Consider the following 144,179-nt stretch of genomic DNA (forward strand, 5'->3'; position numbering starts at 1 on the left):
CTAATTAGACTCCCTTCCTTGGCACTGGAGTTTCCTGCCCAGAGGGCCTTATCATTTCCGCAAAAATAAATCAGCATGAGAAGCCACTGCAAACCAGAATTTTGCCAGAATGCTTGTGGTCTCTGTCTTGCCCCCACACTTTTTTTTTTTTTTCCAGATTTTGCAACTCTGATCCTGTCTTAGCCGGGTGAGAAATTGTTCCATCAATGCAATCAGCCCAGATTGGTCAACCAAAGGGAATTTGCTAGTTCACTCAACATTTGCTGCCCATATCTTCTTGGGTGAGGATATCCCCCATGGCCCTGCCCCTTGACTGGTGATTAACTATTTTAGGTATTCCCTCTCCAGCATTGTGCATAGATGGGTTTCAGACTTTTTGTATTTGTATTTAGATATATTTGCCCATTTAGAGTTCCTTTATGATAGATTTAGCATTTCTGCAGTAATACAGATGCACACTTACAACACACACAGAAACCAATCTAAATTCTACATTGCTATAGATTAAAAATATGAAGACTTTCAGAGACCAGCAAATCTGGATTTTGATCTGAATTTATCATTAAACCTTAGCTGAATTATCTGTACAATGGGGATAGAAATACCTCCCTTGTCCTCAGGATTCTTGTAAGATCAAGAGAGGCAATCCAGGTACACATTTCTAAAGAGGGTCTGCCTACAGTCTTTGCCTCATAAATAGAGGGTAAGATGGTTGCTCCATAGATTGTACACCTGGGAGAGATAGCCCAGAGCTAGCCCAAGTTTTTTTAGCAAAATAATGACAGTTCTAGGGCAAAAGCTAAGGACCAGAACTCTTTTCTCCTCTGGAGCAAAGGGGGCCATGTCCAAGAATTGCTTCTGCAAATTTGGGGAGGAGGTAAAGAAGCAAAGAAAAACAAAAGAAGCATAACAAGTTGAACCATTATGCTTTAGTGATCTCTTAAACTAAGTGCTTGAGTTGACTGACACAGAAGGGAGGTTTTATTTTTGTTCTTGAAATATTAATCTTTTAAAAAATACCCCCCAAAACCAGACGGACAAAAAAAGATTTACTAATCTCTGCTATATTTACCACATTTCTTTCCTGTTCTTCCAAAGGCATCCATGTTGCTTTGAAGAGAGGTAGGACTGTTAGATTAGGAAAGCAGCAAGAAAGAAACTAGGAAAATAGGTTCTTGCAGCTCACAATAGAAGCATAGATTTTATTATCAAAGCTTTAATTTTCAGGAGCCAGGTTCTGCTGAGGAGGAAAAGGTCCTTGAGAAGCCAAAGGGAAAGTCTTTAAGGAAGCATGTTGTAGAGTCTATGACATAAAATTAGGTTAGAAACAGAAGAGGGGAAAGAACCAGAATGTGTCACCCCCTGTCTGGGCTGGTAGGTAGTGGTCCCTGAATTGGAAGAAAGAGAGGAGAAGTGGTGGACTGCGGATTAGGAGGAGGCGGCCAGACCTGAGGGGACCCCATGGAAGGGACCTAGTGAGCCAGAGAGTTGGTGTGCTCTCTAGAGTTGGCATTGCCATTTATGGGAAGACCATGGTCGTTGATTCTCTGTATTTTTTTTTTCTGTTCAGAACCTGAAAAAATCTCCCTACATGTCAAACCATGCATTTGCAGCAGAAGCAATAATCCCAAATATCCCTAGATTTTTCTAAGTTCTGTATGAGTTACCTAATCACAAATCTCTTTTTTAGGTGTCCCACTCATCTGTGTTTCTTAGGTTGTATTTTAGAAGTTAACACAGCACGGTGATTAAGAATGTGGTCTCTGGAGCGGGGCTGACTGTCGTATATTATGATTTTCTCCCTTTATTAGCTGGGAAACTTTGAGAACGTTTATGAAACTCTCAGAGCCTTGGCTTCCTTGTCTGCCAGATGGCATGATCATAATTTCTGCCACATGGGTTTGCAGTGATTAAATGAATTAATACACATGAAGGACTTTGTTAGAACAAAGCCTGGTGCACAGTCGAGTGCAGTAATTGCTAGTAGTAGTTGTTCTGACTGCCTGTGCTCAGCCACATGAGGGCAAATTCGTGTGTGTGTGTGTGTGTGTGTGTGAGAGAGAGAGAGAGAGAGAGAGAGAGAGAGAGAGAGAGAGAGAGACAGTGTGTGTGTGTGTTTGTCCTGTCTGTGGTATAGTGGTATAGACAAAACTTTTTTTTTTTGGTACAATAACTAAAAGGGATGTTACATTTTCACTATCTCAATTTTTCAAATTTCTGGAGTTATTCATTTGATTTTCTATTCATTAGTTTGTCAATGCTTTTAAGAAATATTTATTGACTCTTTCTATGTGCCTACTGGCATTATGCTGGTGCTGAGGATAAAATGGGGACAAGATGGGCACGTCCCTATCCTCATGCAGTTTACTACCCCAACTAGTTGGTTCTCATAACTCCTTTCCCTTTATCTGATTTGGGGGCCTGAGCCAATCTCCTGAGCATATTTCCTAGTGCTGGCAATCTGGGGTCCTTCAGCAGGCCATAAAGTGCATGGTATATGGGTTTAATAATGTCAGGGGAAATTTTCAGTTAATCCCTTGGGCTGTGGGTACACCCAGGATTCAAAGGCCAGACCAAAATGGCATGAAGAGAAACAGAGAACTAGTAATTATCTGGTGAATTTGGGTCATGTGGAAAGCCAAACCAAATTACTTTAGCCAAGGAAAAAATGAATTTTTTTTTCTCTTCAAATGAATTAGTTTGGGTAGGATTTTGCTGGGGTCTTTCCTTCCCCGGTTTGATTTCTTCCACCAGGTATTTCCTAGAAACCAGCACATTGCTGGTGAAGATAAAGACAAGGACTTTGAGGAAAGAAACTGCCCTTTCATGGGGTATTAACAGATCCCTGATCTTATTTCTAGTATATAACAGGTATGGAAAAATTGAAGCCACGTTCTTAATTGTACTACATTGGTAGTGCTATGAAAAATCCAATTGGCTCTTAGGTACTTTAATTTTGAAATAAATTTGACAGTTTCTCTTTATTGTGAAACAAACATTTTCAGTTAGGGTTTTCTTATGTCTTACATTATATCATATTACAAATTTGTATTTTTTAAGGCAAAAGCAAATGAAGGGAGCAGACTTTAATTTTAATGTTTTGAGTCATTTATTATACTTTTAATAGAGGATTTCAATGTATTCCCCATCCAGGAAATGGTAATGGAAATTGTCTACTTCAACCTGTAATCTATAAAATTCTGTTAAATGGTGTAATGAGAATTTGTCACTTTGTCACCTAGCTAACCTTTTATAGCCCCAAGACTCAAGGCAAAGTGACATCTCTCTCAATTTGTATAAAATGCCTGCATATTTCACTGTGTTCTCACCCAGAAGCCCCTTCAGCCAAAATGTCAGCTAGTCCAAGTCAATTTTTAAGCAAAGTGCATAACCAGAAATTGGCACAAACATTTGTGTATCATCCTTTCCATATTCAAAAGCTGAGACTCATTTGATTAAGCATAAAAATAACTCTGTGAATGTCATTAGAAAGGCTAATGGACATTCCATGTCTAGTCCCTTGAATTTGTATTCTGGGGATCCATCATTAAGTCACTGTTAAGTCGTTTCCCTAGTAAGGACCTGATCATGCTCTCTAGAATCTGAAAAAAAATATTTTCATTTTGAGTTTAGAAAGTTTAATTTTTCTATTTCCATCCAACAGAAAGGAAACAGCTGGTAAGTTAGGGAAGGCCAGTACAGTTTATTTGGCTACTGTACTCTCCACTGGCCTCTTTGGTTAATAGAGCATCTTGATTCCAACCAGGACCCCCTCTCTGCCAAACGTCCTCATTAAACTGAGTTGTGATTAGAAAAGAATAAATGACATTTTATTTCATATGTTACTCCTTCCAAGCTTCCATACTCCTCTTTAAGTTTCCTCTTGCTCAACTTCTCCTCAGTATTGGGTGTTTCTTCTCCCTGTCAGCTCTTCAACACAGGCTGTGTGAAGACTCATCAAGCCTTGTAGACTATCAACCAGTTGAACATCTCCTCACTCATTCCTGTGGGCTCCACTGTCATCCATTCATTTATTCATTCCGCAACCGTTAATTCTTACACACAAAATACACATTTGCATTTTAAACTCAAATGGTCAACTCTGAGAATAATGGATTGTTTTGGAAGTGGAAATCCTCTTTTGGTTTACATTTATTTTTCTGTTAGAAGGAGGGGTGCTTTTTTCCTAAAGTCAAAGAAACTCAAAAATACATGTTACATATGGTGGAGAGGCCTCCAAAGGTGGATAGATATTGACTGAAAAAGTATCCTTTAGGAAACTTGTTAAAAGTGGAGATTTCAGGGACTCAGTTTCCAGAAGTTCTGAGGCAGTTTGGGTGGAAGATCCTTATGTGCAGCTAGATTTTGTGCTATTGCTGTCCTAGGGTGATAGTGGTGGGTAATGGGTATGAGGATACATTGAAGAAAGACCTGAGAGGCAGGATGGACAGGGAGCAAGGAATGGAAGATAATATATATATATTATATATTTTTCTTTTTTTAAATTTATTTTAATTGGACATATATGACAGCAGAATGCATTTTAATTCATTGAACACAATGGCAGCACAACTTTACATTTCTCTGGTTGTACAGGATGTAGCATCACACCATATGTGCAGTCATACATGTACCTAGGGTAATGATGTCCATCTTATTCTACCATCTTTCTTGGCCCCAAGCACATTCTCTTCCTTCCTCCCCTTTGCCTAATCAAAGTTCCTCCATTTTCCCTATGATTCCCCCCCTCCCTGTTATGGATCAGCATCTACTTATCAAAGAGAACATTTGGCCTTTGGTTTTCAGGGATTGGCTTCATATTTTTTCTTCATGTATTTGTAGAAACATTAGTAATGTTGCCCATTCCAACAATGGGGAAATTCCCAGGATGGTTTTAATGAAGCAAGATAGGAAAAAAAAAAAAAAAGAAAAAGAAGAAGAAAGAAAACACTCCCAAATAACTCTTTGACCTCAAAAAATAAATCCCAGGTAGAGTGCACATTTTTTTGATTGACTGTAATGAGTTGGTTGAATATTGGGAAAGGTAAAAATTAAAAGTTACATTTAGCAAAGACTTTGACTTTTCTCCCTGGTACTTTTCAACTTGTGGTCATAGAGACAAATGGTCTTATTGGTATCTTGTATATTTGTAATCCTCAACTTCAAATGAACATTCTCTGTCATCAATAGATGTACCACATTTTTTTCTAACGTTGTCCTACCATCTGCAATGAACATTTTATATCTTTTGCCATTTCAAACTCCCAGCCCCCTCCCCTATTTATCTTACTTATAATGATGGCCTTGCATCCCATTTCAGAGAATGTTAACATTATCAGATAGGCACACTGTAACTTTTCTGCTAGTAACTTTATAAACCTACTTGCATTTGCACTTTTTTCTTCCCTCCTAGAAAGGATTGTCAAGAAAATAATTATTCAGGAAGTAACCCTCCTCTAATCAAAGACTTTTTTTTTTCCCTCTGAGAGCCTGGATCTTATCTTACACCTTCTCATCTTTTCAAGGACTTCATTCTTTTAAGTTTCATTTCCCCTTTTTCACTTTTAGCCACTACTGCTGTGTGTTAATATACACAGTTTCTAGCATCTTCCATTCAAAATAAACCTCTCAGGACTAGTGGTATAGCTCAGTGGCACAGCACTTGCCTAGCATGTGCAGGGCCCTGGGCTTAATCTATAGAACCACAATAAATAAATAGAAGAAAGAAAGGAGGGTAGAAAGAAAGGAAGGGATGGAAGGAAGGAGGGAGAGAGAAAGAGGGTAGAAGGAAAGAAGAAGGAAGGAGAAGAAGGAAATTTCTCAATTTCATACCTACCATTTCTCTGACTCTTTCTTGGTCAAAACTCTATTAAAAAAGTTTCTAGAGCCGCCACCCCCTCCTGCAAGGTAGGCAGACCTGCGAACGACTGGCAGAACAGGCCCAGCGGCCCGCCGGCATGGTAGACATGTCACCCCAATTGGAGGAGGGGCAGAGCAGAGCTGCTGCCTGTGCCTGCAAGGTAGGCAGACCTGCGACCAACCAGAAGAAAAGGCCCAGCGGCCCGCCGGCATGGTAGACAGATCACCCCATTGGAGGAGGAGCACAGCCGCCGCCCGCCCCTGCAAGGGAGACTTTGCAACTATACAAGAGCAATATAAATATATAGGGGGAAAATTCAATAACACAACAGTTTCACCAAGCAGAAAGAAACGCGAGCAGTATGAAAAGACAAGAAAGGACCACAAGCAATGCAGGTCAACTCAACTTTAGAAGAGGTAATAGCTGCAGCAGATGGAATGTCAGATAAAGAATTCAGGATTTACATGCTTCAGATGATCTGGAGTCTCAAGGAAGACATTAGAGAGCAAAATCAGACAATGAAAGATCACTTCGACAATGAATTACATAAACAAATCCAAGAAGCAAAAGATCAACTATACAGGGAGATAGAGGTTATAAAAAACAAACAGAACTCCTAGAAATGCAGGAAGCAATAAACCAACTTAAAAACTCAAATGAGAATACTACCAGCAGAGTAGAACACTTAGAAGATAGAACATCAGACAATGAAGACAAAGTATTTCAACTTGAAAAGAACATAGACAGCTCAGCAAGACTCTTCAGAAACCATGAGCAGTACATCCAAGAAATATGGGATAACATAAAGAGACCAAACTTAAGAGTCATTGGGATACAGGAAGGTATAGAGGTCCAAACCAAAGGAATGAGCAATCTGTTCAATGAAATAATACGAGAAAACTTCCCAGACTTGAAGAATGAGACAGAATCCCAAATTCTAGAAGCCTACAGGACGCCGAATGTGCAAAATCATAAGAGATCCACACCTAGACACATTATAATGAAGATGTCCATCATACAGAATAAGGAGAGAATTCTAAAAGCTTCAAGAGAAAGGAAGCAGATTACATTTAGGGGTAAACCAATCAGGATAACAGCTGATCTTTCAACACAGACTCTGAAAGCTAGAAGATCCTGGAACAACATATTTCAAACGCTGAAAGAAAATGGGTTCCAAGCAAGAATTGTGTATCCAGTGAAATTAAGCTTCAGGATGGAAGAGGAAATTAAAACCTTCCACAATAAACAAATTTAAAAGAATTTGCAGCTAGAAAACCATCTCTTCAAAACATCCTCAGCAAAACACTACAGGAAGAGGAAATGGAAAATAACAATGAAAACAAACAGTGGGAGGTAGTACAGTAAAGGGAAAAAAATAATCAAAGAGGAAAAACAAACCATGTTAAGTAACATAAATAAACAAATATGGCTGGAAAAACAATCCATATCTCAATAATAACCCTAAATGTTAATGGCTTAAACTCACCAATTAAGAGACACAGGCTAGTAGAATGGATCAAAAAAAAAAAAAAGATCCAACAATATGATGCCCACAGGAGACGCATTTGATAGGAAAAGACATACATAGACTGAAGGAGAAAGGTTGGGAAAAATCATGTCACTCATATGGACTTCGGAAACAAGCAGGAGTGTCCATACTCATACCAAATAAAATAGATTTCAAGCCAAATAAAATAGATTTCAAGCCAAAGTTAATCAAAAGGGATAAAGAGGGACACTACATACTGCTAAAGGGAAACATACACCAACAAGACATAACAATCATAAATATATATGCTCCAAACAATGGTGCAGCTATGTTCATCAAACTCTTCTCAAGTTCAAGAGTCTAATAGACCACCATACAATAATTATGGGAGACTTCAACACACCTCTCTCACCACTGGACAGATCTTCCAAACAAAAGTTGAATAAAGAAACTATAGAACTCAATAATACAATTAATAACCTAAACTTAATTGACATATATAGAATATACCACCCAACATCAAGCAGTTACACTTTTTTCTCAGCAGCACATGGATCCTTCTCAAAAATAGATCATATATATGTCACAGGGCAACTCTTAGACATCATAAAGGAGTAGAGATAATACCATGCATCTTATCTGATCATAATGGAATGAAGCTGGAAATCAACGATAAAAGAAGGAAGGAAAAATCATGCATCACTTGGAGAATGAACGGTTACTGAATGATCAATGGGTTATAGAAGACATCAAGGAAGAAATTAAAAAATTCTTAGAGATAAATGAAAACACAGACACAACATATCAGAATCTATGGGACACAATGAAAGCAGTTCTAAGAGGAAAATTCATTGCTTGGAGTTCATTCCTTAAAAAAAGGAAAAACCAACAAATAAATGATCTCACACTTCATCTCAAAATCCTAGGAAAAGAAGAGCAAAACAACAGCAAAAGAAGTAGAAGGCAAGAAATAATTAAAATCAGAGCTGAAATTAATGAAATCGAAACAAAAGAAACAATTGAAAAATATGACAAAACTAAAAGTTGTTTCTTTGAAAAAATAAATAAGATTGACAGACCCTTAGCCATGCTAACGAAGAGAAGAAGAGAGAGAACTCAGATTACTAGCATATGGGATGAAAAAGGCAAGATCACAACAGACACTTCAGAAATACAGAAGATAATTAGAAATTATTTTGAATCCTTATACTCCAATAAAATAGAAGATAGTGAAGGCATCGACAAATTTCTTAAGTCATATGATCTACCCAGATTGAGTCAGGAGGATATAGACAACCTAAACAGACCAATATCCATTGAGGAAATAGAAGAAACCATCAAAAGACTACCAACTAAGAAAAGCCCAGGACCGGATGGGTATACAGCAGAGTTTTACAAAACCTTTAAAGAAGAACTAATACCAATACTTTTCAAGCTATTCCAGGAAATAGAAAAAGAGGGAGAACTTCCAAATTCATTCTACAAGGCCAACATCACCCTGATTCCTAAACCAGACAAAGACACTTCAAAGAAAGAAAACTACAGACCAATATCTCTAATGAATCTAGATGCAAAAATCCTCAATAAAATTCTGGTGAATTGGATACAAAAACATATCAAAAAAATTGTGCACCATGATCAAGTAGGATTCATCCCTGGGATGCAAGGCTGGTTCAATATACGGAAATCAATAAATGTTATTCACCACATCAATAGACTTAAAAATAAGAACCATATGATCATCTTGATAGATGCAGAAAAAGCATTCGACAAAGTACAGCATCCCTTTATGTTCAAAACTCTAGAAAAACTAGGGATAACAGGAACATACCTCAATATTGTAAAAGCAATCTATGGTAAGCCTCAGGCTAGCATCATTCTGAATGGAGAAAAATTGAAGGCATTCCCTCTAAGATCTGGAACAAGACAGGGATGCCCTCTCTCACCACTTCTGTTCAACATAGTTCTCGAAACACTGGCCAGAGCAATTAGACAGATGAAAGAAATTAAAGGCATAAAAATAGGAAAAGAAGAACTTAATTTATCACTATTTGCAGTGACATGATTCTATACCTAGCAGACCCAAAAGGGTCTACAAAGAAACTATTAGAGCTAATAAATGAATTCAGCAAAGTGGCAGGATATAAAATCAACACGCATAAATCAAAGGCAATCCTGTATACCAGTGACAAATCTTCTGAAATGGAAATGAGGACAACCACTCCATTCACAACATCCTCAAAAAAAATAAAATACTTGGGAATCAACCTAACAAAAGAGGTGAAAGACTTATACAATGAAAACTACAGAACCCTAAAGAGAGAAATAGAAGAAGATCTTAGAAGTGGAAAAATATACCGTGTTCATGGATAGGCAGAACCAACATCATCAAAATGGCGATATTACCAAAAGTTCTCTATAGGTTTAATGCAATGCCAATCAAAATTCCAACGGCATTTCTTGTAGAAATAGATAAAGCAATCATGAAATTCATATGGAAAAACTAAAAGACCTAGAATAGCAAAAACAACTCTAAGCAGGAAGTGTGAATCAGGCGGTATAGCGATAACAGACTTCAAACTATACTTCAGAGCAATAGTAACAAAAACAGCATGGTACTGGTACCAAAACAAGTGGGTAGACCAATGGTACAGAATAGAGGACACAGAAACCAATCCACACAATTACAACTATCTTATATTTGATAAAGGGGCTAAAAGCATGCAATGGAGGAAGGATAGCATCTTCAACAAATGGTGCTGGGAAAACTGGAAATCCATATGCAACAAAATGAAACTGAATCCCTTTCTCTCCCCATGCACAAAAGTTAACTCAAAATGTATCAAGGAGCTTGATGTCAAATCAGAGACATGGCGTCTGATAGAAGAAAAAATTGGCTACGATCTACATACTGTGGGGTCGGGCTCCAAATTCCTCAATAGGACACCCATAGCACAAGAGTTAATAACAAGAATCAACAAATGGGACTTACTTAAACTGAAAAGTTTTTTCTCAGCAAGAGAAACAATAAGAGAGGTAAATAGGGAGCCTACATCCTGGGAACAAATTTTTACTCCTCACACTTCAGATAGAGCCCTAATATCCAGAGTATACAAAGAACTCAAAAAATTAGACAATAAGATAACAAATAACTCAATCAACAAATGGGCCAAGGACCTGAACAGACACTTCTCAGAGGAGGACATACAATCAATCAACAAGTACATGAAAAATGCTCACCATCTCTAGCTGTCAGAGAAATGCAAATCAAAACCACCCTAAGATACCATCTCACTCCAGTAAGATTGGCAGCCATTATGAAGTCAGACAACAACAAGTGCTGGCGAGGATGTGGGGAAAAGGGTACCCTTGTACATTGCTGGTGGGACTGCAAATTGGTGTGGCCAATTTGGAAAGCAATATGGAGATTTATTGGAAATCTGGGAATGGAACCACCATTTGACCCAGCTATTCCCTTCCTCGGTCTATTCCCTAAAGACTTAAAAAGAGCATACTACAGGGACACTGCTACACTGATGTTCATAGCAGCACAATTCACAATAGCAAGACTGTGGAACCAACCTAGATGCCCTTCAATAGATGAATGGATTAAAAAAAATGTGGTATTTATACACAATGGAGTATTACTCTGCATTAAAAAATGACAAAATCATAGAATTTGCAGGGAAATGGATGGCATTAGAGCAGGTTATGCTAAGTGAAGCTAGTCAACCCGTAAAAAACAAATGCCAAATGTCTTCTTTGATATAAGGAGAGTAACTAAGAACAGAGTAGGGAGGAAGAGCATGAGAAGAAGACTAACATTAAACAGGGATGAGAGGTGGGAGGAAAAGGGAGAGAGATGGGAAATTGCATGGAAATGGAAGGAGACCCTCAGGGGTATACAGAATTACATACAAGAGGAAGTGAAGGGTAAGGGAAAAAAAAACAAGGGGGAGAAATGAATTACAGTAGATGGGGTAGAGAGAGAAAAGGGGAGGGGAGGGGAGGGGGGATAGCAGAGGATAGGAAAAGCAGCATAATACAGCAGATACTAGTATGGCAATATGTAAATCAATGGATGTGTAACTGATGTAATTCTGCAATCTGTATTCGGGGTAAAAATGGGAGTTCGTAACCCACTTGAATCAAAATGTGAAATATGATATATCAAGAACTATGTAATGTTTTGAACAACCAACAATAAAAATTAAAAATAGAATAAAATAAAATAAAAATTGTTTAAGGGAAACATCCATAAGCACAACTGCTTGTAATGCTGTTTATATAGTCCCTTGATAAGGATGTTAAGCAGATTATAATTATGTACCTGTATGTATATATGCACGTATATGTGCAACCCTGTACCTAAGTGGCTGGTCAATTAAGCAGAACTTTGCACTAAATGAGTCATCTCTTGTACTCGCTGTGTACTATAGACACTCTTGAATAAATAAAATCTGTGCTTTTAAAAAAAAAAGTTTCTATACATTTTTCATCATTTCCTCAACTCTGTTGTTTCTTCACCTGACCTCCAGGTGGTATTTTCTCTCTCAAATCCAGCAAGCTCTTTCTAATCTACTCAAGAAAATCCACCAATATCTTTTTTAAAATTTAAAATTTTTTATTTGTTTTTATTAGTTATTCATGACAGTAGAATGCATTTATGCACTTTGATATGTCATACATAGATAGGATATATTTCTCATTTTTCTGAGTGTATGTGTTGCAGATTCATATTGGTCATATAGTCACATATATACATAAAGTAATAATGTCTGTTTCATTCTACTATCTTTCCTATCCCCCACATCCCCTCCCTTCCCCTCCCATAATTCCCTCTATCTAATCTACGGTAACGCTATTCTTCTCTAGTGGCCCCCCGCCTTATTATGAATTAGCATCCACATATTAGAGAAAAGTTAGTTTTGGGGATGGGCTTATTTCACTTAGCATGATATTCTCCAACTCCAGCCATTTACTGGCAAATGCCATAATTTCACTCTTCTTTAAAACTGAGTAATATTCCATTGAGTATATATACCATATTTTCTTTATCCATTCATCTCTTGAGGGACACCTAGATTGGTTCCATAGTCTAGTTATTGTGAATTGAGCTGCTGCAAAAGTACCTTGTGGAGCTCTTATTGCCACTCAGTGCAGTAGAACACTGATCTTCTCCTTGAAGCACTTTGTCTTTGAGACTTGGTAGCACCTCAGTCTTCTGATTCTTCTCCTACCTCTGTGATATGACTTCTCAGAACCCCTTTGAGGGTTTGTGTTTCCTCTGAGTTGAGTCCTGGGGCATTCATTCCTCTCTCCATACTCTTCTTAGGTCTTATTCATTCCCTTGCTCTGTTTTGTCTATCCATTCCTTCTGTTTTTCTCTCTTTCCTATCTATGTATGTATGTATTTATCTATCATTCCCACAGGAAATGAATTGTTTTGTTTGCTATTATGTATATGATATATTACTGTAGATATCATTCTGCACCTTGCTTTTTTTTTAACTTAACATAATTATGGTTCAAGGATACCTACCCCATTCTTTTTAATAATTTTCATTACCATAAAAACTGCAAAGGTCTAAATATCCTCCAACGTTCATTTGTGGAAACCTAGCCCACATTGTGGTGCTATTGAGGTAGGGCCTTTGGGGAACTGATTCATTCATGAGAGTGTTGCCCTGATGAACACTGCTGGTGTTATTTATTTATAACACCTTTTATAAGGGCAGGAGGGAAGTAGCTTATTCCTTTCCCATTGCCTTTCCATCCCTTCAGCTGCATGAGAATACAACTTCATTCCCTCTGGAGGTGCAGAAACAAGATGCCATTTTGGAAGCAGAGAGTGGCCCTCACCAGAAACCAAACCTACTGGTGTCCATCTTGATTTTGGGCTTTTCAGAAATAAATTTCTATTGTTATGAATTAGTCTGTGGTATTCTGTTAGAGCAGCACACATGGGCTAAGACAAGTGCATTCACAGGTTTTCACTGTTCCCCTGTTGTGGACATTGAGATCCTTCACAGGTTTTTGCTGCAGAGAATACAATATCCTTGTGGTTCCTGTCTCATATACACTTGTGAGGACTTCTCTAGGGTAGAAGTAGAAATGATGGATCATAGCACATGGGCATTTTAGATCTTAATATTTGCTGCTCATTTGCCTTCCAGTGAACTAAAGTGTACACCCAGGGCAGGATAGGAAACTGTTTCCTCCTAGTTTTGTCAATATTTGATAGTACTAAATTTTAAAATTTTGACAACATTATGGGTAAAAATGGTATCTAACAGTGTGTTAATATTTGGTTTTTCTGATTATAAATATATATTATATATATTAATATATATTATTAATATATATAATATATATTATTATTATATTATAAATATATATATATTATTATTTCTATTATACTTTTTTCATATAAGTATGAGCCTTTGGCATATTAACTCCATAAGTTCTCTGTTTGTGTCTTTTCCAATTTTTTTTCTGAGTTATTCATATTTTTATATTGACTTATAGGAATTATTTATAGATTCTGGGTATCTCTTTCCATTATATATATTGAAGCCATTCAACCTTCTAAGCTTGGTTTACTCAATAGGTAATTGTTAAAATTGACTAGGTAATTTTGAGGATAAAATATTTAAGCCCTTTAAGTACTTCCTGGCACATAGAACTCCCTCAAGGAGTAGTTGCTATTATAAGAGTTTGTTGTTTATATATTTTTAAAAATATTTTTTAATTGTCAATGGACCTTTATTTTGTTTATATACATGCAATGCTGAGAATCGAACCCAGTGCCTCACACATGCTAGGCAGGCACTGTACCACTGAGATACAACCCCAGCCTGTTGTTTATATTTTATTATCCTGATGATAATAATCCCAGGACCTTCACAAAATCTTACCTAATTTTTATCGTGCTCTAACTCAGTTGTCCACACAGTCCATGAATCTTTGTTGAAGGCCTATAATAATGATTTGGGGACTTTTGTAGGTGCTGTGGATGCATCGTGAACAAGGCCCTTGCTTCCAGGTGATTGACATGCTGGCGTGGTCAGCTGGCAATCATTACACAATAACATAAGCACATGTGTCAAACAGAGTCAGTGGGGGAGGGCTGAGGAACAGGGTAAGGGAATTTAAAGTTCAAGGTGTGATGTACTACTTGAGGGTAGATGACCAGAGAGACCCTCTTTTCCTTTTTAGCAGAAAACTATACAAAGGGAGAAAGATCCTTGGGAATATCTGAGAGAAGAGCCTTCCATACAGAAAGCAGCATGTGCAGAGGTTATGAGGTGGGGGCACACTTTTGTATTTGAGAAACATCCAGAGGCCAGGAAGATTAGAGCGAAGTATAGGTCTGAGAGTGGCCAGAGACCAGGTCACACTGTGTCCAGAAGGTCATAGGCAGAACTTTAGATATCATTCCAAATATGATGAGAAATCACAGGAGGAAGGATCTTGAATAGGAAGTACCTTGATCTTTAACTGGAAAGCTCTGTTAAGAATAGAATAAGAAAAACAAATGTTTTTATTTTACCATCACTTATTCTTCTACAATGTTCTTCCTTTTTTGGTGTAGATCTGAGCTTCTATTAACATTTCTTGGAAGGTGTGTCAATAAGCAACAATTCCCTCAATTTCTGTTTGTCCAAGATATTATGTATTCTTCAGTTTTGAAGAATAATTTTGAAGAGTACAGAATTCTAAGTTGGTGGAGATTTTCTTTTCCATTCAACACTCATTTCACTTCACTTTTGTCTTGCCTCATGATTCCTGATGAGAAGTCGGATGTAATTCCCATTTTAAACACCTCTAGGTATTTTTAAGTTCTCTTTTGTTTTGGGAACTTATCTTTGATTTTCTGTAGTTTAAAAATGATATGAGTAGATATGGGTTGCTGTTGTTGTGTTTTGCTTTGTTTTTTAAAGTGTCCTGCTTGGTGTTTATGATAGCTTTTCATTGCTGTAGCAAAACTTGTCAAGAACAGTTTAGAGAAGGAAAAGTTCATTTTGGCTCAAGGCTTCAGAGGTTCAGTCCATGGTCAGCTGACTCCATTTTCTGGACCTGAGATGAGGTAGAGCATCATGGTAGAAGGGATGTGGTGGAGGAAAACTACTCAGCACATGGTGACCAGGGAGCAGGATGAGATAGTGAGGAGCCAAGAACAAGATATAGTCACCAAGAGTATGCCCCCAGTGACCTACTTCCACCAATCATGCCCACCTGCCTACGATTACTACTCAATAGTCCATTCAAATTATTAATCCATCAACTGGATTCACCTGCAAATGAGATTGCAACTCTCAAAGTCTAATCTTTTCACCTCTGAACATTGATGTATTGCCTAACACATGAGTTCTTCAGGGGACATTTTTAGATCCATACTGTAACAGTGATCTCTGAGATTCCTGGATCTGATATTTGGTATTAATGTAAGAAAATTTTGAGATATTATTGTTTTGAATATTTCTTCTGTTTCTATTTTTTGTATTCTCATCATGCGTATATTATACTTTTTCTAATTGTACCTATTGAAAGAACAATCAAGGCTTGCCATCAGAGAAAATGCCCATTTATTGAGGAACAGCTCTGCATATTTATAGAGCCAGGGGTGGTTTGACAGTTATTACAGTTTAATAGTTGAAGGGTTTGACAGTTGGCATGGGGTGCTTTTTGATTGGTGGGTAAGGATCATGTGAGCCAGCAGGGCTAGTCTGATTGGATGGCAGGATCATGTGAGCCAGCAGGGCTCACCATTGGACAGCTCTTCTTGGTGGATGGGGAAGTTAGTCTTTGGAGCCGGGGCGACTCCCAACACCTATAGTACTTGGATAGTCTGTCTTGTTGTCGTTTGTTTGTTATACCCAGTCAGTTTTCTCTTTGCTTTTTAAATTTTTAAAGTTTCTGCTGATATATACTCAGGCTCAGAGATACTTTCCTTAGCTGTATCCAGTTTGTTAATAATCCCATCAAAGTTATTCTTCATTTTTGTTTACAGTGTTTTCGATATGCTGTTTCCCTGTGGTTCTTTCTTGGGATTTTTCATCTCTCTGCTTCCATTGTCCATCATAATGACAGTTATTTTAAATTCTTGGTCTGATAATTCCAATAGTCCTGCCATGGCTGCTTCTGATGCTTGCTCTGTCTCTTCAAATTATGTTTTTGTTTTTGGTTTTATTTTTGGTGTGTGTGCATGCATATGCATGTGTGTGTATGTGTTGCCTCTTGGTATACCTTGTAATTTCTGACAGCCGACATAATGTACTAGATAAAAGAAACTGCTATAAACAGGTCTTTAGAAATGGGATGGTGAGTGTTGGAGAGGGAAACAATCTATATTTCTTTGATAAGTCTCAGTCTTTTACTGAGCCTGTTGCCACGGGGACTATAAACTTGGCAAATGTTCCTCAGTTCTTTCTCCCCCCCCTCAGTGTGGCAGAATGACTAGACTGGTCTATTTCCCTTTTCCCACGTGGAAGGCTAGAGCTGATTGGAATTGCGGTACCTTCCTCTGGTAGGTTAAGCTCTGATAATACCTCAGCAGATTAGGCTCTGGTTAACTAGTTTTTTTTCTGAAAGAAATGAAGGACAGAATGCTCTGGTATATTTCAAAATACTTTCCCCCTCTCATGCTGGAAGCCTGAGAGGATTTTCTCTGATATTTATCGTGGGAACCTGGTTGAACTTCTAGAGATAAATCTCATCATACTGAGGGAACCCCCTCTGACTGGTGTTCAGGAAATTTTTAACTCTCAGGCTTATCAGCACTGAGTTCCAGTAACTTGTCAACTACAGTTCAGGTTTTCCTGTCCTATCCCTGGTTCCCATAATAATTTCTGCTTGTGAGTTTCCACTCTGGTAAGCTGTGGCTCCCTGTGTCTCCAATCCTGGGGGCAGTGGTGTATTTTGGGTCCTCCCCTCTCCTGTGAGTCCAAGAAAAGTGGTTGATTTTCAGTTTGTTTGAATTTTTACTTGTTATGGATGGATTTTCAACTTCCAAACTCCTTTAATGCAAAATCTGAAACATGGAACATTTCTGTTAAGAATAGACTGTAGAAGACAAAAGGAGAGTGTGTTAGTTTTCTAGGGCTGCCATAAAAATTCCCATAAATTGAGAGGCTTAAAACAACAGAAATTTATTCTCTTACAATTCCAGAGGCCAGAAATATGAAATCCAGGTGTTGGCAGGGCCATGCTCTCTCTGAAGGCTCAAGGGAAGAATCCTTCTTTGAATCTTCCAGCTCTGGTGGCTTCTGACATTCTCTGCTCAGGCCTCTGCCTTGCTTTTCCCTGTGTTTATGTCTCTGTGTCTGAATCCCCCACCCTCTGCTCTCATCAAGACACAAGCCATTGAATTTTGGGCCCGCCCTTGGTCCGGGATGATCATATCGCAAGAGCCTTAATAATTGCATCTGCAAAGACTGTATTTCTAAGTAAGTCTATATTCATAGATAAGGGAATGGTAAGACTTGAGTTTATCTTTTTGGGATAAAATTCAACCCATGACACCAATAAAGAACCAAATTAAAATTTGAGCCATGGCGGGTCTTTATGAGGGTATGTATATGTATGAGGATTGTGGGAAATTCCACTTGGGGTATATTTTTTAGGAGAGAGATTATGGTATTTGCTGAAGGATTCAGTTTGGAGTGTGAGAGAAAGAAAGTCATAAAAAAAGACTCAGAGAGTTTAACCCAAGCCACTGGGTGAATATTGGAACCAGATACTTATCTAGACAGAAGCAAACTTCTAGGAGAGAAACTTACAAGACTTTCCTGTCATTGTAATAACATAATGTAAAATGTAAGAGCAAGGCCTCTGAGGTCAGAGACCAGAGTTACAAATAGTGCTGTGACTTGAGTTATGATACTTAATCTCCCTGGGTTTGGGATCTCCATCTCCAAAAATGTGTTCAGTAATAATAATGTTTCTTTCATAATGTTGTTTGGACAATTAAATGTGATTATGCAAGTGACATACAGAATAGATGGGGTCGCACAGATAGTACTTCTTCTATAAATCTTATCCATCCATCTCATTTTGAAAGGAACCTACAAAGATTCCCAAGATTCCTTCAATTGTCCCATTCTGTGATCCTGGTATCCATATAGTGGATCCAGAAAACTGATTTGGCAGTGGCATCTAGGGAACAGGGAAAGAAGGAGGCAAGGAACCTACAAAATTGTCCTTTGAGAGATGTTAAGAACAGTGGCATAAGTTTAGAGGGAGATGTTACAGAGGGACCTACACAGGACTTAGAAAATGATGTACTGGGAGAAAAGATACATATTTATGACTTCCTAAATCTGGAAAATGAGAATGAAATCTTTGATGGAAGTCAGAAAGCCAAAATATAGAGTAAGCTTGGGAGGAGACAGGACACATTCAGTGTCACTGTGTTGAAGTACTGACACTATGAGAGGTTATGTACCAAGTTGAATCCTGTTATGCTGGAAGTGCTCCACATCTGAATGGTTGGTAGGTACCCTGGGTTAGCACTGTCCAATAGCAATATGAGAGCCACACATATTAGCCATGTGCCGTTTAAACTTCACTAGTAGCTACCATAAAAAAGTGAAAAGAAACAGAGTAGACTAATTTTAATGATGTTTTTTAACTTATTACAACTACAATATTTTCATTCAGGTGCTTAATCAATGTACAAATATTAATTATATTATTTTTCTGTCAGACCTTTGAAATCCAGTATGTATCTTAAAATTATAGTATTTTGAGAATTCAATAACTGGTTTGTTAGACAGTACAGGTAGAGGTGGAAGTGATTTTTAGTCAGTAGATTATAATGATTGAATTTCAAAAGAGGAAATAAATCTAGCATGTAGGAGAAGACTACCATAATAGGATGGTATTTGTAAGGGAGGGGATGCTAGTGGAAAAGGTAAATCAAGACAAAATTGTTTTACCAATTTTAACTTTGTAAAAGTTTGATTTCCCACATTAGACTGCCTGGCCCCAGATAATAGATGAATTTGTAGTAGCAATTCATGTTTTATTATATGACCCTATTATTTTATTTATTTTTCTATTTGCAAGTGCCTTGTTCATGTGTATTTTTATTGTTCATCTCTCCATTACAAGTAAATCTGATTTCCTTTATGATTATATTCCCACAATAGTGCCTCTCATACATTAAAACTCAGTAAATTCCCATGATATAAAAATCAATTTATATCTTCCAAGAATGTTCAGTATAAATGGGAGAGAAGAATTATACAGAAGAGAACCTAACAATAGATTGGAGGAGAACTAGACTCCTAAAGAATGATATTATAGATGCAGAATTTAGAAGGACAATAGAAAAAAAGACCCACAGGCTTTGAAGTAGCCTAGAAAAATAGAATTGGAGCGTGACTACGTCTTAAATGATGGAAAACCTTTGAATGTTTGGAAGGGAAGAAAGGACTAATGTCAAGCAAAGGTAAGATGCATGTAGGTAGTCTGGTTGTAATAGTTATTGAGAAAAACTAAGATATCAGGTTGAGATAGTAGCCACTGAAGTCTTTTGAGGGGTGTGAAGCAGAATTTTAAGAACGTTGTATGAAAGTAAATTGGAGAGAGAACTGGAAGGAAGCTATTACAACTTTCCAGAAGGTAGCAAAGTTGGATTGTGATAAGGCCTTTGGGGATAGGCAGGGTGAGAGATATAAGAGATTGTTTGAACAATGGCTTCAGTGGTCATTGTTTTGATCTAAATGTGCTTTGGAGGCTTGAATGAGTTGCTAAGAACAACTCTATCTTGGTCTACTGGGTGATGGCACTGTAGATGAAAAGTTCTAAATAGCAAATTGCTTTTAGAAGTAGGGACTGTGAGAGGAAAATGGACTAAAGTCAAAGTGTTGAAAGACGTCCAAGTGGAAACTTCCAGTAAGCCTTCAGATGACTAAGGGATTTAGAGAATGTAGGTTCTTTCCAAATCTTCCGTTCTTTTTCGCCTATATAGAAAGTGTTTACTTTATGTGTTTCCCTGTGGCTCCGTTGATTACATTCTTATGTGTGGTTTGAAGCTCCTCTGGCTTCAAACCTGTATTTGTTTTGGGCATGGTTGGAATAGAGTGCTAACGAGCCCAAGGTCATGGGTTTGATCCCAAGAAGGGCCAGTTAGTTTCATGGAGAGGAAAATTGCATTCCATGGTTCACAGACTTCACCCCTAATCCTGTCTACTTGTCTCTGAACTATGTAGCATTGTCCCAAGGGGGCCCAGTGAGAAAGTGTGCATGGTTGTGTGTAATCCATTAAACTACTGGAAGAATAGCTCCAAGTGGCTTTATCTGGGTTGCTTCTTCAGGAAGCCTTGTTTTCTTTCTCCCTCTGCTCTTGGGACAGAGATCACATTTTCTGAGACGGCATCATGACCCAGTGCACACGGAACTATCACGTGCATGTCCACTCACATCTGCCTTCCCACATTCATTTGCTTCTCTGGTAGAGGCAATGCAAGGATCCAGGAGCGTGTGGTTCTTTGCTGTTCAAGTGTCTACTTGCAAATAGTGGGGTTGATTATCAGTATGACTTTGAGAGTTGTCTTGCTAACGTGCAAACAAACCTTGGAGGGCATGAACAAGCCAAAAGACACTAAGAAAATCTTTCACTGACTGATCTTCCTTACCTTACCTGGCTGCTTTAGCTTGCTATGTACTCTTACTGGGGAATACAAGTCCATACTCAAAATTCTTGTGAATGGTCATATAAGGATACAGCATAGAATGTTTTATTTTTCTTTTTAAAGGAATGATGATTGCCATAGAATGGCCCTTTAGCAAGCCCCCCATAAGGCATCTTCCACACAAGTACAGTTACAGCTCCTGCTGGGACAGCATCTGAAGTCTGTTTCTGTGCATACTGCATTTTCGAAAATCAATCCTAGAGATTTTCAAATTGCTTTTCTAGTTGACCAACACACCCCTGGTGTGACTCCAAAGAAGATTTGGAAAAAAGGTTACACACAACTTGAAAGAGTAAAAAGAAATCTTCCCGGCTTACGAAGGACTTGAAAATATGTTCACTTCTCTTACAGGGAATTGGAGTTTGCCATACCAGGGATATTTCTATTATTTGACATATGAAAAATTAAAAAGATTGAGAAGTAAGAGACCATTTAATAGACTGCTAACAATAAGAGTGATATCTTAGACTATGATGTGGAATAAATATGGCTAAAAGTAAAAAAATAACTACATGTGAACAGTAGATGATATGTTTCCTAATATCTGTTTGATGAAAAATACTATCTAAAAGGATGGTTTTCAGAATTCTGTATGGTAGCAGACATGTTTTTTGGACTTGAAAAATAGGAGGTGCTCGATAAATGTTATTTGACTGAATAGCAAAGAGTTTTGTAAATGAATGGTAATTATTTTACTATGTTTCAATTAATTTTTAAGCTAATAAAATTAATTGGTATTAGAAAAAAGAATAGCTACAATTATATGCTGATGAATCTGGCAAAATGGTTGAAAAATTATTGGTGTTTGGTGCATAGGGACAAGCATTTTTTAAAAATTCTTTATTTTGATGAGGAATTACTTTGGTATTATATAGAGATAGCCTGGAAGTATTAAATAAGTCACTAAAAATTATAATGTGGGAAATTTATAGCTCTGATGGCTAGGTTGGAAAGGGCTGGGTGAAGATAAAGAATTACACTGACCCAGAAAGTAAATGCTAGACTTGAAATTTTATATTTGTTTCATGGTGTAAGGATTTGCACCAGTATTTTCCCAAGTGAGATTCTCTTGGATTAGGGAAAAAGGTGGTAACTTGGTGAGTGTTAGAAAGCTGAGGCCAGGAGTCAGTGGAGATAATTCTACCTTGGGAATGTTAGATTCTTAGAGTGCTCATTCTTAATAATAATAGTATTAGCCGTAGTGATGAGAATAAAAACAATGATAATAAACTACACGAGCAAGACCTAATGAACAGATAGTGCTAGACTGTGCTGGTATTTTCACCTAGCCACAGAGAAATAAAAAAGATGAAAAGAATGAAGCCAGTGTAATGAGTTTTCCATACAGCTTTATTTATTCCATTAAAAGAAATGCCTCCTCATATCCATGCCATGTTTTTTGAAATTTATTATTTTTAATGACAAATGTTGGTGATAGATGATTACTTTTTTATGGCCTTATTTTAGCTAAATACAGATTTTGCCATCTGATGTCCATTTCACCCAATTTTTACTTTTAGTTTTTGAAATTTCACTATTTTGAGAAATTTAGGTGTTTAGGAACTGTGGCACGATAATGTTTAATCCTCATATTAATATAAGACAGATATTACTGATCTTCATAGAAGTCATTTTAATTTGTCCAAAGCAACCAGCTAGAAATGCCAGAGCCATGACACAAACTCACATCTGCCAGGTTTCTGCACCCATGTTTCTAACTGCTATCTTGTTCCTATTTGTATTGGTTAGGGTTAATATAACCCCTGTATATTAACAAAGAGAGGATTTAATGTAGGTGATAAAGAGATGAGTAGCTGAATAAGGGAGAGGAGCCCACCCAGAGAATATCAGTATCAGGAAATCACTATGCCTAGGGCTAGAGAGACACAGAAAGGAGATGAATTCCCAGTGGGAAAAACCAGTAGATAGACCTAGGTCCATCAGGAGGCATGAGATGCTTCTTGGGCTAGAGGACAAGGACCATGGAGGGAGGAGCTGCACATATTGCTAAAAGATGCTATTTGAAGCAGAGGGAAAAGGTGGGGGGATACCCTGGCTTCTTCCTTCCTCTTATCCTCAACCTTTTGCTTGTGTCTCCTTTGGACAACTTCACCCAGAGACCAGAAAGCATAGATGCTGTGAAATGTAGTTCCCTGTAAAATAGAGCAGATCAAGGGAATGTTGGGAAACAGGTATAAAAGCAGACAGGTTAACAACCAGCACATTTTGCATAAATCTGTAGTGAATTTTATTATAGCTTTTACTATAGCTGCAGGGTCTAGTGATACCAAAAGAGACTTTTCAATATTAACAGTCAAGAAGAATCAATTTGGCCTATTGGAGAGGGATGGGGTTGTTTGTATTTCCAAATGACTCTTAAAGTAGAGAGATCCAGAATAAATACAAAGAGAACTTTGGTACTTTGGTGCATTTTACATTATATAAGGGTGGCTGAAGTAGAAGTTCTGGGCCAAATAAGATAGGAAACAAATCCTGGCAAATATTTTTACCTTGTTTAAACTATTGTCTCTTTCAATTTCTCAAGGAATAACCCCTCCCCTTTTACCTTCTAAAGATTTGGGTTGGGAAGAACAGTGTGGGGTAGAATGTTAGGTTCAGCCACAGCACTTAAATAGAGAAGTTGACATAACTAAGGTCTATGACCCCCCTCCTCATTTCCATTTGAATGAGCTGGGGGCTAGGCAGGAGCCACTGAGTGAAATAAGTAGAGTTAGGAAATTATAGGACAATTACTTGATCTTTAACTCTCTTCCTCCCTAAAGAGAGGAACCTTCTTGCCAGGCCACATTTCCTACCTTACTTGAAATCAAAGGTCAAATGTTACTTCTGATGTACTGCTTCAATTGTCTCAAATGCAATTTACATCTGTTTCTGTTTTTAGTGATCGCTTTATTCTTTTCAAAGTCATCTAATCCCATCATAGGGTAAAGGAAAGAACATTTAGAAACCAGATGTTGTATTAACCATAACCATTATCCTTTATTGGATCCCAAAGAGGCTTAATCTCTATCCATAAACAGGTGAGGAAGAGGCCAGTTTTTAGTTCAGTCCTGTACTTAGGATTCCTCATGACTAAGGGAGCAAAAGCTCTGCCATCTATCTGTCATTGTGACCCAGGGAGTGTCAAAATTGATATCCCAGTGATTCAGCCCTGTCAGATCCAAAGCTCCACTTTTTATAATGAACATTTTGTGACAGACATTTTAATTTCCAAAGTGAGATTCATAGATTACATTGAAATACACAATTTTAACAACCATGACAAATCAGAGCCATGCTTAGATTGTAATATAAAGGAGAAATTAAAGGAAAAGAGTTTGTAATAAAAAAACATGCATCATAAGATAGAAATGCTCAGACACAACTCTACTAGAAAACATAATGAAGTTGTCAGATGTTTACACCCGTGTAGGGAATCGTGAATGTGAAAACTGCCTGTGCAGACTGCTAGGTACAGACTGAAGAGTTTCAGATAGCACAATCAATATTGCCATTGTTGGTGCGGATTTTCTAAAATGGCGACAACATTTGGTAAAGTTCCAAACAAAAGACCTAAAATCTTCCCTCGGTCTACATGGCAATTGCATTCCTGCAAAATCCAGTTTGTGTTAAAATCATGGAAAAATACTTTGAGTTTTAAAATAAATTGGAGTTATATTCTACACTTAATGATTATAAATAGGGTTATCACCTACATGAAAATTCTAAAGGCCTGGCCTCTGCCTAATAAATGCCAGTAACACTTTCCCCAATCATTGTGACAACCCCAGGTATCCCTATGTGTTTTCAAAATGCCATCTAGGACCAGCACTGTTCCTACTGGGAACCTGTAATGTGGTCTAACAGGCTGTTTTGGAGGACAAGTTCATTGGAGCGTGGTCTTGTGAAGTTCCAAGCTTCAAGGGCACTTTTTTTCTTTTCTTCCAGCAGCTCTGATTCAAACTTTACCCTTGAGACTACACTGACTTTGATAAGTTGTCAAGGGAAAAGAGTAGATGGATAATTGCCGGAGCCCTTGATAAGATTCTTTATGATTGGCTTCAGTTTGACTCATGTGAAAATTGTTTATTTCTGGATTGTGTAAGAGTATAAGACATAACCTTCCTCCCCAAGGAGTCTGGAGATTGGTTTACCCTTGGATGTTACATACTTTGTGTGAAGCATTGTCAGGACTGATATTATAGTGTGGCTGAGTGGAGGAATGATAGCCAGCAATGTTTAAAGCCAGGGTAGATAACACTGGTCATATACAGAAATGCTTATTTATCTTGATAATGCCATACTCAAATGTGATTTATCACTCAAAGATATAACTAGCTCTATTTCTGCCTGTAACATGTAAAACAAAATTTGAATGAGAATGTATTGATCTGTGCACCGAGCTGTTTTCATGTCAGGATTGGGACGTGGATGGTGAAGAATAAAAACACAGGTTTTGTTGTCTTCGACCCAGATTCAAGCTGGTTCTGACTGCCTGTTGCCTTCAGAAAGTTAAATAATGTCTTTGGGCAGTCTTTAAAATAGGGTTCATAGTCGTGTCTTATGCATAGAAATTTTTCTTTAAGGATGAATGAGACAATGTAGGTAGGTCACTTGACACAGGGACTGACCCACAGTAAGTGCTCAGCGAATATGAACCATCATTATATTTAGAATAGTGATCGACATTTAATGTAGAAGTTCTGGGCCAAATAAGATGGGAAGCAAATCCTGGCCAATGTTTTTACCTTGTTCAAACTATTGTCTCTTTCAATTTCTGATAATTATTCCTGATGCAGATCTGACAGGAAGAAAATAATATTTTTAATGGTGGCAGTCATTTGACCTAAATGACTTTGGAGGAAGATAACATTCCTTCTAAGAATGGAATTGTTCCTTTGTTTTGGAAAAAACACTTTTTGGTCATTCAGTAATAAAATGTGGGTCAGCTCTGCCTCCACCCCAGCATGGGCAAAGCTGTCATAGAGGAAGTTTGCTCTGCAGAAGAACACAATAGAATTTTCTCGCAAGTTCTTTCTAAGGGAGGTGATGAAAGGTTGGATAGGAAACACTGTTGTTCCTGAGAGGGTTTGCAAAAGAGAGGAGAGTTCTTACTAAGGCAACAGGAGGCCTGTGAGCAGCCAGAAATTCCTTGAAAAATGTGTAGTAATGGATGTTTGACATTGAATTAGATGCCTTTTCTGCTGTGTGCTCAGTTGCCTCCCACTTCCTTATCTACAAAACCTTTAGCAGGGGTGGAACTAGATTAACCTAGTGTGAATGCAGGGAGAAAGATACTCTCCTGAGCAGAGGGTAGAGAAGAGCTGGTAGAAGACTGTGGCCATGGGAGATAAAATGACAAAGCATGAGTTAGACATTTGGAGGAAAGAGCCTGAGGAATATTGGTCCAGGGCAGATCCACAGAAATTTTGAGGAAGTGAGGGTGGGAATCATGGGGAGTGAAGTTATCAGGGTCATGTGGTAAATAGTAAAGAAAACTTCAGTACTATTTCTTTAAAACCAAGTACCAAGTTCATGAGCTATTTTCACATTGGAGTTATTTTCCAAATAGTTTATGGTGAGTTTATTAAAAGAAAAATTGATCAATCATGTGCTTTTAAACAAGAGGGAAATTTCAAACCTTTACACTTTGTATCACTATGAATACTGTTGTGAGTTTGATATCCACAATGTCTATTCAGTAAAGAGTTAGAAAGATCTATTGAAATAAAAGCTCAATACTGAGAGATCACATTCTTATATAGTCTCTTGGTTTGGGTGTGTATTAAATGCCATCTGTTTATTATGTACTCTATAAAGATATGTTTAGGTATTTTGGCAAGAAAATTATTTGCCAAAAACTTTCTATCCTGGGTTATTACTCAATGCTGAGTCTTAGTAGTTTTCTTCAACCTACTTTATTATTGATGCACATATTATATAATTCATCTTATCTTGCTCTTACTTTGTATACATCCTTTGAAGTATACTTTTTAAAAAATATATAATCTAAGTTCTATAAGATATTTCCATTTTGTTGTATGATTGATTTTATTTTTCTGGGTAAGTTTTCTTGTTTACTTGTTGTGATGATGTTCATTAATAAGAATGCTATATAACGGTAGACCTCTTAAGAAATGACACATTACACCAACATTATCCAAAAGAACAAATTAATCAAACATGATTAATTTTAATGTAATTACTAAAGAAAGATATACCATTTTATTATGACACTCTAGCCATACATTTTCAAAATATGCTTATTAAACAGTAAATGTAAGATAATGATTCAGTTAGTACATTTTTAGAAGTTATTAGGACTGATATTCTTCTGCCATAAATGAATTGAATAATAATTTCAAATGCAATCAGAATTAATTTAATAAAAGTATGCTTTTCACTAAAACTGATACAATGAATGACCAATCATTATTTTCTGGTTTCAAAGAAGCAGGGGAAAATTAATTCAGTGTCCGTAAGTTTATTTATCACATTTGGCCTATAAGTGTGATAAAAATACATGAAGCAAAATACATTATGTAATCCCAATTCTCATAGTTCATTAACTCTCTTAGCAAAAAGAGATCTGACATCTATTTGGGGCTTCTATGTGAACTGAATATAAGCTACATGATGTTTGAAAGTTTTTGATATTTTGAATAGACATTTTAATGATACATAGACACAGAGAAGAGATGCGAGCAGACAGCTTGAGGTTTCAGAGTCCCTCTTGCACTGTGTTTAGCAGCAGGTACAAGATAAATATCTAAATAAAATCAGAGTAAGGGATCAACAGAGTGACTTTGCTATGAATCTGTGAGTGGGGTCGGTGGGTGGCTTGGAAGGGATTTTTAGAATTCTAATTTCATTTTTTCTACTTTACATTTTTAGTGCATTGTGGGCAAAAGAAAATGAGTAATGTTTGCTTGTAGGCCTGGGCAATTTGAACAAAGAGGTATTCTAAGGATTGTAAAAGGTCATTTTGAAGGTGAATCAGCATTGGATTTTTAAGTAGGAGAAACTCTATTTCCATCTTAGCTCATATTTCAATTGGGCAGGAACACTTTGACTCTTGTGTTCTCTCTCTTTTTAAATTTTTTTTTAAGTTTCCCTTGAAAGTTTATATCAGTGACATTGGAAAATAGGGAGAGAAGGACTGTGTTTAAGATCAATGTAATCATACATTAAGTGGGACCATGCGAAGTGTATGTTTTTTTTAAAAGAGGTTCCTTTAATTCTAGGACTTCAGCTTGATCAGCTCTCTAAAAAATTCTGAGGCAGATTTAAAAAAAAAAAAGGATGGAGAAGAATAAAGACAGTTTCAAAATCTCCTGGGCCTGTTTTATCTGTGAGAGTTTTCCTTAAAAAAAAAAAAAAAATTGTTCCAGATAGGACTTTTTTATTTAAATCATTAACTTTATCCTGTACCATATGCACTTAAAGCTTTAGACAGTCTTTGTGTCTTCTTTTCTTTTTAAATAGAAGTTACACACAAAAAAGATATCTATGTATCAATTTCTAATACCTAACAGGAAAGTCTTATAGAATATTAAAATAGCAATAAGCAAATATGTACTATAAGATTAAGCACTAGCCTTGAAAACAAAACATAACAAAAACAAAAATAAAGAATCCAAAAAATTTTATTTTTGTTTTTGCCCCCTCAGATCCTGGACTTTATGATCATTTCAGGGAAGGGACATGAAGACTGCTAATTCTTCTACTGTATTTTAAAGTACATGAGGCCTTATCATAGGTCAGATTTACCTTTTGAAAACATCGATGGGAAATCCATGTGATTTGAACGGAAATGCTCTTTCTTATGAGGACAGCCAAACAGAGTCTACTCTAATAATTTAGGACCATCTTTCAAGGTTAAAAATAGCAAAACATTTTAAATAGTTGGATTCGATAAGTCAAGCATATGTTTCTATCTAGCCTATGGTTTAAAGAGTATATGTGGTTTAATCTTATCATCCCCTCATTCCAATATGAAAAAAGAAGAAAAGGACCAAGTCATTTGGAACATTCGGGTATTCATAAAGACAGTTTAAAGTTAAAAAAAAATCAGAAACTGAGAACAAAAACATCTTCACAGATTGTAACATCTCTTTCAACAATTTCTCATAAAGGCTTCTCTTTCTTAATCAGCAGATGACCCCCATCTCATAAGGAAGTCCTTTCCCACATTTCCCAATGAGATCAGTGATTGTGTTTTAGGAGAGCTCCTGCCTGTTTGAGATCTTTGAAGAAGGGAGAGGATCTTCTACAGACCATACCAAAGAACACCCAAGGAAGATGTGGCAGAAGCTGTTTTTAGTAGTTGGCGAATCTATGCATTTTTTTTCTCTTTGTTTTTATTTTCTCCACTTGCTGAATATCTGTTTTAGAGCAGAGCACAAAAAAAAAAAAAAAAAAAAAAAAAAAAAAAAAAAATCAAAAAGCAACTGAATACTCTTTCTAGTTCTGCCATTTACCTAGAAGATCTTTCTTTTTCTTTCCCTTTATACTCCAAGCACTTGATCAAAGTGTTTGGATTAGATGAAATATTGCTAATTTTGCTGAGTTTGAGAGCCAACGAAATAATGGAGCCTTGTAACTTTTAAAAATTTCCATCTTCTACCCCAGTACCCCCAAACTCACAATTTGGTGAACAACACTTTACTTGTGAGTGATACAAAGTTGAAAGGTGGTGTGACTAGATCTAATGCAATTTTATTAAGCCATCTATCTATAGAATTGTTGGTTTCGTACTTTAAAAAAATATGTCTATGCTTTCTTTTTTTTTCTTTTTTTCATTTTTTTTTAAGTCAAGTACTTTCTTAAAGAAACAATAGCACCACATTGGCATTGCTGGCCAAACAATAAATGGGAAAGCAAAATATGCTACATCTTCATTCTAAGCATTCTTGCAAGCCATAAACTAGTAACAGAAACCCTGGAGCCACAGAGCATGAGATGTTTTCATCTATACAAACATCCATGTTCTAAGGGAAGGGAAAGGAAGGATTCATAAGGAGGCTTTGTTTGTTTTCATTATTTTTAAGTAAGATTTTCAAGGAAGTGATTTTTTTTTCCCTCAGTATTCCATTGGACTCTTAGGGTGAGCGTGTGAACATGTGTGTGCAGTCTAGGTGATGAGATTTTCTTTTAAAATAGAAGAGTGAGTTTTGATGGGGAGATGCATTAGCCTGTCCAGTGAAATTGCCTAATCTTGAAATAGTCAAATAATTCTTTACACTATTTGGGGAAGAGAAACCAAAAATTGACAGAGGTGTGGAATACTGTCAATTACATTGGAAATAAACCTATCCATTGAAAACTCATCCTACCAATTTTTGTCATTCTTTTTATAAACAACTGAAAATTGCCCCATTTCTAAGTACTAAAGAAATATAACTCCATAGCAAAGTGGGTAAAATTTTGAGCTGTGAAGTTCTAGGTGCTTCTTTCCTGTCAATCCTGAGCCATTCTGTGGCAATAATCAATTGAATTGCAGCAATAACATCTATTTGTCTTAATTCATTTGAAAGTAAAATGGTGGGCTAGTCTAATTAATTTTTATTTGTTGATTTAGGATCCAGCTGGAGGGAATTATGTATTGGAAAATGTTTTAAAAAATGACATGGTATCACATATTGAAGCTTTCCTCATTGGGATATTTTTGACTGCATGTAGAATTAAATGAATAAAACATGTCACAGTCACCCTTAGAATTATCATATCCAACTATGTCAAGAAACCCATAAATCTGTGGAAGAATGCCTGTGAAGTTTTTCTGGGACTCAGCAATTTTAAAAGGTATACACTGGGAACAAGAAATAAAAATCAGAAGAGCCATCTTGGAGAGATGCTTAGGTCTAGCATCTCATTCCATAGAATCCTCGTCTAGAAAACAGGCAGAGAGCAAAACCAATTTATAGGTTTTTTTGTTTGTTTGTTTTTGACATCTCTCCATAGAGATCAGAGCCTTACTCAGCATCCCCAAGGCACTGGATTCAAATGGCTCTGAGGACTGAGTGTTAAGATGCTAGTTGACTGAACAGGAACACTCCACTGAATAAGACCTTCTTTTTGCATATTATCAGAGATTCAGGAAGTCTTTCTTTCTTTTTTTTTTCCTGGCCTATTAAACTTGAGGAGACCAGTAAGAAAGGTAGAAAGAAAGAAAACCCCAAAACCTAAAGATGTCATTTTTGTTTTTCATATATACTTTCCAAGAACATAAAAGATAAAAATTTACATGACATACTCAAATTGTGTGCTTTTCACCAAAAAAAATCTAAGGCAGATAAAAATATCTGAATGCTGGATAGTTCATTGTTCTAAAAGGAAAATCCTGATCCATAGACAGGGAGCATTTTGGGGGGCTGTCCTCATTTTTGGATTTTCTTAATATCAATGTTCAGTTGAATGTGTAAGACATTCACAGAAAGTTCGGAATCACTCTTCTAATCAGATATGAGGAGAAATTTCAAGGTTGAGGAGGAATTTTTTGTCTCTTAATTACCAAATCTAGTCAGCATATTTTCACAAAAATAAAATACGTGTGTATATATACAACTAAGGATAAGAAGAAAGTCCATTAAAGAAAGTAACTATGTGATATTTTAGTGGATATTATTTCAATATTTAAAATCTTGGGCCATTTTTCTTATATTTTCTAAGAAGCAAGAAAAGTGTGTTTTTCCAAATGAGTAGAATATTATTTGTCACATTTAAAGAGGTGCTACTAGACAGAAGGCAATCGCTTGGAAAAAATCAGTTAAGAACTTAACAAATGGAGTGATCGATTGATTACCCTTTCATTGGTAGAAATCTTTTTGTTTTTCCACTGTTCTCTTTTCCTTTCTCTCTTTTCACTTATATTCATAAAAACATTTGGTTAATAACCCTCTAGCCATGTTGTGAATGGGTTGTTTGTAGAATTCCATATATCCCAGCAATTCAAGGGCTCTGGTGTTGCGCCCTCCAACAACCCAGGATAAAAATCTGAAGCTTCATCTTTTTGACCCTCATACCACCCCTTTGAGGTAGGTAGATGACATATTGCCCCCATTTTGCAGATGAGGAAACTGAGGCACAGAGAGGTGAAGCGACTTGCCCAAGGTCACACAGTGGTGAGTCTGTGGCAGAGCTGGATGTTTGTTTCTTTGGCAAGAAACAGAAACCAGGACTGTTAAAATTCCTAGCCTTTTGCTTTTTCCATTCCACGGCTTCCTCTCTGGACGTGCCAGTCGAATTTGCATTGGTGTTTTGCATGTTAAATTCCTCTGGAGGCATAATTGGGGGACTTTGCCCTCTTTCCTAAATGGATGGAATTTCCAGTTTCCCTCCCCTTGGTACCATCCTTGGCTCCAGGCTTTCCCTCCTGCTTTGCTTTCGCCTTTTACCGTTTTGACCAGACTCTTTCATATAACAAACTACAAAATAGCACCATTGTACTAAAAAACAAAGTTTTACATACTGTTTGATATATCCTGTATTATTGATATGCTAAATTTACATAGTGCTCTACATGGAAAAAATAAAAAGAGAGAATTTACTAATCAGGTTGCACGCTAACTCATCATTCGAAGGAACCATTGAGAGTTTAAGAGACTTTCTGTTTCAAACATACACCTAAAAATGATTGGCCTCAAAGTTGCAACTGTTTGCGTTCTTATATTTTTTTTTTTGTGTGTGTGTGTGGCATGATGTGGAAAAATAAAGCTATTTGTTTAAAATAAATGCATCCAATTCATATTTGGTACGAATGCCACAGATTGAATCTTGTAGGTTAAACATCGGTGGGCTCTTTGACTTCTTGCTACTGCTTTTGAGGAGGCCAAATCAGACAAATGTAAATGACATGAAAGGGTGAGTGATGGGGTAGACAAAGAAGATTATTAGACATTGTAAAATAAACATTTTGTGTTGTGTAGAAAGAAGTGCAAATAAGAAAACAATTCATAAACCACTTGGACCAGGTTGCTGAATGGATGCTGCAGCAGCCAAGATTCAGAAAGGAACTGAGGGCAGCTGGGTCTGAACAACACCCATGCATCTGTGGCTCTTAAGAGGCAGGGACTAAGATATATATATTTTTCTCTATAGAACATGATTGATATAGGATCAACAGCAATCTATCAACTCCAGGACTGTTTTTGCAAGGTGCAAATCTTTTAACAATCACTGCTAAAGACAATGTTGGAATGTTTACTTGTATATTTCCTTGGGGGAAATGCCCATCTTTGAAATGCTATCAAACTTATTTTTTGGTAGGTGTTCCAATGTTTAACAGGTAACTCGCGCAGAGCAAGGAATCCTGTGGTGACATGTCATTCTTGGCTCCTCAGGAGGCTCTTCCTACATTCTGTAGTTCTTGTTTCCTGCGCTCCCTCTACTTGCGTTCTTCAAATGAACTTCCTATGAATAAAGGAGAGACAGTGATGTTAGCTTGGTGAGGTTTTGTAGACCCTTCTAATTTAATTGTTTTAAGTGCATCTATTTTAAAATTGTACATATTTATGGGGAACCTTGTGATAGACAATTCAATACATGGGTATCAGCAGTGATAATCAAAACAGGGTAATTAGTATTTCTAGCCCCTTAAAATTCTATCCTTTCTTCATGCTGGGAAACTGACACTCTCTTCTCATTCTTTACAAAATATATAATCAATTATTCTATACTATACTCAGGCTGCTGTGTTGCAATAGACTATTACTTATTTTTCCTATCTAACTGTACCCATCTGTTTTTAACACGAGGTCTCATTCTTTTGTATTTTGTATGCCATGAATCAAGCTACAGCAGAGCTTTAGGCATTGGTTTTTCTGAGAGAGGCATACAGATGGACAGGTCTTTAGTTAATTCCTTGGCTAAACCGCACTTAGGTTACTTCCATGTCTGGAGATGTGGAAATATATGTGTGTGTAATATATATATTATACACACATATATACATATATACACATACATATATTTTATATATGTATATATAATCATATTATAATATATAATTATATATAATCATGTAAAGTGTATTTCTACCCATCTGTCTATCTCACACATTAATAGGAAAGGGATCCTGAAAATCCCTGTGTCTGACCTGTAGCATCTTTTCTTAGAAAAAAAACAAAATAAAACAAACATATCAATCAGATGGTGAGATCATCCTCTGCTGTTTTTATCACAGTTCTGTTTTAATTTTTGTGAAAAAAGGTGATATTTCTCTCTCTCTCTCTCTCTCTCTCTTTTTTTTTTGGTCTTTTCCCTGCCCTCTAGAAAGAGGCAGAGTTTGGGAAGTAGAAATTCACAAGTTTGTCATTGATGTCATCTATAAAATCACAGACTTCCTGAACTGAGCTCAATTCCTAATTAGTGTATTTTCCAGCCATGGGAACTTGTGCAAATGAGGTCTCTTTTGTCTCTGTGCTTCATGAAACAGAATAATAACATTATCTACCTTATAGGATTAAAGATGAAAGGATTCATGTATAATAAAAGCACTTAATACTAGTCTGGCACATGATAAGCACTACATAAGTATTAGCTGTTACTATTTTCAGTTACTCTTTGTTTGCTCTTATTATTTATGTCATCTGTATTGCAAAGTAACTATTCTAAGACCAAATATCCTGAGTTCTGTGCTTTGGTGATACCATTCACTCACTGACAAACAAGGCTATTAGCTAAGGAATTTGGAGTTTCATTTAGAATCGAAGCTCTATGAGGGCAAGGACACTGTGACACTGCAGAGTCTAAAACAGGGCCTAGGATATTGCAGGTGCTCAAAAAATATCTATAGGATGAATCACATGAGTACGAGGGATTCCTTCACGGTGTGCAAAACCAAGTCATTCGACTTTTTCTATAGTTCTTATTTTAGCCTTGAATCAATTTAAATAGCACTGTATTTAGTCATATAATGAGATGTGAACTAAAATGTTATTCACATGCACACACTTAAAGCACTTCTTTTCTTGGTTTTGCTTCTAGCCAGAGAATCTTCTATGGGGGGACATAATGTACAATTACAAAATGGAGTTCAAGAATTCTTATCCTCATCCTTAAAACATGTTTTCACTAAGACCCCAAACCAGTGGTTCTTATAACGATGACCAGAATCTCCAAACTTTTCCTCTGGCTTAAGTTATGATCACCCACCCAAACACAACACTGTTAGGAACTAAGAGTCCTTAGTGCTGCTCAGAACTGAGACCTAGAGCAACGAGAGAAGTTTTAAGGATGAAATGGGAGAAAACCCACCTACCATTCCTTAGAAATAATACCTGTTGGCCAAGACCCACAGGGATTTGGCAATTTTTCTTATATGTGTTCAGTTCTGCCTGGAACATTATAGAGTTTTACCACCAAGTCCTTCATGAAAGGCAGCTAGCAATTCCAGTTGAAGGTTGATATCCCTGAACTGACTGAATGAAAGGCAGATGGCATCACTGTATGAAAACATTGATGAAGGAGTCTAGCTCAGTGGCCACTGCAAAAGAAGCTGATGCGAAGAAACTAGGCACTTGAATAGAATCCTCAAAATGCTTTCTATTTAAAATCCTGGCACTTTTTTTCTCAAATAGCATACACCTTTTACCAAATCTATTTAACATGCATTTATTGCTATGTATTGCAGCTATGAATATTGCTTTTTAAAAAATAGTAGTTAAGAAAATGAAAGAAAGACATATGGGCCCACAGAGTTAAAACACAAATGTTCCCAAACTCCTTGAAAAATTTCTGTGTTGACCCTGCTGATGGGATGTATCTCATGTAAGTCCCTAAATAACTATTTTGAAGGCTACCACCTTTCCGCCAAACTATAAACCAAATTAACTAACAAGAAGAGATATATTCTAATTTGAGTTTTATCTTTTTTTTCCTATTTAAGATGCATACCAGCTTAAAACAAATATTCTTAGGAATCTGACATGCCCAAACTAAAAAAAAATACTGAATGATATGTTAACAATGCTCTGCAAGATGTTTAATTCCCAGTTTTCCTTGCAAACTGAATTAATTACAGATTTGTAGAAGACAACAGGTATATTCTGTATTCTGCTCTTCAAATTCATTAGTGCTGTAGCAAAAACATTGAGGTTAGCTAGACACATCATATAGATCTTATCTTTTGTTTCCAACAGATATTCTTTTCTTTGCTCCTAAAGCAGAAGGTTGAAAGTGTGAGGTTTGAGCAGAGGTATCCTCTGGACTTTTTCTTCTGAGCCTGTCTCAGCGTCACAGCAGAGCTATGGGCTGAAACTCACCCAGCACTGCTCCAAGTAGCATGGTTCTCATGCACACACACGTACGGTGAAGGCCATTCAAACCAGCTGGGATGTTGTCTGGTTTGCATCTGGCTCTCTTCCCAGGCTCTCACATGTGACTTTTTTGTTGCAGACAATGACAGTGACTAAACAAAAGCACTCAGGGACTTGGTCTCAGATGCATCTGTTGCTTTGCTCATTGTCTTAATTTAATTATGCCGCCACCCTTGACAATGGGTGGCAAGTGTAGGCAGGCAAGGAGCGGCTGTCCTCGTCCTGAGCTGGCACCACCTTCAATGCACTTCTTAAAGGGTTATGAAACTGTCCCACATTCAGCCAAGCAAAAATTTTTCACTTCAGCAGCTTGTCCAAGACAAACAAACCAGCTGAAGCTGTTTCTAGTATGCAACTAGACAGATTTTTGAAAGGAAAACAGTAGTGAGTAAATACTGTTTCCTATTGACACCAGGGAAGGTAAGATTGTTTTTAAAAATATCGGTCTTCCAGTTTACTGGGGTTGGTTAACCCTTTTGAAGGGAGGGTTAACCAACTCATCAGGGAATAAGCTGGGAAAGAAATAGATTTGCAATTTACATTATTGCACATGGGTACCTCCACCCTGAGGTGGCCATTCACTGTCTCCCATTACATTCTGGTTCTTATCCTAGCTCCAAGCTTTCCTCTGGAAAGTTATCCATTAACTTTCCAATGAAGAAGATCATTGAAGGCTAATAACAATGAAAATAATAATCATCTTCACATTTGCAGAAGCTTTATAGTTTGCGGATAATCTCACTCAATCTTCTCAAACTACCTGGTGAAGTCATGTTATTCACATCAGCCCCATTAATAAGCTTAGAATTTAGTGATGTGCTTAAAATAACATAGGAACAAGTTGATAAGCCCAGAACTGATACTAATAGTACCCATCACACGAGCATTTATTATGTGCTGGGGATTGTACTATGCATGCTCATTGAAAATATTTTCTGTATCTAGATAGGGAATAGGGGTGGGAGGAAAAGGGAGGGAGAAGGGGAATAGCATGGATGGTGAAAGGAGACCCTCATTACTATACAAAATACATGTATGAAGATGTGAATTTGGTGTCAACATACCTTATATATAATCAGAGATGTGATAAATTATGATACAATGGTGTATTAAGAATTTTAATGCAAAAATAAATAATTTTTTTTAAAAAAGAAAATATTTTTCTGATGTAATTCTTATAGTCCTTTAGGGGTGGGTATGAGTATTTTGACCATTTGACCTTTAAGGAGTCTGAAGCTTTGAATGGATAAACATATAGAGAAGATGGAGCAGAGATTGGGATTTGTGCTGGTTCCTTCTGATTCTGGAGCTTATCATGTTAGCCATTCTGCTGTACTATCTCCCCAAGACTGAAAACTGTACTTGGTGTCTCAAAGTCCAAAAGTCTTCCCAATAGCAATGGCCAATAATGCTCTGAGCTGCCCATGATTACAGCTGCTGTTAGGGGCTTTTTTGGAGAAGAAGGTACTGTCTGGTGGGTAGAAGACTGATCTAGGTGGCTGGGTGCCCTCTCTTTCTACTGATGTGAGATGGGCTTCTTTGTGTGATTATTTATAGAGATCTAGTAGCACAGTATTCAGTTAGTGAAAGTGAACTCTTAGATAGCATAACCACTTCTCTTCTCCCTAATCTGTAGGAGATTTGGCCCGAAAGACAGATTCTGAAAGAAGAATTATAATAGACTCTTTAGATTTCAAGGAGGAAGCAGTGGTCTTTTCAATGACTATGTTTCCTTCTCCACCCACTCCAAACAAGTTAACTATTGTATGAGAGAAAGTCTGGAAAAATCTGGCATCCTATAAAAAAATACTGGGTAAATACTGTCCAGCATGGAACATTTACTGCCTGTTGTAAATCATAAAGTATTAACTTAGCATTGACCTTTTCCCCAAAAGGGTAAAATAGAGGAAAAAGAGCAGTGGGTGATGGAGAAATGGCCCAGATCTTAGCTCGTCACTTGTTGGAAGGATGTGCTTTTTTCCTGGTTTGGCCTGGGAACGTGTGAAATTGTGAAGGATGATTTAGATGTCTCAGTGTCAACTGTGATATCTTTTTAACTTCACAAGTTCAAATTCCAGGAGAGCTAGGTCATCCTTTCATCTCTGGGGGCCAAGCTGAGTGAGTGTCATGAGATTTACTCAGGGCATTTGGATGTGACTTTAAAACTAAAGGACAAGGTGCAGAATTCAAGAGATCTGTATGTCTCAGGTAAGTAGCTGTTTCTTTTGCAGAAAGAGAGAGGTGTGTACTTACTGGACACAGTGTTAATTCTGCCCCACTTTATGCTATTGCTTGGAAACTACTTCATTGCCTTTTGTGTAGTTATGCTAGGAATGGCCTAAAGCATAACTTTTTTCTCCACTATGACCTTCTTTGATCATAGTAGATTGACCCAGGGAGGAGCCTCCTATAAGCCAATGACTAGGTGTGGTGGGGATACCAAGGTAGACCCATTCCTGGGAAATACATTCTTTTGCAGGCCAACTTTGGTTTAAAGACTAATATGGATTTATGTTTCTTCCTTTCGACCACATAATAGTATAGATATTTCTTCCCAAGTTCTTCTCCCTTTCTCCTTCCCATGGGCTCAGACTTGCATTGCCATTGATGGTTTGCCCAGTCTTCCAAAGCCCCTCCTATTTCCTTTCACACAATAAAATAAAATCCTTGCTCCTAATAAAATCCTTGCTCATTTGACCCCCATCTCATTTTCTGCTTCTTAGGGAACCTAGGCTTATATGCCTGATTTGGATTCCAGCTGTTGGACCCCACAGGGGTAGTGCGACCTTTGATAATCACTGCCTTGTTCTTGCCTCAGTTTCCTCTTCCATATATTGAAAGGGTGAAGCAAGAGCACCAACCCCATACAGGCATTCTGATTAAATATAATAACCCTTGAATGTTTAACTGGCCCAGGGAGATAGGCATAGTTGTATATGAGAGAACTGATACTTCAAGGGCACTTGATTAAGGTGGTTTTTGTGAAGAGTATCAATCTATTTTGACATGTGCACTGTTAGAATCTGCTCTAGGGCTACTTTTGTTAGAACACTGGAGTAAGTTCTGTGTGTCTCGTCTCCCCGGTAGAAGGTAAGCTCCTTGAGGGTAGGAGGCATGTTTCCTTCACCTCTGTATCCTCCCCAGACCCAAGCATGGTGCTTTGAGCAAAGAATAAAGCTGGTTAAATTAATTGAAATGTCCTGTAGGATTGAGGGAACACAGTTTAGGTCAACAGCAAGCACTGCATGGTGGCCTGTTTCCTGTTGGCTTCTGAATAAGGGAAAAATAACACAGAGCCCTCTGCTGTCTTGGAGCTTACTAGGGGCAAGAGGGAGTGCAGTGCAGTGGTGGTGGTCTGGTGTCTGACTTGGTTTTGCATTTAGATTTGGCCACTTTTTAAGAGTAGCTAAGGCCTTGGCAAGACTTTTACCTCTTCTAGATTTTCTTAGCCTGAGTCTGTTCCTTCTCTCCCTTTCTTCCTTTCTTTCTGTAGTTCACATTTTCAAAATAAAATATACTTTTAATTCACTTTAAGGAGGAGTTTTGTATAATGTATTTATTAGTTTTTAATGTCACAGAAAACTTATCCACATACTACCATTCCAAAAAATTGGGGGATTGTTAGAGAAAATTTCTATTATAGATCTTTTATTTGTTTTACAGAATTATAATCATACAATGATTCTTTAGCTTGAGTTTTCTTTTCTGAAAAGTAGGGATAATTATAGTATTTAACCTGCAGGCTATAGTGATTAAATGAAGTGATTCACTGTGGCCTTCACCACAGAATATATTCCTAATAAATATCAGCTCTTACTATTACCTTCTTTTTTTCCTTTTAATAGTCAAAGCACTTTCCATGCTAGCACTTTTCTGGCTGAGTACAGTGAAATAGCAGGTACCTCCAGATTTTCAGAGCTCCCTGGAGGGCTGGGAGAGCAGACTTATAATTGTTTCCTCACTGACCCCAGTGACTGGTATGCACCCCCAGCAATTCTAGGAATTGGGGAGCTTATATTCATCCCATCATTATTCCAAGATTGTCTTGATTTATCAATTTTCTTAGTCTTCAAAGGACACCACCTAACTCTATTTCTAATAGTTCTTCCTGTGATGTAAAAAAGCACTACCAAAATGGCTTAAAAGTCTGGAAGAGAAAAGAAAAAGAAGAAAAAAAAATGCTGAAGGGTACTTTCTCTCCCTGGCAAGAGGTATTTATGTTGTTTTTAATAGTCTTGAAGGGTGTTGTAAAATACTTCGGGATTCAAGGCTGCTTAGATTGCTGATTTTCTGGGCAGCTTGTGGAGTTAGCTGTTTGTGTTTGTGTTACGTTTTTAAATTAAAAAAAAAAGTTTAAGCATACTATCTTTCCCAGAGGGAGTTGATTTTGGAATTGCTAAAGGTTCAGGTGTTATGGCATTTAAAAAAGTGAAACGCCAGATTCTAGTAATTGTACTGATATGCGTTAAAGTTTTGGCACATTCTTACCTAAGAGCTGGATTTGATGATTCCTTTTCTTTTACACTTCTAAATGCCATTGTTTCATCTGACAACTGATTTAAGCTAGGGTTACTTCAAGTAGCGTGTGTGATAGTTGACATGATGATGTCCTTGAGAGATGTGAGGCCCTGGGTTTTCACCTGTGGGTGTCAGTGTAATGCAGTTGTGATGAGTTTGCAGGGTTAGTAGGAAAGGGTGTTGCCTTCTTCCACTCATTTTTTGTATGTGTGACAAATCTGGGCAGAACATTCAAACTCTGTGTTCTGAATTTTCCTCCTCACTGAATTGAGAGAAATTTTGGAAGTTTGGAAGACTCTTCTGAACTTTTAGGATGTACAAAATAACACTATGACAAGTTGAAGTGATTTGCATCTGTTTGAGGTTGATGGTAGACTTCAGCATATAAAGTAAACATGACGGATGCCAGCCAGTGCTTTTCCAAGACAGAAAATGGCACAAGAACAGTTCATGCGTGCACAGTCTTAAAAAATCAGACTTGTTGCATTGTGCCAAAAGGACCTCCTCCTCCACCCTGTTATCCTTTTCAAGAAAGGAGACAAGTATTATTTGTAGAGACAAACCAGAACATTCGAGAATGGCCTGCTCAACTAATGTTGACAAAAGAACAATAATGATGTTATACATTTACTGGTTCTTTGCTACTTTTCTTCTCATCTTGCAATGCCTCATGAACAAGTCAAGCATGCCACATCATGACACAAATTTTGGGCATTCCCATGTTTACAGTTGTCACAGGATTAGGGATCTTTCTCAGCCCTAGACTTGCCATGGTCTTGCTCCTAATTATTTGGAATTTTTGTCTTGCCATAATTGTTATCTACAGCTGTGAAAATAGCCCATCATATTTTCACAGATGGCAGGGCTGGTTGGTCTTTGATTACTTAACCTCTTGGTGTTGGCCAGACAGAAAGCCCCATGCAAATGTTTATAGATTTTATACAGAATTTTATAAAACTTTTGGCATATGAATCCTAGCTTGAAAGCCTGGGCCCATTTGGCTAGTGCAGGGTTGATATAAAATTTCTTGGTCTCTTACTGGGAACGGTGGAACAATTTTACCAAAGACAAGATTTGCTATCATGCTCAGCCAGTCAGAGGTCCTGCTATCAACATCCTACCTTATGTCAATTCTGACCATGTCAGAGGAGCCAAGGTGGACATTGTCTCCTTTAAAATTTTTTTTTTCCAAAGTGAAAATAATACTTGCCTGAACAAGTCTAAATGTATGTTCCTTTATTGGATCTATTGAAAATGAAAGAATATGCCAGAGTGAATAGAGGAAGTTAGAGATTTATGGTTAAGGAAAGGGGAAATGGTGCAAGAAGCATGTGATGTTTTTTTGCCAATAATCCTAGTCTCCAACAAAAGGGAGGAAGAACTGGGTGCACTGAACCTTGGTTCTCATGGTCAAGAAGTAGATTTAGAAGCTTCTCAACTTGCAAACTGATTCTATGGAAAAAGTAATTACAGATTCTGAATTACAACCAAGGACATTTAGAATTAAAATCAGTTGGCTGTGCCTTTAGTATTATCTTTTTAAATGAGTTTCCTAATCAATGGTTCTTAAAACCATAACCATAATAGTTAATAATATAAAGACATGAATTTCCCAAAATGTTTTCTAGTTGTTGTTACTCATCTACCACTAGCCCATGGAAGCTGTAACTGAGCCCTTAAATGGTGAGAACTTTCCTTTGGACTCTAGAAATGTCAGGCATGGACTCATGAGTGTCTCTCATCATTTACCTGCTGTTCTTGATACCCAGTTCTGTCTTCTGGAGTTGAAATCTGTTTATATTTCTAAATTATCTCTTTTGTTTGCTGGGTAAAAATGAGTTAGGACTAAAGGCATCCAGAAGTTCCATGAGAGCCCCCCCCCCCACAGCCAAATATGTAGGTATCAGGGAAAAATTCTGATTTTGGTTAGAACATTAAGGATGGACAAACTGATTTTGGCCTTGCAGGTCAGGTGTTTAGTGGTCCCTGAAGAACTTTTGCTAGCATGAGCTTCTCCGACTCGTCTTGCCTACATCAAAGAAATCAATAATGGGGCTTTCATCTTTGAGATGAGCATATAAGCTGCAGAATTCTGTAGTGGATACTCCAAACTTAAAAAGGGGGAATTGTGCTTCATCTCAAACTGCTAATCTTTGTATTGCTACCCAAAGCTTCTACTTTAAATTTAGACTGTCAACTTTGTTATCAGATGAAAAATCATCTTCACCCTTTCTATTAAATATTGCAAACGAGTGCTATTCCCTTTAAGTGGGCAAGTAAAGAGAATAGGCCTCATCTTCTCCCATAGATGCAAACAGACTTGTGAATCTGTAAGATATATGACCTCAGAAAGCCTTGCTTCCCCTGTGGATGACAGCGAGGTGGTCAGGAGAGGCTGGAGAAGGTGGGGAGTTATTCTTTGGAAGCCATTTATTTGCCTCCTGTTCCATCCTTACATCCTAACAGTACCCACATTCAAAAACATTTGAGGAGCTGTATGAGGTTTTGTTTTCAAGAGACATTTGAAAGAAGATCAAATGCTTGTGAAAGGCACTAGAAACTGAAGTGTCCCAGAAGCTGTGTGAGCCCGGAAATATCCCCCCTTCCTATTTAGTTTGGCACTTTCACTTAAAACTAGCAAGAGCTGGAGTTCATGCTACAAATACGTTTTCCCTAGGCACCACGAAAGGAAAACACATATTACACTTGATTTTAACTGGTTGAGAAAAATGGTGGCTTCTGAAAAGTTCATTATGTGGTCCTGAAATAAATGTTAATGGTTCTTCATGTAGGAAAGCCAAGCTACCATTTCAATTGAAATTCTTCATAGTTTCAGGGGTTCTCCTAGTTGGAAGGGGCCTTAGGTCATTGGGTTCTCTCCATCTGTCACATGCTTGAGATTTCACTACCACATCACCAAAAAGTGTTGGCAAGCTTGGGCTTAAAGTTTTTGGTGATATGAAAATTGTTTCTACTTCAAGAGACTAACTTTTTACATATGGCTCTAATTTTCAGAAGTATAATAATATTAGTTAATACTATCCTACATAGAAATCATCTCATCTCAGCAGTGAACTTATTTTTATGGTTTGTCTTCCCACCATGATACAGTCATCTGTATCACTCATTTGTCCGTCCGTCCATCCATCCATCCATCCATCCATCCATCCAGTGGGCTCTTTGGTATTGATAGTACCTATTACATGGCAATCATTATTTGGTAATTCCAAAGGATTGGTTAGGGTTGATAAAACCCTTTCCAAAAGAAAGTTTATTTTAACGCATACTCTAAGACTATGGGAACTTTAACTAGACAGCTCTCTTGCCTTTATAAAATTCTTCTTGAATATAGTTTCTGATTATGTGTAGTAATAGTTTACCCAAACCTTTCCACAAGACATGCACTTTGAATTCTTTTGCTGAACTAATGGTTACTTGAGAAGCTTCTGATTGGAACTTTTTCTTATGGATGGAGCCTTGGAAGTCTCCATGCTGAATGGATGCTGGGTTTTCAGGAAGGGGGATCTGGAGTAGAAAGCAGAGCAGGGGCACCAAGAACCATGACTTCTTTAAACTAGGCTACTTGGATGGACTAAGTCACGTGTGGTTTTCAATCATCTTCTTACCCCCGACTTCATCATTTGCTTGGCTAAGTACTTCTCTTTTGTACCCTCTCTGAATGCCTATAATTCACAATTTGGTTGATCTTGATACTTTTTGCTTTATCCTCTAGGAAGACTTTGTTCCTATTGATTAAATCAGGAAAAGTGAAGAAGAAGATCTCTAAGACTTAAATTCTATGAATCTACTTAGTTTTTCTTCACCCTCGGGGAAATCCAGCATCTTTTCTATTATTTACTATTTCCTTCTGGATGAAAAATATTAAATTAGTGGGAGACTTCATGTATTCATTTCTGTTTTCCTTTTCCTCTTGGAATTTTTTCTCAGTTGATTCATTGATTATGTACTTTTGTCGGCTGGCCAGAAGAAAGAAAAGCTTAGAATCCAAGTATGTCTGTACCCATTTCTAAATCTCACTGTCCTTGTATTTAAAATGAAGGGATTGAACAAAACAATTTCTGTAGCTTCTTCCATCTCTAACATAACATATGAGTGTGTTATGTATCCTAGTGTTTTTCATGGAGCAGAAATTCATGGAATTTTAATCTAAAAATCCAAATCAAATCTAGATATGTGTGTGTAAAGGAGTTCGCTATAAGGTAAAGAGAGTGTGTATGTGTTGGGGGTGGTTCTAGGAAAGAGAAGGTAGTAATCGGACATCAGAAGTTTTCATCATGGGTTGAATTATGTTCCCTTCCCTGAAATTTATATGTTGAAGTCTCAATTCCCAGAACCTCAGAAATGTTACCTTATTTGGAGATAGGATCTTTACACAAGTTATTAAGTTAAAAATGAGGTCATTAAGGTGGGTCCTAATCCAATCTGACTATCATCCTTATACAAGGAAGCACTTGGACACAGACATATGTACCTAGGGAAGATGAGAAAGACTCAGGAAGGAGACCATCTACAAGTCAAGGCGGGGGCCTGATGCAGAACCTTCCTGAGAGCCCCTGAAAAACCTGATACCTGAAGTTTGAACTTCCAGTCTCTGAAACTGTGAGACCAAAAATTTCTGTCATTTTTAGCCACTCAGCCTGTGGCACTTTGTTATGGCAGCCTTAGCCAACTGATACATTTTAAAAATCAGATTCCAAAGTTAAAAAAAAAAAAAAGTTCAGCGACCTCTCAAAGGTTACCTCATAAGCCTGTAGGTAAATACTGGGTGCCCTTTGGTCTGACCCCCGGACCTAACCAAGAAACACGGCCTCCAATAATATTGCAGGAAAAGAAATCTGGGAACTTCTGTGACACAATTCAGTCTTGCTGAGAATTTGGGGCTAATATTTAACTCTGAACATATATTGACATGGGCAATTCTTCTATTATAGATTAGTAGAAAATTTAAAATAAAAATACATATAAAAGCCTTTTTTATCTGATTTTTTTTTTAGTCATTTAAATTTTGGAGGGGAAAGGAAAAGGGAGCATCTTGTTTGCCTCTTATATTTTTTTTTTAATCCATTCTTGCCACTTTCCTTGTCCTTTCTTGGCTTTCCATTTTTCTTTCCCATTTAACAGGTCATTCTCCTTCCATCGTGAGCATTATCTAGCGCTGTCAGGGCCACTGGTCTTCATGTCCTCTACAGCATTTCCTCTCTTATCCTGGCCTCTGTCTGCTTAGTCCTTCTCTCCTCCATTTTCCTTGTTTGATCAGTTTCTACCTCCTCTCCCTCCTCTGTTCTTCTTTGCTCTGATTTGCTGACTTGCTGATTTGTCCCTTCCTTCTGTTCCCCTCCTGGGTGTGTCTTTGGCCCACCTTTCCTTCGCCTCTGAGACTTCTTTTTCTTGTTGGTAGATGGGAGCTGATACTGTAAACATCACAAAAATAATTGCATTGAGAACAGGCTGTTCCTAGGGTGACCCTGAAGACAAAGTCTTTGAGTCAGCCCAGAATGCCCAGGCTCCATAGAAAGCAGGAAGCCAGCATGGGCACTGGAGAGGAGTCTACAACTGGGTCCCAAGACCCAACGTTCCAGAACTTTGGGACTCATCTCTGAGACCCATTTCCTCCCTGGCTAGAAATCAAGAGGCACTGAGTCACCTGGGAAGAGAAAGAATGAACATACCTTCCCCCCTTCCAGCACACCTTCCCACCTCACTTATCTAGAAGTTTCTTCTGTGGCCCTTGCTCTCTGACTCACTGTTGGCTTCTGTGTTCTGTGTGCATCCTGTCTTCAACAGTCCCTATATATCACATTAGATGGCTCCTTGGGGGACATCTCCACTAAGACACCAAGGTCTTCCTTCGGCTTCAGCTGTGGCTTAAGACCAGGAAGCAGCAAAGGTGTCAGGATGAATGGTCTCCTAGCTGTGCTTTCTAAACAGTGTAGTTTTTTGGCTTCAAAAGTTAAAACAACACGTAGGATTTTTTTTTTTTCCAACAGAGTCCCCAAAGAGTCCTAAATAGAACTTTATCTTTTTTTTTAACTCATCTTCCTCACTTTCTCCTCTTCTTTCATCTTCTTTTTAGTTCTCATTATTTCTACTTACAGACTAAACCTTTACTTAACCCTCATATTCATTTGTCACTCACCCATTCAACAAAAATCTGTTGAGTGATTTTATGTACTTCTGATGGCATAGCTGGTACCTCTAATGTTTATAGTTTAACTCTTAGAAAACAAAGATGCCTGCAAATTTTTATCATTAGAAATTTCTAGATGTTCTCACAAGTCAAACAGAAATTTACATTTGTAATTATTTCCCCTCTAATTTGTATTTCCCACTGAATGTCAATTTCAAATAGTTCCCAGTACAGAGTTGTTTTATTTCTTATTTTTTGGTTTTTGTACCATGGCAGAATTCCAGGATTAACAAGTTCAGTTAATAATTACAATTATGACAGTTTTGTTTGGTACCAAAGCCCATTTTTTTTTTTTTTTGGTACCAGGGATTGAACTCAGGGCACTCAACCACTCCACATCCCCAGCCCTATTTTGTATTTTATTTAGAGACAGAGTCTCACGGACTTGCTTAGCGCCTCACCATTACTGAGGCTAGCTTTGAACCTGCGATCCTCCTGCCTCAGCCTCCAGAGCCACTGGGATTACAGGCGTGTGCTACCCTGCCTGGTTCCGAAGCCCATATTTTTGCCAGTGTTTTACACCATATTCCAGTTAGCAGATCATCCAGAGCAGGGGAAGGTGAAATTTGCAATGCTGAGTGACTGAGGATTGGACATAGAATCTATCCTGTTGGTGGGAATGTTTTTTTTTTTTCCCCCTTTTAACCAGGAAGCTGTAGGCAGAATTTCTGTTTGGCCCACCCACATGCAGAAAACAGAGATTACTTGAGGGTGAATGGATCCCACCCAGGTGGGCTTACCTTCTGAGTCTTGGGCATGTCAGTGTGGCGCTGGGCACGGACGGAGCGGGCGGACTTGGCAGGCTTGAGGGGTGCGCAGTACATCTCTAGTCTCCTTAGATCACAGCTCCGGAAGCAACACTCATCCACGATGCCTGTCTGAGGTGCCCTCCGACTGCTGGAGCCGTACCCTGTGGGCTTGTCTGTACAAATCACATGCAGAGTGGCTGGGGTTAGTGTGGAATCTGTTTTACTTTTCATCTTCCAACTCTCTATGCTATCTCTCTTCTCTCCACTTGGAGCCAATACCCATCCTCTAATATCTCACCTTCTTCTGGAAGCTTCCCCAGCAATTCCTGACCCCACGGATCCTCCTGGTTTCCTTGTGTCTCCTGAGGTCTACCCTATACTTGTTAGCATGAACTCATTCACCACAAAACTTGGAGAGAAGTTTTAGAGAACTGCTTTCCATGTTTTCAGCAACTCATAGTCAAGGATCTTGTCTAATCTGAACATTTTCAATATATTGGCTTATTTGGGAGGCCACTAAAAATACTATCTAAAAGAAAATCATTCAGTAAGTTTCCTTAACCTATTTTTCACTTATTTATTTGTCCTTTTGACAGATAATATTAGTGCATGTTTATGGGGTCCAATGTGATATTTCAGCACATGAATATACTTTGTAATGATCAACTCAGGATATTTGGGTTATCCATTATCTCACATATTTGAGCAAGGATACTCTTCAATAAATGGTTCTGGGATAACTGGGTGTCCCTCATCTTTTTAACAAATCTGTATATTTTTTAATACTCAGGACAGCTCCAAGGTTTGCTTTTTCCCTTAACTGCTTCCTTTGTTATATCAGATTGAAGATGAAAGAGGTTTTAAGTATGAAAAGGGCTCCTAATTTTACTGGTGTGAAAACTGAAACTCATTTGGGAACAACTGGCTCAAGGGGATGCATGCAGTTAAGTGGTGGAGTAAGGATTCAAACTCCTATGTGCTTTCTGCAAAGCCCAGGCGCTCCATCAAGCCCAGGAGACCTGGCATGTGACTCTAGACAAGTCACATAAGCTCTTTAGGCCTCAGTTTCCCCATTTATATAATGAGGTTAATAATATCTTCTTTGTCAAAATAGAGGATTAAATAAAATATCAGAGGAAAGGATGTAAGGGTAGTGCCTAATGCAGCACCTGACACATAGTAGATGCTAAATAAATATTGGTTTGCTTCCTCTGCGCACCCTTTCTGGGTCTTATATGGTCTATAAAGAAGCAGTGTTACTATTGATTGCACCCAGAAGCTTGGGAACTTAGAACCCATAGTAGCAGTGGGATAGGGCTCCTTCTAGCATCACCTGAGGGATCAGTATAATAATTTCTTTTTTCTTATAGAAATCTACTAGACCGAGACAGAATAAACTAAAAGTCCATCTTCCATGTGATTCTGATTGCTAAGAGGAAGCACTCAAATCAATTAGCCCTCTTTACTTGGCAAGTAGGTCTTGGCTTGGTTTGATTTTGTTTGGGGCACACTTCTTTTGGCTTTGGAATTAAAAGAGAGGGCAAAACAAGCTCACACAGAACTTAACATGCACCTGGAAAAATTATTTGTAAATTTGTGTCCTATTAGATCTTTTGTTAAATCAAATCTTGCCTATACACCAGAACACAAAACAGACCCAGGTGAAGCTCCTCTGGCTCAGGTGAGGGTAGGGAGACTGGACTTTGGCCTTTTCTCATCTCCCTTGTCTCCTATGAGAGGTGAGGTGCCTGGGTTTCTCCATGGAGGTCTGGGCTTCATGGAAGACAATTTGCAAACCATCAATCTACAAGAATACAATTACAAATATGAAAGAGATTCAAACTTAATCCCCGATCTGGGAAAGCTTGACATTAAAAAAAAAAAAAGTCTTATGTTTGCATGATAATGACACTATACTTAAGGATGGGGTTTTGAAAGTCTAGATGCTCATGTATATCTTGAACTTCCTCATTTGGGGATGTCAGGCCCATGGTAATGGCCAGATACCAAACTAGTCTGGCTGCCTCTCTGCTGGAAGGGCCAACTGTTCATGGCATCCTCTAAGAACCCAAATGTTTTCCTGATGCTTGGCATGCGAGCCTGGTGGCTGCTTCCTCCAGTAAGGCAGGTTTATTGTCATTCTTAGGGCAGCTGGAGGTAGTCTCTTAGTGAGGGTTCATTTGTGGTCTCTCTGGGCGGGATCTGCTGCTGTGTCCCAGTGCAAACGCTGTGGGCTTCTCATGGTTGTGGGCTTTGGGAGGGACCAGGCAGCTGGCCCCAATTGGAGCCTTGGCTTTGCCTTCACTTGCCATCGGAGCAAAGGCTAGTATAGAAGTGGACTCTGCTCTGACTTGCCAGCCAGGTCCTGGCAAGCCGAGACCTGCTGATCCCCTGAGCAATGTAAACAATGTTTTCTGTGTTTTTTTTTTTGTTTGTTTGTTTGTTTTGTTTTTATAATCTTTTCCTGGGACAATAAATTAGAAGAAAGACCCAAATTGGCTGACATGGTTCTTTGTAATCCACAAAGGACTTCTACATACTTTTTGCTAAGTGGCTAGCCAGTCAAGAGTAGTGGTTTTTCTCTTGAGGTAGGGAAAAAAAGAAGGTGACATGGTCATTTTTGTGCTAATTGTCACTGTCATCCACTATAGGTAATGATTGTTCTGTGTTGAGACAATCTATTTCTTAATAGGACCTAATTGAGATTCATTTGTTGATGATGAAATAGAAATTTGTTATTTGGGGATGGGTTTGTAGGAATGGTTCCAGAAACTTCCAAATGTGTGGCCAACTCAGAAAAAAACTGATTTGAAAACTCAGACTTACACATTGAAAATGGAGAGGGATAGGTTTGGGGATGCTAGGACCTACACTGCATTCTCTTTTCATGCACACCTGACTTAATCCTTGCTCTGAAAACCTTACCTACTACAGGAGGAAGTTGCCAACCCTCACCTGGGATAGCAGAGCCACTCTGGGTCCTATAATCCCTTCTTGGCAACTGTCAACAGTCAAAGGTCTCTTTCTTCTTGGGAAACAGACAGTAATCACCACAGCCAAAAATGGCAGACATACCTGACACCAGGTTTGTTGTCTGTCTTAGGTGAGCTCAGGTTTGACATGACTCAGTTTATGAAGTAGCTGTGTTTTTTAGTCCTTAGACTGATAAATTTTAGAATAGAGAATATTAGGAGTTTTCTGTAATATTCCATAAAGAAAGTTGATTTTATGTCCATATATGTTTTTTAAAATGGTGTTGAAGTAGTACTATACAGACTTGGATTTTCCCATAAAATATAACTACCACTTATCTCCACTACCAGAGTCTTAGATGTTTTCCTTTGTCTATTCATAATGTCTACAATGGAATCATTGTGCTCTATTCAGAATATATGAATATGACAAGTGTTTACCTATTGCCTTTTAAAGTTTAATTTATCCTTTGAAGTGCCCTATAGGCTTGATTTCTGGTTCTACATTAAGATGTTTACCAAAAATCATCATTTCTCACCAATTGGGAGACCATAACTGTGAGTCAAAGATTTGTCCTTTATCTTCAAATCCTCATATGCCTTCTTTTTCTGAACCACAATAAAGATATGTACTTCTCTGGACTAAAACAGGAAACCTGACTCAATGTGATTTATTAGAAAAGCAATAAAATAATTTTCTCCAGTATAACTTTTGAGAAAAATAGGTACTTTTAATGACCTCAAAATTACAGCTTACTCTAGTCATTTTGATGAATTTTTAAATGAAATGGAACAAAACTCTATATTATATACTTCTGCTGTGGTGGGTAGAATCAGAATTGGTATTTCTATAAATAGAAAACAAATTTTGGTTTAATAGAAGAAAAACATTTTTAACAATTTAAATTCAAAAGAGTTAACAATGAGACAGAAATCCCTGAAAGCAGTGAGCTCCCCATTGCAGAAAGCAGTTAAATAAAGGCAACATGAACACCGGTCCTAGGAGCTCACTGCTGTGTTGAGCATAGTGGATAAGTACTCTGGTCTTTTCTGTTCTAAAGATTCCAAGAAAAGATGGTAGAAAAAGCTCATTTAGGCTGAATATTCATTGTGGTTGGAAGCCACTCACATTGTCTTCAAGAAAGAAGTTCAAATATTGTTGAATATTGAAGTTGAAAATTTGTTTTCTATTTATCATTTGGGTTCTCCAAGATGCTCAAAACATTTTTCATTGTCCTTACCCAATGCAACAAGAGAGATATGACTGAGCTTGTTCCTTCTACATTGAGAGACAATCCCAGAGTTTTCTTGTACCAGCATTATAAAGTGTCTAAATACTCACTCTGTTGTTACAGTGAAGAGGCATGTATAACAACACATAGATTTTTCTCACTGACAGTCTTAACATTCAAAATTCATATACTTATGTATTTATTTTGCCAGTAGTTGCGCTTCAGCACTTTCATAGCATGTATACCAAAGACTGCTTATCAGAGAAGTTGATCACCACCTAACCTAGACTTCGACTGTCTAGGAGTAGACATAATGTTTAGTCATAACACAATACTGTGTCTTGAAAGTTGGCCAACAGACAGAATTCCAATGGTTAAACAGCTGGCTTCTGTAATAACAGCACTTCCCTTTAAATAATGCATGGTCAGTGGAGTAATTCAATAATCTTCAGGGCAAACTTGCTAGTTACAAGGGTTTTGGGCAGAATTGTGGCATCATCAAAACCACATCAATCAGCTGAGTCTCGCATTTTGTCATGGATGCAAGCCACTCGCTCTCCTCCATTGCTAAGGAGCAATGTGTGATGCTGAGATCTAACTGGGGTTATCACTTCGAGAGCAAAGAATTCTTCACTGATAAAACTACCTCTACTGAGGCTGCATAAATTTTTGTTTCTTACCAGTTTTTGGACGTGCAGTTGAGACCTTGTACTTGACTGATTTCCTTTGAGACTTCCCCTCTTGCTTACTGTGAAAGCTCTACTCTATTTTAAGTCATTGGAAAGAGGAAACATTGATTTGAAGAATCAGTATTTAAATAATGACAACTGCAAACATTTTCCAAATAGAGATATATCTAGTTTTGAAGACATGTACTTGTTATTCTTTGGGGTCCAAGGAATAAAATTATTCTCTAGAAATTTGCTAACAGGAGAAGATTCCAAAATGCACCATTTTTTTTAAAGCATGATAAAAGAGGTAAGACAATCCAAGTTGGATATTTTGAGGGTTTTTTTTTTAGAAAATTCTCAATTATGTGTCTAGTAAAAAATGGAATTATTAGCTAATAAACTTATCCTCATTTAATTTTGATTAACAGAAGATTGACTACACAACTAAAAATCACAGTTAAGTTCTATAGAAGCCAGAAAATTAGGTTTCTTATTCCAATTATTTATTTCAGACCTCCAGATATATTGGCAATTTGGAATAATTTACAAGGATTGGTTTCTTAGGACAATGTTGTTCTGTAGGACATGTTGTCTGATACAAATACATTCCATGGACATAATTTTATGTGGGATACTAGTAGAAAAGTTATGTAAGATGGAACTAAAGTGAAATGGTCTACATTTTAGCATTGTGTGTGTGTTTGTTTCCAAAGATGATTGGACCCAGGGTCTTGTGCAAGCTAATCATGTGCTTTACCACTAGCTATACCCCGAGTCCTGCATTTTAGCATTTTAATTTTCATCTGAAGAAAAAAAGATCACTTTCCAGTATTTTGTACATTTGGTGGCTTTATATGGAAAACCAGATACCTTTCCTGAATTCCTAGTATAAATAAAATGATGGTATGACTATTATCTAGACCCCAAAAGTGATACCTTGAATGGTTGATATTTCCTAAACTCGTGGTATTCACATTTAATTTAAAACCTTTTGAGTCAACATTTTACCTTTTAAAACATTTCTGTGAAAATATTACTTTATTTGAGGCAAATATTGAGATACTGACAGTCATGTGCTTAGTAAAAATATGGAAAGAAAGATTTACTACTGGTCATATTGCTATGCATTTAGAATAACATGGATATGTACCTGTATATACTCAAACACATATCAGGGTGAATTATGGTCAATATCAAAGCTTTAGAAACTAGGATTGGTTTTGAAGAATTTATGAATATATATCCTATTTTAAACTTGGCTAATGAACCATATGTATTTCTGATTTTGTTGTGGAAGGGTCTTTCCATGTAAGACTGACCTTTGGAATCTGGAAAAGAGAACCCTGAGAAAATGTTCTCTTTTCTGTGAACTCTGTGTCATAAACTTTTCTTGAAAACCTATCAAATTTAGATATCGATTTCACTTTTGGCCTGTGTTAATTTTTAATTGGCCATGTTTGCTGGCCTCACTACCTCTTAATGGGACGAGGTCATCTTTTCTAGGAATCGTGGCCTTATATGACCTACCACCACCCCCACCACCACCCAGCAATTCTTTCTCAGCTACTAAATCCCCATAACCCAAAAGACCAAAGTCTTCCTGTTACCCAATAAAGTCAATGTTTATTTGTGGGTCTAAAAGGAATGAAACAGCACTGTGGGGTTGCCCCTTTCTTGTGAGCCTCTTTTCTTTTGAAAGCCTGACACAACAACAGGTGTGAAAGGGTGCCACTCAGTTCAGCTTGGTTTCCAAGGCCAGGGAGCTAAAGTACAAGGCCTATGGGCAGAACAACTGGAGATTCAAAGCAGAAACATTACTGTTTTAGGATTCTTTGGAGAAATGGGCCGACAGAGTGGGAAGCAACATGATGTATTACTTTAGCCTGATACAATGCCCTGGAGGATGAGCATCTTGCCAGGACAGCACAATTTACTAGCTTAAGTCTGATTCCAGGGCTTGGAGGAGATAGATGTAGCCAACAAAATTATACTTTGGCAAGAGAAATGCTTTGCTGCACAGAAACCCTGTCCTAAGGGAATGGTTTGGCTTATCAGCGTCTAAGGTGAAAGATAATCAAATGCCAAGAGGTCATTTTTAGGTTTGAATTACTTCAATGGGTCCTGCTAAATAAGTTAGCTACCATCTTCTAGTTATGTAGTTTCTACTTTAGAACATATTAAGGAATTTGAATAAGATCTGTCATACTGTTGATGGAGTCAAAATATGGAGTCATTAAAAGCACAGGTTTTGGAGTCAGACAGGTCTAGAATCTACCATTATTCACTGTTCACTTTGGTTTAGCAAAACACCAAATCTTCCAAAACCCAAATCCTTGAAATGGACATAGCAAAAGTACCACCTATAACTGTTATGAAGATGAAGAATGTGTTTTGTACAATGTCTGGCATGCAATAAACTACATAAATATGGGTTATTTGTATTATGGAGTTGAGTTGCTTAACATAGTTAGCTGGGCAGGTATCCCCTTCCTCTCTTATTCTTAAAAGTGCACCCTCCCAAGTTTGGTTGAAACAGATGGCTATCTAGAAATACAGGAGGAGTGTTCTCCATTAAAATAAATGGAAGGCTATCTAGATTTTATGTTGTGCAGACTATCCTGAACAATTTTAGTCTAGAGTAGACACTGAGGGAGAATGGATCCTCCAAGTAGGTCCAACAAGGAAAAGTCATATGAGATGATCTTGACCCCGTTATTGTTGATTTCCCCTCAATAATTCAGTAGTTAAAATCATTGGTTTATCAGTGGCAATATTCATCCATCTTATTTTAAAAACAATGCTGCAAGGCATTGGGATGGGTGTGGGTGAAATACGTAGTCAGAAGCTCTTTCCCCCTCTCTTTAACCAGCATCTGTATTTCTCTTGTCTCTCTCTCATTCATGGCTTACCTCTTTCTTTTCTTCTCTTTTTCCCTTTCCCCTCTTCTCCTGATATTGATAGCCATTCTTTTTACTTACCGATGAATGTCAGGTCAAAAGCTCATGTCATGCAAAGTTCATGGTGGGCTAGGAATTAGAGGTTTGTTCCCTCCCAGAAATGACTATAAAAGAGGGCTTCATCTCCTGCCAACCCTGCTTTGGGAATAAGCAATCACCAAGTACACAGTATCACCAGGCCCACTTAGTCATTACTCCATCTTGGACCCATGAGATGAAAATGACAGGAGAAAGGATGAGAAGAGGTGTTGAGGAATTGTATATATGAACTCTCTCTCTCTCTCTCTCTCTCTCTCTCTCTCTCTCTCTCTCTCTCTTCTTCTTCTTCTTCTTCTTCTTCTTCTTTTTTGTGAGAAAGACTGTGACAAAAATTGCAAGCAAACTGGCGACTGTAGACATGCCAGCAGCATTATCTCTTATACTTATGCTGTTATTGTTACTCTTTCAGAAAAGAGGTCTTGTGGGCAGAACATAGGGCATTCATGAATAAAGGGTAACACCTCTCTCTCTGGTGACACAGAAAGATGAATCAGTCACAGGGGTATTAAAACACATTCTCTTCATTTTTAGTTTCCCCCTAGAGTCTATCGTTTCTCTTATTTGTGCCACTTGGCACCTGTCCTGTGTTCTCAGGGGCCCTACTCCCTGTCAGTCTCCTCACTCAGACCTCTGTTTTTTTTTTTTTCCCCTTGGGGCACATCTGGACATTTTCCCAGGGGTGGGTGTGACAGGGTCAGGATGGCAGGTGAAGGGGCGATGGCTGCCAGGGAAGTCTCGAATGTCTGAAGGGAGTGTGTTGGGAGGTGGAGGCCCTATAAAGAGAGTCACTGGGGCTGTGTCAGGAAGTAAACTGTTGGAAGACAGCCTCCACAGCAGCAGGGACAGCCCTTGGCAGCATGGCAGAAAAGGGAGCAGCCAGAGTTAGTGACAGACTGAAGACAGGGAGAGAGGGAGGGAGAGGGAGGGCAGGAGGAGATGGTTCAGGTGTTTCACGGTATAAATAACTGCCTGGTGAGCACTTGAGTGCCAGCTAGGTCATGTGTGATGCCCCTTTCATGCTGGTGGGTCAACAGTGTTCTTGGATTGAAAGGTCCTGGGAGTGTTTCTATAGCACCTAGCACCGTGGTGTATGCAGAGAAGGGATAGAAAGAAGGCAGGATAGGATATCAAAAACATCACTGTATTCCAGTTCGGGATCCTTTGTGTGTCTCACAAGCCACCCAAACTGGCTAAGATTCAGTTTTCTCATGTACATAACCAAGGTACTGAATAATCTCAAGCTTCTTTCTGGGTGGTTACACATTTTTTAAATCAATAATATATATGTTATTTCCCTGTTATTATAACTAGGTTTATTTCCCTGATCTCTCTGTCTTTATATCTATCTATCTATCTATCTATCACAGCAGTTATTTTCCTTATTAACAGGAAAATATAGTAGTGAAGAGGGGTTAGTGTAAGAGTCTTTCTTGGAATCCCTTTTACAAGGCCTTTTATCATTACACTTCTGCATCTTCAAGAGGTGAATAAGTGACTCTTTCTACCCCAAGGCGGATTGTTAATATTATTGGCCAAAATGCTTACCTTTCTATTGCTCAATGTAGGCCATTGTTTTATCTCACTAATTTCTTTGGTGCCTGTCAATGATCTATGAATCCTCTGTGTGACATTTACTTCCTTTCAGGTGAACAGATGCAATTTCCCTGAAAATTCCCAACTACATGTTGTCTCATCTCTGATGATGTGAGTGGGCCACCAGACATTGATACCCAACATGTGCCAAGGGAATAAAATCGGATGAGAAAGATTGTGAACATGGTTTTTCAAATGCCATACCCCTCCCTTTTTTTTGGCAAAATAAATGAATGCTGAGGTTACTAAAATTCTAAAATCTGTACAAGAAATTCTCAAGCAAGTTGTAATATTACTCATCAAAATATCAGGCAAGTATGCAGACTGAGGTTGAATGGTTCATTTAGAGTGTGATTATTTTATTTCAGAACCTTTAGGATAAAATCTGGACTTATCAGACCATGACTTTTTTACTTTTTGTGGATTTTTGATGCTATAATTTTTCTTTCTTTTTATGATAGTATTTTATTGCTTAAGTATGACCAGAGACCTTAAGTGCTTTCCTCAAATTATTGGGTTTTAGAGTTTCCTACATCTTTTGATATTATAGCAGACTCATTATTGAGTCTGTTAGTGTTTACCTTCTATGTTCCTCTTAACTTTCTCCCCACTGCCCACATATTATTTTTCCGAATTGAAGAAGTGAACTATCTATGAATAAGGGGTGGAGGGGAGGGGGGGAGGGGGGAGAGAGAGAGAGAGAGAGAGAGAGAGAGAGAGAGAGAGAGAGAGAGAGAAGTTACAGCTTGACTCCAAGATAAGCCATGTTCTCGTCTTTATTTCATCTGGGACCAACATCATGCCTATATCCCAAACCTCATTAAATGCTTTTTAGCAAATACAATTATCCACCAAGAAAAACCTCTGATTCTTTTAATTATTTTACTAAATTCAGCATAGAAAAATATTTTTGGCTTGTGATACTGGCTGGAAAAAAAATCACACTCTTTTCTATTTGTAGTTTTTCTTACATACTTGAACACATTGTGAATGGCCACATCACTGCCCTGGGACCCACTCTGAGGCAATGGCCTCTTGGCCTTCTGGCCACTCACCCACTTCTGTGAATTTCCTTTCTGAGAACCAGAGACTGTTGTCCCACAAGCTGTTTTCTAATTTATCACAAAATCTTTCCACAGTTGCAGAATTAGTTGGCCTCATTGAGAACGAGCAATGTGAGGCCTAACATGACACTCAGCTGGGAGGCTCTTTTGGTGCAGGGACACTGAGCCTGAATAACGGCTGTGGGCCATTTTATTTCCCCTGACACTTGCCTTCTGTGTGTTCTCTTTGGCTCAGTCTGGGTTTGGGAAAGTTTCATGGAGACATTGCTTATGCCAATAGGTGTCATCGGCTCTTCCCTGACTCTAACAGAAAACGAGGGCCCAGCGCAGGGGCTAAATGCTCTCTTCTGATATACAGTCTCACAGTAGAAAAGTGTCCATTCTCTTTCCCCAGCCTTGAAGCCAGCACCTTCTTCTTTGCTACCCTACTCAAACCTGTTGTTCTTGGGAGAAAGGAGAATAATGAATCCATTGACCTGTTGCTGGGCATGGTCTCCATAATCTCTCCTATGTCAACTACATACATATATTTTTAAGATGCATAAACCTTCAGGTTGCTGAGAAGAAATGAATCTCAAGGTCTTAGAATAGTTCCATGCAATGGCATTGGAAGCTTTTGACTATGAGTGGTGGAGCTCTGATAGGAGACTGGAGAGCCCACCCTACATTCTCTTTCCTATACTGAAGCTCAAGTTATTGAAGAAAGGAAAAAAAAAAGATAGGAAAAGGAGATCTGTTGGCTTAGGAATATTTTAATCTACTTTTAAACACTTGCTAATTTACTTTCTTCCCAAGAAACTTCTCCTTCTTCTTTTCATCTTTTTTGCTTATGGTTCAAGAACATACTCTGGTAAAGGTCACTTGTGAAATCCTAGTCTTCTCCTATCTTCTTCTAAGAACCAGTGCTCCCACCATCTACTGAGATTTGCCTTTGGCAGCCATTTACTGCAGTTGGACTATGAACTGTCATAAATTCCTTGCGTTCCTTAGAACATCTGTGCCTTCTTTTGCCACATCTTTTTTCCTGGTACTCAACAGGCCACAAATCACCCTGGACTTCTCTTTCCAGGCTGTTGCTATCTTAACACTTTCCTTTCAACCCAAATTCCTCTCTTGTCTTTGGCCATTGCTCCTGCCCGCCCCCCCTCCGGCCTTCTCACATCCCCCATCTGGGTTAGTCATTGTTGATAACATCACCAACAGCATCTCTCCAAGCTTTCTACCTGACCTAGAGATTTGCATTTCTCCAAATGTCAGAGTACTATGCAGGCTGTGCTACTTGGTTTGAAATTTAGCTAAGCTCCCTCACATGATTTAAACAGAGTAACATAGACAGTGTGTACAGTGCAAGCAGGAACACTTGAGAAGACTCAAATCTCAAGGAAGCTGATAACTAATGAGAGAGAAGGCATTATAAAACCCAAAGATATCACCAAGAGGAATTTGGGAACATTTTCATTAAGTACAAGTTTCTTTTTGACATTTTAGAAAATTCAGAGCCTTTGCAATGACACTACCACTAGCTCTCCTTGATTGAGTGCTTTCTGTTAAGCTACTATAGTAAATATTGCTTTCAATGTCTTATTTATACCCTTACAACATCTACATGCAATCAGTGTTACTACCATATCCATTTTATGTTTTAAAAAGCTGAGACTTAGCAAGGTTACATAGTAACTTGACAGAAATTATACATTGGAGCATGAGCATCTTGACTGGAGACACCTTGAAATTGTGAGAATTCTGTGGTGATAAAATATTCTGAGGTTGATAGCATTACTGAGATTCTGGAGGGTGCATAATGCAGTACATGGTGACCCTTTCAGTTTTGGATGGGGCAGTCAGCTCTTTCATGTAGTCAGATCATCTTTATTCCAATCCCCTTGAATTGTTCAAAGTGGTAATAATTTAAAGACAATGAAACAGGGAAATTTTACCCACAATTTTGATATCTCAACAAATCCCATTATCTTCATTTTTCTATTCTTTTTCTCATTCTCATCCAGATGTGCACATTATTTTAATATAGTCACAGCCTAAAATCAATGCAGTATTGTTTTCTACTTAACCTTACATCATAGGCATTTTCCATATTTGCTAGTCTTCATAATTATAATTTAAAAAGTACAGAATGTTTTATTAAGTAGATTACTGTCATTTTGTGTCCTCAACCATTTTTCTATTTCTATAGACATTTGGGTTATTTCCAGTGTTATCAGTATTTTAACTACTATAGCAATAAGTATCTGTAGAAATAACATTTTCCTCAGTCATTTATAAGAATAAATTCTCAGGAATGAAATCATGGAGTCAAAGAATATTATTAAAAAATTGTATTTTTATGAAAGTTCACAATTTTGCGTAAGGACCAGAAAGATTGATTGATTTATTTATTTTGGTGTTGAGAATTGAATCTAGGCAAGTGCTCCACCTGTGACCTACAATCCCCAGTCTAGGGCCAGAAAGAATTTAATCAACAAAGAAGAGAATCAAATCCAGAGTAGAAAAGAGACAGCCAAGGTGGGACATAAATAGGAATCTTACCTGCCTCACATGAATTAGAACAAATGAACCCATTTCTGCTTTCAATTTCTAGTGCAGTTTCCTCTGAAGGAAACATGGGATGTAACCAAGACTTGGGCTTGGCATTCAAAGGTTTGCTAACTAGAGGAAAAAGCAAGGAAAAAGAAATTGATAACAAGAGCCCCTCATTCTTAACTTGCACTATCACCAAGTACCTGTGAGTTTTTCCTCTAGGGAGAGTTCAAGAATCACAACAGCCCAGATGATACTACACCTCAAGGGAAGGAATGCGGGGGTGGGGGTGGGGCAAGATTTGTATTCTAAATAACAAAGGCTCTGAGATCCTTTCTGGTGTTTCCCAATGTTCTTTTGTGAAATAGTATTCCTGCCTTCTCATCCAAGCCAAAATTTGGCCAAGCACATATGCCCTTCTTTCACCACAATATTCCTCTCCTGCTCATAATCCTTCAATTACAATGTTTATTGAGCACTTACTCTATTCTGGATGGTGTTCTTAGTAGGTGGGATAAGAAGTCAACCAAACAGACACAAATGGGATAACAGGTCAGTATCCCCTTATGACCCTGGTTCCTGTGGCAACCTTAAAGGAAACTGTAGTGCAGAGATGCTCAACTGTTCACTGACAACTGCTCAGAGCCAACATTGAAGTCTGAGTCTGGCAAGAGTAAATTCCCTCAGAACCTGGGGAGCGTTCTGCTCTGAGTACTTCATTCCCATTAACTTCTTCAGATGCGTAAAATGACTACTTTGTGTATTAACAACTCACATTTCACTATATATTGACTTTTCTTTTTTTGCAAAGATCAGTCCATTTCCCCAGCTTCATTTTAAGCATCTTTAGAGCAATAACTCCAACTGCATGCTCCCATGCCTGGAAGTACAGCCCTGGGCACGTGGGTACTTCCTAAATGCTTGTTAATGGGTGGACTGATGAAACTGTGCAAGAAAAAAAAAAAAGTACACCACAAGAAGAGAAGCAATCTGTGCATAGAAAAGGGGAAACCTACCTATCATCAAGGGCCTGGGATGTAGCACAGTGGTAGTGTACTTGTCTAGCATGTCTGAGGCCCTAGGATCGATTCCCGGCACCATAAAAAGAACAGGAAATCCTATCACAGGCCCAGTATCTGTATCTCCATATCCTGTCTTGTTAAATGGAGTGAGAACAGTATTAACTTATATGGGTTATTGTGAGTTAAGGCACAAATAGCATGTGGGACATAGCAAGTATCTGACATCACCCTCCTTAGTATCACCACGACAACTTGGGAGTCAGGTTGTGTGGAGAAGTGGTTATGTCACGGTTCTGGAACCTGATTTTTCTGTTGACACATTGGCTCCGCCATTTCTACCTATGTGACCGTGGGTACACAACTGCGCCTCTCAGGTCTCATCCAAAAAGAGGCAGAGACATCACAAGGTGCTCATGATGAATGCAAGATTAAACACTTAACAAACGTTACTTAACATTATTCAGCAAAGAGCCAGTGGTTGGCCATTATGTGCCTGGACACAGTTCTCAGAATGCCGAAGAGGACAAAGGGGACAGTCCACATCCCTTCCCACCCCCAGGAGCCTACAGTTCATAATGCACGTCAGCATTATCGATCCATACAGCCAGCACCACCGGTAATTCCAGAGTGCAAATCACTTTCACAGAAATTACCTCCTTTAGCCATTTCAACAACCTGATGAGGTAGATGGAATTATTTCTATTGTCAAGAAGAGAAAACTGAGAGTTGAAGTGACTAATGTATGAATCTGAGGATCTTTTGGTTTCAAATGGTGAACCTTCTCTATTCACATTCCTGTCCCCCAAACCCCATGAAAGGATAAATTTCAAGATCACAAGTGTGTGGGTGTTCCTGAAGCAGCCCATGCCCAAGAGGACTAATACACCACAGGATGGGTGGATTATACAATGATGCATATCAGTGGTTCTTAAACTTGAGCCTGCGTAGTATCACCTAGAGGACTTGTTAAAACACAGATCATGGCTTTGGAGGATGAGGCAGGAGGACTGCAAGTTGGAGACCAGCCTCAGCAACTTAATGAGGCCTTCTGAAAGGTAGTGAGACTGTCTCAAAAAAATAAAAAGGGCTGGGGATGTGGCTCAGTGCTTAAGTACCCTTGAGTTCAACCCGTGGTACCAAAACAACAACAATAACAACAAAAGCAGAGATCAATGGAACCCATCCTCTGTTTCAATAGTTGATACCTGAGACTTGCATTTCCAAATGCAAGTTTTCAGAACTTTGAGATAAGGCTAATGCCTCTGTGTGCTATTGACCCCCAACATGTGATTGAACAATCAAGCACTAGAGAAAAAGAAAAAGCCAATGAGGGCTTCAGTCCTGAGAGAGACCTAGAAAAAACTTTCTAAAGTCTTCATAATAACTGAAATAATTGAAAATCTTGATAATTGCCCAATAAAAATATTAATATGTCAGTCTGGTAGCAGAATAACTTAATTTCAAAAGAGAAAAAAATCATAATCCCTCAAAGTAAGAAACTGAACTGGAATTAAACAAACAACAACAACACATTGACCTATCTCCCTTCCCTTGTTTTTTTCTTTTCACAGTCTGTGTCCTTCTGAGTTCTAGTTAGTACCTGAAGACAAGAAGTCAGGTCTTAAGGAAACGAGAGACTGAGAACACAGGGACAGTCTCTGATACCAACAGCCATTTCTTTTCAAAGTCCCACATTCAACTCATTTCTAAGCTTTCAGAATGGCCAGGTTGGTGTTCCAATCAATCTGCTCAATGGTACAGCTTAGCTCAGAAGACAGACTTCACAAGAATGCGAATTTTCCTTTTCTATGCCTTCACCTTTGTACACTCCTAGGGTCATGCAGAGAAGCCAAAAGGGGTGGGATTGGTTTTGAGCACACCTTCAGAACCACACTGTCCAAACATCCTTTCATAGATCATTTGGAACTCAAGGCCAAGGAGGGTGAAAAGGAAACATTACCGCTGGTGATTGCCCATAGAACCAAGGTGGCTACGCAAACCAGGGGACATTCAATTTTGCAAAAAGAAAAAAAATATATATAGCTTGGTATTTGTCAGCCAGGCTATTCATAATCATCTACGTTTTTCAAGGGAGGATCAAGCTCACTGCAGAAACAGGGTTAATGAATCCAAAGGGTCCATACAGAATTGGCAGGAAGAGGGTGAATGAGGCTCTGTTTCTGAGCCCTCTCATGAGATTGTGTGTGAGGTTCTCATAGCTTATATCAAGCAGTGCCCCGCAGGCAGGAAATCCATATTGGAGGCAGAGGCAGAGGCCATGGCTGGCTGGATAATTATTACTTTCCTTCAAGTCCCTGTTTCCATTCCCTTTTAAGAACTTGGGTTTTTAATGATTCTCTTTCTAGCTACTTCCTTCCCATTGCCTCCCTGGGTCCTTTCAATACATGTCTTCCTCTAGGATCTATTTCTGGAAAAGAAAAGAGGGAAAATGACCTCATTTATTCATTGCAAATTCAAAACTGAGTGTCCCCAGGGTTGGTTAGAACCTCTGTGTCGAGGAGTCTTCCCATCTTCCTGAGCTGTTTCTCAAATGGCAGCCATCTCAGGACCCTCTGGGGAGAATCAGCCACAGCACAGAAGTATGTATGCAAATTCCTTGGATACTGAAGTGTTCCACCAAGGCTGAAGGAAGCTTAAGAGGTGGTAAGACACTTGCTCTGATCCCAAAGAGCCTATGGGTGAGTCAAAGACCTGGACCATGCTGGGTTAACATGATCCAAGAGCCCAGACTTATTCAAATTGCAGTGCTGGATAGATAGGTCCCTAGAAATCTTTCTACCCATGGATACGTTTTGGGAAGAGGCTCGTGAATCCTTTTTTTTTTTGATGTATAATTAAGTATGTTTGTGGATTTTCCTGGAAAGAGGAAATTCAGACAGACAGTCAATGGATTTTCAAAAGGCTCCATGATCTGGGAAAACTAGAGAAATATAGGCCCAGAAATATAGGCCCATAGGGAAACTGAAGCAGAGTCTGTATTCCCTGCCTCCCAGCATACTCTTCTTTCTCCCACACCCTTCAGAGATATCCAGGAGTGGCTTGCAGTTGTGATTTGGAGTCACCTCCCCAGTGACACTTCCAGTGTCAAAAGACAATCAGGGATCCAAACAGTAGCCCATTCTGGAGAGTCTTAAAGTTCACCAGTCTGTTCAAAGCTGTGAGGAGTTTTATAGTGAAGAAATCTATGTGATAGCACCAAAGTCTATTCTCCCCTTGCTTAATCCACCGCTGGACCCCAGTTTTCCAGGAATATCTGTTAACTTTCTTAAGGACTAAGGTACCTCATCATGAAATTCCTTCTGCTTATCACTTTTGTTTTTTGATTAAGAGAGAATCCTTTGAGAATGTAAAGAATTATATGAGCAACAATGCATTGTCAATCATTAAAATCCCCTCAAAAGTTAATTCTGTGTCTGGGCAAAGAGAACACAGGAAGGTTGGTTTGCTAAAGGGGCTGGTTTAGAATAAAATATCTGTTAAGCTGTCAGATCTTCAGGGACTCCTCCCCTGTCTACTCTATCTAAGACAGCGGCCACCATCAAGTCTATCACCCACTTATATCGTTGTAGATATTTATCAAGATTTGACATGGTCCTGTTTACTTATTGGTGGACCTGTGCTTTGTCTTCCTCCTCCCCCTTCCTCCTCCTCCCTCCCTCTTGGTTTATGGAACCAAGAGCTTTTTATTCCTTTTCACTGCAAGGGCTACAAGGCCCATAAGAGGTCTGCATAGAGTAAGTGCTTAATGAATACATTTTGTATACAGGTATGGATACAATAGTGAATGGCTGGAGACACTGTTCTGTTCATCCCTGAGTCCTCAGTGGCTATCACTGGTGCTCAAAAGTTTGCTGAATAAATAGATGGAGGGGATGGTCGACGTTGGTTTTCATGTTCCCACCGTGCCTGTGGTATTGGAAGAAATGACTGATAGTCGGGCCCCTTTGGGGATGAATGTAAATTGAAATTCCTTCCTCAATGATAAATAATAGAAAAGAATGCTTTTCAGATTCCACTGAGTCAGGAAAAGATCTTCAAAATGGTAGGAGGTAGGATTAGAATTTAAAGAGATCTTTAATAATTTAGACAGGGGGAGTCATTAAAAACAGGAAGATGTTTAAAACCAACCGAAATGGGCTTCATCTGGCAGAGTCAAGGACTGAAGCAAAATAGCTGTGGGCCCCAGTGAGTGAGAAAGGACTACAACACATTGTAATATGAGGCGAGCGTACGTGGAGAATCAGGAGCAAAAGCCTGGAGAGTTGTCTTTCCATAAAACTTGGCATTGCTGAGGTTTTAATTAGAGTGGGAGCTCAGATTTCATCCTCCTATTTTAAGATTCATTTGGAGAGGGCTGGAAAGGATCCAGCAAGGACTAAAAAAAATGATTAACTGTGTGGAAAATGAAGTTAAGATATAGCCCAGTAAATGAAGGATAAGAGGTGGCTTAATAACCACCATCAGGTATAAGAAGGGTTAGGATTTCACTGAGGATTCTTTCCTCATCTCCACTGAGGACTAGACAAGGGTAAACAGGCTTGAGACACTTTGAAAGTTATTCCCACTTAAACACTGGGAAGAATTTCTTGATTGTAAGGGGGAAACAGGCTGGCCCAGGGTGCTGTGGGAAGCTGAGCATTTGCTACCCTGGAGATCTTTAAACGTAGGATGACAACCATCTGCCTTGGAAGGCTTAGGCAGAGACAGGGGACTAGACCTCAGGACCTCTTGGCTTTCCTTCCATCTTTGATTCTGTGTTTGGAACCATGGCCACTAAGCACCCCTGTTCTACAGTAATCCTCCATTCCCGTCACAAGACAGACCCCACACTGTCCAAATCCAAATGGCTTCCCCGGGGAGGAGCTGGATTGTTCTCTTCTGAATGGGAAGGAAACTGATAGTGTTGCTTCAGCTGCGTCCGTTCTGCAGCCCCCACAGAGAGAGGCCAGCTTTTGTCCTTATGGGCCTCCCAAAATGCCGGGGATGGGCCCGCTTCTCCATGTCGTGTGGAACTAGAAGATGGGGATCCAGGTGGAGACAGCTGATTCCTCCAAGAATCGTGGACTGTTAGAACTGCAAGACATTGCAGTCTAGACCCGTCCCCTTCCTATTAGCCCTTACTATTGGAATGGGGAAACTGAGAACTGGGAAGATTAAATGACTCTCTTCAGGTCATTCTTTTTGCATGGGACTAAGATCTAGGCCTTTTGGCTCCTTTGTTATTCACCCTCTCTTTGCCACCTCTGCTTGCATTTCAGTTAGAGGGAACATTTTTAATGCAGGTGAAATGTCTGAAATCATATCATCAGAAGCTGGACTGCAGGAGGAACAATGAGCAAAGGAAAACAGAAATTCTGACAGGATTTCTGGCAGCCTTTTATTCATCATGAGAGAGAAAGCGTAGGTCACCCACATCTCTAGCAGGTCGGTTTCCCCATATGTAAGCGAGGCATTTGGTTCAGGAACATTTTAAGGCTTCTACCAACTGCAATATGTTATGATTCTGTGATTTGAAATCTTAGTTACAAAAATAATGGGTAGAAATTTAGCTGCTGGTCTAAAGGAATGAGTTTTGGGGGGAGATTATCTGTAATGTAATTGGGTGGTCTCGGTCCTTTTTAAGTAAAAAGGGCAATTTTTATTCTACTTGTAAAAATGATTTATAAATGTAATATTTGCTGGGTAGAGGAATGGGGAGCCTACTTCAGCTATCAACTGAATTAAAAAACTTCCAATTCTATTCATACTCTATGTTGCCCTCTTTCTGAGTCTCGGATTAGTACCTTAATGACCCATAAGAATTATCTTCTGAATGTGCCATAACGATTCAGTATCTCCAAAACCAAAGTCAATATCTTTACCATTGACCAAAGTCAATTCAATTAAAGTCAAATCCTTTTCTGGACTTGCCCATGTTTGCTTTATTGTCTTCATGCTTAGTCAGGCTCAAAATCCTACAATCATCTTTGGCTACTATCTGCTCCTTTCTCTTTTATTCAAGGAAGCATTAGATTGCTTCCAGATTTCTGTTATCACAGATCTCAGGGTCCCCTCCTACTACCCACTCCTACTGCTCTTGCAGAACTCCAATCAGTCATGATTCTCCTTCCAGCTTTTTTCTAACCTGTAGGTGAGCTACAGCAAAAAGGGGGCAGATGACAGAGGATAGCAATTTCAGGAGTCTAGAGTGATAAGTGGGAGTGGGAATACTGGGGAGGCAGACCGTGACGTGAACTAACTTGGGAGAAGCAGAGGCCCCAGTGCTGCAAGAGCTCTTAGGCAGAGTATGGACTCCCCATGGAGTGTGGAAAGAAATCACATGATGATTTTAGTAGATATTGGAGGAAGTGTGACCCAAGAAGACCGGGAAACCTGGGGACATCTGGCTTGTACATGCATCATCGCATTTTACTCTTAAAATTCTTTAATCCTGTGAGATGGAAACCATCCTTGTTCCCACTAGACTGTTGAAAATACTGAACTTTAGAAAAGTTTATTAATTTGTCTCCAGATCACCCGGACCTAATAAGTGGACAAGTCAGGACTCAGACTCAGGTCTTTCTGAGCACCAAGTTATTCTATTACTTCGATTTTCACCTTGACTAGAAAATTCCTGCCTAAGCAGAAGCCAGAGAGAAGAGCTTAATGCATCTTAGCACATTTTCTAGGAGTGCCTTAGCATGAAACAAAGTGAAGTAAATCCCAGGACACCTCTTAACCCACTTACTTGATATGGCATAGTAGGCAGTAACAGAAGAGATACATTTTTCTTGACCTTTTTCCACAGTGACTTCCCACATTAGTTTGCTTGACCTGATCAACAGGGTGAACTGAAAAGAAATGCTCTTTGTAACCTATAAAACCCATTACCCCAATGGTCACCATTTTATGCTCCTTTTTGAGTTCTTCTGATCCTAATTGTTATCTCTTATAGTGCTGAGAAGTTTAATAAATTGCTTCTGTCTTGTTCAACACCATCCAGCAAAGAGGAAGGGAAGGGCAGATGAGGATAGACATTCTCTTGAGCATCACTTATTTGCTCTAACACATCTGGTTAATGGATAGGGTGTGAAATTGTTCAAGGAAGCATGACTGCCAGGAACTTTGTTAATGTTTTCATGCCCAGGTTGATCTAAAGCCTGGAGCAGAGCCAATCTTATGCACAGGCAGAATGATAATAGTAATAAATGTGGACTGAGCATCTCCTCTATGCATTTCACTGTGCTAGGCACCATACCAGTCATCTCAGGATCCTACAGAGATCTAAGAGGGAAGTGTTATGCTCATTTGTGATAGCACAGGACATGGTTCAGAGACCATGCCATTTATTAGTGATGCTGGCAGGATTGGCATCTGGTTCTGGATGACACTAGTTCAACCTTTGATTTTGCAGTGCCTTGATGTTGGACACCTAAGTGATACAACTTATAAGAGCTCAGGGATGTGTATTCTGGCAGGGACTCCTAGTCATTGCCCAATATCCGTTCTCTCTCTGTCTGTAATAATAGAAACTCTAATTTTCACCTGAATGTATATTTCCCAGCCTCCCTTGCAGCTCTGCATGGTCATGTGCTCAGGTTCTAGACAAGGCACTATAAGTGATATGGCACCTTCTGGGATCCTTCCTTGAAAGAGAAACAGAAGGCATCCCTTTTCTTTTCTTAACTCTGCCTGTTTGCTGGAGCCTGGATGTAATGTTGAATCTCAAACAGCCATTTGGGGCCATGTAGACGAGGGTTACAATGCAAGGAGGGTGAAACAAAAAGCTAGAAGGAGCCGGATCCTTGAGGACTTTGTAAAACAACCGCTCTGCATAGCAGATAGTCCAGGAGCCCTGCACTATGTCTCTTGAGACTGTTATGTGAGAGAAATAAATTCCCATTGTATTGAAGCCATTGTAACCCTGGAAATCTTTGGCTCATGGAGTATTTTAATGCTATCCTCCTCCTCTTCCTCTCCTTTTTTCTTGGATTACCCCTTCTTGAATAAGTAATTTCCCCATTATGACTTTGTCCCATGGAACTAGGATGTATTTATACAGAGATTCTGGGAGAAAGGTAACAGATCATCCAGGGTATGTGAGTGGAGTGACAGAAGGCACAAATTAGGCCATCTGGGCAGGTCTCTGTGCTGCTGGGCAGGTTGGAGTGAGGGGCCAAGGTGGAAGATGCAGAGCAGAGACATCACTTCCTTGATCTTGACAGTAAGTAAGGAAGAAGCCCAATGTTTATTTTTTTCCCATTTAACAGTTGTGTCCAGGGCTGTTCTCTTCTAGGAAATTCATCACTGATCTGTGATTACACAGAGCAAAAGTTCAGGTTACATCAGTATTGGATTAACAACGATGATGATACTTTGTGTCAGCAATACCAGACTGAAACAGGAGAGTTAGGGTCAAATAAAGCCATCTGCCAACACTGTCCACTCCATAGGCAAAAGAGGGAAGAACCTGCTATTCACTAATTTATTCACTCACATATTCATAAATTCATTCCTTCATTCACTCCCAAATTCATTCAATAGACTCATTTACTTTCAGCTATGTGTCAGGCATGCTTTTTAGCAAATGAAATTTAAATTTAACAGACTAAGGAAATTTCAATCCATGTTGACAAAATCACTTATCATCTAGATGTCTTCTTGCAGAGCTAAGTTGCAAGTCAGTTTAAAAGTAACTCACATTGAAAAGCAAGCAAAGCTACTGGTTACCTGCCATATTTAAGGCATGGCCCTAACTGGGAAAATGAATGGGTAAGCCCAAGCTAGGGTCTTCATGGAGTTTCTGATCTAGCAGGGAGATGAGGTAACCCATAAATAACAATAGTCCAAAGCAGAACAAGGGTCAGTGTCTCTGCAGGTACAAACAAGGAAGGCTCAGAGGAGCACCTCCACTGAGTCTCCATCTCACCAATGTGACACCCTATTGATAGTTTTCTATTTGCAGAATGGGGAAGGCAGGAGAGTTATCTGTTGTCTGCCCCCTCTGGAGGAATTTTAGCACAGGTCTCTGTCATGTTGTGGAAGAAGGGAAAGTCATCTCTGCAGAGTGATTCTGAGTTAGAAGGTCTTTTCCAACCCTTTAATTCTTTGGTTCTTCTACCTCTCTCCTACACAAACTCTTGCCCTTTTAGTTATCTGCACTTAGTCATGTTGCATCCACTTGGAAGAAGTCAGGCACAAATGTGGGTAGGCCTCCAGGGAGACCCACTCATGGACTTTCCTTTTCCTTATTCAGTAGTGGACAGAGAGGGTGAGCTTCTAAGTAGGAAATGCTCAGCCACATCAAACATAAGAGATAAAAACTGAGAAAGCATTTTATTCAAGGGACAGATTCTTCTAAATGGAGAAAATCTGTCCAGAGGATATCTGGTTTATGGGTGTAAATTTTTACCTGGAACACACTCTTTTCTATTAACTATCACTTTTTTTTTCTTTTCCTTTCTAAATTGTATGCTTTCCTTGCCCAATTTACTCATCTGCCGCTCAAATTTAAAAGTCTCCTTACTTTTACACAACTGTCCTAGAAATTGCTCTATGACAAAGTGTAAGAAAAGCACATAATAGCTGAGTGAACTGTTTGGGATGTGACAGACCATATTTGCCTTTTGGGACTCCTCTCTGAGTTTCTTTGTGAAGCCCCTCTTGCTTTGACGGCCCCAGTGGCTTTCTGCCAGCCACCACACAATGCTCCACTTAGAGGCAAATGGAATCTCAATGACTGGGACTAAATTAGACCTGATAAAAGGCTGCTTTTCTGGATTTCTCCATCTACTCTGCATCTTCCACTTGAAGGCTAGGGCTGTGTACCATCTAATTTGGAGATGGTTTTTACTACTATATCTTGTGTTGACAAATACAGTTAGAGGATACATTTGCCTTTTCTTCTTTCCAAGTCATTTGGTACCCTTAAGTTCTCTTGGTATTTTAGATGTCATCTAATCAATATCTATGTGCTATTTGCCAATACAATGTCCTTCCATCTATGCATCTAGTTTTGACATATTCTTTCCAGGTCTAATAGGACTCCAATAATACCTTGGGTGGATTTTCAGAAGAAGGGTCTTGGATCAAACCTCTGTTAGTTAAAGTCAGGATCTGAGATCTAGGGATACAGAGTCATGGGGGTTCCTCCTTGAAAGAGGCTTCAGAGAGTGTTGTTATAGCAAGTTAGTCTAATGGGACCAGAGGAGAGAAAGATTATTGGTGAGAAGATAAGAAATTGCCAAAACATTCTAATGATATATCAAGTGTATCAAAGTCTCATAGATGGGATTTAATCCTAATCTAGTTTTGTCTATGCCCAGAATTATTTTAGGCAGACCAGATGGCTTCTGGGTGGGAACTGAGTTCATCAATGAAAGTTATGTTAAACCTTGGGACTTCTTCATGTACCTGATCAAGATCTGGGATCACTGCTTTCCCTTTTACAGAGTAGCTCAGTATTTCTCCAACAAATAATATGAGAACTACCATTATCACCTATCCTTCTCCATTTTGTTTGTTTATACAGTATGGGTAATGAGCTTTGAGGAAATCAGCAATTCCAGAAGTTTGAGATCAAGGTGCCATGATAGAGGGCCACGGTTTCCTTTCTTTGACATTTCAGGAATATGGACCTTCCTAGGACAAGAGAATATAGCACACCTGAAATTTCCGGATGTGTATGGGAAAATGCAGAGGACCAATGAGCCTGACTCTGGGGGGAGACCAACAAGGCACACAATTTTAGTTACCAAGGTCCTTTGGTTAACTAAGAAGAGGGGAAGATCAAGAAACCAACTGAACCCCACAGTGAGGCAATCTAACCACAAAAGGAACCCATAACCAGTTTCTAAAACAGTGGATAACAGTGGGTATGCAGAAGCATATGTTACAGAGGATGATAAGAAGAAAACGTGAAAAGAAGATGGGAGATTGAATAGATATTTTAACAGTTGGGAAGGAAAGAAAGCTAGGGAATGTACTATGCAGTGCTCCTATCAGGGGTCTCTCTCTCTTCCTTGCTCTCCTTTGGTACTGGCATCTATACTTTATTGGCTAAATTATAAGCACCTAAGACAGAAACCCTGCCAGTTTAGTTCAGCATCATATTCCCAGCAATGGCCATAGAGCCTGTCATGTAGTAGATGTTCAGCAAATATCTGAGCACTCATCAATCACATGTTAGCACTCAACTTGGCACTTAATTGACACCCAAACTGTGTTAGGTTTGTCTTGCCAATTAGATCATTGTTGGCCATTCCACATGCTTATTCTTATTCAACAGCATTCCAGAAGGTCCACTGCTGTCCTTACTGCTGTTATTGACACTCTGAGTTGGGACATAACTACTGAAAACCCATTCCGTCCCATCATCTTATACAGAGTGGAAAACTTGAGACTTAATGGGTTAAAAAATGACAACATTATCTTCCTATGGGCTACTCTCACCTATGGGAGAAAGAACTATTCTGGGCCAGAAAAGTTTTGGGTGAAAGAGAGAAAGTTTGGATTAAAATCTGCCAGAGAAATTTGGTCCTTAGAGACATTTATGCAGCAAAGTAATTTAAGGACATAAGCCCTAAAAAGAAAACAGCACCTGCCTTGCTGAGCAGTCTAGTCTGGAAAATGCTGGGTTAGCAACACGTTGTATCCTGTGAAAACTTGTGACTTCAATGTGAAAAAAAAAAGAGGTTTAATTAAATTGGGTGTTTTTGAATCTCCCTAAGGGAGTTTGGGTTTGGGGGTTGAGACTCTGAGAACTTTATTAGGACGAAGGAAGCCTTCTCAGAAATCCTGAAACCCCATGGCCCTTGGTGAGATGTGTCATGCATGTGTGGCCACATATTTGTCTTTAGAAGCACTGTTGCCATTAGCGTCTTTTGCAGCCAAACTCGGCTAAACCCGGAATAGTGTGCGTGGTCTGTAGCCTGAGATTATCTACACTGTGCTTCTCCAAAGAGTTTTTTATGGGTTGTAGGTTTTTAGGAGTGGGAGAGTTCCCTGTAGGGCTCCACATTTGTTAGGTTGGTCTTTTTTTTTTTGTTTGTTTTTGTTTTGAATTTGGAAAGATCATCTTAAAAACATATGGCGAAGGTAGAAGTAGGGGCCATTTCTTCGGGTCTTAACCAGAGGCCTCTGGTAGTCAATTCAATCCAAGTGATGCTAATTGAACACTTTCTACATGCAAAGAACCATCCCGGGCTTTGAAGATATAAAGAGAAGGATGATGTCAGTTATGGCCTGAAGAAATTCATAAATGAGTAAGTAAGGCTGGGGAAATTATTGTATGACAAATGAACAGTCACCTGGAGTCCAGAAAGATAAATTCTTTCTTATGGAGTAAGAGGCTTCACTAAAGAAAGAATAGAGGAGCTTAGCCTTAGAGGTTACCCAGCATTTATACAGCTAAGGAAGAGGAAATGGAAGAAAGAGTGAAGAATAAAATCATGCTATGGGGAGTATGCTGTAAAGGTGACCAGGTACCATAGGTGCTTTGGATGAGCACCTGAGTTAAATCCCTGGTTGTCACACTTAGAAGCTATGTGATTTTCGATTCATTGTGTAATTCTCTGTGCCTCTGTGGTGTCACTTGTAAAGAGAGGATAATGATAGTATCTATTTCACAGAGTTGTTTGAGGACTAATGACTTCGTAATACATGTAAGTGTTTAGAATGGTATAATGCATATAATAAGTGCTCAGCATATGCTAATTATTATTCTCCACTATAAATGTTGTGCCAATCTATTTATTTTGTTTTGGATTATCTTGCACTACACTTTGCTAGGATAATACCCAAACAGTTGGTTGATATCTCATGTACCTATAGACTCCATACTTTCTTTCTGGGTGCTTGTTCATTGACTTCTTTTTTATGCCCAGAATCTCTCCACCTTTCAAAATACTACCTATTCAAGGTCTACTTTAAACACTAGCTGTGACTTTCAGGCAAAGGCAAGCACCCTTGTTGAACTTCACAGGTTTTGTGGCAAGTGGTTGCAGGATCCCCTTCTAAAACTTGCCATTTACCAAAGCTACTTCTGACCCTCCAGAGTGATTCATGGAAATGGCAGGGCTTTCTCTTCCTCCTCCCTGGAGGCGAGGGCATGTAACAGAGGGAAGGGCAGGCAGATTCATCTTTCTGCTATTCCTAGATTTCCCTGAAAGATGTCAGCAACACAGAGGGAATAAGGTAAACACTAACACCAGCTTGTGACCTGCAAGTGCCAATGTTTGACTTAACCAAGTCTGAAGGCCATTGCCACTTCTGTGAACAAGCCAAGACTCATTGTTCTTCATGGAGCTCCTAAGAACATTCTAGGCCAGCCTACGTAAGAAGAGAAAAGAGCCTCATATTCTCAGTTTTGAAAAATGTTCATAGATGGAGCCAGAGGAGGGATCCAACACAGATGGACGATTCCTCATCAAGAGGTCAACTGAGTCAGAGGCCAGCATCAGATGCAGAGTCAGGCCGTTGGATGAAGTTCAAAATATCTTGATGGGAATGCTGAGATGAGGGTGGAAGAGAAGTGCTTCCTCTTTGCTGTTTACCTATCAGTCTGGGAGTGAGTTTGTGTTCTCAGGCTCATGTCTCCATATCCCACTGTGTTGGAGTCCATTAATGCCATGCTTGGCAGAGACCCTCAGGGCTGACTGACCACACAAGGACTGGAGCGGCTTTGTCACTTCAGCCCCCTTATGCCTGGAGAATCTTGACAGGGAGTGTGGGGGAAGGGAAGGAAAGGAAAGGAGGACAGGGCCCCAGCCACCCGCTGTGCCAGTCCCGGGATTTGATTAAAGAGGAAAATATTGGCTCTGACATTCTGGATTTGCAAGATCTAAATGTCTTTTGACTTTTTAAAAGAAAAACGAAAGGCTCAGGTTTCAAGGGAATGATCCTTTTTAGAACTTTTGACTCAAAACTTAAAGTCAGTCAGCTTCTCAGTCGTGGAATGCACAGCAAGTGCAGTTAGCAAAGTGACATTACTTGTGCCTGATTGCACAATGGCGTGACGTCAGCCTTCTGATGGGAGCTAGGCTGTTGAGCAACGCCACTTGGAAGAGAGAGGTCATACACAGAAACCTGTCCAACGGTTCTAAGTATTTTGTATCTTTAAACAATATTCAATGTTTCTTTGTATGTTGGGATCCACCCTTTCCAAACCCCTGATTAGGGTTTTTTTTTTTTTCCCAGAAATCTCCCCTCTCAGGTCAGGCAAAGAATATCCAGTTGACAAGTTAAAATTATGTAAAAGTATCCCACAGTGAAGTCAGTAGGGCATTTCAGGTGGGGGAGGAGTTTCCTAGAGGGGTCCCCGCCCAGCACATCTGCCCGCTCTGCTCAGCCATCTTTAACTATAGCACCTTCCTTAATGCTGAGTCTGAGGTAGCTGAAATCAAAAGCCTCCTTGGGACAAGGTGGGTACACTTGGGCAAGATGTCCCATGCCCTCATCCAAGCCTGGTACAGGACTGAGGCATCCTGCTGCGCCATCTTCAACCCCTCATCCTAGGGATAGACCTAGCAGAGAGCTTGGATGAGAAGCTGTAATTTCTCTCCCTGGGCCTGAGAAGAGATGGATCATGAACATGAGCAGAGGGCCCAGGAGTTGGCTAAACAGAGTTCAGACCCTTCTGATATTGCCCCTGTCCAAATGAAAAGAAAAGGGTTCCATATCTAACAAGCTCTCAGTAGCAACAGCTTATGTGATGTGGACCTTCTTCTATAATACTTCCCTTTGTCTCTCTGGTGACTATGCTCATTGCTAACATGTGTTTAATGAGTTAATTTGTCCATGGTAATTTGGTAAAGAATCTCTTTCATTGAAAAGAACTTCTCTAATAGAACAAGTTGGCCAATTTGGGAGTACCTGAGGCAACAGGTTTGCCCCCTGTTGAGTTCCTAACACTAACATTTGATGTATTCAATTTTTCCCTTTAAATAAAGGGGTGTGTGTGCATGTGTGTTGTCTAATCTAGAAAGTAAGGAGAGATCCTGGGGACCCAGTGAAGAATGAACAAATATACTTCAAAGACTACACTGAATTTTAAACTCATACGAGAAGAAAGTCCTCATTTAGGGGAAATCAGAGAAAATACCTCAGGAAGGAAAAGGTATCAAATCTAACTGTTAGCATGTAATAATATTTTGTCAGGATTTCTTCCCTCAACTACAGAGTTTCTGCTAGCGTTAATCTTCTAATCAAAAGGGAACAAATCTATTTATAATTGACATAAATGATAGTCCTATTTATAGTTCTCTTTGGCGGTCCATGTTTCTCTGTGGGAGATTTTCTCTGAAACAAAAGCCTACTTTTTGAAGCAACTGTGTTCCACGGGCAGCCTTGATCATTTCTGTTGCCCGAGAGATGTATTTAATTAACCTCTTATCCCTGCTCATGGGATGGTGGAATGTGAGATGTATTGACCAAGAATACAGTGACCCCTACTTTTTACCTTTGTCATTTGAGTTCGAAGAAATTATATATGACCCAAAAAAGGAATGGCAGTCCCTAAGCTCTTGTGGTAGGTGCAAGAGTGCCATCTTGGCTAACCCAGTTTCAGCTTTAGAATACTCCAGCCTAGCTCTCCTTCAGTTCTAACAACTCTCCACTCAAATTATTTCTAGAAACTGGTAGTGGGCCTTGGTTCTCTGACAATGTTATGATAATGCCACCAGTATTACCTCACCTCATACTTAGAAAAAAAAATCTCTTTTGGTAGGCAGGTAGGGATGGCCTCACTTTCTAAGGGACAGAAATAGACCCAGTTTATAACCAGCTAGTTCAAGGCTGTGTCCAGGTCTCCTCAACTTAGAGGCAGAGTTCTTTGTGATACTCCGTGTTGTCTTTCTGGTAGCAAAATAATCTCTCTCCAATACACTCAGTTGGATTTTTGCTTACTTCAGAAAAATCTGCATGGAGAGTACTTGTGCTGAGAGAAGAGGGACCAACAATGCCCGTGTTCTCTGCATCTGATCCTCTCTGTATTGTGGGGTGTGGAGGTCAGGTGGGAGGTGAACCTCAAGACTCCAGGAAGAATTTGGATGCATCACTGAAAGCCTGGCCTGGCAACTTCACAGAATGAGGGAGTCTTTCGTGAGCTTTCCATCAACTCAAAGTCAAAGCAGCTTGCCACCTTATTTCTGACCTGTCTCAGGCTACAGAAAACATCCACATCTCTGCCTTGCCAAGGACCCAGCAGACAGACAGGGCATGAAGGTGACATATTCTACCTTAAATATCAATGGGATTATACCTTATAAGACTGAATAAAAGAAGAGGAGATTGAAAATTGTTGGTATTCATTTGGAAATTCAATAAACATGTTTTAAAATCTATGTTCAGGAGACATAGAAAAGAAAAAAAGAATACCATTTCTACATATTATTATTTCTTTTAATACTATAGGCTTATGATGATCATCCCTACATAGTAGTAAGTGTTGCTTTCTTAAGTAGATTGAAGGATTTTAGGACAGACTTGGGCAGTGTCTCCTCTGGCTTTCTTTTTTTTTTTTTAATTTTTTATTGTTGGTTGTTCAAAACATTACAAATTTTCCTCTAGCTTTCTTATTTCAGCTTTCATCTTGGCTTTTAGCACCATGCTAGGTACACAGTAGCTCATGGAACATTGCTGAATTTAAATACATTTTAAAGAGTGACTTTCTTCTTTTTGATCATTATTTTTCAACAGATCATTCCAATTGAAATTCATTAAGTTGTATTCATTTCTGGAGCTGAAACAACCTTGTGACTTGTTGACAACCCTGGTACCAGTGCCAACAAAGATAAGAGTCCCTTTCTAGGTACTCACAAACTTGAGAAATGGACGCTTTTGAATGTAGCAGGAAGAGCTCTTTGCATTCCATTTTTTTTTTCTAGTGTATTTGTGATCTATTGGTATTGGCTCAATTCACTGTTCAGCTGGGGCCTCAGGAATAGATGGACTCCTGTAATTCAAACACAAGTTTGAGCAAACTCAAGGATTTGCTGATGTTCCTTGTGAGGCATGCATTAGCGTTTTAATCTGGAGATCACAGTCAGCTTCCAACAAAAAGAATCATGTTCTGTTTACCTAAATTCCCTCAGTAGTTTCCTTTAGATACAGCATTTCTCACTCCCTTCTTGAAAATGCCTAAAAGTCCATGGGGGCCTTCCGACTCAGCCATGTCTGCATTTCAAATGAGTTATTGCCTTCTTATGAGCACACACAACTAATCTAGGCTTGTGAGTCCAAAGAAAAATGGAAGCCTTAATTAATTCCATGCAGTCATCGACTTTCCTGTGTACAAAGGAGTGAGGGGGATTTTACAGAGAGTAATGAAATACAGTCTTCACCTTCGAGGATCTGATAGTTAACCAGATGGCATGAGGCATGAACAATCCACCAAAAACCATGAAATAGAGCAGATTATAAGTAAGAGTAATATTATTGCTGTCCTCTTCAGAGGAAAGAGAGTTTACATCTGGTAGAAGATTTTTACAAAGGAGGTGACATTTGAGAGAACAGAAGGGCAGTCCAGGAAAATAAAATATGCGGTAGTCAGTCATCGGGGTTCCACGTCGGAATATGCAGGGGGCAGTTGTAAACTCAATGAGGAATTGATTGAGTAACTCTATGACTGACACGAGTCATTATAAGGAAGTGAAGTGGGCCAGAAGAAAATAATAGAAAATGGTGGGGGCTTTGGTAAAGCATCAGGCATGTGCCAATATGAAGGGAAGAGCCATTTAGTAAATATTGGCAAATAATTCACATTTTCATAAAAACACTGTATTTGCCAAACAAAATACTTGTGAAGACTGGATATGACTTACTGACTGCCAGTTTGCGAGCTCTGCTGTAGGGAAACATTAGGAAACACAATTGGAAAGTCAGATAGAGGTCTTCCATAAAATGCCTTACTGTCAAATTAGGAAGTTTGGACTCAATTTAGCCATGGATGGTCACTGGAAGTTGTTTAGAAAAGGAATAAAGTGATTAGGACTGTTTTTTAGAAAGATTAATCTCGTGGGTGGGATGGCTGGTGTCAAGCAAGATTGGACACAGAGATCACTGAGGAGGCTGTTGCAATAGTTTTGGTGAGTGATGAGGAGGACCTAAATAGTGGTGGGACTGGAAGGAGGGACACATGTGTAATCTTCTAGCGAATTGGTAACAGCTGTTCTGGATCTTGGTGCAAAACAAACTATAATGCTACAGCTTGCTTTGTCTAAAGAGTTGGGTTTGATGGTCTCCACTGTCCTAAACACTCTGGGTGATTGCGTAAATCATCCATTGCATTGGCTGGGAATCTAGCCTTTCCTGCTTTGAAAGGTCACTGGAAAAAAAAAAAGTCCACTTGCTCTTGAAGAAATATCTCTTTGTGATCTTTAAATTATTGAATGTTCAGCTTTTCAGATCTGGGATCTTCCTTCACCAGGAGAACTTATTGTCTTTTAAATTCTAGCTGAGCTGTACCCTTGGTATGTCTGAGGAGAGTCATGAAATTCTATTAAGATGAGGTTTGTGTCTCATTCATATGAACCAGCTGTGGTTAGCCTAGTGCTGGGTGACAGTATAGAGTCAATAAATGCCATGTAGAAGTGAATAAGGATAAGGGTAGATAGTTAATATTCAAAGAGATCTTGCATGTCTGAGGCAGAGAGGCATGGCTCAAAATATGCTAAAACTAGAAAGGTAGGTGCACCCCCCACACACTTTGAAGCCTGCATACCCCCCACATGGAAGCCTCCAGTTTTTCTGGCTGGCATTCAGGAAGGTAAGCCCAGCCATGGTAGATTGCACCCCCCCCCCCTTTTTTTTTCAAGAGAAACTGTTAATCTTTGTTTCTACTAAAAATCACTTGAGTTTTTTTAATTCTGAAAATCAGAAAAAAAACACACACACATAGAATGAACCAAAAAATCATGACTTGGGCTGGATTCAGGCAGGGTGGGGTGGGGCCTGCACCACTGTGTGCCATCTGCTCTAGAAAACAACTCCACCAGCAAAGGGGTTGTGCTTTATTCCCTCCTGTCCATACTGGGGTTTAGATTGTGGTGTCTTCCTCAAGTCTTTCATCATTTGTGTAGAGGGCTAGCAATGGTGGAGACTAATGTGATGGAGGGAAGGAATATCTCCATCTCACTTAACTTGGGGTGTACCACTGATATTTAAGGGGCCTTGTGCACTAAGTGAAACCTCTTTGAAGGCATGGTTTTGTCTTCTCTTGGGTACTTAGTTCAGAGCAGGTGCTCAGCTGATGATTCTACGGTTGCTATAATCTTATTGCCATACCTTTTGCTAAAGCCCTGAGAAAAAGTGCTGAGAAGAGAATGCTTACAAAGAAGCAAACAATAAACTCCACACACAGTTGGATTTGTAAGGGAATTTTATAGATTCCCATGAAACCACATTAAATATTCATTCTAGAAAAGGTCTTAGAGATTATTTTGTGTCCACATTCATTCAGTAGGGAGAGTGCCAAGGAGTCAGGGATATTATTGTGTCAAAATAATGTGAACTAAGTTTAAACAAATCAAATATGTAATCTTTATCAAAGCCCAATACCACCTTATCTCGGATTTGAATATAATCAAGAGGTGGCAAATACTTAAAGTTCGAGGAAAACATATGTAAAAAATGCAAAAAATTATATTGATGACTTATTTCTTTTTCCTGGAAAATTGGGGAAAGGGATCACTTTTCAGAGGTGGGATGTCTTATTACATCTTAGTATCATCATTCCAATGGCAACAAGTTTTGAGATCCAGAGGAGTGATCAATAAATATGCCAAGTTATTTAGTGATAGAATTTTGATTAAAGCCATGATTTTCAAACTGTCCCATTCAAAGCCTTCCTTTTTTTTCCCTAGCGTAACTTCAAAGAATACAAGTTACAAACTGACTCAAGTTACCTACTCTGTTGTAGGATAAGGTCCTTGTGAAGAAGAAGCACATCCTGGTCCTCCATTAATGGACCCAGATGGGGGGACCTGTCACATTCTAAAACAGGTGTAGCAAAGGCTGGAAGCCTGCTATCTCTCTTTGAAAAGCAGTTTCCAAATTTATCCTTCACCTCCCAATAGGTGACAGAAATATACTTTTCTCATCCTAAAATCATTTCTCCTAAATCCTAATAGGTGCCCTAAGGGTACTAATCAACTCTGACTCATAAGAAATAATATTAGAACCTGGCTAAGCATGACAAAGGAAGCAATGTGATATGAGTAAAACACATTTGTCAACTCACTGCATTTAGAAAACATATTTTATTTACACACACACACACACACTCACACATTACTCACATTTGGCTATTCTTGGAAAAAAAAAACTATTGAAAAAGCAATTGGCAAAATCTTAAGTACTGGAGCTCAGTTCCTGGCCACAGTGAGGTTTGGAAATTGTGGCTACAGCAATTAGGAGTTCCAATTTCCAATTCACAGAAAGTCAGGCCATGGGGTTATCCTTGGAGCACTTCTATGCCTCCTCTGAAGAATGGCTCCACTGACTTAAAGGAATGGGGACTTGATAAAGATAAATCACCTTATATATTGTTTATATATTGACCACAAGTGGGTATGACCCCATTATTGATTTTATCTTCAGTGGAAGGTGAACTCTGATTATTTTTTATTTTCTCTCTTATCAGATGAGTGTCACCAATTATTCTTAGTCTAGGGTTCAGATCCTAATGCATGTGCAGTCCCTGGGTATCTAGTTAAAATGGCAGATTTGGTTGACTTGTCCTGAGATCTTGGAGCTCCTGATTCTGCATTTCTAATAAGCTCTCAAGTTGCTTTGAGTAGTATATTCCAATGGCAACAAGTTTTGAGATCCAGAGGAGTAATCAATAAATATGCCAAGTTATTTAGTGATAGAATTTTTGACTAAAGCCATGATTTTCAAACTTCACACACTAAGCAACATTGGCATGTGTCTTTAGAACATGTGTCAATCAAACCAAATCCACTGATTACAAGGAATTGTTCCCTGACACAAAACACTTTCTATAGACACCAATCAAATCTTGTTTCTTCTAAGAAGTAGACATCCCTATTCTTTATGATTGTGGTTATTTTTTATGTGGTGGTAGTGGTGGTAGAGGGGATCAAACCATTTATATTGAAACCAATAATCCCCTGAGTGACTTTAAGACTCTAAGTGGCCAAATGACTGTCTCAGAATCAGTCAAAAACAAGTCCTTTAGCTTACACATCATGTAAGCTCTGTACCCTTGACTGGCTTATCTGGGAAGGGAGATTTCCCTAAGTACATGCAAGGCACCAGTACTAATAATCTCCAGAAGTGTCAGCTGGATCTGTGGCTGACCCCTTTTACAAGTCTTATGATTCATCTGACTTAGTGCCCACAGATTGTCTATCTTAGGGGAAGCCTGAAATGATACCTATGGTATGAGCATGTCATTGAACTTCTCAGAATTGATCCTCAAGTGTCTGTTCAATACTGGGAGGCAAGAACAGGCAGAAAATAAGGGATCTTTGGGGGGGCCAAAAACATCTCTACACCACAATTGAGAGAGTGAAATTATAAGGTGAACACAATGAACTGGCAGTGGCATTTACACCGAAACATCATCATGCCTCTAATAGGGAACATTTGCGGTGCACGACCAACTCACAGTAATGTGGTTGGATCCATAGGAAGGAACATGCTGAAGATGGTTTCAATTTGATCCTGTTTTTTCACTCAATAGCCATTGATTGAGGGTGTCCAGCCAAAAACAATGAGACAATGAGCCAACAATAGTCTTACCCTTTGACCATATTAGATATAGTTGCAGCTGAAATTTGTTATGTGTTTCAGGAATAACAAAGCATCCATATGGAACAAATATTTGGCAGTGTGGCAGCTGATGAAACCAGAAAAAATTAGACAAATTATCAATTGCTTGCTCCCAAATTACCCTAAAAAGAAATTAGATCCATTTTCAGTAGCTTTGCCTTCGAATTTCTTCATTCCATGACTCACCACTACCTTCTGCCAAACTAAATATGTCTATGAACGGCTGGAAACTTTAATGGAAAGAAACATAAAACTCAAAATACGTAGGAAAATTTAAGCTTCTTCATGGAAGACCTTCATGGAAGACTAGCAAGTCGGGAATGTGTGGAAACAGAGAAAACTCATTGACAATACCTTTTGTTTGGGGTAATCTTCTAAGTTAGCCAGCAATACAAAATGCATTAACTAGACTTCAAATTAAAATTAACTATAAAAAGGAATTAGCTCTTTTTTTTTCTTTTTTAGCTCCCAGTCTATCAAACTACTAGGGTTTAGGAAGATCCATAATCCTGTAAGTCCAGTTGATGAGATTTGGGATAAAGAGACTTAATAATATTATCCAATGGGAGACAGGAACTTGGAAATTTTTTAATGAATAGTTAAGGGCTTGAATTTTCAAAGATTATTCTGATGCATTACACCAGTAGAATGTGCCATAGCAGTTCATTCTGAGTGTTTGGACCACCTTTACAGGAGTTTATAAAGGTTAAGTTTAATATACCTAGCTGTGGGAAAGCTCTCTGAGTTGAATGAATTGTAGTCCTGGTTCCCCGAGACAGTATGCTTTAAGACCTCATGCACATTGTATTTTCTCTAGATCTCAGTTCCATGGATCAGATCGTTCTATGTGGTTCTTTCTAGATTTCCAGTTCTTCAATCTGCTTTGGCAATACAAACTATTTATGGTGTTCTCCGAGGGTTGATGCTCCAGCTATGCCACCCCCTTGGGACATATTTTCCAGGGATGTCCCCTTTGTTGCATGTCTTGCCTTCCACAAATCCTTTTAAATAATTCAAATGGTATAAGAAAGAGAAATTGAGTAGAGGTTCTCATCTGGAACCTATTAGTGAGGGTCCAGACTAGAATAAGTTCACTCTTGAGATGGGAGTTTTAAGTATGACAGCATTGAATGGATCCCCAAAAGGTTATTCCTCAAATAGATTTGTAGATTTTTCTATTCCTTCAATCACAATGCCATAAGTAATGATGATAGTAACAAATGGAAACTCCTAGGGTTTATTCTGGGGACTGAAAAAGGAAAATAGCTTTTGGTATGACTTTTTAAATATCAAATCAAGTATTAAGTGCTGCACACTGGGTGCTATAAAGGACAGGGAAAAAAAACCTGCTAAAATTTGTCTCTGCTTTTACTGAAGAGCTCAAAATAAAACATAATGAGAACTCACTGCAAAAGTAACCAGTATTTGACTGTGTAATTCAAACATGTCTTTACTACATCAAATCTTATCTCTGGGATCCCCTGGATGTGAGGTTCCTGAGAGGAAAGGACTATTTAGTCACTGGTCCATAGGGTGATGAAACTCACAATTTTGATTTGACAAAAGGCATGCTCAAACAAACAAAAAAAATTTTTGATTCCCCCAAGTTGGATAGTGATAAGCAAGCAGTTTAGATGTGCAACTTGAGAGTGTAAAGATACTTCTCGGATTAGGAGTGTATTCCCTCTGCTGAACAGTTTTCGGAGGCTAAGCAAAAATCTCCAATAGCTGACTTGGGAGAATGGAAATCGTTTGCCTAAGTGTGATACCTCAGAGACTACCTAACCACCTCATTGGGGACAAATTCTCTAAGCAAGCTTTGTGTGGTAATGTGATAGACCCCATCTTTTTTCTGCTTCTTTCAATAAGAGGAAATAAAGAGCAATACTGAGTGAGCATTCTCAAAGTCATTAATTAACTCTTGGGCAGCCTAAATGCATAGTGGTATGTGACTACAAGGTACCTACATGCTTTTCTTTTTAATTAAAAAGTTTGAAAAATGCACCGCCATATTAACTTCTCTGGACTATAATTCTTGCATAAGGTTTTATAGAAGCTGAACCATTGAACTCATTGGTAGAACATGAGAAGGGAGATAAGGTAAAGTGACATACTTGGCTATCAATAGGGACATATTAGGATAGCCCTTTCAGTTTCCAAAATCCTTCTGGACTTGAATCTCAGAACAATAACATTTTTATCCCCATTTTATGACAAGGAATGTAAAGCTGGAGGATGTTAAGTGACTCCTCCAAGATCACAGAGCTATTTGGTAGGGAAACTGAGTCAGGCCTGAACATGGAACTGTTGACTGTTTCTAGGTAATAATTAAGTTCACGTGATGCCGTTCAGAGAGGAAAGAAAGAATGAAGGAAGAGAAAAATGATGGCTACTACCTTCGAACTAGGTTTTTTAACTGGTGAGGAATTGAGAGTTTGTTTCTTGTGAGACTAAGAAGGGAACAGCCACAAATATCGAGGTCAAAGATAAACAGCTTCTTTTTCATTTTCTCCAGGTGGTCACAATCAAACTTCTAAGCACAAGGCTTTGCTAAAATAAATGAGTTCCATAACTATAAGGCAGAAATGAAAGCCTGCAAATACTTTTTCAATAGCTTATAGAAAGAGCTTTTTATTTTCAGAGAGTAGTTTTCAAAACCCCAGTGATTCCTCTCATTGCTTACTCCTGGCAACTGGACACTAACTCAGGATTAATCAGTGACTCCCCCACAAGGGTAGCCTTGCTAGGTGGGGTGTTATTTTCACTTCTGAAGACTTGTCTAGTCCAGTACATTTTTTTGGGGGGGGGGTACTGGGGATTGAACTCAGGGGCACTCCATCACTGAGCCACATCCCCAGCCCTATTTTCTATTTTATTTAGAGACAGGGTCTCACTGAATTACTTAGCACCTCAATTTTGCTGAAGTTGGCATTGAACTCATGATCCTCCTGCCTCAGACTCCTGAGCTGCTGGGGTTACAGGCATGCGCCACCGTGCCCAGCCCAGTACTTTTTAACTAGAGGTCATTTTGCCCACAGAGAAGACCCTGAGCAATGTCTAAAGATATTTTGGGTCATCACAATTTGGTATCTAGAAGCCCAGGTTGTTGCTGAGCATCCTATAATGCTTAGGACAATCCCCTCCTTCAATAATCAATGATCTGGCCCCAAACATGAATAACACTGAGGTTGAAAACCATGTTGCCAGAGGTGTGGTTGGAAAACTGAGTGAGGATTATAAGATTGGAGCAGGATTTAAAAATGTGTCACTTGGTGTCATAAAGGGGTTGGGCAGGGGGCAGAGAGGAGAGAGAAGAGAAACCGACAGAGGCTTCACAGCAGTTAAATCCAGGATTCTAACTCCTGTGCTCCTTTCCCTAGTTTCACAGATAATCAGGAGTTGGCTGCCTGTGGGTTGGCTCAGCACAGACTTTCTAAATCACTCGCTTCTGATGAAAGACCCATTTCATCAGGGTAAATGGTACAGAGGTAGTGCCATCTTCCCAGAAACGCTCACAGAATTGTCTGACAATTCTGTCATAGACTGACAGATTTTCAGAGTTTCAAAAGGTTCCTCAAACAGCCTTTCTAATACCTCACAAAGGCCACAAATGAAAGAAGAAAATCAGAATTTATAGAGCATTTGCTTGGGATTTTGAAAAAAAAAATCAGGTGTAAATTTCTTTTGGCCTGAGACCATCAGAGAAATCTCCAGAAAAAAAAAAAAAAGGCTGATCCAACAACTCGTCAGACTTTTTCAGATTTTCCAAGAACACAGCTTTGCTAAGTCATTCCAAGGCACTTCTCCCAAAGTTGACATTGGAGAGAGTGACCAGAGAGTCAGAATAATATAATATACAATAATAGTCTAAATTATGACCTTAAGTGGACTTGAAATGCCCAAAGTACATTTGAAAAAGTTTTGTCTATCCTATATGTAGGAGATAAGTAGGGAACCAAAGTGTTAATTAAGTCTCTGGTGAGTTAATTGGAATGAAAGATCCACTGACATCTGTGCTCATTTGCATAAACTTCATTGGAGGCTCTCCTGGTCTTGTTAATTTACCAGATCACTTTGACACACACATGGTTAATTACTGCCAAAGGAGGACTACTGCACTGGGATCAGAAAACAGAATCTCCTTCTACTTCTGGCACTAATTAGCTATGTGACCTTGGACATGTCATTTCTCTCTGGGTCTAAGTGTTTGACAAAAATTATTTTTCGGGGGCCTCCAAGCTTAGGGCAATCTTCAACTTTGCTTCCTTTCAACAATCAGGTAGTTTTAAGAAGGAATAGGAAGATGTATACTTAATCAATAATGAGGTTCTTGGGTGTCTCTTCAGGGGTTTCAGCATGACTTTTTTTTTTTTGAATGGAAACTCTTATTCCTGCAGAATGCCTTAGCATTTAAAGCAAAAGGTTTTAATTTAAAAGACTGTGTGGTCTCTGCTGGTTGCACAATTTCTCTTTGTATCTGTGTTTCTGCTGATCAAATATTGCAAAGACATTAATTACCTTAGGACAAATTCAGAGGGCCACGTACAAAGGTTCTGGTGAATTACATAAAGCAACATTCCAGATATAAAGTAAGTGAAGGGTTTTTCTTGGTATTTAAGGTTCAGTGAAAAAGTAAGAGGGGCAGCTATGCCAAGAATGAAAGCCTAGAGCTTGCCAAGTGCTTCTTTAAGTGGCTTTAGCCAATGTGAGACTAAACAATGCATTAAATAGGCACACAGCTTACTGCAGTCAGGGAATTGCACGTCAAATAACAGCTCTTTGCTATGTTTTAAACATGATCTCACATATAGATAAAGACAAACAAAATGCTGTGTTGTCATCTCCTTAGTCTAACAGCTAATAAGGGGTTTGAACTTTCCAGGCAACCCAAAGTAATTCTTTAGGATGGAAGAGCTTGTTGATATTTCATGGAGAGGTGTAGGATAGACCTTTGCCAGGGAGCAGCTCAGTGCAAAAATGACTTTTTGCCACCACCACTGTCAAAAATGTCTGGCTGCATAAAAGAGCAAAACCTTTGCAGCCTGTTATTGAGAACAATGAGAAATCTCCTTGAGAGAGATCTTGTGCCTGTTTTTTCAGTGTGTCTGATTCTTTGTGGTGGGCTGTGTAATCAAGGAAGATGATGGAGAGCAGAGGTCGTCTTTCATGGAGCCCCTGAGGGATGCTGGCATGTCTAGACAAGGCATTTGGAAGCCCACTGAATCCACATAATGCCAAAACCCTCTTTGGGATCCCAAATGCGTACCCTACAAGTTCCAGAAGATATGAGACATTCCAATACCAATGGTCTCAAACAACTGGTTGAGTTATACTACCCAGGTGGAGGTCTTGCCTCCAAACCTCCTGGCTATTCCCACAGCTCTTATCCTGGTCAGGTTGGGAAGTCTCTTCCTGCCTGGCTCTCTGGCTCATGGTACCTCATAGTCACTACCACTTTCATAGTACCCCAAGATAGATGCTTGGTCCAACTAAATAGCCCTCATTGAAAGTTCTTCAAGAAAAACCAACAAAGCTAATAGCTGCAAGAAATGAAGCACTTGAGATTTGCTGGCAGAGGAAGAAAAAAACTTGAGTTGGCTAGAGGAGAGGCTCCCTAGATCACACTGGTGACCACAGAGGAGTGGCAGTGTCCTGCCTGAGTAGGGACCTGTGAAGTCTTTCACACAGCAGGAGACTCTGATCAAAGAAGACTTTTCTTTTGCAACCCGAGAAATTCTTATTAGTATTGTCTCCATTTTTTTTTCCTGAAGGTAAAATGTAGGGTCATTACGTGGTTATCTCCTTCAAGGAAATGTTCAAAATCAACTGAGTCACACCAGGATTCCTGCTTCTTATTTCTTGGAAGAGGACTGAGATTTTGGAAACATCTCCCTCTGCTACTACACTTTGGGCTTCTAAACAATGTAAACGACCATATGAATACACATCTTGGAGACAAGAAAACCTGGTTGTAGTTCTGGACCTATCCAGTAGGGTAAGTCACCAAATCTCTGTACTTCACATATCTTATTTGCCCAGAGAAGCAATGATCTGTTTTAAACATGATCTCACATATAGATCATGAGAGGACCCAGACAATTGGATTTTTCAAACAGTAAATGTACTAGACAAATATATGGTCATTCTTCTTGTTACTAGTACGGATCCTCCTTAAATAATTGTTACTAACAGTTTTAATCAGCTTCCCGAAGGAGAGAAAATGAGTGCATAATTAATTGGACTCTTCAGATATCTCAACCTTTGCAATAGATTCTGCAATGGATCCCAGAAGAGAATAAATAAGTGTAATAGCTAAGATGTGTGGGTTGCTATATGTCAGTAGGTATTCTAAATTAACATATTCTCATCCATTAATTCATTTAATCCTAATACCACCTCTGTAAGATTGTCCCATTTTAGAGATGATGATATTGAGAAACATGAAGGTTAAGTAAATTTCTTAAAGTCACCTGCCAAGTAAGTTGCAGAGCTGGGGTTCAAACCCTGGACACCTGGCATAGAGGCCCCAATCTTGGTCTTGAACCCCTCACTCTCCTGTTTATAATTTTCCATCAGGTAGAAGATGGCCTTAAAGAGCATTAACATATCAATCAAGATGCAAATTATTTTTAAATTTTGTGCAGAAACCATTCTTTTCCTAGTTATATAGACTCATCTTCCTGAATATATTTAAAGAGTAGTAACAAGCTTTTGGGGCCAATATAAAAACCCAGTGCTTTTCTTTGATAATATCTGTGGCCTATAAACATTGTGGTATTAATGAGTCCAGGACCATAAGGTCAAACTCCACATGTACCAACTTATTTCAAAGAGAATAGCTTTTCCATGGCTAGTGGTTGTACCCCTAATTTTGACCAGTAGTCACACAAATGCATGCCTGGAAGTCTCAGGGGTATCAAGCAAAGGAATGCAAAAAGCACAGTTCAAATCCAGTCTGCTTTAAAATAATGCTGAAAGTCGGTGAATGTACATCTGAATGCTCCAAATTGTACATTCTCTTCTTCCATTGGAAAGGTAGTATCCATAGACTGGGGAAAGGCTTTTGGTGGAAGTTCAGAAGCCTATTAGATCCTTGTCTCCTCTAACTTAATAAAACACAGCTAAAAAGGAGCCTATTAATTTGTCCTCACAGCTAAGAAAATGAGAAAATGCAAAGATGAGAATCTTCAGGTCATGCTTCCTAACAAAGAAAAATGGCAGTGTGTTTTCATAAGGTATGTACTCTTTGGAGTAGATGATCTGATAGTACTTGGCCATGTCTGAATTTCTGTTTCATCTCTAAGGGGTTGAGGCCCAACTTGAAACAAAGAAGGTGACTCCTTTTTCTCTAAGTGGGTGGTATCTCCTATCTTTGGGGACAAACAGAAACTATCTAAAGAAGATAATGCTCTTTGGTCACTACTTAAATCCAAGATTGTCCTTCCCTGAATAGAACCTTGCTGATTACAACCTAGAATACAAATCTGTTAATGTTAGTAGAAGTCATTTACCTCAACAAAATCCCTTTGTTTTATGAACAAGGACATTTCAGCCCAGGAAGTTTAAATGCCTGCCAAAGTCATACAACTAATGAATGGCAGGTCTGGGAGAAGTTTTCTGAACACTATATATCAAAGGAAAGACGCTTGAGTTAATAATAATAACTGAAATCTAGGAAGGTTTATGCAATCAATAACAATGAAAGTTAATTGCAAAGTTTCACTTAAACTCTTTAGAAACAGTATGTTTTAACACATGAAGAATGTCTTTCGTTTATTCAGACCTGTTCTTAATAACTGTGCATTCGAAGTATGTTTTACAAAAGCCATAAATCTGGAATAGCTGAAAGGGTATCCAACTTTCTTTTCTAATTGATTTACTTCTCCTTTTTCCCAGACTGCCCGAGGTATAGCATATACAGTTTATTTAAGGGGCTGTTTATAGACTCTTAAAACTAAAAAGGACCCCAGAAACTCTCTTTCTTTCGCTTGCTCTTAATTGAAACCATCCAAGATGGTTGGTTGCCCTTCCATTTTTAAAATATCTTCAAGAAGAAAAATTCCACCAGCTCCTAAGCAGCATGCTAAAATGGCTCATCACTGTGGCTGTCAAAAATGACTTCTGTGGCAAGCTTAACTTCTCCCACTTCATTTCAGCTATTGCTGTGTTCTGTGTAAAAGGAGGCTATAATGAGCCACCCATGGCGAGGGCTTCTTTAGTCTGCAAAGGTAATAGCCATCTCTGGCTCAGTGTGCTTTACCTCCATGATGCCGCCATTTTCCACACAGGACCCTGAGAGCAAAAGGCTGATTGACAGGCCCTCTTACTAAGATGTATAGAGAAGGATCCGTAATTAGTTCTTCATCGGCTCTTCCATTTCATAGAATGTCTGGGGGATGTTACATTAATTATAGGTGGACTGATCACTTAGGCTTGGGATAAATGTTCACAAAACAGGTTAAACTAGAAGGCTGCTTCTACTGTGCTCCTTTGGAACTTGGGCTTGAAGGGGAAAGTGAGCTCATTCATAATACTGGGTCAATTTATACAAAACAAGCATTACCAACATTTTTATTCAGAACGGTTCTAGTAGTATTTTAAAGACTTTTCTTGTTAAAGATTCTGTATTAATGAATAAGAGACAGATGGAGGCAATTTTCTTTTAAATTTCAAACTAAGATCAGAAACTCTCTTCCACCATTAAGAAAAATCCATACTTCTAAAGTAGAGCTGAGGAAGCCTAAAATAAAAGATACAGCCACAATGAAACTTTGAAAGTAAGGGTAAAGAACAATAAATAACAAGTGTCAACTCACAGGGGATAGAAGTATGGAAGAATGCTTTCCTCTAAAAAGTATTTCAAAGACTGTAAATGCTTAGAGCCGACTTCTCCACACACAGTAAATCTCAGGGAATGAAAAGGAAACTCAATAAAATTTGTTGACAACAGTTAATTCCTGTAAAAATAATTGGCTCAGACACAAAACAGACCGTCAATGTAGCCCAGGGATGACCAAAACGCAGCCTCTAAGTCCTTGTTAGGATATATACGTTATAAACAATTGGGAGAAAGAAAAGCAGTTTATTAAATAACTGGGTAAACATTTGAGGTAAGAAGTATTGTTCAAAGTACTCGACAACCAAGCCTAAGTTCTGATGGCTCTTAGGACTAAAATTCCAAAGAAATAATTTCATTAGATTCAGACTGAATCAATTGTATTCAGTCCCAACCTTTCAAGAATCAGATATAAGCAACTGTCTTATCAGTGAGGCATTGAACTAGACAATGGAATTCAAGGGTAAATAAACACGGTCTTTTGCAACAAGTAGCCCACTGAGAAGGCATTATTCATGATAAGGTAGAACCAGGTAAATTGATGGCAAAAATGAGACAAAATTCTCAGGAAAGGCATCAAAGATAAAGTCTCTTCTTCCAAGGTTCTTTTTCTCTTATGACTCCTGATGATATGTATGTGCACATTTTTTTAAATCTTCCCACTAAACTGTGAGTCCCTCAAAGACGAGGCCAATTTCTCATTCATTTTCAGGCATCTGATTCATGCTTGGTATAGAATCTGACACACATCTCTTAGACAAAGAAGCTAACGAGAATACTTTTGTGCATAAGGAACTATGTCAGGCAGGTGATTAACCTATATCAGGAATTCTATAAGGCAGAGCATATGAAATATGTGCTCTTAATGACAGGATTGATAATAACACAATTTATAAAGCCACATTCTAGCCATACTTTAAACACACAGAGTTGCAATAAGTAACTTTCTCTCTTTTAAGTGATTAAAACATAATTTAAAAACACACCCTAAAATATGGTCACTGTGTGACAAGAAAGCTTTCAGACTTGAGGTTGGTTTTTTTCAACATAGTCACCTTTAGGTGTCTGTGTGAACATACATAAGGATCACAGTTACTTAGGACTAAGCTATTCTTTGCATTTTCATCTTCTGATGCAAACATTCATAGGTGAAGAAGGATCTACTTTCCACACATCCACACAGACCTTCCCTAGTGAGCATCAGAACCTGGCATGTAACGGAGGGCACTCAGAGACTTGGCAATTACTTAGTGAACTGGATGAAAGGAAATTGCAAGCATGGATTATCAAGGAAAAAAAATCCTCTTGGGCATAAAGAGAACTAATTATTTTCTTAAACAAATACAGATCAGTAGCAGCAAATTATTGAATAATTTCAACCCATTGTTGGGTCACTGTGTTGTTCGATGTTTACCTTCCATTGGATGTTCTAAAGTTATAACAAGTCTGCCATTGGAAAAGCACCTCCCAGTGAACTTATTCATTTGGCCTTGCAGCAGAAAATTGGAAAGAATTGCTTTATTGCCAAAAAAAACATAAATAAATTCACTCAATTCAAATACTGGTGGAAAGCACTTAATGGGAAATGGCCCAGACAGTAGAAAGCACTTCTGATTCTCTGTCATTTTTTGCCAAAGCCATGGTAAGTACAAGTGTCCCTATCAGCCTCCTTCTTCCCACTTCCTCTACCCAGCTCCAGATTGGAGTGCTACCCACCCCTTCCCCCAGTTTTACACACACACACACACACACACACACACACCTGTCTAGAGAAAGGCCGACATTTGGGAAGGAGATGAGAAAGGCTTCAAGCGTGTGAGTCATCACAGGAGCTATTCAAAGCTTAGTGGGTAACTGAGGTAAGCTGTCTACACTTGGAGTGATATCAACCTTTGAGAATGACTCATGCTCCATTTCCTGGAACTCTCTAAAATTCCAAATAATTATGCAGAGTGAGCATCTGGCTTTAAGTCTTTCCCTGTCTTGTAATATACAGTGAGATAGATGCATTTGGGGTAGATCTTTTAAGTGATCAGTTCCCTTAGGTACCATTGACTTTTGTGTTTATTATTTGCAGACATTGACTCAGCTGTCTACTTTTTAACGACTGTCAACTTTCTAATTGTCTGAGACCTACTTATAAGATAACTGATTCTGCATTCATTAAAGACCCTTTTCCAGATGGAGCTATCATTAGGAAGTACCAGGGAAGAGTTGTGCCAAGAAATAGCCATGACAGAAAAAAAAATCAAGGTCACTTGGCATAGAGGGCAAACTGGTATGACATTTCAGTTTGCATTTAGAGGAAGCCTCCTGTGTATTTGCAAACCTGTCTTTGAGCAAAGGTCACCTTCTGCCTGTTCACAGTGATTTCATATTGCATGAGACACCTAGGATATGCCCCTATAGTTCTTTTCCTAAACCCACATGAATGGAGGGTCCTTACTATTTCCCTTCAAGTCACTTAGTACTTTAAACAGTCCTATATATCTTCTGTATGTTTATATGTGCACCCACAGGTCTTGAAAACAAGATCTTAACTATGCCAGGGCCATTTTATCCTATTCTCTGGAATAAATAGAAGAATGACAGTAGACCATAATAGATGAAGGAAGGCTCCATACGAAATCGTTAAAGACAAATTGTTAAGGCAGAAAGTTCCACCCTAACTCTGCAAAAATTGCCAAAACCCCGCTGAAACAGCCTGCTTACTTTAAGGTAAAGGGATCTTGGAGGCCTAGGAAGACTGCCAGCCACGGGCAGTCATTCAGTTATTCACACACTCCCTGTGGTTGTAAATCCACAGAGCCATATACTTCAGACTTTGAGCAGCAGGAGGAGAGGGAGGACTACTTACTGAAATAGAAGCCCCTGTCTCCACACACGAACTGAAGCGCATCCACCAGCTCAGCACCACAGAGCGTCTCTGGTCCAGCTGTGGCTGAGCTGGTGAAGGTGAGCAAGCAGAGGGCCAGGTAGAAGAGGTGTGAAGAAGACATGGTGTGCATCTTTACCTGCCGAAGAAACAGAAGGTGGTCAGGTTTTTCTCCCTGATCCTTGAAAGGGGAGTGGGGTCCAGGTAGAGCACATTGATTCCCATCATTCCACTGCCCTCATTAATCAGAACCACTTTGCCTGGAAGTGCAACAAAAAATGCGTGATGGACCCCTACAGGTCCTGACACCTAGGACCTGTAGGTGATGACCTGCACTTAGTCCCCTTGGTACCAGATCTTTGGAGAAATCCTTCTGAAGCCCTTGTCCATGGGTTTCTATTGCAATTAAGATAAGAGATCTGCAAACATTTACTCTGTAGAAGAAAGATGCTATAGTGGGATTCCACACCACTTTGAGATCAGGCAAAACTTTTGCATTATCAAAGGTTAAATTGTGCTCAGTACGGATGTGTGGCCAAATATGTTTTATTAATTTAAATTCTCTGAAAGTTGGCCATCCATGAATTATTAACCAGAATGTGAAATGAACCAGAACATCATTCCTCAGCTACTGATTAAGAAGAATTTACTGTGGCCAAAAAAGGACTTGTAAAAATTCTACATATTGTTATATAATTTTATAGTTTCTTTGAAAGAGAGGGAGAGAAACGAAGGTGGAGGAGAATACAGATATTTCTTACCTGGGGAATATCACCAGTTAACATAATCACAAGTGGAAGAAAAACAATGAACAGAAATAGGAAAAGTATAAGGATTTAGAAGTGAGATCGACTCATGCCAAAGTCAGGGCAGAAAGGTGTGATCCTTTCCCTCATTCATCAAAAGAGTCACAGGTGACATCCCTAGAACTCAAGACAGTTCACAAAAGAAAGAATTAATTTTGTTGAAGTTTTATGCAACATGGAGGTCACAGAAGCAAGACCCAAAGGCTCAAGGAAAACTGTCTTTTATACTTTGGTTAAATGAAGTATGAATTGCTGGGTAGAAATATGATTGTGCAAAAGGTAGGACTTAGTGCTCACAGCCAGAGATGGGGAAACCCAGCAAGGTTTGTCTGTCTTGATTCTTCTTTGCCCCTAAGTGTACCATTCCTATGTCCTGGATATAGGGTCAAGGGTCCTATGAATGTACTGACAGATAACCTAAGTCACAAAGTTTCTTTTTGGACAGCTCCTCTCCATCGGGGGATGGGAGGTGGGGAGGTTAGAACTTTATTTCCAGGTTTGGGGGAAGAGTTTTTCTAGTTTCCATGGTCTGACTTGGGGGAGAATAAAGAACAGGTAAAAGAAGGTCAGAGGAAGGTCAGAGAGACTTTGCTTTTGAGACCTTTCAATTCCCTTTAGTTTACAATACTCAGCGTGCCAAGAACTGTATTCTGGGGTGTTGTTTTCTGAGCCCAAACACTAAGTAAATTCTACTCTCTCTGCATTCTAAAGCCCCTCACCCCAAATCTAATATCAAGGCAACATGGGTAGTGAGTCCATTCCACATACAGGACACGGGGCTTAAAATCTGAATAAGTCTTTTTATTTAGTCACCTGAATTCTCTTGGAGGGATTATTGTGTCACTGTATCCATTTTACAGTAAAATCTAAGGAGGGCCCCCTGGTTTCATGACTTTGTCAGTGATAGACAGCTAAATGGCAGCCCTGGAAAAAAGCAGGATTCTTGTGACTCAAGTCTCTGTCCTCATTCTGCAAAGTAGAAAAGGGATAAGGTGACCATTGAGCCACACTTCCCACATTGTTATTTCTGTCACAAATACTTGTGGTTTCTTCCAGGAAGGGTCCCAAAGTGAATAGCTCCACCTGTCCCAGATACCTCTACTGTCAGCTGCACTGGAAGGAGCCACCATAGAATGTTAAGTGAGGGACCCTTAACCCTTAAAAGGGTTGTAGGGTTATGCTGGAGATATATATATATATATATATATATATATATATATATATATATATATATATATATTAGACCTCACAGTAAGGGCAGGTCCATTCAGTTTGGGAGAAAAGGACTCAGGTCATTTATTTTCTGACCACCCTCCTTGTCCTCCCTGAACTCTCAACCAGATGGTTCTGCACCAGTGGCAATGTTTGCTCCATCATTCTAATTAAGATTTCCAATTTTGTGGCCAGACCTTCAGCTGGCAAGTGGGGTGGGTGGAGGGTAGTGAGGCAAACCCCTGATTCTTGTTAACATAAGGTAAATATTTAGTTAATGCTTATAAAATAGCTACAGATGAAAAACATCCTCTATTTTCAAATCATCATGATGAATGGACATGAAATAGAGCAGGAGGTAAAAACCCAACATTTGTTCCCTTTTCTCAGTGTGACCTCTGCAGGGAAACCTTCCATCCCCACAGAGTTAGAGCCATTGGGAAGGCTGGAAGCAGATCACCATCCAGTCCTAACTTCAGTAATTCCAATGGCAACCTCAACAAATCTAACCTAACTGGACTTCATGGCTCTTTGTAAAAGAACAAACTGTAACTGATCTTACAAAATGTATCTCCATGCTCTGGTGATAGGCCAGTTCTAGAAAGTATTATTCTATAAACCTTTCTCTACCCTCCCTTCTTTGTTCAGTTTCTGACACTGTTTGAAGACCAAGCACCTGCAGCTATAAATGCCTTCAAGTTCTTTCAATTTTTTTTTGTGAAATCCAGGGGGAAATGACTCACCTTATATCCTTAGTCAATTTGGCACTTCATTAGATGTCAAAACTGTATTTTTAATTGTTATTTCTGGTATCACACTTCTAAATCCAACAATACATGTAAATCTCTAGCAATCAAAAACTCAAGATTCTTTTAGGGCTGGGGTATAGCTCAGTGGTAGAGCACTTGCTCAGCATCCACCAGGCACTGGGTTCAATCCCCAGCATTGAAATTTAAAAAAAATAATATTAATAGTTTTTTTTTAATGTTGGTGGTTTTTTTTTCATTTTTTCCCCTCCAAGTTGTATTCTCAGATAAATATCAGTACTTAATAGTTCTAGGATGAGGTAGAACCTTTAGTGCATTTTCCTTTAGTTCACAAAACAGTCCAGCACAGCACACCCACAGAGAATCAGAAAATTTATCACATTATGTTCCCAAAACAGAAAACAATAATGAACTTGCTGAGGAGTTGAAAGTTTTAAACAAGTGGCCCCATATGTTCATCATTCCCTTGGCCTTTTATTTTGCCAACCGTAAAAGCAACGAATAGAAAGGGAAGCCCATGAGAGAGAGCAAAGAGGGAATAACCCGAAACAGAAGAGAAAAAAACAAAAAAATTTCAAAAATTTCTTACTTAGAAGTCATTCACAACTCCACATTTTCAAAAACCTTTCTTTTTATCTTAAATAAATGGAAGATCAATGGATTCCAGATGTCTGGCCTCCCATGAAAATGCCCAGTAAAATGTGAGGGCAATAGTCATAAGAAAATACTCACTGTAGGTGTAATCGGTTTTTTTTTTTTTGTATGTTCCAGGTCTTTTACAGCAGGTCAGGGTGGGTATTATGAGGCTGATGTGAATAGAAAACTGAGGACTTAAAAACATGTGCTGCGAGGTGGGTGGGGTTTGTGAAAGCATCTAGTTACATTTGGACACCCAGGCAGGTATGCTGTGAGCCTGGGTAAACTGCCTTTTGTCCATTCAAACAATGAACAAATCACACAGCTGGGATCCCAGTCAACCTACCCCCCATCAAGCCACCAATCGCCATTGCATGCCTCTTGTAGCTGCCCCAGTTGTGACCTGAGCCCCAGTCTGCTCCTGCTCCCTTCCTCTTGGCTCTGTCACTGGGAAAGACCTTGAGACTCTTAAGTACCAGCAGCTCCTGAGTTCTGCCTTGGGCAGGATGCCTTTATTCTCTTAATTACATTTGAAAGACCACGGAGCTTTCTCTGGCCACTTCCTGCAGCAAGCACCTGAAAGGGTTAACAAGGGCTAGCTCCCCTTCTGAAATGTTCAACATGCACAGCAGGAAAAGTTCATTTGGAGACAATTTTCCAAACTTGTAAGTAATGCAGGGATCACATTCCACAGCCTCTTTGATCATCCTTTACGTAGGGACATCAAAAAACCCCCGGCTGCCAGACCACACAGTGTATATGTACACTGACTTCATTTCTTGTAAAAGAAAAACGTGGCCCCGGGTGTGCTGGCATCTCGGGGACAGCAGAATCAGGTGCCTGACAAGGGTTTCTCCTTAACTCCCGAGCCACTTACTAGACTAAGAAAAGTCCTCCTGGTGGAGCATTTGAAAGCAGTTTAAAAAAAAAAAAAAAAACCGGCTTCACTGAGTAGCTGGACCTTTTATGAATTGAGCCCTCCGGCAATTGCCTCTGAGGAGCCAGTGACAGCGGCTTGAAAGTGCTTGCAAATTGAAAAACGCAAGTCTTGGAGGATATAATTTTGCTGAGAATGGAAACTTGAATCACAGCCAGTGATCAGAAACGAGAAGCTGAGAAGCCGAGAAGCCGGTGCACCCGACTACAGCAGCCAAGTTCACCTAAAGAGACTTTACAACCCCGAGCATAAAAATCCGAGCTTTACAACACAAAACCCCGGGGTCCAAACTTCACCCGGGGAAGTCCTCTTCAAAAGAAAAAAGTCAGACTAGCAGCTGCTAGAAAGTTTCTGCTTTCCATATCCAGTATGCGTTTGTTTAAATTATGTGGCTGTGAAAGGTAAGCAAGCACTGTCACGGAGTTCTTTTTCCAAAGAGCAAATTAAACTTCACTCTAACTTTGACTCTCTGGGCATAAGTGCAGAGAGTTCCGGGTCTTTAGCTTTAAAGATCATATTTAAAAGCTTTAATATCATCTAAAATATAGCTCTCCGTCTGTGGCATGCCTTGTAAAGTCCTGACAAATCTCCCCTTCTCTCCCTCTCTCTCTCTCTCTCCCCCATACACACGGACACACACACACAGACACTCACACGGTCTTAAAAATAAAACATCTGCACCTGCAAAAGAAAGAAAAAATCCCAAAGTTCCTATGGATGCTCTATAGCCCTTAGCCATAGGCAGGATTTAAAGGAATCTTCCAAAATGACACCACCAAAGCCCTGCAGAAGTGGAGGATTTAGCATAAGTACCTTGCAATAGTTTCTACTCATACAGTTATCTGTGCAAATGCATCCATCTCCCGGAGCTATTTTCTCAGATCCCACAGAATTGCATATTCAGCAATTTATAAATATCTCCCAGTTCCCAAACAATGAAAATTCTAAAGTGAATAACAGTTCTAGGCAAAAGAAAAAAAAAAACGGCACACAATTTAAATAAAATTCCCCCATGACTTCAAAGAGTAAGAAATATTTACCTTCAAGAAATCACAAAAGCAGCACTTAAATAATTGAGTTGGAAGACTGCTGATTTTTCCCATTGCTTCTGAAGTACAAAGTCTGGAAATGAATTGGTGAGCAGGAATAATGAGGCAAAAAGAAATCCAGAGAGATGGGAGATGTTGAGAGCAATGTCACATTTCAATTTTGAGGGACTTTATTTCACCGCGCAGGCTCTATCTGCTCTGAATTTAGCAGTGACAGTGAGATTTAGCAAACAGAAGAGGGATTTAGAGAAAATCCTCACATTTATCTACAAAACACAGACACTGAGACAGGAAACAGCTGGGGGAACATTTGCCTTCTCTCTCTCTCCCTCTTCTGGCAAAGTTATCGAGTAAGGACTTTTTTGGGCATAGTGACAAATAACATCATACCTTTGCATTTTAAAACTAGAGCACAGAAGCATTTTTTTTCCCTTAAAAGAATGTGTGTTAGTGACAGGGTTAGCAGACATGAAAATACTTATGCTGCCATAGAAAATAAGAATTTGTTCTCTGATTAACTTTCTACCAGGCATGAAGACACACACGTCTGCTAATACACCTTACCACAATTAAACAGCGATAGGGGAGCAATTTTATATTTTAAAGCAAATGCTTCTAATTTTTTTTCCAAAGAAAAAGAAGAAAGGAGGAAAAGACCATCTCTAGCAAATCCTACAATTTTAACCCTGCAATGACTGGGGTAAACTTAGGTTGGAAGACGGAGATCGAGTGACCCCTTGTCCTAGTTGCCAAGTGAGGGGAATGAGCTCATATCCTAAAACCTACAGAAGGGGCAGGCAGCTTTGGATTGGCTCCTTTCAGAACATTGTCTCCATGCTTTTTGCTAGCAAAAGAGGTAAAGACGGTGCTGAGCTGTAAAATCAACTGAAAAATAAAATCTTTTTCTTCACTCTTAAAGGTTGGCTGCCCGTCACCTTCCCCACTCTCCAGGAGAGAGCACCTGAGGGACAAGCTATTTTCCTGTTGTTTATAATTTCTGCATAACTTGAACCTCTGCGTGTGTGGGGAGTGTGTGTGTGTGTGGGGGGGAGAGGGTGCCGTTTTCTTTTTCTAATTGTTGTGTATTCTAAATTTCTAAATAGCACCAGCTGGCTAGCAATACCCTCTCAAGGGTTATGATGTCATTCAAATCCCTCAACTGCGTGAGTGGCCGGCAGCAGGGTCCAAGCCAGCTGTTTTGCTATTTATAATGTATACTTGCCTTTGCCATGGAGAATCAACTTGTGATATTTTGTCAATACAATTTGTACCTATTTCTCTTTGGCTTCATGAGGCAGTGATAAGAAAATGGGTTATGAAATAAGGTTGCAAAAGCCCAGATCAGACACAGCACTTTCCCTGGATATCCCTCCTGGCACGGTTTCCCAGGAAGGGCAGAAATTAGGTGGACCTTGACTCTCTGTCTGTGTCTGTCTGTCTGTCTGTCTCTCTCTCTCTCTCTCTCCTGATTCTCAGGGGACGTGACAATACTGAACCATCCACTGAAAAGAGAGGTCTGCTAGAAACTGTAGTCTGGCTTTTTACATTGTCCTGTGGCTATAGAGGTGGATGCCCTCAGAGGAAAACCTGATTGGTTTTGAAAGGGAATTGGGCTTGGGGAAATCTGCCCTGCGGTTAATACCTCAATGTTTACCTTTCAAAAATAAAAGTTAGCTCCCTGAAGTTCTCCTGTTGCAATGGTGCATGATATTCAGCTCATTTTTGTGAGCAACTATTATGTTCCCAACTGCACACATCCCCAGAGAAACAAAGAGGAATAAGACAGAGAGGCAGACAGAGAGGAAAATCTCACTGTCATGTGGTGAATATGTGCTCTTTTAAAACCATGAACACTTCACAGTGAAAAGGAGCAGCAAATTTTCTGGGAAGACAGGGAAGTGAAACCTTTTTTGCAAATCCAGATTGGGGAAGGAGGGATTGTGCTATGAGAATTTTTTTGGGGTGGTACCAGGTTAGGAAATTTCAGCAGAGAAGATTTGACCTGAAGAACACACAAAGATGCATCCTCAAGAGGTGGCCCTGTAAACATCTGCAGCTGTGTGGTGATCCCTGCTCTTAAAGAATAATCCAAAGCTTCCTTTAACAAGCTCTCCTTGTGCACTTGATTTATGACTTAATTTACCAAACATATTTTACTTTTCTCTGCAGCTTTTGCGGATCATGCCCCTCATGAAAAAAGAAAAGAAAAAAAAAAAACAACAAAACCACAAAATCCATCCTCCTGTTATGGACTGTGATGATATAGATTATATAGAAGCAAAAACCCCTGATCTCACTTCTCTCCCAGGTGAGAAAGAAGCTCCTCACTTTCAAGTGTGGAGAGTCAGAATTAGGCTGCAGTCTCCGTGCTGTGTCCCTTGCTCCACCTTCGGGCACCTTCACAGGTGAGACAGCACTTGATTCCCGCCCCCCCCCCCCAGTGCTGTTTTGACATGCTTTAATTGTTCCAAGATGTTCTAGAAGTTCACTAAATTTCTCCAAGTTTGTGACCCCGTCTGATGTGCTTTCTTGGCACATGCTCTGCACAGATTACCTTATCCTCAACCATTTCTGTCTGAAAGGCCGCTTTGGGGACAGAATATATACCATTCCACCAGATGCTGCCCTCCTGCGATATCGACACATGGACTCTCTTGGTTTTATAACCCCAATTACCCTTAAAGGATAATTGAGTTTTAATTTATGTCCCAGTTTTTATGTCACAATCAAAGAAAACTGAAATTTCAGAGAGTCGTAATTGTCATCAGCTGTGCTTTGGAAACATTCCGATGTGAGCTATCAGTTTCCAATGGGGGAAGCAATTTCCTGAAGTGATTAACGTATATTTCAATTTGGAGAATAGTCTATATTTCTGGGGGAGGTTGAGCCAGCAACAGAGCAGGGCAATCATTCCTAGAGAAATGTCCATTTTCTTTCCTAATTCCAGGACTCAATATGAAATGAAGGGGCAATAATGGGCCACATTATTACTTTTTAATGGCTGAGGAGTTCTGTACCCGTTTAGGAAAAAGAAAGAAAGAAAGAAAGAAAGAAATGAATGCACCTATTACCCGAGTCCAAGGTGGTAGTAAATCTAATGCCCAGGCAAAGTTCAGGTCAGGAAATCCCACTGGAGAGAAATATCCAGGGTCAGTCTAAAATTACGGAATGATTATGCAGTCTCCTGTCTGGGAAAGAAATCTGGCAGATATGGGAACTGTGTGCCAACCAAAATAGCTAACTGCAAGGATGTGCTCATCATGAGAACATCCACTCCTGGAAATTCAGAGATTCACAGTTTCACCTTTTGCATGTGTAATGCCTGTGGGATATAAATAACTCTCCCCTACAGTCTTCTACTTGAGTAGTATATTTGCATAAAAGCTGCAGCTTCAGAAGACTTCTGACACCTTTCTATAAAAAAAAAATAAAGTTGTTCATTTTCAGAAAAGGGTAGGCTGTCTGAGGGTCACAGAAAGGGGTGACAAGACCTGTCCCTCTTCTTTCTGCTTAAGCCATATTTCCCAATCTTCCCTTTGTTTCCCGGAGAGGAGCTCATCCTAAAGGTTATTTCACACCCAGGTGGAGATGAGCATATTTACAATTTATTTCCTTATAGTTTTTTGCTGACTCCTAAGAAAAGCTCAGGATAGAGATTTGGAGGTAAAGATTCTTTAGCATCCAATAAAGGATGGGGTCTACGGTTCTAAAGCAACCCACCAGGCAAAGAACTTTGGGGGAACTCTTGGCACTTCTCTTGGATCTTGGTTTGTGGGGAGGGTTGTTCTGGGGGTGTATTCGCCAATGTTTGAGGTGAAGAGTTTGTTGATGCGCACAGCAAAACTCAGGGGTAATGCTGGACCCCCCCCCCCCCACCCCCGCCTCGCCCCAAATTCAACATGGTACAAGCCACGTGGAGTCCTGTCAGCTTCAGAAGATCTGCTTGGAAGGGTCCAGTTATTCCCCAAAAAGACCTTCTTCAGCTCAAAGGGGCCCCTCTAACTGCTTAAAGGAGCATTTTCCCCACAGCTAGGGAAAACGGGAATAGGGAGGAGAAATCCTCTCACTAAAGAAATCAATGCTTTCTTTTCAACATTAAACTTGGATCTTATTTCTTCTAAATGTCAAAAGGATAAATGCTGGAAACAGAAACAAAATTGTTGTGGTTTTGTGAGCAAAGGAATTCTTCGTGATGGCAGAGGAGGAGTCACTGCATGGGGCTAAGGATGGGTTGGTGGAGTGAGGGAACTGGAGAGCTCACCACACTTGCCCCGCGTTGCGTAGAAAGTGGGCAAACAGACACCAATTGCAAACCTCAGGGGTAGAACCCACGCAGCTGCTTTCCTTGGGAATAGAAAAATGTGCGCGCCCTCTAGTGGGCGTCTGGGAAACTGCCATGGCATTCTTCCCTGGATGGGAGGTCTGCAGCGGGTGGTGGTGGGAGGGATGGTCTAAAAGCTCTGGATTCAAATACTCCTCAAACTGTACTTACCTTTAGTTTTATTAAGTCTTTGGAAATCCAGAATATAGATTTAAAACTCACTGTCGTTTAAAAGGGGACGAGTGCTAAGAGAGAAAGGAAGATCATTAACTTCATGAGAGCGTGGGTGTTTTCATGCCCATATTCCCCAAACCTAACTCCAGGTGAGGGCTCCAAACATTTTGCTGAATGAATGGATGTCTCAAAAATAAATGAGACTAGGGACTGGGGTTGTGGCTCAGCGGTAGAGTGCTCGGCTCGCATGTGCCAGACCCTGGGTTCGATCCTCAGCACCACCTAAAAATAAATAAGTGAAATAAAGGTATTGTGTCCAACTACAACTAAAAATACACATTAAAAAATAAATAAATGAGACTAAAGATAAATGTTTAAGAAAAGGTGTAAACTCTCAGAGTAAAACGACCAATTTCCCCATTTTCTAAATAAGAAAAAAATGAGTCTGTGAAGCAGGGTTGCTAGATAGAAGAATGACTTATTAAACCAAACCAATTCAGGTGCTTGGAAACCAAGCTCGAACCCAGACTCTGTTCCAGGCACTTTTTATCATGGTACTTTTCAAAAATGTGGACTAGCATGCCTCTGAACAAAGACCAGGGCATTAAAGAATTGCTCACCTTCACATGGTGGTTCCGGTTGTTAATTCTTTTTCTATCCTGTATGGATCAGGGAGAGAGTTTTGGTTTGGGACTAGTTTGGTCTCAGTGCTTCTCTAACACTTGCTCAGCTCCCTTTTTAATTAAAAAGCAAAAGTGGATTTCAAGCCCTAAATCTTTGCAGGTGGCAATTTCTATCCAGAATTCAATAATCCTGTTTTCTTTTTATGGTATTTGTTTTTAAGAATATACCCTCAATTTAGGGCAAGTGATGCTGTATTTAAAATAGATATCTTGAAGTCGAGTTTTAAAACCTTATGAATCTAAATCCTAAAAACATATATTTAAGAAAGAATATATTGAAACTAAAGAAATAACATTACAGGTGACCAACTGTTATGAGAAACAATGTGTAAATGATGTTTAAAAGTCTCTGGTTTGGGACTTGTGTCCCATAACAAAATGTTATTATACTGGGAAAACAAATAAAGAACCACAGTTGCAAAACCTGGGGACAAAGAGGTTGTGTGTTAAAAAAAAAATGCCACCATATAAATGTGTTAATTACATTTCTAGATAATTTAGATTCCTTCTCGGCTCACTCATTTTTCACCCCAGTCTTCCAAAGAGTCTGGAGATACTGAAAAAGGCTTCGCAGAAAGACTGGGGATGTAGGTCAGTGATAAAGCACTTGCCTAGCATGTGTGAGCCCTTGGATTCCATCCCCAGCACTGCAAAAAGCAAAGCAAAACAACAACAACAACAACAACAAAAAAAACCCAACCAACCAAAAAACTAAAGGAAAGGGAAAAGACTTGGCCGAGAGTTTAGCATTTGAGTTAGGCCTTGAAGCATGAGTTCTCCTTTGAGACGTAAGACAGTAAAGGCTGTTCCAGGCAGAAGGAACAGCATGAGCAAAGTTGGCACAACCTAGTCATGGGCTCAGTGTCCTGCACGGTGGCTCCCCTTCATCACCTCTGCCTATATCAGTAGCTTCCTTCACACAGTTGAAAGACTGAAAGTCTTAATTCTCTCAGGTTTCCCTGGTATGCAAAGATCTGTACATATCTGAACCTGTGATCACCCCTGAGAACAGCAGAGTGCCTCATATGTGCTGTAACAGACTCAGGGTTCATTTTTACCCAGGTCCACTTGGGCAGTCCTCCAGAAGAACTGAGGTTCTAGAGGTCCCACTCTGGAAGGTTTAATTGCACCGTTGATACTCTGGGACGTAGATGTTAATAGAAAAGTGAACTGATCATAAAAGATTGCTGTAAGGGTTGAGGCAAAAAGTTATTTTATACCACTCTTTATGTGGGTCAATTTAAAAAGTTTTGTGGTGCTCTTTGAGAGTGGGGTACAGATTCTTTAGCCTCAGTCTTTTACTTGAAGGAGACTACTGGGGAGCTTTTGGGGTTGCTCCTTGTTGGAGTTCCCAGCATAGGCAGAAGTGTGAGTGTTCAGTTGAGGAGTAGACAGCCTTGAGGGGAGGTCTTGGCATCTCACACACCCTTGGAGAGGGCCCTTCATCCTCTGCTCAGCACAGACCCTTGAATGTGAAATGAACACCTTGAGACACTTGGATATAACTAGAATACACTTTGTTCCGTTTCACAACATCTTGGCACAGTCCTTGTTTTTTTTTTTCCTGAACTCAAAATACATTTTCAAACCCATTTGTATTGGTCAGAATTCTCTAGAGAAGCAGAATCTGCAGGATGTATACCAAGAATATAGAAAGATTTATTCTAAGGAATTGGCTCACGTGGTGGTTGTAACTTTGCAAGTCCAAAATCTGCAAGATTAGGCCTATGGAGGGTGATTTGCTTTACTCAAAGTCTGCTGACTTAAATGTTCATTGTTCCCTTAAAAAATTCACAGGAACATCTAGAATGATGTTTAAATATCTGGGTACTGTGGCCTAGGTAAATTGACACATATGATTAACTATCAGACCAGTGGTTCTCAAGTGGTGTACTCAAGGGTCTTCCTTCACTAAAACTGAACAATCTTTTACCAATTACAAAAATAGAAAACTCAGAATTAGTGGAATATGTTTTCCAATTCTAAGTTTTCTTCCCAGGCATTTTTTAAACTTTGGGCTCCTGCACTTAGTGTTTTTTGAGCATTGCACTGAGGAAGGGTCAGGGTGCTTGCCTTGGCTGTGACATTAGTATCCACAAAGACGCGCTCACTGGGAAGTGTGTTTGTTTTGTGTTTTTCTACTACTAAGGGAAACAGGTATACATAGAACACACACACACACGCACACACACACACACACACCACACCCAAACATACACATGCAAATACATGCATAAACACCTGTGTTCATTGTCTTATAAGAAAATTTGCTGTTTAGACCAGTGGAGAGGAATATCAGGCCTACACTGGTATTCAGAGTAGGATGAGCTCTTATGTTTTGGCAAAATGGAGAGAGAGGTTTCCCATTTGCTTTTATTTTTTTTTAATTTATTCTTTTTTAGTTACATATGACAGTACAATGTATTTTAATATATCATATATACACGGAATATGATTTCCCATTTTTGTGGTTGTACATGATGTGGAATTACAATGGTCGTGTATTCACATATGAACATAGGAAAGTTATGTCTGATTCATTCTACTCTCTTTCCAATTCCATCCTCCCTCCCTCTCCCCCATTCCCTGCTGTCCGATCCAGCGAACCTCTACTTCCTGCTGCCCGACACCTATTGTGAATCAGCATTGAACACCAGAGAGAACATTTGACCTATGCTTTTTTGGGATTGGCTTATTTCACTTAGCATGATATTCTCCAGTTCCATCCATTTACTGGCAAATGCCATAATTTCATTCTTCTTTATGGCTAAGTAATATTCCATTGTGTATATCTATCACCTTTTCTTTATCCATTTAGCTATTGAAGGGCACCTAGTTTGGTTCCATAGCTTAGCTATTGTGAATTGAGCTGCTATAAACATTAATGTGGCTATATCACTATGGTATGCTGATTTTAAGTCTTTGGGGTATATGCTGAGGAGTGGGATAACCAGGTCAAATGGTGGTTCCATTCCAAGGTTTCTGAGGAATCTCCATATTGCTTTCCAGAGTGGGTGCACCAATTTGCAGTCCCACCAGCAATGTATGAGTGTACCTTTTCCCCACACATCCTCACCAACATTTACTGTTGCTTGTATTCTTGATAATTGCCAGTCTCATAGGAGTGAGATGAAATCTCAGTGTAGTTTTAATTTGCATTTCTCTAATTGCTAGTGATGTTGCACATTTTTTCACATATTTGTTGATTGATCATATTTATTCTTCTGTGGAGTGTCTTTTCATTTCCTTAGCCATTTATTGATTAACTTATTTGTTCTTTTGGTGGTAGTTTTTGAGTTCTTTTTATATAGATAGTTAATGTTCTATCTGAGCACAGGTGGCAAAGATTTTCTCCCATTCTATAGGTTCTCTCTTCACAATATTGATTGTTTCCTTTGCCATGAAAAAGCTTTTCAGTTTGATACTATCCCATTTATTGATTCTGGATTTTAATTCTTGTGCTTTGGGAGTCTTGTTTAAGAATTTGGTTCCTAAGCTGACATGGTGGAGAATAGGGATTCCTTTTTTCTTATAGGATCTCTGGTCTAATGCCTAGATCCTTGATCCACTTTGAGTTGAGCTTTGTGCATGTGAGAGATAGGGGTCAAATTTAATTTTGTTATATAAGGATTTCCAGTTTTCCCAGCACCATTTGTTGAAGAGGCTATCTTTTCTTCAATATATGTTTATGACACCTTTGTGTAGTATGAGATAACTGTGTTTATGTGGATGTGTCTGTGTCTTCTCTTCTGTACAATTGGTCTTCATGTCTGTTTTGGTGCCAATACCATGCTGTTTTTATTACTGTAGCTCTGTAGTATAATTTAAAGTCTGGTATTGTGATGTCTCCTGCTTCACTGTTCTTGCTGAGGATGGCTTTGGGTATTCTGGGCTTCTTATTTTTCCATGTGAATTTCATGACTTCTTTTTTTTCCATGAAGAACTTCATCAGAACCTTAATAGAAATTATATTAAACCTGTATAGCTCTTTTGGTAGTATGGCCACTTTGACAATATTAATTCTGCCTATCCAAGAACATGGGAGATCTTCTAACTTCTTCTTTGATTTCTTTCTTTAGAGTTCTGTAGTTTTCATTGTAGAGGTCTTTTACCTCTTTTGTTAGATGGATTCCCAAGTATTTTATTTTCTTTGGGGCTGTGATAAGATAGTTTTCCTAATTTCTCTTTTAGTTGATTCATCACTGATATATAAGAAATGAATTAACTTATGGGTATTAATTTTATATTAATTCATTTATGAGTTATAGAAATTTTCTAGTGGAGTTTTTTGGTTCTTCTAAATATAGAATCATGTCATTGGAAATAGGAATAGTTTGAGCTTTTCTTTTTCTATTCATATCCCTTTAATTTCTTTCTTCTAATTGCTCTGGCTAGAGTTTCCAGGACTATGTTGAATAGAAGTGGTGAAAGAGGGTATCTCTGTCTTGTTCCAGTTTTTAGAGGGAATGCTTTCAATTTTTCTCTTGTTGATTAATAATTGTAGCAATCAAACTACCATTATTAAGTGCCCATTATATTCAATTTTTGTTTCATATTATTTTAATGATCTAAATAATTCTCTTGACCTTCGATGGAATAGCTATTCGATTTCCATTTTCATGTCAAAGGACTTAGTTTGGTTCCTGGAAGAAACTAGATTCTCAAAAATATTTGTCAGATGAATGAAAACGGAGCTAGAAGATAAATGTTTTGGTGGATGTCACATGGTTAGTGAGTTATAGATTGCGGATTCAGATTCAGGTGGGCACCATGTGTAGTACGACCTGGTTTAGACTCGTCCCTGCAGACTTCCCACCACACTAAGCTGCCTCCAATAAAATAAAGCAAGGTGTCAGAGCAACATGATAGAAGATAACTCTCCAGAAGCAAGAGGAGCGAGACAGAAGCTGAGGCAAGTCCTGACTCCGGCAGGAAGCCATTTGTTCCGTGTACTTCCAGTAAGAGCAGAGGACAGACAGTCAGGATCATAGTCTTCAGAGCTTTAGATGTGGGGAACTGCAGTAAAGCTCCCAATGCCCAGCACTTATCTGCTGATTCCTACTCTGATTTGTATAAGCTTTGTTCAGATGAAACATAGCCTTCATATTTCCCACTTAATGACTGGGAGTGCTCTTCTTAGAATCGTAGGGCCTCAGGAAAAAAACACTCTTTGGTGTTTACAGTTCCTAAGGATAAAGAAGCAGCTACAGGTCATCCTTGGACCTAGGATTTGGAGCCAATCCCTCTCAACTTGCCCAGGACTCTGCAGTTTGGGGGAGCTGGGAAAACCATTACTTTTCTTTTCTGGTTCCCAAATGGGCTCATGGTAGATTTGAGACATTTCCCGAAGAACTGTGGACCTTCCTGCAAGTTAAGGTAGGACCGGATGACCAGACTGTCTGCCTAGTGACTTGGCCTCAACTTTCCACTCCCAGTTGCTCTTTGTGGACCACCCTCACCCCAATCCTGTCTTTATCCTCTTTCCCTGGCTAATGGGTACTAGCCAAACTGGTTCCCTTTAATCAACTGCTCTCTGTCTTCACATCCCTGATGTTTCTTCACAGGGAAAATGGTAACTTCAGATTTGGATCTCACCAGAGTTAGAGCACTGCCAATCCACTGGCAGACTCCCATCTTGGGTTCCCCTTAAGGTAATAATCCCAAATCCTGGACGGGGGAGCTCCTCCGCATGGTGCCAAGGTTGTTAAACGCACTCCACTGCTCTGAACACAGAAGACGTCCAGAGACAATTGTAGCAATTGCAAAGTTTGGAGAAGCCTGGGCCTTCTAAGTGAGGGCCTTTGTTTTTCCCAAGGGGTCATCTAGGCCAAGTCTCCCAACATCAGGCCTTTTCCAAACTCCTTCCAAATTTGTGAATTTTGCAGATAAAACAAATGTTTTGTAACCACACACAATTCATGAGGTGCTGCCTCCATCAACAGCATCAGTGGAGCAAGGAATTTGGGGTCCAAATCTGACCAACTCGTAGGACTCAGACACAAAACCAGCAAAGCCTAAAACCCAAAGCTCCTGGGAATTGAAGGGACTCTTCAGAGTGAGAGGGAGGAACTGAGGATAGGTGCTTAGCATAGTCAGGAATAACTAAGCAATAGCATCACCAGCTTTCAGGACCAGTGGTAAGACACTGCATTTTTTTTTTCAGTTTGTAAATAACAGTTCTACACAATCTTCACTGAGCCCTTTTGAAAAATTTCGGAGACACCCATGTCACAAGCATGCCAAACCCAGCCCTGGGCTCAGCCTTTCCCTTCAGGATTTTCTTCCTGAAGGGAAAGCCATTACTTAACTGAATGGCTGGAAGATGGGACTCATTAATAGGGGTGGTCCAGCCCCTCACTCAGAAGCTAGGGTCACCCAAAACTAGAGAAATCATTGTTCTTTTGGAACTACACACCTATGCTGCCTGAGGAGTAGGTTTACACTACTCCTCAGTAGGTTTCCAGGCTCGGCTCACAAGGATGCCCCAAACTATAGTATCACTTTGAATGGGTTTATTATTTGCTTTTTTAAATATCATGTGGCAAAATCATGCCTTATGCAAATCAGCCGAAGTGTGTGATACAACTATATTAACACGTTTTTATAGTCCTGGAAGGGGTGCAGTGGGATTGGGTCTATCAATAATCATGTAAAGAAGCCAAGTATATATTCCAGATGTTCATTTTGTCCCAACGATTCGCTGAGCGCAAAAGAGAGGCTTTCAGCTTGCCCAAGAAGTTTGATTTCCGTCATCCTGACAGAGATGCACTTGAAATCTGATATGTTGGGAATTATAATGTTGAATCTCATACTTCCAGTTAAGTAAGTGTATGTGCGTAAAACAAAACAAACATTTTTAAAAGCAGTCGAGGAGGAAGAAAGAAAAAGACAGAAAGAAAGAAAATAGAAAGGCAGGCAGGCAGGCAATACCATAGAACATTTTCATCTGAGATTTTTCTTCCCCAGTTTGGCCTCACAACACCGTGTTCCTTTCTACTGTCAAAATGAGTTTTCACTGAAAAGTTTTAGGGGCATGGAAAGTAAATGCAGATGTGGATCCAATTGACTGTAGCACACTAACTGACCTGTGTAAAATCAGACCATTCCAGGGCCTGTCCTATCAGAAAAAGATGCTTTTTATTCATTGTGTTGCTTCAATTCAGAATCTTCTCCAAAAGGAATCAACTCTAAACAACTTGTAATGAGTTCTAGACCATAGGAATCCGCTTCAAAGTGTTCTTTATTCCGGAGCATGATGTGCTTAGGTCACACCAATATTTTTATTAGAGATATTATGGAATCAGTACAACTCCCAAGCCCTTGGTAATTTATGTGAATGGAGCTTTGCATACAAACACCTTCATATAGCTTGCATAACTCCGTCTGTCCTTCTTGCCAAATTGGACGACTTACAGTACTCCAAACACATTTTGTCCTATTTCCATCTTTAGCTCCTGCTAAAGGATTTTCATCCTCACCTTGACCCCAACACTTGCAGCTGAAAATTCCAGCACATTTATCACCTGGCTGCCATCAGTCTTCCTGCCACCTCTTCTGTGCCTGCGACCCTGTACCAGTTAGCAGTGATGACTCATCCTTATGAATTCTGTGCCACTCTGCTCATGCCTTGACTTTTTGTACATGTGTCTGTAAATATGTGTGCATTCATCCATCGCTTCATTCATAAATTAGTTATGGAGCGTAACAGGCAATAGAAATATAACGAGTAAGACCACACACCATTCTCCCCTCATGAAATTTGCTGTCCAGTGTAGAAAGATGATCACTCATTAAATAATCACACTAATGAATGCATACTGAGAAGCTGAGTTATGTATCCTGTAGGAAACTGCTTTTTTTTTTTTGTCATTTGTTTATGGCCTTAAGGAGTAGTACAAAGGTACCTGATTAAAGTAGGGACTGAGATGGGAGAGGCAGGGGAGTCTTCCTTAGGGAATAGTGATATAGGGGCAAAAGGTTTGGTTAACTCTATTTCTTCTTTCTTTTTCAAAACCCATCTTTGACTCCCCTGGTCACTGCCTCCATGGATCTTACTGTCTGGCGAGTGTGTGTGTGCGTGTCTGTGGGTGGGGGTGGGGGTGGAAAAGAAGCACACAAAGAAATAAGTGATAGGATAATTTCAAAAAGAGCTAAGCACATAGAGAAAAATAAAACAGGGTAATAGCATTTGGGATAGCCAAATAGACTCGCTTAGCAAGGATTAACTCAGAGATAAAGTGGAAATGACCCAGAGATGACCCCGTGTGAGAGAGAGAAACCCATTTCTGTCTCATTTCCCTGTAGTCTTTTAGCAGCCAACGTCATATTTGTTGATCTCTAGTAGCGGAGAAAAAAAAATATCCTTTCTTCCCTTATTCTACATTTATGTGCTGAGGCCCTTATAATAGAGCACATATTGACAAGAGAAAAGCACACTTTTTTTTTTTTTAATTTTAGCATGGTACAGGAGCCTGCATAAGAAAACAAAGTCCAGGAACAGTGAGTGTGAAAGCTTTTGTGTTAGGTTTGGTAAGAGTAGATATTCACGGAGGACAAAAGGTGACATGTAATGGTGACAACCTGGGGGAAACCGGGCAGGGCCTATGTGTTTAGACTTGTCATCTCTCTGGGAGTAGGGAAGGCATGTTTAACCTCAGGGTCTTCTCACTTGATTCAGAGGACAAGGGTGGAAGCTTCTGCCAAGGTGCCATATTTTGGGGCAATGTCCCTAATCCCTTTCTGTTCATCTGCATTTTTCAAGTGATACAGCTCTCTGCCACCAGTATGATTCTATCCAGTACATGAGTTAATTGATTATGGCATTGGAGGGCTCCTAGAAACACAAACAGAAAGTGGTTGCTGTGGATTTTAATTAAGCAACCCAAACTCAAGCCATTTTTTTTTTAAATGCAGGTAGGAAGTAGGCTCAATTTGACAGAGAGTTGATAATTTTGGTTGAAATAAGATTAGAAATACAAGAATCTAGATGTTTTTCTTAAAACAACAACAACAATGGAACATGTAAGCATTACCTTTTATAGCCAGATGCAATGGTGCACACCTGTAATCCCAGCAATTTGGGAGATTGAGACAGGAGGATAACGTTTGAGGTCAGCCTTGGCAATTTATCGAGGCCCTCAGTAACTTAGTGAGACTCTGCTCAAAATTAAAACTAAAGGGCTGGGAATATAGCTTAGTAAAATGCCCCCTGGATTAAATCCTTAGTGTTCCCTCAAAAAATTACTTTTTATAATAATCATATTTTAAAGAAGTAATGCTAAAAACTAACATCTCAACTTGCCTCAAACCTCTTACCTAGCACAATAAACTTAGAACTACAAGCTGAATCAAATGTTCTCCTCATTAGAAATTATGGTTTCCATAAATTGAAAACACAGAGTGTTATGGTTTGCATTTGAGATGTCCCCTAAAAGCTCACATGAGACAATGCAAGGTTTGGAGGAGAAATGATCGGGGCATACACACATAGCCTTAACCTAATCAGCACATTAATCCCTGATGGGATTAACTGAGTGGTGACTGGGGGAAGTGATTCATTGGAGCTGTGGCTATGGGGAATATATTAGTATATGGCAAATGGAGACCTCGAACTCTGCTTCCTGATCACATGTGAGCTGCTTCCCTCTGTCACACTCTTCCACCCTGATGATCAGTCTCACCTTGAGCCCTGAGGAATGGAGCCTGCTGTCTATGGATGGACACCTCTGAAACCGAGAGTCCCTGAATAAGCCTTTTCTCCTCTACAATTGTTCTGGCCTGGTCCTTTTGTCCCAGCAGGGAGAAAACTGACTAAAACACAGAGGTAGGAAACAACAAATACCCAAACATTCTTGAGAAATGAGGGAGCAAATGAATTAAGAATAAATCTCAGTTGACTCATCTAAATGCTTTGGATAAAAATTATAGCATCTTTGCCATGAGCCAGGTGAGTTCCATTATGCCTGCCAGGTCACAGTAGAGAAGCACACGGAGAGTTTTCCCAAGTGGCCTCACCACTGTTCAGTATGTTTATTTGTATTTCCATGGTGGCCTTCCTAATCATGACCTCAGGATCTGTGACCCTGAGAAGCTTTTTATCTTATGTAGGAGGCACTTTTAAATACAAAGAAATTAGAGCCAATGTACCCTTCAAGTGTTCAATTGAATAATATGTGATCAATTTCTAAATTACATGATCATTGCTAGGAGTTTATTGCTGGGATGGTCAAAGATGGAAGGGGTGGTCCTTGACATTGCCTAAAAATCACCTCTATTTCATTCACCTAATCTCTTTCACAGATGGTTGCTTCAGATCTTCTCTCCTAATTCTCCAATCCCTCCTCCACTATTAGTTGAAAACTTGACTTCTGTTTTATCATAGAGACAGAAGCTGCCAGAAGAGGTCCTCTGTGAGCTCCTCCAGCACATTCATCTACCTGCCCACATTTGACTCCACATACACTATTTTGCCTCTTATTCGCAGGGACAAATGTCCATTATTGGCCTCACGGAGACCAGCCTCCACCTGAACCCTCCTTGCCTCTTCAAGGCTATCTCCAGGAGTTCTTCTCCTCCTCTGAATCCTTGCTGGGCTTGCTGTCCTGAGTCACCCCCACCATCACACAATGTGATGGCCCTTCTCCCATCCTGAGTCCACTGATTCCTCTAACTGCCACCTCATCTTTCCTTCCCTTCACCACAAGGATTGTTTTGTTGAAGTTTTTCAAATGACTGCTGTGAGGACAAGGGAATTCATTTATCAAGGCTTAGAGTGTCTACGGGTCCAATTCCAACAAGTAAGAAATAAAGCATTTTCCTTGTTTGGGGGGGATGTACCTGTTAAAAGTAGGTATAACAGAAAGAAATTTAGGCTAAAAATCCACACTTGTATGTTCTCGTGTGGTTTCATCACCAGCAGCCTAGCAATTGGATTAACACCACCAAGATTCAGGTATTTTTTATGTAGCTCTGATTTCTTTGAGTCTAGGATCATTTAGAGAATGAATCATTGGTGGATTACCTATTGCTATTTTTTTTAAAAACTATGATAGTTTTAGTTTTTTTAGCAGGAAAAAGAATGTATCTTACAGAACTGAACCAAAATTGTGTTAGAAATAAGTGGATAGTAATTTGAGAACAATCCGGGAAAATCTGAAACTTTAATAGGCAAAGCTCAACTGGTAAATAGCCAAAACTGTGTTTGAAACAATGTACAGACATCGAAAGGGAGAACATGAGGCACTTGATAAGTATATATCTTCAGCCTCAAAGACAGGTCATTCAATGTCACCTTTTCTCTTACTACTGGGTACTTGGAATCTTGGGTTGCTAATACAGAGAACCATGACCGTCTTCCATTTTTGCAGTCAGACCTGGTTATCTAACATCATAGAAGAAGCTGTGGAAATCTAATATTTAAAATAATTGCTACCCATATTTTTTGCTAGAAAGGGGCAGAAGGATCAACAAAAGCACAGATCTGCTACCAGGGCTAAATGTACCATGTTTCAAGACAAGGATCAAAAGTACAGTATTGATAGACGTGTGGAATTTTAGAATTGGAAAGGACCTTAGTTAGACATAATCTCAGGTCCAAGTGCCTGTTTACTTAATACCTCATGGAAATGGAGAAAGGGAGATCTGGGCCTGGATAATGTGCTGAATAATGGTGTACAGTCAACTCAAGTGGGCAACACAGCAAAGAGGCAGCAATGGGTATTTTTGCTACATATGGTCCCTAACATGGCACTTTATGCAATAAACAAAGTAAAACTTGGATGGCTTCTAGGGCACATTGGTGGGCACCGGCTTGGGAAAAGCCCTTCGAGGTTTTATACTTCAGAAAAGAGAGGTAACATTAAAAGAAAGAAAATCTAAAACCAGATTGAGGCAGGGGAATTGGTCAAGCTATAAGATGATCCAGTTACAGGGAGAAAAGCATAGTATTGGAAAGAGAAAACGACTTTCCTCCAAAATCAGTGTCACAGGGGTTGAGATCAGACCTTGGTTTAAATCCCAGAAGTATCACAGAATAGTTCCATAATAGATAGCTTTTCTATCTATCACCTCAAGTTGAGATAGACTGGGGTTGAAATTCTAGCAGCATCACACACTGTATGACCTTGGGCAAGCTCTTTCTTCTCTGGGAAGCTCCATCCCTATAAAATCAGAATATCAATACCCAGCTCACAGATTAAGGATAAAAAAGTTCTCATAGAGTGGATGTATTAATATGAAGTTATTTGTAAGTACTTAATACAAACCACTAACCTACAAAGTTCTCCGATTTGGAACCCATCACACTGGTGTCATCTATGCGTGGAGTTTCCTGATGGCCTATCCTTGGTGGAAGAGTTGGGTACAGGTCAGGGTGACCTGTTTCAAATGAATTTTGGTGTTCTCAAGTTTATTTAAACCTTGAGAAATGAGATGATTAACATGAATGATTGCAAAGGCCTTAGGAAGTACCATCTGCTATAAAATTCACCATCTTTTTCACTAATCCAAAGTAGACACCAAATCTAAATATTCAGCCTTAGTAGCTAACAAAAAGAATTTAATGTTCTGAAACTTAATTCAAATCTCAAATAGTCATATTGAGGGCTGCAGTTTGGGCTCATTGGTAGAGTGCTTGCCTTGCATGTGCGAGGCACTGGGTTTGATCCTCAGCACCACATAAAAATAAATAAAATAAAGATATTGTGTCCATCTACAACTAAAAAAATTATTTAAAAAATAGTCACAGTGACCCTTCTGTCATGTTTAGTAGCTAATTTAGAGGGATATGGTATCAAATACCATGCTTGGGTTGTTCTTTGATGGCAGGACAGTTGCAGCTGTAATCCTTGTTCTGTCATATTAACTCTCTAGATGATTCACAGAGCTAAGTGGGTCAGAGGAGGCAAGATGCAGAAGCTCAAAGTCCCACCCTTCTGCCTACTTCAGGAAAATGGCCTTCCTTTAAAATGTAAATAGTCCCTGAAAGAGTCCCAACCCACTGGGAGCTCAATATGAATTGCTTTGGGTTCCATGGAAGACCAGCTGAGCTTCCCATATATTTTGGCAAGACTGTGTTGCCTTCCAATGTCCCACCTCATTACCAAATACAACTTCTGGGACTCATCTCACAAAGAAGGCTACAGTCAGAAATGGTGACTCAGTTCCTTCTAAAAGACCATATGGACCAAGCTACATGCTTTGGATCCCTCTTTACATCCCATCATGGAGACTCTCTCTACTGCCCTGCATATCTCAGCAATCCAGCTTACTCTTCAGTACCCCTCTCCCAGCCCCTCTCTGGTGCCCTCTGGAACTCATAGCACATCAGCAGCAGAATCCCCCATTTCTTCATTTTCTTTTACTTCCCAAACCCATATGCCTATTGATTTTTTCCCCAACCCTCTCTGTGAGGGCCGTTTACTTTTTTTTTTTTTCTGGTATTTAATACCAGTGGGGTTTGGAGATGATGGGCAGGTGTCCTCCTTATTTCCAGTGAAATAATTTCCTTCTTATCCCCTATTTCAGATGATTTTTGATTCCTTTTCCCTAAATCACTCTGCTCCAACTCCTCTGGAGCACAAGCTAACAGAATGCTCCACCTCCTGTCCCATTGATGCCATGATCCATTGTCGTCCTTGACATTCCCCTCATTAAAAATTTGTTGTCCAGACCATAGTCTCTTTCTTTGTAGCATTATTTTTGTTACATTCTTGAGTATGTTAGCATCCATGTGGGCAGCCCATCTGACAACCTGGCCTCTCAACCCCTTGACCTCCTTGCAGCCAACCCTCTGTTGTCTCTTCCTGCCTTACTTATCAACCTCCATTCTCTTATCCTAGATGTTGTTAACTGCATGACTTCCATTTCAAGTATCCCACCCATTCTTACCTTCTTCTGTTTTTCCGTCTTATTTCTGGTAATTCTACCACAACTATTCCTTGTCCCCATTGCAGGCTTCCCTGTCCCCATGCCTCCACACCCCTTTACTCAGCTTAGAGTCAATCGCCCATCACTTATTCCATCCCCTGTGGATACACCTTGTCCAGGCCTCCCCTGATACAATTCTCAACTCCATGCCTACAACTGAGCAGCTAAAGGTGGAGAAACCACATAATAAAGCTGAAAGGCTTCATATTAGACTTTCGACCAGAGGCATCATCATTCAGTACTACTTGGAAGTCCAAGAGCTTTCCAGAAATATTGTGAATATCAGAAGAGAGGACAAGATTGGAAACAAGAAGACTGGATGGAATTTAGATGAGATTCAGTGGCCTTAGGCATCTTAAGAAGGGGATGAATTCCAGGAATATTGAAGAGGTAATTGGCAAGCTTTAGTGAATGAAACTTGGTAGGGGCAATCAGATAATCTACTTTGCTTATATCATGAACTATCAGTGGTAACTGGAAGACGTGGACAGATTAAGTCATTTCTAAATTTAAGATTTTAGCCAGAATACTTCTTTGGAGGAACCTTGTTAGGAAAGTCATTTCTTCTCCAATAATTTCATTTCTTTCCATCCTGACCATCCTTCTCCAATGAGGTTGTTATCTCAGCCTTCTCAAAAATAGTCCCTGAGGTTTTATTCCATTCTTATTTTGTAAATTCCATTCTACTACATTTTATTATTAATTACCTCCAAGGTGTGGGAGTGGAGAGAAGTTACCTCAAATAGATGTAAAGATTTTTTTTTTTAAAGAAAAAGCAAAACTGAATAGGAAATTAAAAGTAAGGAATATATGAATTTTAGTTTAAGAGAAGTTAGTGAGAAGGAGTAACAGGGAAAAAACTTTTTATTTAAAGATGGAAGCAATTTGACCATTTTAATTTCCATATAAAGTGACGGGGCCCAATGAGCGATAGGATATGATAATTAAAGGTGTAGAGCTGAGCATTAATCAGCGTTTCCTCACTGTGACCAATAAGTATGACAAAAAAACTGAGAGGAAGAAGAATTTATTTTGACTCGTGGTTTCAGAGGTTCAGTTCATTGTCAGCTGATTCCATGGTTCTGGGCCCCAATGTGAGGTCCAATATCATGGTGGAAGGGTGAGGCAGAGAAAGCTGTTCAGTTCATGACAACAAGAAAGCAGAGAAAGTTTGAGTGCAAGGATCCAGAGACAATATAATTCCCAAGAGCACACCCCAAGCAACCTACTTCTTCCATTCGTACCCTTCCTGCCTTCAATTACCACCATTAATCCATTTAAATCATTATTCCATCAAATGGATTAATCCACTTACTAGGTTCCAGCTCTCATTATATAATTATTTCACCTCTGAACATTCCTGCATTGTCTCATATACAAGGTTTTGGGTGACACCTCATATCCAAATCATAGTAATCTGGGAATGATAGTGAGTATCTATTGATTTTGCCTACCTAGAATGCATTAATCCTTCTGTTAGCATCATCCTGATATTCTTGGGGAATCAACCCCTGCTCTTGCATTTATGAGCTTATTTGCTTATGTTTGTTTTGTTTATTATGTATAATATCCTCTGGAATGCCAGTTCCTTGGGGCTTGAGATTTTTATTTTGTTGTTCACTGCTGTATTTCAGAACTAAAACTAGTACTTGGGACCTTCATGTACTGACTGTTTTTAAATAAATTAATATCATTTGGGGCAAGATTGACCTCACATCTATCTCCAGAGAGGGCAATGTGACTCAGTTTTTAACAAGTCAACATATTCTACCCTGCTGGCAACCACGGTTGGTTTAGAATGGGCATATAAACAGGAAGAGCCTGACAGTATGAGCGTGGACTCTTGGGGCTTCAAAGAACAACATAAGGGAACCTAGGTTGGAAATAATGTCAACTCAAATAGAAACAAGCTAAGAGAGAAAGGATAAGACCATATCCTGGTGTCCTTATTTAAGACCTTGGATTAGGATGAGCATATTACATCAATGAATAACTTCTATCTTTTTGTTTAATTTTTCTTGACTTTGCTTCAGTTGAATTATATTTTTTTCCATCTACAACTACAGGGTGTGAACAGAGAAGTCCCATAAACAAAACAGTTAGGGTAAAAATAGAACATGAGGAATAACCATATTTAATGGATGGGTGGATGAAGGACACACAAAAAAATATAGCTTGAAAGACAAATGAAAAGGCTGAAAAGTAGATTACAGAGAATAAATGAAGAAAGGGTTTCAAAAAGAAAGAGGGGAGGTTAGCAATAGGGAACTCAAAGTCAAATCATGCATCAGAGGCCTGGGATTGGGGCTCAGCGGTAGAGCGCTCGCCTAGCACGGGTGGGACCTGGGTTCGATTCTCAGCACCACATTAAAAATAAAGGCATTGTGTTGTGTCCATCTACAAAAAAGATTCTCTCTCTCTTTCTCTCTCTCTCTCTCAAAAAAAAAAAAAAATCATGCATCAGAGTCCCCTGGAGGGCCTGTTGAAATAGCTTACTGGGCCCACTCCCAGCGGGTATTGGTTTGGGCCAATCAGTTAAGTGTCTATTAAGTTCTAATAAGTGTCTAATTAAGTGTCTAATTAAATGTCTAATTGAGTGTCTAATAAGTGTCTAATAAGTGATATTCATTTTTTTACATTTGCTAACCACTGATGGCTGAGACTCTGAGTAAGGTGAGATTTGAAAAGGGTTTATTGGATCTTCAAGCTTGGAAAAGTAGAAACGTATCTACATCGTGCTGAGTGGAATAAGATGCAGGCATTAGGAATGATTGAGGGGAAATAAGGTGGAGCAGTGAGAAGAGATGATTCCTTCAAATGAGAAATTGATTATCAAAAAAATGAGACCAAGAGGAAGTCAGCAAGAGAGAGAGTTAGAGGGAAACCTTTCCATTTAAAATTGGAATAAACCTGAGCATGTTGATTTGATGCTGTCAAAACATTGCGGTGAAGTTCTACAAAGCAGAAGATCCAGGAGGGAAGAGAGGTAAGTACTAGCATGATGATTTGGGGGAAGAACCAGAGAAAATACGTGAGGTCCATCTTTGGAGGGGCCAGGAATCAAGAGCAGGGGAGAAATGCACATGTGGAGAGATTTATGGTTGGAGGAGTCTCAGATTTGAATGGCTCTACTCTTTTTTTTCCCCTTAAAATAGAAAATAGGCTCATGAGCTTGGAGCAAGGGAGAAAGAAGAACAGCAGGGAGTTTAAAGACACAGAAGAAACTTTGAAATAGCTTCCGAGAAGAAAGGACAAGCACAAGTTTTATTCAGAGCAGAGAGGGCTCAGCTGTGGTTGGAACCCAAACTAGAGTGGAGAGACTTCCCTAGAAGTTCATGGCAGCTCTGGATTAGAGGCAGATCATGGGATTTGTTGAGGCTAGGGGTGACTGACTTTCTTTCTTATTTTTCCTCCTTTCCTTTTCGTTCTTTCTTTCCTTCAAAACAATAATACCTCCATTAACGAGTGCTCTGGGAATAAGCTCTTTACTATGAAAACAGGCAGTCTGAAAAACAAAAACATGTCTATAAATCATGAAAGCAGAGTCTTTGTAGCCTAGTGACAAAATTGCTTGGTACGCAGTTTCTCTTTGTCTTGGATTAGACTCTGGTGTAGATCAACAGGCAAAATCTCTGAAGATTATGTTTTTACCCAGGTCCCCTTGACTCACTTCTAAGGTCGGATATCTCTTGCTCTCCTCAGTCCCATCCCTTGGAGAACCTGGGAAGGATTGGATAATCAGTGTTGTTACTGATGGTTACAAATTGTTGGAACCCTTGTTCATGGGCTGCTCTAGTTAAGATTATATATTTTAAGTGTTTTGCTCTGACTGGAATGGTGTTGTACTTTGCTTCCTTGAAAATAGTTTAGGTGTTGCAATGGTTTGTCCCCCAAAGGCTCATACTGGAAGCTTGGTTTCCAGTGTGATGGTATTGAGAAGTGGTGGAATCCTCAGAGGTGGGGCCTAGTGGGAAGTGATTAGATCATGGGAGGCACTGCATTTGGAAGAAGTTCATGTCTGCCTTGCTGAGGGTTAGGTAGCAAGGGGTTGGATTGCCTATTGGGAGAACAGGTTGTTCTAAAGTAAGTTTGGCTTTCTTGGCTCACTCTTCTGCTTCCTTTCTTGCTATTTAATCTCTCTCACACATGCTTTTGCCATGTTATGCCATCTGCTATGTTATAACTCAGCTAGAAGGCTGAGTTATTGTCAGAGGCCAACAGGATGAGGCCACTTGATCTTGGACTTTCAGCCTCCCAAATTGTAAGCTATGCCTCTTTTCTTTATAAAGTACCCAGCCTTAGTTATTTTGTTATAGCAATACAAAATAGACTAAGACAGATGTCAACTTAAAAGGTGGAGGGATTATGGGTAATGGAGACAGTATATCTGAACAACAGTGGTTGTTCATACCCAGGAGTCAGAAAAATGTCTGACACAGAGGAATTTATGGAACGAATGAACATATGAATGAGTGAATGATGAATGAATAAATAAACAATATGGTAAATGGGGGTGGTGATGGAATTGGGATGGGATGGAGAATGGACATTGTTGCAGAAATTAAGTTATTATAACTTTTGTGAAGGAGACCTCTTCTCAGAGGTTGACCCTAAGACAAAAGTTTGAGGGTAAGTTTGTCTTAGTTCACTTTGTGCTGCCATAACAGAATACCTAATTCATAAAAACCAGAAAGGTATTGCTCACAGTTCTGGAGGCTGAGAAATCCAAGATTATGGTTACAGTATCTGGTGAGGCCTTTTTACCCTTCATATTGGTAGAAGATCAAAGGCAAGAAAGAGTGAATGTACTCCCCCATGCTCTTTTAACACATGTATAATCCTTTCAAGAGGGTGGAGCCCTATGACCTAAAACCTTCCTGTTAGCTCCTACCTTCCAACACTGTAGCAGCACATGAATTTGGGGAGACACATTCAGATCACAGGAGTGGTTTATTTAGGAAGTGATCTCAACTGAAATTGGTAAGGGAGTGGATAAGAGAGAGAGGGAAGGAAAGGGGGCCAATAAAAGGATGCATGAGTGAAGGGGTTTTCAGTGTGTCCCATTGAGGTTCAATTCCAACGGCACCTTTGAGAGACTGCACAGAGTTTTACTCTGTCAAAAGGCAAAGAAACTGGGATATTTATACATCATCATCTATTTGTCACTGGGTTAAGACTGCTCTTGCTATCTTTCAAAATTTTAAACTAATTTAACTTTCCGTGCAATCATCCTGCACTCTGTAAATTCATGTGTCTTGTATGTGTGCACATGCACACAAAATGGAACTCATTGCAGAATTACTTCAGTCACAAAATATTGGATGCAATCTCACTGTTCATCAATAGGGAGTTGGCTAAAGGATCTATATGTATTAATACAGAAAGATCTCCAACATTTTATGTTGAAAGAGAAACAAGATGCATAAAGGTATAAATAGAGTAGCATGCTCCCATATGTGGAATATATATGTTATATATACTTATATATGATGGATACCATATATATATTATATATATTACTTATAACATGTAATGCATGTGTTATATATCGTATATAATACTGATTTTATATATATATATATATATAATCATCACTGGAAGAATACATAAAACTGAAAATAATAATTCCTCTGTCATAGAAATTGAGAATGGAAGGAAAGGCAAACAAGGTGGAAGAGAAACTTTTTAAACTAAAGTCTGTTGTGTGATCTACTTTTTAAAAACATCTTAATTATATAACCTATTTTAAGAAACTAAAATTTTAAGTGAATTGGAGTTTTTGCATTTGTGTGCATATATTGGATTATAGTTAATAAAATAAAATACAAATGTCTTCCTCTACCTCCATTCCTCACCCGCTTTCTAATCCAAGGGAATTAAATCCCAAATGGCTATAGCTCTTTTCTGGAGCTCTTAGATGCTCCAGTGCTGGGATCATTCCATTTCATGACAAATATGAAAGTGATTTATTCTAGGCTTCTATTGCATTGTTCAAAGGTCTCTGCCTTCCTGGTCTTGCTGACCCAAAGACATGGTAGCTCACAGATGTCAAGACAAACACAAAGAAACGAATGCATTTAGACTCAAGCTGGACTAGGTGTTCCTGATAATTGCTGCCAGTACAAATGTTCTCATCCCTGAAGAAAGTCCTTCAGGTGCTGAAGGCACTTTTGAGCAGGAGAGCCACTGCTGAGGATGTCAGCAGTTGGCTGGACATTGGCTTGTCACGCAGGTGCTTAATAATCATAGGTCTTCATTTTAAGGACCTGAGGTGCTTTCTCTGGAGAGCGAGGGTAGAGGAATTAATTTGCCCTCTGAGCCATAGAACTGCTGCCATTTCTCCTGCTTCCTCAACCTCTACATGAAGGATGGGATTCATCAGCTAATTGCTCAGCTTAATCAAAACAGACAGTCACATTTAGCATAGAATGCCCAGATTAGAGGGCTTCATTTTTGGCAAGCAGTAGAGGTAGAGGTACAGACTCCCAATTTCTCTTTTTTGGTGCCTCTGAAGAATAATGACAAAAGTAATAATTTTTGTTTGGATTATTGCAATAGCAACCCTGAATGCTCTTCCTGTCTCAAGCCACTTTATCGGTTATCTTCCAAGATGTGGTCCTAGTGATTTTTCTAAAATGTGTATATAACTCTGATGACCCATTTCTTCAAACCTGTCAATGCTACTCTATTTTCCTATAAAGTAAAATGCATTCCACTAACTAAGGTATTCAAAGCTTTTCACAGTCTATCCCCCTATCAACTTTTATAATCACATAATTTAGCATTTCCTATATTTTTGAACTTTCAGCAATGTATACTGATCCCTACGTGCAGCTCACAATTTTTTTTTTTATTTCCAAGTCCAGAGATGTGGACCCTCTGGGTTCCCACAGCCCTGTGAGAATCCTTCCCTCTTATGGTGATTATTGCACTGAATGTGTTTTTATGTCTCCTTTCCTATGTCCTTAATTGTATGACAAACTTTTAGAGATAAAGATAGTCTTGTCTTTATATTCACAACATGCAAAGCAGTACATACTTAATAAGTGATTTTCAAAGATAAAATTCTCTCTACCCCTTTTCCCATTGGGTGCTGATGATTGAATGTTCCCAGTTCCCCCACGTTTGTGACCATCTCATTTCACTCTTAATCATAGTTAAGAATGGTGTTGCAGGTGTCTCCTCCAGGAGAAGACTCCTCGATGCAGATTAGTGTGCAGAGATTTTGGAGAAGCTTGCTCAGGATTAGCACCCGTGGAGGAATTGAAAGAAGCAGACTGGAAAAGGCCCTGGTGCAGTAGCAACAAGGCCTTGGCTGACACTGCATGAACCTCTGAGGCCAGGGCAGTCCTTTAGGGCTGGCCCAAATAGAGCTTTTATATGCTTGCATCAACTTGATAGTGGAGGTAGACTGCCATGGAAGGGGTCATGACTTGGGCCAGGTGGCCCTTTTTAGCCAAGGACAATTACTCTAGAGGCCTATGAACTTAGACCTGCTGGTGGGCAACAGTTGCAGCATTTGAGGGAATAAGTCTTTCCATCCTCTCTGGGGATCTGACAGGGCAGCATTCTACATCAACTGTAAATGGGAAGTTTGGAGGTAGGAAGGCCTATTCAAATGTGAGCTCTGCTGAGTGTTCTCCTATCTATTGCTATATGAAAAACCACCCCCATAATTAATGGATTAAATAACAGCAGTCATTTATTTAGATAATAAACCTGTGATTTGGACAGGATACTGTGGGGACAACTCGTTTCTGCCTCACGTATTGTCAGCTAGGATGTATCATCTAAGGTTGGAAGATGCACTTACAGCTCACTTGTGGGGTTTACAATTTCAACATGGACCTCTCTTCAGGAGGGCTTGGGTTTCCTCACAGCCTGATGGCTGGGTTCCAGAGATGAGCACCCCAAGACAGCTTGGCAGATGCTGGATCATCTTTTCTGATATAGGCTTAGAAGTCACAGAGAATTTTGATAGAGGGATGTTGCTATTATTGGAATGTTTGTCCTCTCCTGAACTCAAGTTGAAATTTGATTGCCATTTTAACAGTACCAAGAGGTAGGACTTTTAAGAGATGATTAGGCTAATACAGCCCTGCCCTCAAGGATGGATTAATTCCATTATCATGGAAGTGGATTCAGTATAAATATCCATTCATTACGAATTATCCAGTCTCAGTTATTATGTTATAACATCATAAACCACATTAAGACAGGTGTCAATATTGCATTGTAAGGACAGCATGTGGAAGTGAAGCTATTGCTATGGCTTTTGGGAAAACACAGTGTTCCATAGTCTGCCTTCCAGCCCAATAATTCATACCCATCCTCATGCAAAATAATCAAAGCTCTCTCTTAGAGTTACCCAAACCTCATTCCATTATAATGTCAGATACAACCAATTGAGTATCATTCTGAAGACAATTAACTAAAGAGGCAACTTACCTATTGCTCTCCCATCCAACATATAATGTAGAGCTGGCATAGAAGAACCCCTATACATATTTCCACTCAAAGGGAGAGAAAATAAAAAATTCACAGCTGCTATGGGACCATAATAATTTTGAATTCCACCTTGGCATTGCTGTTAGCTCCTCAATTAGGGCTCATTCTCCTCCTTAGTAATGTTTCCCCACACTTCTGGTTCTGCTCTCTGACTCTTGGGTCCATACTCTGAATTATCCTTCATCTTCTATTATTGAAGTTGAGTAATTTTATCAGTCAACACCCTTTTCTAAAGTACTATTTTCCTTTTGTATAGCTTTTATTCTTTGTACTCCAAATTGGTATGCTTCCACCAGAATAATTCTCTTAAAAGCCCCATCGATTTTCTATGAATCACACTGATGGGTTTGTATTATGTAAAAGTCATACCCATAAACCTATTTGAGATAGGCTTTTCTTTATCTATGTCTCCCTGTGAGTCTTCTGAAGGACATTACCCTTAAGATTCTAGTAGTAAGCCCTCTCATTTAATTGAGAGGATTTGTGAAATGTCTCCCTCATATCCTTAGGAGTCAATGTATTTGAACACATCTCTGAGGCACTACCTTAAATATTTCTGAAATCCTAACAAAGGAATTTATAGTCACATCCTGTATTTGATCATCTTTGCCTTAAAACCGTTTATAGATTTGAAAATCTTGGAGAGGATTAGAATGAGAAACAGTTTTATTTTCCAATTAAGCAAATCCTGGCTCATTTGTACATAACAGTTTGTTCTTGATCTCATCTCTCTCCTCTCACATTTTATCCTAGGCAGTGAGAAGAAGCAAGATGGCTCTTCCAATATTCCTCTTGGAAGTCCCCATAGCTAAATCATCAAATTTTCTAGGTACATTTCCTTTTGGACATGCTACCGCAGGGACTGGATTGCCAAATTTTCTATCACTTATAACACAGGAAACTTTTCTTCTAGTTTTGACTAATAGTTGGTTCACTTCCCTTTCTAATAGCCTTCTTGAGTCCCTCTAAACTTTCACTAACCAACTCCTCAAGGCCTTTTAGTTTTCTGCCTACTATCTCAAAGCCAATGCCACATATTTTACATTTTTTATGGAAACATCCTATTCCCAATACCAAGATTTCTTCAAATTATCTACTTCTCTATACAAAACACTCCTTAAATTATGGCTTAAAGCAAAGCCCATCATTATTTGGTTCACGAGTCTTCATTCTGGGCAAGACACAGCAGGACATTTTATCTCTGCTCCACCCAATTGGGACAGCTTGTCTAGTGCTTACAAAGGCAATTTGGTGCTGCATACCAGTTATTCTCCTGGGGATTCTCCTCACCAGGTGACCTGAGCTTCCTTCTATCATGGTATCTGTTACAATGTCAAGAATCATCAGAGAACCAGGTGGACACTGTGACTACCTATATACTAGCCCAAAAGTCACCTAGCGCCATCTGTGCCATACTCAAGTTTGTCAGAGTCAATGGGAAGAAACATGGACCTAAGCTTTTTATGAGACAAATCTCATTGTAAAAATCTCATTGTAAGAAGAGCAGGTGTGATGAGAGATTTATTTGAAAAATATAAGCTAACTCAGGTATATTACTTAACATTTGGTGTCTCAGTATATTGTAAAAGTGTGGTATCTGGGAGATGATGCACCACTGTAGTACCTCTGACTAGCATAGGATGTAAGAAACCTATCTCCTTTCATCCCTAGTGTCAGGGTTCTAGTTTTGACAGCTCAGGGTGAAATCTGGTCAATTGCTTGTTTGTGTCAATAAAGTTTTATTGGAACACAGCCGCACAAACTCATTTACATATTGTCTATGACTACTTTTACATTATAACAGCAAAGTCAAGTAGTTGTGACAGAGACCAGATGGCCTGGAAAGATTCACTATCTGTTCCTCTATAGGAAAAGTCTGCCAACTCCTGCTTTACATCCTACTCAGTCATAGAGTGCAACAGAAAATGCTCGTCTCCACTGAGACTTACAGATGGACCTTTCTGATTGCAGTCTTCTATGGATGAAGATGCTGAGGCTCACAGGGGATTAAGTGACTAGTAAAGACTTTCCTTTTCTTTTTTGTTTTTTAACTATTTACTGTGTGCTTTGCTCTGTGCTGTTAAAAGTTTTACAAATACTCTGTTTTTTATCCATAACAAACAAAACAGGCCCTATTTTGCTCACCAATATATGTTGAGGAAAGTGAGAACTCAGGTTCTAAGTAATTTGTCCAGTTTCATAGAGGCAGAGCTGGAATTCCAAACCAGGTCTTCCTGAGTCCAGAGCCTGTGCTCAACCTGTACAGCATACTTTCTCAGGGTGAGATCTGCATTCCCCTTGCCTCAGAACACCCACCTGAGACTCATGGTAGCCCACATATGCTATGCTCAAGGCTTTCCACCCTGCATATGGACTGGAACAGCCCAAACAGTCATGTGCCTATTAAAAAATGTAGACTTGGAGATTGAGAAAGTCTGGAATGGGCCCTAGGCATCTCTGCTTTTTAACCAATTATTTTGGTGATTCTATTATCATTCAGGGTTGAGAACCATGAGACCCCTTTCACTGGACTAGGTCTTCCTAACTCCCATCTTTCCATAATTTCCACTTATTCTATCTTACCATTTCATCTGCCAGAGTACCATGAGAAAGGCTGTTGTGTGTGCTGAGCCCCAGCCTGAGGCACTTCAATAGAATGGCCAAGAGGAAGGCACATCTGTTTCCTACTGGCCCGAGTCTTCCTCTGGAGTAAAGTAACCCAAAACTTTACCCTGGGTCTACAGAGGACTGGAGGGACTAGAATTCTGAGAAGAGTAAGAAAATTCGGGAGAGGAAATGTTGTCCCTTTCTGTGGGTAAGGATCAGTCTCTGGTCCACCACTACAACTGTTGAATTTTTACCTTGATCTTTCTTCTGGCTTCAATATTAACATATTTTCAGAGGATTTGAAAATGGAATAGAAATGCTAGCAGCAACTCTAACCAGCCAAATCCAGAGAAACTATTTTTAAATCATCAGTACACATATGAACTCATTTAAACCTCAGTGTTTTACATAGAGTGCTTTGGTTTTATTTATGGAAGTTGTGTTTCTACATATATTACAGAGGTTTGGTGAGTTGCCCGATCAGTGTGGCACAAGAGTAGCAAGAGAGGAGCTTTCTAATCAAGCTTCTCACATTCATAAAGGATTCAAAAGTTTTGATAAGAGCTAGACAGTAGCTTTTGAAATATAGAGAGTCTTTGGAGGTAGGAAGAGATCTCTTTCCTACAGTGCTCATTTAAACTGTTGCAAGACTTGACACTGTTTTGTAAAACTTGACAGTGTCTTGGATTTTTAAAACTTTATTTTGTAATCCAGACGTTAGATGAGGTGGCTATCTCTCATAACTGCACATGTTACCTTAAGGTGATTAACCTCTCTAGTTTGCTCAGAACTGAGAGGTTCCTGGAATGCAGGACTTTTGCAACTGAAACTGGGAAAGTCCTGGGCAAACTGGGATGAGTTGGTTAGCTTACTCAGCTTGGACAGAAAATTCGGTTGTTATTTCAAGAGCCTCACAAAAACTGACCTACTCACCAACATTTCATAATCAACATCTCTCATCTCTTCCCTCTTTCAGGAATAAGTAGAATTCTCTCCTCTTGTACAGGAAATTCTACCCACTCCCAGAAGACTTAGCACCAACCATTTCATGGCTCCAAGGCCTCAACTTCTACTCCAAATGGACTTATTTCAATATTCCTTGAAACAAACATTGTGTTCTTCAGGAGAATAGTTTTTGTCTTGACATGTTTTTTTTATATACCACCTTGTTCCAAGTGGACATGTTATACATCTGTAGTAATCTCTTCCCATTCCTCATAAAACCCCCAATGCACTTATTACAGACCACAGTGATAAAAAGGGCATGACTAGCTCTGTGGCCCAAGACCACCCCCTTGGATTCTCTGAGCTTGGACACCTTATCCAAAGAAAGGGAGGGTAGGAACAAATGGATTCATTTCTAAGATTTCTTCCTGTCCTGACCTTTGTTTGGTTATGCACTGAGTTGAATGGAGCTGGTCACAAGCTTTTGCATGTAGCTTGGAAACATGTACCACTATAGAATAGGTACAGAGCCACAGGGTTGATCCTTAGACCTAACAATGTAACAATGGTTATCTGGGTCTCCATCATTTTCAGAAGTCCCTGCCTCTGCTCTGTTCTCCTGTTGTGGGTGCCTTTTAAATACTTCTTTACACATTAACTACTTAGAAGCATCAGAGATACCCTCATACCTTTGAAAACACTCTTGAGAAATTTATGCAGATTGCAGAAAATTGAGGAAATACTGTATAGAAAAACATAGAGGATGACAAAAATCAACCATAGTTCCTTGTGCAGATATTGTCACTGTTAAACCTTTGATATATCATGGTTAAAAATATGCACCATGCATATTTTTCACTCACCAATGGATTAAATGCCTTCATTTTATCATGAGATTTCTAGTGGCTGTACTGGATTCCATTTTATGAATAGCAATAATTTATTTAATCAGGTGTCTCTGGTTGGTTACTGAAGGAATTCCCTTATTCCAGGTTTGCTTTGTTTTTAATAAACAGTTAAGGAATTACTTCCTGTTAAATATTCTGCTTCTTATTCTTAGTGGCAAATTTCTAGGTTATAAGTTACATGTATTTGGGGGTTTTAATACAGATGGTCAAATTATTTTCTAAAAAGTGTTCTCAATCCTCTAGAAGAATAGGAGACTGGCTTCTTGTTGCCACCTTTGCCAACCATTTAGTGATGACCAATGATTACATCAGCCGAGTGCTCTGGGCAGTGGCAAAGTCCAGCATGGTAGCCAGACTCTGATATTACTGTTTGATTTTGCTGTGTTTATAATACATCTGAAAATAGAACAGGAAAGAAAACAGCAACATTGATAATTTTGGGTTAGAATCATCCAAAATTACTAAATATACATCAGGGATCTTAAAGTGGTGTCTCTGGACCTAACCCTGGACTCTTCATGAAAGGGTCTGCTCCAACCTGAACCAACCTATTTCAACCAGAGGCCGTGGCTGCCACCAGGAAACTTGAGAATAAGTAAAGGGCTTATGAAAAAAGGAGGAGTGAGGGAAATCTGCCCGTAGTGAGCACAGTTGCCATATGGATCAACTTATTTCATCCAAGAAACATAGTGTGGGTATTTTTTATGCCCATTTTACCAATGAGGAAACAGAACACTGGAAGAATCTGAAACATCCCCCATGGTCATACGGCTGATTAAGAACAGACGTGGGAACTGAACCATGGTTACTGGACTGGAGACCAGTCTGTTGCTAACACAGAAGCCTCCCTGGGAAGGGAGGAGAAATCTGGGTTTAGACATCACATATAAAATCATATTAGGTTAACACACCATGCCCAACACATAGTGGGATAGGAGTGTATTTTTTTTTAATGTATCTTCTTCAAATTTACTTGAGTCCATGAATTTTTTACTGGGCACTGTGCCAGGCAATTTATTTTCATTTAATACTCATGGATCAACTCCATGAGAGAGGTCTTCTTTCTTCTTCTTCTCCTTTTCCTTCTCCTTCTCCTTCTTCTTCTTCTTCTTTTTGATACTGGGGATTGAACCCAGGGGTGCTTTGCCACTGAGTTAAATCTCTAGTTCTTTTTATTTTTTATTTTGAGACAAGGTCTCACTAAGTTGCTTAGGACATTGCCAAATTGTTGAGTCTGACCTTGAATTTGTGATTTTCCTCCTGCCTCACCTCCCGAGTGGCTGGGATTAGACATGTGTGCCACTGTGCCCAGCTTCTTCATTTGTATTATGAATATTTCAAACATATATAAAAAGAAAGAATGATAAGATGGATCCCCAGATACCTATCATCAGCTTCAGTGATTATAAAATCTGTGGCTTATTTTATTTCACTTATGTTTAATCAATGTGTAACGATTGTACAGAATGGTGGGTTTCCTTGTGATGTATTTATACATGCACATAATATAATTGTTCAGTTTTGATCCCTAATACCTCTCCTTACTGTCCCCTCCTCCCTTATCTAACCTCCTTCCTCTACCCAGGGGTATCCCTTCTTCCTTCATGATGTTCCCCCCTTCCACATATGAAGGAAAATATTTGATACTTGTCTTTCTGAGTCTGACTTATTTTGCTTAACATGATACTCTCTAGTTCCATCCATTTTCCTGCAAATAACATAATTTTATTCTTTTTTTATGGTTGAACAAACTCCATGGTGTACACATACCACATTTTCTTTATAAAATCATCTGTGATGGACACCTAGGGTAATTCCTATGAAATAGTGAATTGTGTTGCTATAAATGTGGGTATACATGTTATCTCTAAAGTATTCTGAATTTAATTCTTTTGCATAAATATCCAGGAGTGGTATAGCTGGATTATATAATAGCTCATTTTAATTTTCTGAAGAATAGCCATACTCACTCCACAGTAGCTATACTAATTTGCATTCCCCCCAACAGTGTCTGAGTTCCTTGGCCCCCACATCTTTGTCAGCATTTATTGTTTTTTGTATTCTTGATGATTGTCATTCTAATTGGAGTGAGATGAAATTTCAGTGTGGTTTTGATTTGCATTTCCCTGACAGCTACAGATGCCGAGTATTCTTTCCTATAATTGTTGACCATCTATACTACTTTTGATAAATGTCTGTTCAGTTCATTTGTCTATTTATTGAACTTTAAACAAATTTTTTTTTAAAATTCTAGATATTAATCTTCTGTCAGAAGAGTAGGGGTAAAGATTTTATCCCATTCTGTTGTTCCTTCACACTGTTGTTTCCTTAACTGTGAAGAAGCTTCTTAATTTGATGCCATCCCATTTATTGATTCTAGGTATTATTTCCTGAGCTCTAAGATTTTTAAAGAGCTGTTGCCTGTGCCTATATGTTGAAGTGTTTCCCTTGTGCTTTCTTTTAGCAATTGCAAAGCTTCTGGTCTTGTACATAGATCTTTGATCCATTTTCAGTTGTCTTTTTTTTTTTTTTTTACAGGACGAGGATAGGGATCTAGCTTCATTTTTCTCCACAAGGCTAGCCAGTTTTCCCAGCACCATTTGTTAATGAAAATGTCTTTTCTCCAGCTTATGATTTTGTCACCTCTGTCAAGAATCAGATGACTATAGCTGGGTTTATCTCTTTGTCTTATATTCTATTCCATTGCTCTACATGTGTGTGTGTGTGTGTGTGTGTGTGTGTGTGTTTTAATGTCAGTACCGTGCTGGTTTTGTTACTATGGCTCTGAGGTACAATTTGAACTTGGGCACTGTGATGCCTCCAGCATCATTCTTTTTTCTCAGGATTTCTTTGGCTATTTTAGGTCCTTTATTCTTCTATAGGAATTTTATATATTTTTTCTAGTTCTGTGAAGCCTGTCGTCAGTCAGTGTTTGGATGGGAGTTGCATTGGATCTGTAGATTGTTCTTGGTAATATGGCCATTTTGACAATATTAATTCTGCTATCCATGAACATGGGAGGTCTTTTTATCTAATGTGCTATATGATTCCTTTTTTCAGCATTGTGTAATTTTCTTTATAGAGGTATTTCATCTTCTTGGCTAGATTTATTCATGGGTATTTCATTTTATTTGGAATCTATTGTGATCAGGGAATTGTTTCCCTTATTTCTTTATCAGTGAGCTTATTATTGGTGTATAGAAAAGTTATTGATTTTTATATCCTGATTTATCTTACTACTTTGCACAATTTGTTTATTAGTCTTAGAAGTCTTCTGGTGGAGCCTTTAGGGTCTTCTAAGCATAGGATCACATCATCTATAAACAGTGATAATTTGACTTCTTTCTTTTTTATTTGTATCACTTTTATTTATTTCCCTCCTCTAAGTGCTCTGGCAGTGAGAGAAGCATTGGGTGTGGATATCCTTGTTTTCTTCCTAATCTTGGAGGAAATGTTTTCAGCTTTCCCTGTTCAATATGATATTGGATTTGGTTTTGTTGTACATAGCTTTTATTTGAATGCATTTTTGTCAAGGGAGTGAATGACTAGTGTTCCTTCTTATCCTTGGTTCCAAGTATCTTGAGCAATAGGAAAGGGCTGGCAAGGTTTTCTCCTCCTTTCTCTCCTCTGACTAAATTTCTCCTCCTCTGAGTGATTTAGTCTCAGTTTTCATCATTTTTGTATTTGTACTTGTTTATGGGGCACAGTGTTGTAATTTAGTATGCATGTATGCAATGTGTAAGGATCAAATCAGGGTAATTACCATTTTCATCTCCTTGAATATTCTATATGTGGGGAACCTCCAAGCTCTTCTTAATTATTTTGAAATGCATAATGAATTGTTGTAGATGATAGTTGCCCTTTTGGGCTAAATAACATTAGAATTACTTTTCCCTCTCTGAGGTGTTTGTTTTGGTACCTATTATCCACCTGTCTTTATTCTACCTCCTTCTCCCCTTCCTGGCCTCTATGACCTCTATTCTACTCTCTACCTCTATGTGGCAACTCTTTCGCTTCCACAAATGGGTGAGAACATGTGGCATTTGTCTGTCTATGACTGGTTTATTTCACTTAACATTATTATGTTCTGAAAATGACAGAATTTCAACCAGCCTTCACCACTGAATCTACCAGCATCTTGATCCTAGACTTCTATCTACCCTCCTGAACTGTGAGAAGTAAACAGTAAACTTCTGTTGCTTATAAGCTAGTGTGTGTGTGTGTGTGTGTGTGTGTGTGTTTTGTTATAGCAAACTGAATGGACTAATATGTCAAGAGGCTTAACAGTAAACTAGGGTGAGGATCAGGGTGGGGGGCAGATAGGCTGATGGCAGGATTCAGGTATTCTGAATTCAAATGCTTTTAAGATTGCCTCAATTTGTTGACCTAATAAATAGTTATTAAGCACTTTTTGTCTTCCATGAATTTTATTGAGACTAGCACAGTTTGCAAGATAAATTATCTATCTTCATGGAGATTCTATTCTGATGGGGAAGAGACATAAACAAGGGAACCAATAAAAACCAAGATGATTCTGTATGGTAATAATATCATGAAGCAAGTTCCCAGGGTAAAGGGATGGAAAGTAAATGGAAGAAGCCCATTTCAAATGGTTGTCCCAGGGCACTTGATCAGAGGTCCAAAATGTGGAGGAGGAGCAGTCTAGGCAGAGGAACATGCAGGTACCAGGGCATGAGATTGGAAGTGGCTGGTATGTTCTGGGGCCGGGGAAATAAAAGGAGACTAGTGTGGAAGGAGAGAAGCTAAGAGGTGAGCCTGGAGAGGTAGGTAAGAGGGAGGATAGGCAGGGACTTAGAGCCCTCACCTAGGAGTTTGGCTTCATTCTAAGAGTAATGGAAGGATGTTGGAAGGTTTTCAGTGGTGAGATGACATGATCAGAATTGTCCTTTAAAAATTTTACCCAGCTGATCTCTGGGCCATAAAGACAAGTTGTAGAGCATCCAGATTATACAATTTAAAGTTCTTTGAGAACTCTGTGCTATTCCTTGATTCTTTGTGAGACACCCCCCCAAAAAAAAAACAACAACAAAAGAAAACAAAAAAACTGTCAAAGGATCTCTACTCTTTACAAGTATCTAAAATTCATATTGTGCAGATAATGTGCAGAATGATTAAGTTCTAGAGATCTGCTGTACCTCATAGTTCCTATTGTTCACAATATGGTATTGTGCAAGTTATAATATGCTAAGAGGGTAGATCTCATGTTAAATGTTTTTTTTTAAACAAACAAGCCCACCAAAGAATACAGCAAAATTGTTGGAGATGATGATTATGTTTAGTAGCCTGATTGTGATCCTGGTATCATAACTGCATAAATACGTACAAATTTATCATTTATACACATTAAACAAGTGTAATTTTTTTATATGTCAGTGATGCCTCCATAAAACATAAAAAGGAAAATAAGGAAAACCAAGAACCAATCCAAGTGGAGTTACATGAAAGAGCAATGAAACCTTATCTGGGAAGAGCCTCAGGTCTCCCAGGACTGGGAGCTTAATAAATATTGGCTGACAAACAATTGATGTTGACTGAGTCATTAACTTCTCTGGACTTGACTCTTCCTTTGAACAGAGGGGAAGAGCTGGGCAGGTGGCCATAAACAGAGAAGCTGACCTACACAGCTTCTGCCCATGTTGAAATTGTATCTTGCAGGAATTGGGTGGCTGAATCATGGCGAGCAATCTTAATGTTAGTGAAGTGGGACACACAGACATGGCAGCCTCCCGAATGGCAAGATAAATTCCCCAGGAGGTCTTCTTGCCCCCAAAAAAAAAAAAAATTAGACAATGGTCTGGTCAAACCTTTAACTCTACCCATTGTCTATGGAGAATAATGAAGATAGAGAGCATAGCATGTTAGAGACCTTACAAGGCCTGATAATGCAGGAGTCAGATCTAAATGTGGGCAATTCTCTAGGACAAACAATTTGATTTCTTTAACACAAAGGAAGTGCCAGGTTTGGGGTGAGGAGGCACAATTAGATTAAAGAAAACTTGAGAGGCATTTAAACCAAAAGTAAAGGCAGCCCTTGTTTGGATCCTCATTTCAACCAACTAAATGTAAAAAGGACACTTATGAGACATCAAAGAGAAATGAACCCAAACTGGGATGATTTTGTTCAGAGTGAGAATGGTATTGTTTAAGTCAGCATTTTCATTGCTGTGACCAAAAGACCTGACAAAAACAATTTTAGAGTTTTTGAAAAGTTTATTTGGCATTGAGTCCTGTGAGTTTCAGAAGACTCAGTTCATAGATGGCTGACTCCATCTTGGACTAAGGTAAGGTAGAACATCATGGCAGAGGAAAGCAGCTCAGGATATGGACATCAGGAAGCAGAGAGAGAGAGAGAGAGAGGTCTGCTCACCAGGGACAAAATATAAACCCCCAAGGCCTGACCCACCTCCTCAATCCATACCCTACCTGCCTATAGTTATGACCCAGTTATTCCATTCAAGTGGATTGACACAATGATTAGGTTAAACTCTCATAACCCAATTATTTCACCTCTAAACTTTCTCACATTTTCACACGTGAGCTTTTGGGGGATACCTCATATCTAAACCATAACAGGTACTATGGTTTTCCTACATAAAAAAAAAATCGTAGGCCCTTTCATGTTGACTGGGGTACCTCCACAACATTATGTTAAGTGAAAGGACCAGACAGAAATAGACAAATACCGTGTGATTCCTCTTATATGACGTCCATGGAATAGTCAAATTCATAGAATCAGAAAATAGAACAGTGGTTTGCGGGGGCTGGGCAAGGCTCAACAGGGTGTTGGTGTTTAATAGGTGCAGAGTTTTAGTTTGGGGAGAAGAAAAATGTCCTAGAGATGGATGGTGGTGATGATGGTTGTATAATAGTGTGAGTATACCTAGGGCCCCTGATCTGTGCACTTAAAAATGGTCTCAATGATAAATTTGATGTTATGATCATCTTACCACAATCTTTAAAAATTCTGCAGATATTAGAGATAAATGCCAGAGTCTTTACAGGTGATTGATAGGATGCCTGAGATTGGCTTTAAAATAATCTAGTGAGAACAAACAAAAAGCATGCAGGACAGAGAGGAAACAAGACAAGGAAAATGCATATAATTGTTGAAGCTGGGTGTGGGGTATTGGGGGGCATTATTCTCTTCTTTGGTTTAGGCTTAAACACCCCACAGTATAAACTTCAAAAATATTTCTACCAAGTTTTAGTATGTGGAGTTTAGTGTTTTGAGATGCTGTGCATTTATGCTCATTTTTAGAGGACTCTGGGAAACCAATAGGGAACAAAACCCTGCAGTGCCCTAGTTACGTGAGTTGTCAGGGTGCAAAACTGAGCGTAAAATAAGACCAAGCTCAAGGGGGTTGTCATTCAGACTGCCTCCTCTCCGTCATTCAGCAGACCTCTCTCTCTCTCTCTCTCTGCTTCCTGATGTCCTTGACTTCCCTTGTCAGATGGTTGGGAAGAATAAGTGAAATTCGTATGCACCAGTGTTCGGGAGCTACTTGCACATGAACTACCTGATACATAGTAGGTGCTCACAAAATGCTGCTTGAAATGAATCTGGAACAAATTACTCAGTATGCTCTGTTTCAGCCATTAGATAAAGTCTTTCATAGAAAAGAATTTATATGCAGTCTTTTCTCCCTCCCACCCAGGGGATCCAACTACCAGAGGCTGTAAACTTATTTCTGGAGTCTTTGCCTGAGCAGGCACACTTATGCCCAGGAGAGTACCCTGGTGGCTGTTAGCAGGAGCCTGGAAAGATAAGAACAGTTTCAAAAAATGTTTTTGGGGCATCACAAAAACCCTATTGTAACAAAATGCTATTTGGAATAACATTAAAGAAAAGAGAATTATGCCCATTTATCAAAGGAAAAATGAAAGCCCCCTTGGACATGAGTTTTATTTTGAAGCCGAAGCCTTTAATCAAATTGACAATAAAAGATATGGCCCTTCTCTGAACCGACGAATGAGAAGCAGCCATTTGCAATCTCAGTATGTGGCTGCTGGTATTTAACTCATCCCCTACCCCTGTGTGTTGAGGACAGATGGATTTTCTTAATCAGTAGGGAGAAATGGAGTCCTGATGCTGATTAGTTAACTGAATGTGGAGTGTAAAGAATTCCATGAATCTTCCATCCCTCACCTCTGTGCCTTGAGAGAATAGTCACAGGGCAGTCATTGCAAACAGACTGACAAAGAACAAGTTCTCTGAATTAATGAATAAATGATCTTAAACCTTAAGTGAAGGGAGGGAAGCAGGGCATCTTTGTTTCTCTAGGTGAGTAATAAAAGGACCACAGCCACATTTAAAAAATAAAAATACAAAATTTTGTTGAATTTGAATTTTGGATGAATGTTAGGAAGTATTGCTATACCTATAGCAAAAACTATACAATTTATATTTTAAATGTCAGTGAAACAGGGACTCCTAAATTTTATATTCAAATTCTACAAACAAAAGAAGTCCTTCTGCTCAGATGTACAGAATCTAAATATCTTTTATCCAAAATGTGTGGGAGGTGCAGAGTCAATTAATGTTCAACGATGTGGGTCAGAAATAGTACTATTGGCAGCCAGTATCAAGAAGTTAATGTATCAGTTAGTAATCGCTGCATGACAAGTCACCATAAAATCCTATAGTTTAAAATAACAATCCTTTATTATAGCTAAAGGCTGTGCAGATTCAGTGTGGTTTGTTCATCTAGACAGGACTTGAATGAGCACCTCTGTCTTGAACTGTTGTATTTCAGCTGAGGGCTGTGGCTGACTCCCTTCTTCTTCTTCCTGACCCAGTGGGGAAATTGATGTATGGTCCTTTCCATGGTGGTAACAAAGGCACAGGAGTGCAAGTTAAGATGAGAAAGACCACTTAAGGACAACGCTTGGAACCCGTATGCCATTGGCCAGGGAAGCTACATGGCCAAACCCAAAGTCAAGGGATAGAGAACATTCCATGCCTGAAGAGGCCACAGCGAGAATGTGAATGCTGGGGGAATGAAGAGTTGGGGCCGACACAGGAAAACTGAGGTCTAGGAGAGTGAAGTTAAGTCCCTTGGACCTTCAGAACCCCAAGAACTCAGACATAAAGAGAAAAGGATGCAGGAGATCAGTTACTGGGGAGCAGGGCTAGGAGGGTCAGAAGGGCTTAGATGCAAGAGTTATCTGATTCCTAATTTGGGCCCTTGACTCCAATATTTCCATGTTTGCCTGAAAAAGTTTTCATGGACTGAGAGGTGAGCTGGAGCCTATAGAGGTGGGAATTTAGTGGTCTTATGTATGAAAGTTGGAGGACAGAAGGATGGCAGACAGATTTCACTCTGTAACTCACATCTGCTTCTTGCCATCTCATCTACCATTCCTTACTCATTTGGTTGATGAGGCAAGATTCAAAGGCCTTGGTAAATGATAATTCATTTATTAGTGTAGTCATAACATTTTCCATTCAAGGAAGAGTAACTCAAAGTAGCTCAACATAGAAAGAGAAATTATTAAAACATAACCTGACAGGCTAAGGAGTCTATCTTCGGGTAGGGCTGGACCCAGGTGCTCAAATGATGTCATTAGGAATTTGTTTCTCCAAGCTTAGGCTCCGTGTTCCTCTGTGATGTCATCATTCTTAGATGAGCTGACACTTTATAATGCATAATGCTCCAGATTTATGTCCTATCAACGTGGCAGCCTAGACAGAAAGATTACATCTCTTTCTCTTTAGCGCAGTGAAAATCTTAGAATTGCATTTTAGGCTTAATGTGGGTGGAATGTTCACTCTGAACCAGTCACTGTGACGAGGTTTTTGATTTGCCAGACCTTGGTGTTCTGACACTGGATGGTGTAAGTTTGATCAGTCCTACCTATACCACGTGGGCTGAGAGCAGAGGAGGGATGGGAAAATTGTGAAAAACTGATAAAAGTGGTACGTAGGTGCTAGGCATATTATATAATTTACATATCTATCCTGTTTATTGCCTGTCTCCCAAGCTCTGTTTACTGCTCCTCCAAATGTCAGTGTCACAGAGGCATGTGTCTTTATCATCCACGTAAGAACTCCTGTGCCCACAATAGTGTTGAGGGCATGGTCAATACATGTGTGGCATGAACCTGCTATGGTTCCTGAGAGATGATAACATCAAGTCCATGTGGTAGGAGAGGAGGAACTTCCCAGATTTGCAATTCATATGACGGTCCTACTCTCCAAGTCCCCGATTACATATCCATGACCTAAACATCATGTTTTCCCCCTTGAACCTGGAAAAGACCCTCCAGGCAGACGCTATTCAATATGCAGAAGGTTTCCTGAGATTAAAAAGAGAGGCTCTAGTTTTGCACATGGGATGGAACTTGGGATGTCATCCTGGATGTGATGCCATCAGAGAGTGACAGGTGCCTAGTCCGGATGCTGGTGGTCTTAGCTGGAAGAGGATGATGGTGGAGCTAGAGGGCATCAAGTTGGAGGTAACAGACATTGAAAGAGAGACATAGCAGTGTCTAAAGCAGGATCAGATCTTTGTATTTTATACCCAATCTTGGAAGAGAAGGCTTTAGTTACCTAGTTCAAAATCATGGATTGCCTATGGGCTGTCCATGGACTCCTCAGTCATACTTGGAGCTCACTTTCCTGGTACCTGAGCTTCTTTATGAGATGAACAGCATTGACTTGACCCAAGATATAGCCAAAACCTATTGCCTAATTTCCATTTTTTGTTTTTTTCTGGGAATAAATATTCGTGACTCTCTCTGTGGAGAGAAGGGAGGAGGACTGGGATGAGAGAGGACAAGAGGGTGTGCCATTTGCAGACAGAATCCACATTTGGAAGAGTGAATGCATTTGGAAGGACCTGCTTGGGAGGTTATTTATTAGGGTCTTTTTGAGAGAACTGCACTTTAACTTCGCCAATGACAGAAAAAGCAAAGTCAGATGGTGAAAGTGGGATAAAGGGCAGGACCCCACGTGGACACTGGGGCCTGTCTTTACTTGGAAAGCTGCAGAAAACAGATCCTTGGGAATGTCTCTCCTTGCCAGTGGCCTCGTGTGTTTATTGAACTGTCCAGTCGAAGAAGGTTCACCCTGACATTGGAACAAGAAGGCGGAGCTTGTGGATTTATGGTGATAACAAAGACGGGAGGAAGGAACAGCTGCTGATGGGGCTGCAAGAAAGGCTATTCAGGAAACGGCGGCTTTTCAGGGTTTTTGGTCTTTCGCTTTGTCTTTCCCACATCACAAGATGCTGTAGCTGATCCCCTCCCGTG

General features: G+C 39.3%; 1 protein-coding gene across 3 annotated transcripts; it reads right to left on the minus strand.

The window, feature by feature from the left end:
• Nucleotides 1-27,222: 27,222 nt before the first annotated feature.
• Nucleotides 27,223-101,173, minus strand: Igf1 (insulin like growth factor 1). 3 transcript variants are annotated; one of them, XM_046429347.2, is made up of 5 exons: nucleotides 100,828-101,173; nucleotides 95,412-95,568; nucleotides 47,833-48,014; nucleotides 46,265-46,316; nucleotides 27,223-33,460 (listed from the first exon to the last, which is right to left on the minus strand). In XM_046429347.2, the coding sequence occupies exons 1-5, from the start codon at nucleotides 100,888-100,890 to the stop codon at nucleotides 33,435-33,437; spliced, it is 480 nt and encodes a 159-aa protein (XP_046285303.1). In that variant the 5' UTR covers nucleotides 100,891-101,173; the 3' UTR covers nucleotides 27,223-33,434. The 3 variants fall into 3 exon arrangements, with proteins under 3 accessions (XP_046285303.1, XP_046285305.1, XP_046285304.1); XM_046429349.2 differs by lacking the exon at nucleotides 100,828-101,173 and adding an exon at nucleotides 98,947-99,146; XM_046429348.2 differs by lacking the exon at nucleotides 46,265-46,316 and having other exon boundaries at nucleotides 100,828-101,166.
• Nucleotides 101,174-144,179: the final 43,006 nt, after the last annotated feature.

The sequence above is a fragment of the Marmota monax genome, unplaced genomic scaffold (genome assembly GCF_021218885.2).
Source record: "Marmota monax isolate L192 unplaced genomic scaffold, Marmota_monax_Labrador192_F-V1.1 WCK01_AAM20220418_F8-fsc00051, whole genome shotgun sequence".
In the NCBI taxonomy this organism is placed as follows: Eukaryota; Metazoa; Chordata; class Mammalia; order Rodentia; family Sciuridae; genus Marmota; species Marmota monax.

Coding starts and splice junctions, on each gene's coding strand:
- Igf1 (XM_046429347.2), bottom strand. CDS start 100,890: ATGGGAAAAATCAGCAGTCTTCCAACTCAATTATTTAAGTGCTGCTTT. Junction 95,569..100,827: donor GCTTTTGTGATTTCTTGAAG/GTAAATATTTCT, acceptor TTTCTTCGGCAG/GTAAAGATGCACACCATGTC. Junction 46,317..47,832: donor ACATGCCCAAGACTCAGAAG/GTAAGCCCACCT, acceptor TGATGTTTACAG/TATCAGCTCCCATCTACCAA.